At 42.3% G+C, this 144,179-nt stretch overlaps 6 protein-coding genes, 1 long non-coding RNA gene and 1 gene segment (V, D, J or C); 5 read left to right on the top strand and 3 right to left on the bottom strand.

Annotated features, from left to right (window-relative positions):
* Nucleotides 1–45,926: 45,926 nt before the first annotated feature.
* Nucleotides 45,927–51,710, top strand: LOC115110841 (Ig mu chain C region membrane-bound form-like). The segment is given in 8 exon segments: nt 45,927–46,534; nt 46,648–46,740; nt 48,099–48,398; nt 48,587–48,871; nt 49,002–49,319; nt 49,658–49,972; nt 50,806–50,960; nt 51,432–51,710. Coding segments are annotated over 7 exon segments (1,452 nt in total).
* A 431-nt stretch (nt 51,711–52,141) lies between these two features.
* LOC115110842 (aldehyde dehydrogenase family 3 member B1-like) lies at nt 52,142–97,998 on the top strand. 4 transcript variants are annotated; one of them, XM_065010335.1, is made up of 10 exons: nt 52,142–52,335; nt 93,126–93,289; nt 93,463–93,576; nt 93,727–93,847; nt 94,069–94,154; nt 94,315–94,396; nt 94,588–94,980; nt 95,188–95,354; nt 95,536–95,635; nt 95,739–97,998. In XM_065010335.1, the coding sequence occupies exons 2-10, from the start codon at nt 93,128–93,130 to the stop codon at nt 95,936–95,938; spliced, it is 1,425 nt and encodes a 474-aa protein (XP_064866407.1). In that variant the 5' UTR covers nt 52,142–52,335; nt 93,126–93,127; the 3' UTR covers nt 95,939–97,998. The 4 variants fall into 4 exon arrangements, with proteins under 4 accessions (XP_064866407.1, XP_029492631.1, XP_029492632.1 ...); XM_029636771.2 differs by lacking the exon at nt 52,142–52,335 and adding an exon at nt 82,144–82,438; XM_029636772.2 differs by lacking the exon at nt 52,142–52,335 and adding an exon at nt 91,706–92,221.
* On the bottom strand, nt 65,453–66,622 carry LOC115110844 (uncharacterized). The gene is made up of 2 exons (XR_003860694.2): nt 65,932–66,622; nt 65,453–65,821 (listed from the first exon to the last, which is right to left on the bottom strand). It is a non-coding gene; the product is annotated as an uncharacterized LOC115110844 (long non-coding RNA).
* Nucleotides 97,999–100,586: 2,588 nt separating the features above from the next.
* LOC115110840 (ATP-dependent Clp protease proteolytic subunit, mitochondrial-like) lies at nt 100,587–105,199 on the bottom strand. The gene is given in 8 exon segments (XM_029636770.2): nt 100,587–100,704; nt 100,706–100,892; nt 102,210–102,315; nt 102,561–102,748; nt 103,271–103,367; nt 104,134–104,205; nt 104,406–104,507; nt 105,092–105,199. Coding segments are annotated over 8 exon segments (792 nt in total). The 5' UTR covers nt 105,104–105,199; the 3' UTR covers nt 100,587–100,676.
* A 704-nt stretch (nt 105,200–105,903) lies between these two features.
* LOC115110933 (guanine nucleotide-binding protein G(I)/G(S)/G(O) subunit gamma-5-like) lies at nt 105,904–109,680 on the top strand. Its single transcript, XM_065010334.1, has 3 exons — nt 105,904–106,090; nt 107,409–107,535; nt 107,863–109,680. The coding sequence occupies exons 1-2, from the start codon at nt 105,998–106,000 to the stop codon at nt 107,532–107,534; spliced, it is 219 nt and encodes a 72-aa protein (XP_064866406.1). The 5' UTR covers nt 105,904–105,997; the 3' UTR covers nt 107,535; nt 107,863–109,680.
* Nucleotides 109,681–110,321: 641 nt separating this feature from the next.
* LOC115110839 (histone-arginine methyltransferase CARM1-like) lies at nt 110,322–125,937 on the top strand. Of its 2 annotated transcripts, none has more exons than XM_065010332.1 (16): nt 110,322–110,500; nt 112,921–113,043; nt 113,396–113,502; nt 113,660–113,764; nt 113,935–114,045; nt 114,973–115,150; nt 115,356–115,446; nt 115,861–115,942; nt 116,774–116,859; nt 117,515–117,604; nt 117,961–118,098; nt 122,943–123,032; nt 123,145–123,257; nt 123,692–123,769; nt 123,891–123,959; nt 124,198–125,937. In XM_065010332.1, the coding sequence occupies exons 1-16, from the start codon at nt 110,359–110,361 to the stop codon at nt 124,353–124,355; spliced, it is 1,761 nt and encodes a 586-aa protein (XP_064866404.1). In that variant the 5' UTR covers nt 110,322–110,358; the 3' UTR covers nt 124,356–125,937. The 2 variants fall into 2 exon arrangements, with proteins under 2 accessions (XP_064866404.1, XP_064866403.1); XM_065010331.1 differs by having other exon boundaries at nt 112,918–113,043.
* Nucleotides 125,938–126,633: 696 nt separating this feature from the next.
* On the bottom strand, nt 126,634–131,196 carry LOC115110838 (protein YIPF1-like). Its single transcript, XM_029636766.2, has 9 exons — nt 130,902–131,196; nt 130,494–130,559; nt 130,196–130,344; nt 129,986–130,066; nt 129,745–129,832; nt 129,436–129,552; nt 129,085–129,251; nt 128,656–128,838; nt 126,634–128,330 (listed from the first exon to the last, which is right to left on the bottom strand). Exons 2-9 carry the CDS (start codon nt 130,522–130,524, stop codon nt 128,241–128,243), a joined length of 906 nt encoding a protein of 301 aa, XP_029492626.1. The 5' UTR covers nt 130,525–130,559; nt 130,902–131,196; the 3' UTR covers nt 126,634–128,240.
* A 29-nt stretch (nt 131,197–131,225) lies between these two features.
* On the top strand, nt 131,226–133,758 carry LOC115110837 (mitochondrial import inner membrane translocase subunit Tim29-like). The gene is made up of 2 exons (XM_029636765.2): nt 131,226–131,669; nt 132,165–133,758. The coding sequence occupies exons 1-2, from the start codon at nt 131,312–131,314 to the stop codon at nt 132,941–132,943; spliced, it is 1,137 nt and encodes a 378-aa protein (XP_029492625.2). The 5' UTR covers nt 131,226–131,311; the 3' UTR covers nt 132,944–133,758.
* Nucleotides 133,759–144,179: the final 10,421 nt, after the last annotated feature.

The raw sequence follows: 144,179 nt of genomic DNA, 5'->3' as shown, positions 1-144,179 counted from the left end.
CGATGTTGCAGCTGTAGAGCCTTTTGAGGATCTCAGGACACATGCCAAATCTTTTTAGTTTCCTGAGGGGGAATAGGCTTTGTCGTGCCCTCTTCTCGACTGTCTTGGTGTGTTTGGACCATTCTAGTTTGTTGTTGATGTGGACACCGAGTAACTTGAAGCTCTCAACCTGGTCCACTACAGCCCCGTCGATGAGAATGGGTGCGTGCTCGGTCCTCCTTTTCCTGTAGTCCATAATCACCTCATTAGTCTTGGCTGCGTTGAGGGATAGGTTGTTATTCTGGCACCACAGGTCTCTGACCTCCTGCCTATAGGCTGTCTCGTCATTGTCTGTGATCAGGCCTACCACTGTTGTGTCGTCTGCAAACTTAATGATGGTGTTGGAGTCATGCCTGGCCATGCAGTCATGGGTGAACAGTGAGTACAAGAGGGGACTGAGCACGCACCCCTGTGGAGCTCCAGTGTTGAGGATCAGCGTGGCAGATGTGTTGCTACCGACCCTCACCACCTGGGGGTGGCCCGTCAGGATCCAGTTGCAGAGGGAGGTGTTTAGTCCCAGGATCCTTAGCTTAGTGATGAGCTTTGAGGGTACAATGGTGTTGAGCGCTGAGCTGTAGTCAATGAATAGCATTCTCACATTAGTGTTCCTTTTGTCCAGGTGGGAAAGGGCAGCATGGAGTGCAATACAGATTGCATCATCTATGGATCTGTTTGGGCGGTATGCAAATTGGAGTGGGTCTACAGTTTCTGGGATAATGGTGTTGATGTGAGCCATTACCAACCTTTCATAGCACTTCATGGCTACGGACCCGAGTGCTACTACAGGTCTGTAGTCATTTAGGCAGGTTGCTTTTGTGTTCTTGGGCACAGGGACTATGGTGGTCTGCTTGAAACATGTTGGTATTACAGACTCAATCAGAGACATGTTGAAAATGTCAGTGAAGAGACCTGCCAGTTGGTCAGCACATGCCCGGAGCACACGTCCTGGTAATCTGTCTGACCCTGCAGCCTTGTGTATGTTGACCTGTTTAAAGGTCTTACTCACGTCGGAGATGGAGAGCGTGATCACACAGTCGTCCGGAACAGCTGATGCTCTCATGCATGCCTCAGTGTTGCTTGCCTCGAAGCAAGCATAGAAGTGATTTAGCTCGTCTGATAGGTCCCCTGCGGGTCTTTTGGGGTGTTACATGCTATCAGATAATAGCTTCTCATGCTTTCGCCGAAAAGCATTTTAAAAATCTGACTTGTTGCCTGGATTCACAACGAGTGTAGCTTTAATTCAATACCCTGCATGTCTATTTTAACCTCTTGCTTCTACTCGGGACGCTTGCGTCCCAACTAGATCTCTGGAAATGCAAATGCGCTACGCTAAATGCTAATAGTATTAGTTAAAACTCAAACGTTCATTAAAATACACATGCAGGGTATCGAATTAAAGCTACACTCGTTGTGAATCCAGGCAACAAGTCAGATTTTTAAAATGCTTTTCGGCGAAAGCATGAAGCTATTATCTGATAGCATGTAACACCCCAAAAGACCCGCAGAGGGACGTAAACAAAATAATTAGCATTTCGGCGTTACACAAACCGCACAATAAAATAGAAAACATTCATTACCTTTCACCATCTTCTTTGTTGGCACTCCTAGATGTCCCATAAACACTATTTGGGTCTTTATTTCGATTAAATCGGTCCATATAAAGCCTAGATATCGTTATATGTAGACTGTGTGATAAGCGAAAAAAACATTGTTTCAAACGTAACGTCATTTTTTAAAATTCAAAAGTCGACGATAAACTTTCACAAAACACTTCTGAAATACGTTTGTAATGCAACTTTAGGTATTAGTAAACGTTAATAAGCGATCAAATTCATCAGGAGCGATGTAAAGATCATTAGCTGTCCGTCTGGAAAAATGTCCGGCTAGAAACTCAACGAAAATATCCGGTCCTAGACCGGAGGAGATACGTTGACCAAGAAAAAACTCGAAGGGAAATGACAAGACTCTAGACACCGTGTGGAAGCTGTAGGTACTGCAACCTCAGTCAATTAATTGTGGTTCACGTTTATCAATGGGTTCAAGTAGCGCATGGATATATTTTCCCATTTTCAGTGATCAGTTTTTCCTGTGCTTTTCGATGTAAATGCCGTTCTGGTAAAGCCACAGCAGTGATTTAACCAGTTTTATAAACGTCTGAGTGTTTTCTATCCACACAGACTAAGCAAATGCATATACTATATTCCTGGCATGAGTAGCAGGGCGCTGAAATGTTGCGCGATTTTTAACAGAATGTTCAAAAAAGTAGAGGGTAGAAGCAACAGGTTAATGAACGTTTGAGTTTTAACTAGTAGTGAACAAGTTCAGCCTCTCAGTAGACTCTAGCACTAATACTGTGTTTTTAAAAGGGCAGAACCTTCAGACTGAGTGGGTAGTTATCAAAGCCTCCTTTGATTGGTCCTATCTGTGAGGTGGAGCTCATGCAGAACTCTCAAGGCTTCCAACTTTATTAATGACTCTGTTGAAATTTGTATCTGCTGAGGACTGTCTCAACTACCTTTAGAGAACTAAGCAGCTCATCATGTTTCTTACCACAGGAATAGTCTTACTGACAGTCTATCTAACAAGTGAGGATATGCAGCCTAATTATATGTTTATGGAGGAAATAAATTGATACCTTAGCTTTTGTTTTCAACAATGTCTATTCTCTCTATTTCCACAGGTGTTCAGTCAGACACTGACTGAGTCTGGACCAGTAGTTAAAAAGAGAATCCCACAAACTGACCTGTACAGCCTCTGGCTTCACATTCAGAATATATAGGATGGGTTGGATCAGACAGGCACCTGGGAAAGGACTGGAGTGGAATGCTTATATTAGCACAGCTAGTACTCCCATCTCTTACTCCTGTCAGTCCAGGGTAGATTCACCATCTCTAGAGATGACTCCAGCAGTAAACTGTACCTACAGATGAACAGTCTGAAGAGTGAGGACTCTGCAGTGTATTATTGTGCTAGACAGTCACAGTGGTTAAACTAATGGGAGAAGTTGTACAAAAACCATCTGGAATAGAAAGGATGTACTTGCACAAGTGTATGCACAAACATTAGCTGGCCGTGATCGATGTTCACATACAGTATCATCACATAGTGACACAGAGATAACACACCTGTTAGATGTGTTGTTATAGTGTTGTTGATACATCAAAATATATCCCATTATCTTCAATTTACTGAAGTCTCAATACTTCAACTGCAATGTTTTGAAGTATCATGTAATGTTTCAGTTCATAAGGATCATTGAATGTAGCTGAATGTAGCTGCTGCTTATTGTTTTTAAACCGTTTGTCATTCATCCTTATCTACTTTTTGTTGCCAAATAGTTTATGCCGAATAGTTTAATGAACACGTGGATTAATTCAATTATTTAGTTTCACGTGGTACAATCACAAATATAATCTAAAGAGGGTCTGTGAGTTTTCACATTGTAAAGGTTTCGTCCAGTAGTAAAGGTGGAGGTCCTGAAGTGTTTCTTATATACCCTCTTTTATACTATATCTCCCACCGTCTCTCCATGTCAATGCAAACCCTCCCTCTGATTCCCTACTTAATTAAACAGTGTCTGTCTGTCCTTAGAGGCCCTCTGTGTACTGGAGAGAGCAGAAAAGCAGCTCCCAATCGTTCAGCTCCAATACAAGCCATGTTCCCTGCACCTCTGCTGCTGCTGGCATCTGTATCCTTTGAGTTTCTCTGTTCAAATTGATATTTATTAAAACTCTGAACTGATAATTTCTCATTTCTGATGAAAACTGACAATGCTGTGTATTGATGTGTGTTTCTCCTTCCAGGTGTCTGCTGTGATATTGAACTCATCCATTCTGGTCCAGTGGTTATAGAACCAGGAGTGTCTTTCAGCATCTCCTGCAAATTCTCTGGGATTTCTATATCTTCTTACTGTCCTCGCTGGATACGACAAGCTGAAGGCAAAGCGTTGGAGTATGTTGGTTATACATGTATTAGTAGTACTTCCACTGTAGACTGACTGAAGATCACTTCTAGTTATGACAGCTCTAGCAGTACAGTGTTTGATTGTATTAGGACTCAGTGTTTGATTGTATTGATTGTAATAGGATTAAATTAAATGAAATAGAACAGAGATGCTTCACCACTTCAAATTTGTAAACAAATACAAGCCCATCACTGGTGGTGCTGGAAATGTATATCTGAGTTGTTTACCAATTATACTCCTTATATGACTTGATGGTATTCTAATTGATGTCTATCAAACATTCAATGAACTCAATCATGATCCATTACTTTAATGTTTTAATCCTTCACATGATAAAGGTGGCCAGTACCGAACAAGAAGATCTAAGCTCTACAGTATCAGAAAGACACGTAATTAAGTATTATGATATAAATAGAGATATATGCAACAATAAAAAGACTGGGGAGAATTCACACTATTGTGTTGTGATAGAAAAAAGCAGTGTAAAGCTCATTGTATCACAGTCCTGCCTAACATTATCCTCCAGTATAATGTTAACCAACCTGTATCTACGGGTCCGGAGTTGGAGGGGGCGCCAGAACCCGACCCCCCTGGGGAACCACTGGAGGTGGAGCCCAGCCTACCCCTCCTCAATTTCAAGGGACCAGTCGAGACACCCGGGGGCCAACTGAGGGGACAATTTGGGACTGCCCAGTGGGAGGATCTGAACTTGAAAGCCGCCTCAGCCCAAGTGATAGCAGTGGATGGACAGCTACTTCCAGGGGTGAGTGACTGGCGATACCCCCATTTCCAAATCAAGAATAACTTTTTGTATCAGGTGTAGCGCCAACAGGGGGATCTTCGAGAGATATTGTTCTTCAGCTAGCCCACACCCACCTGTTGAGAGCGGACCTAGGAATGGAGAAGACCCGGGAACGGATCGCCCCCCAGTTCCACTGGCCCGGGATGAGGAGGGCTGTGGAAGACTACTGTCTCAGCTGCCCGGAGTGTCAACTCACTGCCCCGAAAGCCCACTTCCGAAACCCATTGGCCCCCCTACCTATCATCGGGGTGCCCTTTGAATGCATCGCCATGGACATAGTGGGACCCCTGGTAAAAACAGCATGAGGTGATAGTAGATTATGCCACCCGGTATCCCGGGGCCATTACCATACGGGCGGCAGTATTCAAGGGAATCGCCCGGGAGCTGTTCCACCTTTTTAGCCAGGTGGACATCCCGAACGAGATCCTGACAGACCAAGGTACCAAGTTTATGTCCCACCTGCAGACGGATGGGCTCGTCGAGCACTTCAATAAAACGCTCAAACAGATGCTGCGGAAGGTAATCGAGCAGGACGGGAAGAACTGGGACCAGCTACTACCCCTTCTCAAACTGAGAAGTACCCCAGTCCTCCACGGGCCTTTCCTCTTTCGAACTCCTCTACGGGAGGAGGCCACGCGGCCTACTGGACCTCGCCAAGGAGGTGTGGGAAGCCCAACCGACCCCATTACGCAGTGTGGTAGAGCACGTGGAGACGATGAAGGAGCAGACATATGGCCAGTCATGAGGGAACATATGGAGAAGGCCCATCTCGCCCAAGCCCAGGTCTACAATCGGGGAGCCCAGCCCTGAGAATTCCAGGTGGGAGACAGGGTGTTGGTCTTAATCCCCACGGCCGAAAGTAAGTTCCTGGCAACATGGCATGGGCCATACGAGGTCACCACGTACGGCAACCAGGGAGATGGAAACTCCAACAGATTTACCACGTGAACCTGTTGAAGAAGTGGCACGAGAGGACAGCCTTGGCTCAGGGAGCTCGTCGATCGGAACGTGGCGGTGTTCTCCGAGAAGCCGGGCCGCAAGACCCTCATTGAACACCACATCCGTACCCGGCCCGGGGAAACAGTACGAAAGAGGCCATATCGGATTCCGGAGGCCCGAAGGAAGGTCGTGAAACAAGAAGTGGAGGCTATGCTGAGGATGGGGGTCATTGAAGAGTCCCACAGTGCATGGTGCAGCCCCATCGTGTTGGTTCCCAAACCAGACGGTAGCCTCCACTTCTGTAATGATTTCTGGGGTGTGAACGACATAAGCTTATTCGACGCCTACCCCATGCTGAAGGTGGACGAGCTCATCGACTGATTGGGAAAGGCCCGGTACATCAGCACCCATGACCTGACCAAAGGATATTGGCTGGTACTGTTGGCAGCCTCCTCCCGGGAGAAGATGGTGTTCTCAACACCAGACTGTTTGTATCAGTACCGGGTGCTCCCATTCGGTCTCCAAGGAGCCCTGCCCACATTCCAGCGACTGATGAACAGAGTGCTTCGACCCCACCGGCAGTACCCAGCAGCCTATCTGAATGATATCATCATCCACAGCCAAGGTTGGGAAGAGCACCTGACGCAGCTCCAGGCGGTGCTGGACGCACTCAGACGAGCCGGGTTGACCGCAAACCCCAAGAAATGCAAACTAGGTTTCAAGGAGGTGGAGTACCTGGGGTATTTGATCTGACAGGGGAACGTCAAGCCCCAGGAGAGGAAGGTTCACGCAGTACGTGACTGGCCCGTTCCACGCACCAAGACACAGGTCAAGTCCTTCCTGGGACTGGCAGGATACTATAGCCGGTTTATCCCCAACTTTGCGGCTATAGCTTCCCCCCTCACTGATCTAACCAGGGCCCGCCCCCTTGAAGACAGTGAAATGGACGGATGAGACAGAAGCGGTGTCCAGCCATCTGAAGGAAGCGCTGTTCTCCCATCCGATTCTCGTAACGCCCGATTTCCAGGTGCCGATGGTGGTCCAGACGGATGCATGTGATACAGGACTAGGGGCCATTCTGTCCCAGATACACAATGGGGAGGAGCACCCCATCATGTACATCAGCTGAAATCTGATACCTAGAGAATAAAAATACTGAATTGTTGAGAAAGAGTGTCAAGTGGTAAAATGGGTGCTAGACACTCTCAAGTATTACCTGTTAGGTACCCAGGTCACCCTGATCACGGACCATGCCCCCCTGGTCTGGGTGGACAGGGGAAAGGACACAAACGATCGGGTCACCAGGTGGTTCTTGTCCCTTCAACGCTTCTCTTTTTCTGTTGTGCACAGGTCAGGGGCGAAGCATGGAAACGTGGATTCCCTATCGAGAAGGGAGACATACATTGCACTGATGACAGTCCCCTCCCCGACGAGCTAAGGGCCAGGTCAGCCACCAGGGGGAGACTCGTCGAGGCCTGGTGACAAATAGATTATACATCACGAGGCGATGGCCCCATCTGCTGGACATGCCAGATCTCAACGGGCTCTCTGGCCAGGACTAATTAGGACTGATTGGGAGCTGGTGAGTAATCAAGGTCTGATTGCTGACCAGCTGTGCAAGGCCCATAAAGCTGCCAGATGGGCATCACACACAAGAGAGTGGTGAAAGAAAGGACTCCCGTATAGTTGGGGAAGGTTGCAGAGGTATGAGGAGGGAGTTCAGTTTTTGTGCCCGACTGGATACAGCAAGACCTAGAGCCCAGAAGACGGTATCCCGGAGAGAGTCTCATGGTGGAGACCTATCCTTTTCTTTTTGATTTATTATTTAAATAAACACCCTTGAAACCGAGCTAATCCTACTCTGTCCGTGTCTGATCTGTGTAAACGTCTTGACCAAACCCCCTGGTCTGCCACAGTACATACATACAGTTTATCATTTATAAATATAATGATTAGGTGGGTACTTATACTTGTCCTGTTGTATTGGAAATGTGTTTTTTTCTTCATATTCCATTTCCCCTGAGACCCTCAGAGAGTGGGGACACAGCCAAGATTACCAATAATAAGCACCCATGTCATTTGAGTCCCATAAAGAATGTTTAACCATTCTACTACATATCATATCATACATATCATATCAGTTACTATATATCATATCAGTTTCATCCCCTATAAGTCTAGTGTTAAAAACTGACACATTATCACATCTTTTCCCCCCATTTTGCGTTGATATTCCCTGTCTTTTTATACCTGACTGTCTTCGTTATACAAATGTCATCTAACTCTCTCCCCCCTCTCCCTCATTTAAACAGGCTCTATATGTGTGTCATAATACGTGCCTATAAAACCTCCCTGAATCTGAGAGTCCTAGTATGTCCCTCTGAGTCCTGGAGAGTAGAGAAGAGATCAGCTTCAACACAAACCATGTTCCCTGCATCTCTGCTGCACCTGTCTCCTGTGAGTCTCTCTGGATTTGGGGGAAAGACAGAACAATAAGCGATGGCTTTGGTTTTGTTCAAACTTTATTATGATTTTATTTGTACTGAGTTACACTTTAAATTCTTTGTCCACAGGTATTTACTATGAAGAACTCACTCAGCCAGCCTCTATGAGCGTCTAACCAGGTCAACCACTGACCATCTCCTGTAAAGTCTCACATATGGAATAAACATATAGTTACTTGTGTCATAATTATTATGCTTTAAGTCACACAGAAACAGCATATTTTCCATAAGTTTGGTCAAACTGTATAAGAAGTAAGTATTAATGCATCCATCCATATTCTAAGGATTTATGTTTGATAATCCATTCTGTTCCACACAGGTCCTGCTCTCCTTTTCTCAGTGGTGTCTGTTTCTCTCACACACCCCACCCCTCTCTCTTCCCCTCTGTGACCCTCACAGCTGTGTGGCACCACGCTTGGTGAACTCCAGTCTGTCACCTGGGTGTTTCAGGGTCCCAGTTTAGCATCTCTGATGATTCAGATAGACAGTTAAAGTAGTTAAGTAGCCCAGGGACTGTAGGGACTGTTCCTATACACTTTCATGATCTAATTCTCACTACCTTGTTTCAGCTGAGGAGAAACTGCCTTTTTTGCATAAGCCAACTGGTGGCTGGTAACCATACAATATTTCAACCATATGAACATGATTTGCATTTGGTTTGAATAAATGGTGAGATGGATCAAAGAATCAGACAATTGAGTCACTATTTAATATATATTATAGATCTTGTTAGCAGTTGTATTAATTATATCATTTAATATTTTCAGTCATTCACTGCTACTCATCACAAACAATGTTATTGACACACCATATTCACTTTTCAAGAATTGCATTGAACAATGCGGTTTCTCAAACCTGCCCTGGGAAATTCCCCCTAAATACATGAATATGTCTTAGGGAGAATGTGTTTAATAAATGCGTTTTTATTTGTCATGTCTATCAAAATGAGCATTGGCCACAGTAGTTGAAAGCTAACCAAGAATGACTGCCCCAGGACGCACCTGCACTCTGATCAAGCCATCTCCCTGAAATAGCATCTTGATTAACCGTAAAAAGGACCATGTATAATTGTAAAAGTACAGTAACACATTTCAAAACAACACAACATAGTGATGTATTGCAGTTGTGGGAGAGAAAATGAAAAATTATGAATTGAAAAAGTAATTGAGTGAAGTTTAGCCATCTAAGTGAAGTAGTTAGGTGAAAGTTGTTGACCATGTGACATTGAAACAATGGGAATACATTTTAGGGTACATTACTTGTTGTTCATTATTGTCTTTTTTATATTGTTTTATGTGTTGTTGTAATATGATTTAATATCAACCATTTCATGACTCTTCTTAATACATGAAACATAATGTTCGAATTTGAGACGTGAAGAAAAAAAAACAATTTGCTTTACTGTTTAAACAATAATGCGCCACTGGTGTTGAAGTCAGGTGCAGGAGAGCAGAGAGTTGTGATCAGGCGCACACTTTATACGGCAGAAGCAAACAACAGACAGACGCAACAGTGTCCAGCAAACCTCCAGCCAAAGGCAAAAGTGCAAAGCGCAGACAAAGTCACAAATAAGCAAAAATGTTTAACATACTCCGGGTTGAAACATAGTACCTGGGGAAAAAACACTTAGGCGCGTCAATACAAAACACGTAACAAAACAATCCCACACAAAGACATAGGGGGGAACAGAGGAATATACATATGCAGTTGATTAGGGAATGTAAACCAGGTGTGTGGGGAACAAGACAAAAAAAATGGAACAATGAAATATGGAGCGGCGATGGCTAGAAGGCCGGTGACGTTGACCGCCGAACGCAGCCCGAACAATGAGAGGAGCCGACTTCGGCGGAAGTCGTGACAAATACAGAAAATGTTTGCTGATTGATGCTGATGCCTGGCTTTGTCTTCAAATGTATTTATTGCCTTGAAACCCCTTTTATATGCATGTGACATGCTACTACCCAACCATGGTTGTCATGCAAATTCTGTCTCCCAAGTTTGTGTCCTTATATGATTTTTTCTCCAATAGGTGAATTGTCTTCCAACCTGAAAAGATGACAGGCAAACTACACCTCCTCCTGGTCTTGCTGGGCCTCTGCAGTATTTAGTCAATCTAGCAATGTATTGGAACAAGGTATTTTATGTATAGAGATAATTACAAAATCCATTGAGTTAACATATTTCTGATCTATTGTCTTCATTCTCTTTTCTCTATTAGAGGTCTGTAGGCCATTCCCTCCAGTCCAGTCCTGAAAAAGCCTGCAGAACCTCTCAGCCTCTCCTGTAAGGGATCTGGCATTAGCTACAACATGGCCTGGATATGTCAACCTGCAGGAAGAGCACTTGAATGGATAGGCATTATATGGAGTGATGCTAGTGGGACTGCATATGTAAAAAATGTCAACAGAGTCAACAGAGGGCAGTATTACAACAGTACAACAGAGTCAACAGAGTGCAGTAGAGCATCAGTACAACAGAGTCAACAGAGGGCAGTAGAGCATCAGTACAACAGAGTCAACAGAGGGCAGTAGAGCATCAGTACAACAGAGTCAACAGAGTGCAGTAGAGCATCAGTACAACAGAGTCAACAGAGGGCAGTAGAGCATCAGTACAACAGAGTCAACAGAGGGCAGTAGAGCATCAGTACAACAGAGTCAACAGAGTGCAGTAGAGCATCAGTACAGCAGAGTCAACAGAGGGCAGTAGAGCATCAGTACAACAGAGGGCAGTAGAGCATCAGTACAACAGAGTCAACAGAGGGCAGTAGAGCATCAGTACAACAGAGTCAACAGAGGGTAGTAGAGCATCAGTACAACAGAGTCAACAGAGGGCAGTGGAGTATCAGTACAACAGAGTCAACAGAGGGCAGTGGAGTATCAGTACAGCAGATTACAAACTGCACACATTCCACTGAGAACCAAATCAACCAGTAAACCTTCAACTGAACTGCTGTTAACATGAGTATTGTCCTATAGGAAGAGTAGAGAGTTAGAAACATTGAAGAAAGTGTCACTCCACAATACATACTGGTACATTAATTGACAATACAAAATGCTGAACCACATTGTGGACCACTCAGAATTTTGAGACATTGTAGGCAATCATATGCAAACATAGTTCAGCATGTAATTTGGTATCAGCGAAAATACGTTATAGAATGGGTTGTTCGGATCCTGGATGCTGATTGGACAAGCAGCATTCCAGGCCGTGCTGTATTGGCCATTACAGACATGCCAATGCCTGCTGACAGTTCCATCTGAAAATGATCACTGCACCTCCATAAGAATATCATATTCATGTTGCTGTCTGAAATATCTCTTGTATTTATCTCAACTCGCACATTATTTCCCCTTGCTTCTAGCCCAACATTTAGTTTGGTATAGCGGGGGTTAAAATTAGTCTAGCTGTCTGCCTATCAGACCTTGGAAGATTTGTTTCACTTTTGACATTTAAATTCCCTGGTAGAGAGAAAGGTCACGTCCCCCTTTCATCAACCAATGATTCCGTGCCATGTCATCGACTATGTCATCTACTTACAGATTTCCATAGAGATCCTGATAAATGACTAATTCCTAATTCTATGCAGATTGCTATAACATACAATGTGGTTAGCTGATAGGTAAAATACCTATCCAGGCGATGTAAGATTTGACAAGCGTCAGCAATGCCTGGGCTATCGCTTTGGGCCGAACAACGCCAAATACCTGTCACTGTATTCAGCACATAGCACGCCCTCTTGTGCCTTATTGATTAATTACATCATCTATACACATGTATGCATAAACAAAAAAAAGTACTGGGTATTTGAGGTGTTGAATCTCATTAAACTGTGCTCCAGCCTTCCAGAATGATTTCAGACCTGCTCTCTTATTTGTACATATAGGTTATGGGGCGGGCCGGCAAGGCATGTACAGTTGAAGTCAGAAGTTTACATACACCTTAATTAACTTCTTGCGTCGAGCCATCCCGGATCCGGTATCGTGACTACAGCCTCAAGCTCATTACCATAACGCAACGTTAACTATTCATGAAAATTGCAAATGAAATGAAATGAATCTATTTGCTCTCAAGCTTAGCCTTTTGTTAACAACACTGTCATCTCAGATTTTCCAAATATGCTTCTCAACCATTGCAAAACAAGCATTTGTGTAACAGTATTGATAGCTAACGTAGCATTTAGCGTAGCATTTAGCGTTAGCATTCAGCAGGCAACATTTACACAAAAAAACAGAAAAGCATTCAAATAAAATCATTTACCTTTGAAGAACTTCAGATGTTTTCAATGAGGAGACTCTCAGATAGCAAATGTTCAGTTTTTCCTGAAAGATTATTTGTTTAGGACAAATCGCTCCGTTTTCTGCGTCACGTTTAGCTACGAAAAAAAACCTGTATCCAGGATTGTGTAAATCTATCAGCAAGCTCATTAGCATAACACAACGTTAACTATTCATGAAAATCGCAAATGAAATGAAATTAATCTATTTGCTCTCAAGCTTAGCCTTTTGTTAACAACACTGTCATCTCAGATTTTCAAAATATGCTTCTCAACCATTGCAAAACAAGCATTTGTGTAACAGTATTGATGGCTAACGTACCATTTAGCGTTAGCATTCAGCATGCAACATTTTCCACAAAAACCAGAAAAGCATTCAAATAAAGTCATTTACCTTTGAAGAACTTCAGATGTTTTCAATGAGGAGACTCTGTTAGATAGCAAATGTTCCGTTTTTACAAAAAATATTATTTGTGTCGACTAATCGCTCCGTTTTGTTCATCGCGTTTGGGTAAGGAAAAAATAATAATAATAAGTCATTAAAACGCAAACTTTTTTCCAAATTAACTCCATAATATCGACAGAAACATGGCAAACCGATGTTTAGAATCATTCCTCAAGGTGTTTTTCACATATCTATCGATGATAAAATCCATCGTGGCATTTTACTTTCTGTTCTGAAGAAATGGAACGCGCATGGACCTACAGATTACGCACACAGGACACCGGGCGGGACACCAGGTAAATGTAGTCTCTTATGGTCAATCTTCCAATGATATGCCTACAAACACGTCACAATGCTGCAGACACCTCGGGGAATAGACAGAAAGCGCGGGCTCATTCCTGGCGCATTCACAGCCATATAAGGAGACATTGGAAAACAGCGCCTTCAGAATCTGGGGCATTTCCTGTATGAAACTTCATCTTGGTTTCGCCTGTTGCATTAGTTCTGGGGCACTCACAGATAATATCTTTGCAGTTTTGGAGACGTCAGAGTTGTGTCTTTCCAAGGCTGTCAATTCCATGCATAGTCGAGCATCTTTTCGTGACAAAATATTGCGCTTAAAACGGGCACGTCTTTTTATCCAATAATGACACAGCGCCCCCATAGGTTCAACAGGTTAACCAAATACATTTAAACTCAGATTTTCACAATTCCTGACATTTAATCCTAGTAAAAATTCCCTGTCTTGGGTCAGTTAGGATCGCCACTTTATTTTAAGAATGTGAAATGTCAGAATATTAGTAGAGAGAATAATTTATTTCAGCTTTAATTTCTTTCATCACATTCCCAGTTGGTCAGAAATGTACATACACTCAATTCGTATTTGGTAGCATTGCCTTTAAATTGTTTAACTAAGGTCAAACTTTTCGGGTAGCCTTCCACAAGCTTCCCACAAAAAGTTGGGTGAATTTTTGCCCATTCCTCCTGACAGAACTGGTGTAACTGTGTCAGGTTTGTAGGCCTCCTTGCTCGCACACGCTTTTTCAGTTCTGCCCACACATTTTCTAAAGGATTGAGGTCAGGGCTTTGTGATGGACACTCCAATGCCTTGACTTTGTTGTCCATAAGCCATTTTGCCACAACTTTGGAAGTATGCTTGGGGTCATTGTCCATTTTGAAGACCCATTTGTGACCAAGCTTTAACTTCCTGACTGATGTCTTGAGATGTTGCTTCAATATATCCACATAATTTTCCATCCTCCTGATGCCATCTATTTTGTGAAGTGCACCACTCTTGCAGCAAAGCACCCCCACAACATGATGCTGCCACCCCCGGATGGTGTTCTTCGGGTTGCAAGCCTCCCCTTTTTCCTCCAAACATAACGCTGATAATTATGGCCAAACAGTTATATTTTTGTTTCATCAGAACAGAGGACATTTCTCCAAAAAGTATGATTTTTGTCCCCATGTGCAGTTGCAAACCGTAGTCTGGCTTTTTTATGGAGGTTTAGGAGCAATGGCTTCTTCCTTGATGAACGGCCTTTCAGGTTATGTCGATATAGGACTCTGTGGATATCCTATATCGACATAACCTGAAAGGCCGCTCAGCAAGGAAGAAGCCATTGCTCCAAAACCGCCATAAAAAAAGCCAGATTATAATTTGCAACTGCACATGGGGACAAAGATCGTACTTTTTGGAGAAATGCCCTATGCTCTGATGAAACAAAAATATAATTGTTTGGCCATAGTGACCATTGTTTCAGCAGCATACCACCCTGCATACCACTGCTGGCTTGAATCTGAAGCTAAGCAGGGTTGGTCCTGGTCAGTCCCTGGATGGGAGACCAGATGATGCTGGAAGTGGTGTTGGAGGGCCAGTAGGAGGCACTTTTTCCTCTGCTCTAAAACAATATCCCAATGCCCCAGTCACTGCCCTGTGTAGGTTGTTGTCTTTCGGATGGGATGTTAAACAGGTGTCCTGACTCTCTGAGGTCATTAAAGATCCCATGGCACTTATCGTAAGAGTAGGGGTTTTAACCCCGGTGTCCTGGTTAAATTCCCAATCTGTCCCTCAAACCATCACGGTCACCTATTAATCCCCAGTTTACAATTGGCTCATTCATCCCCTTCTTCTCCCCTGTAACTATTCCCCAGGCTGTAGCTGTGAATGAGAACGTGTTCTCAGTCAATTTACCTGCTAAAATAATGGATTAATAAAAATGTTTAAAAAATTATGGTTGGAGGAAAAAGGGGGAAGCTTGCAAGCTGAAGAACACCATCCCAACTGTGAATCAAGGGGGATGCAGCATCATGTTATGGGGGTGCTTTGCTGCAGGAGGGACTGTGGGCAGAACTGAAAAAGTGTGTGCGAGCAAGCAGGCCTACAAATCTGACTCAGTTACACCAGCTCTGTCAAGAGGAATGGGCCAACATTCACCCAACTTATTGTGGGAAGCTTGTGGAAGGCTACCTGAAACGTTTGACCCAAGTTAAACAATTTAAAGGCAATTCTACCAAAGTCTTATTGAGTGTATGTAAACTTCTGACCAACTGGGAATGAAAGAAATAAAAGCTGAAATAAATCATTCTCTCTACTATTATTCTGACATTTCACATGGACATTTTTACTAGGATTAAATGTCAGGAATTGTGAAACTGAGTTTAAATGTATTTGGCTAAGGTGTATGTAAACTTCCGACTTCAACTGTAGGTGTTCCTTTTGTCCAGGTAGGAATTGCAGTGTTGAGTGCAATACAGATTGCATCATCTGTGGATCTGTTGAGGCGGTATGCATATTTGAGTGTGTCTAGGGTTTCTGGGATAATGGTTTTAATGTAGGCCATGACCAGCCTTTCAAAGCACTTAATGGCTACAGACATGAGTGCTACGGGTCGGTAGTCATTTAGGCAAGTTACCTTAGTGTTCTTGGCACAGGGACTATGGTGACCTGCTTGAAACATGTTGGTATTATAGACTCAGTCAGGGACAGGTTGAAAATATCAGTGAAGACCCTTACCAGTTGGTCAGCGCATGCTTTGAGTACATTTCCTGGTAATCCGTCTGGCCCTGCGGCCTTGTGATTAAAGGTCTTACTCACGTCGGCTATGGAGAGCATGATCACACATTCGTCTGGAACAGCTGATGCTCTCATGCTTGTTTTCTGTGTCACTTGCCCGAAGCGAGCATAGAAGTAATTTAGCTCGTCTGGAAGGCTTGTGTGGCTGGGCAGCTCGCGGCTGTGCTTCCCTTTGTAATCTGTAATGGTTTGCCAGCCCTTCCACATCCAACGAGCGTCAGAGCCAGTGTAGTACGATTCAATCTTAGTCCTGTATTGATGCTTTGCCTGTTTGATGGTACATGAGAGGGCATAGCGGGTTTTCTTATAAGCTTACAGGTTAGATTCCCGCTCCTTGAAAGTGGCAGCTCTACCCTTTAGAACATCTTGGCGCACCCATCCCGTTAGATCATTTTCGTCAACATCTGCTGAAATGCAGAGTGCCAAATTCAAATTAAATTACTACAAATATTTGAGTTTCATGAAATCACAAGTGCAATATAGCAAAACACAGTTTAGCTTGTTGTTAATCCACCTGGCTTGTCAGATTTTTTAAAAACTTTACAGCGAAAGCTATCCAAACGTTTGTTAGGACAGCTCTCTCAACAGAGAAAACATTACAAACAGCTAGCAGCAAAGTAGATTGGTCACGAAAGTCAGAAAAGTAATAAAATGAATTGCTTACCTTTGATCTCCCGATGTTTGCACTCACGAGACTCCCGGTTACACAATAAATATTTGATTTGTTCCAGAAAGATTATTTTATTTCCAAAAACCTCCATTTGGTTGGCGCGTTTTGTTCAGTAATCCACAGGCTCGTGCAGGTCAGGACGGGCAGACTAAAATTCCAAATAGTATCCGTAAAGTTCGTAGAAATATGTCAAACGTTTTTTATAATCAATCCTCAGGTTGTTTTTACAATAAATAATAAATAATATTTCAACCGGACGGTAACCTTTTCAATAGGAGAGAGAGAGAAAAGGTCTGCTCCAAGCTGCTCGAGCATGCAAAAATGTAAGGCCACCCAGCTATCCACTGACCCGATGTGATCATTCTCGCTCATTTTTCAGAATAAACGCCTGAAACTATGTCTAAAGACTGTTCACACCATGTGGAAGCCATTGAGAAAGGAATCTGGTTGATATCCCTTTAAATGGAGGGAAGGCATGCAATGGAACAGGGAGGTTTCAGAAAAACAGCACTTCCTGGTTGGATTTTCCTCAGGTTTTTGCCTGCAATATCAGTTCTGCTATACTCACAGACAATATTTTGACCGTTTTGGAAACTTTAGAGTGTTTTCTATCCTAATCTGCAGATTATATGCATATTCTAGCTTCTGGGCCTGAGAAATTGGCAGTTTAATTTGGGTACGTTTTTCCTCCAAACATCAAAATACTGTCCCCTAGTCTCAAGAGGTTATTAACCTGTTGCTTCTACTCGGGACGCTTGCGTCCCAACTAGAGCTCTGGAAATGCAAATGCACTACGCTAAATGCTAATAGTATTAGTTAAAACTCAAAAGTTCATTAAAATACACATGCAGGGTATCGAATTAAAGCTACACTCGTTGTGAATCCAGGCAACAAGTCAGATTTTTAAAATGCTTTTCGGCGAAAGCATGAGAAGCTATTATCTGATAGCATGCAACACCCCAAAAGACCCACAGGGGACGTAAACAAAATAATTAGCATTTCGGCGTTACACAAACCGCACAATAAAATAGAAAACATTCATTACCTTTCACCATCTTCTTTGTTGGCACTCCTAGATGTCCCATAAACACTATTTGGGTCTTTATTTCGATTAAATCGGTCCATATAAAGCCTAGATATCGTTATATGTAGACTGTGTGATAAACGAAAAAAACATTGTTTCAAACGTAACGTCATTTTTAAAATTCAAAAGTCGACGGCGAAATACGTTTGTAATGCAACTTTAGGTATTAGTAAACGTTAATAAGCGATAAAATTCATCAGGAGGCGATGTAAAGATCATTAGCTGTCCGTCTGGAAAAATGTCCGGCTAGAAACTCACGAAAATATCCGGTCCTAGACCGGAGGAGATACGGTGTCCTGTATGTGTTTGACCAGAAAAAACTCGAAGGAAATGACAAGACTCTAGACACCGTGTGGAAGCTGTAGGTACTGCAACCTCAGTCAATTAATTGTGGTTCACGTTTATCAATGGGTTCAAGTAGCGCATGGATATATTTTCCCATTTTCAGTGATCAGTTTTTCCTGTGCTTTTCGATGTAAATGCCGTTCTGGTAAAGCCACAGCAGTGATTTAACCAGTTTTTTAAACGTCTGAGTGTTTTCTATCCACACAGACTAAGCAAATGCATATACTATATTCCTGGCATGAGTAGCAGGGCGCTGAAATGTTGCGCGATTTTTAACAGAATGTTCAAAAAAGTAGAGGGTCGACTTAAGAGGTTAAGGGATGGGTAGCGTCAAGAAGTCTGGACCATTTTTCAAAATTCTTTCGATTTTTGTGTCAATTACACATGTATAAGAACTGTAATCAACATACTTTAGTCATATTTTATTAACTTTTTTTTTTACTTGTCCAGAGGGCATATTTTTTGTCCATTTGCAATATGATTTCATAGGAAGTCAAAAGTTGAAGTCGATAGTCACTTTTTTTTGTGCAAAATGTCATAATAAATGCCCAAATGCAATATGAAAGATTTGAAAGTGCCAAATCCGGATGTTATGTCCATTTGCCATCTACGATCAATGGAAGTCGATTTACAAACCCAAAAGTCAGTGAACCATGTCCAAAAGGCATTTATACTGCCAAAATTATATATAGCACTATGTTAAGCCATGAATCAACCTAGATGGTCTAATTGTCATATATGACGAGGGAGAAGTGGGACTGTTGTTTTTTTAAACAATTTAATTTAAAAAACGTCCAAAATGACAAGGGGCGCCCCTTATTGGATGGGCACGGGTGGGGGATGCTCCCTACCCAACCGTGGACCCCTTGCTACCCCGTAATGGCATTAAAAAAACATTTTAAAAATGTGCTCCTGGTAACCTGTTCCAATCACCAGGTGCACGGCTGTGCATTTGCAATATGTTTCAATGGGCATTTACCATCACAAATTTGACATGCTCAAAAATGCTAAATTGACTGGCCTGATGAACTCGGGATGGCCGGGCAGTGATAGTGGTTCCTTTCCATCACTCGTTGTGATGATTTCATCATGTCCATTTGGTGATGTTTTTTCACTGTTGAATCATATTGCAAATGCACTGTGCATTTGCAACATGTTTCAATCGGCATTTACCATCACGAATTTGACATGCTCAAAAATCCTGCAGGAATGTGAAATTGACTGGCCCGATGAACTCGGGATGGCCGGGCAGTGATATGGGTTCCTCTCCATCGCCCGTTGGGGTTGATTTCAGACTGTCACTTTGGTGATGGTACCTCACTATTTAAACATATTGCAAATGGACAAAAGTCAGCCAGCAAGTCACTGTACCACCAGTCAATTAGATATCATTCTGACACCAAACTGATACAAACTGACACCACACCCACTTTTGCCAACTTGTTTAGAAGCCAACTATCACATATTTCAGAGCTGGGTCCGTCTCTATGGGCCGAGGAGGTTACAATGCACCTGGTTTTGCGACTCTGGGACATTTCTAAATGTCGTCATTTTCGTGATGTCAAAATGAAGTTATTGCAAATGTACGAGGCTGTTTCTCGGTCCGAGAACCTTCTAGAGCCACATAACTCACCACGCACTATCAACTTGAGCTCTAGAACAGGTTTCTAAAGTTTCAGAACTCTAGGTCTGATGGTTCTTTAATAGTTTGAACCAAGGTAACTATTGCAGGCTCTGTCTGTCTCTACGCACCACAGTGTGTCCCTCCATCCAAGCTGTGTGTGTGAGTTTTTCTTGGAAATTTTATGGGAGACATGACTGATTTACAGTTCATGAGGGTTGCCTAATTGCACAAATTAAGTTTTGGAAAGATCTGACTTTTTTAACCCTTCGAAACAGCCCCTTTGACACCAATTATGGCACTTCCGGGTTGGTACAGGAAGCTAAAAGTAAACACATATCCTCAGTGGGGTATGCTTTTACAGAATCCTGAGTTTTAAGTCTATACGTTAAGAACTGACTGATTTACACAGGGTTGAATGCACTATTTCTATCAAACTGCAGGTTGGGTATGGCAAAACACTTTTAGGGTGATTTTAACCACTTCCGGTTGCTACAGAAAGCTTAGAATCAACACAGCTGGACCTCATAGTGGCTTGATGGATTGTCATCGAAGACAGGTTCATAAGACATTCATAACCCACATAGGCTTCAGCTTGAATTTAGGGGTGCAGGCAATGTATTCCTATGGGGAGAGAAGTCATTGAAAACTGTTTGATGTAAACACCTTCTCTTAACTGTTAAGGGTTCATGCCACATGGTCAAGGTTAGGCTTGTACAGCTAGGGAGGATCTCAGGAATGTTCCTGAGGTCGAATTGTGCTTCTAACCCTAACTGTTCTCCCTCTTTCACCCAAAAGCACCTGCAATTTAGGGCCAGAGGGGCATCTCTTTGAAGTTGGCACAGCCTAGAGATTATGGTAATGCCATTGCAGGCTCTGAGTGTCTTTAAGCACTGCACTATGTCACTCCATCCTTGCAGTGTGTGCGTGTGTGTGTGTGTGTGTGTGTGTGTGTGTGTGTGTGTGTGTGTGTGTGTGTGTGTGTGTGTGTGTGTGTGTGTGTGTGTGTGTGTGTGTGTGTGTGTGTGTGTGTGTATGTGGCCTATAGACTGTTTAATAGTGTTCAGATGGAGGGATAGGGTCTGATGCACAGCAGCTATCCACAGCCAAACACGAAGGAGGGGAGGATGGATAGAGTGTTTTTTATAGGATGATAAAACAGGCTGATGGACAGAGGGTTGGGGAAGATGAATGGTTGAGGGATGAGGTGAGAGAAAGGTAAAGGAAAATAGAGAGTGAGGGATAGAAAGAGGGGGAGGGAAAGGAGGCAGGGGGAGAAGGATTCTCACGCCCCACTAATTTGAGGACATGTCCCAGGGCACTGTTACACTCAGGGGTTAGAAGGAGAGAGAGAAAGAGTGAGAGAGAGAGAGAGAGAGAGAGAGAGAGAGAGAGGGAGAGAGAGAGAGAGAGAGAGAGAGAGAAAGAGAGAGAGAGGGAAGGGCAGTGTGTGTGTGTGTGTGTGTGGTGTGTGTGTGTGTGTGTGTGTGTGTGTGTGTGTGTGTGTGTGTGTGTGTGTGTGTGTGTGTGTGTGTGTGTGTGTGTGTGTGTGTGTGTGTGTGTGTGTGTGTGTGTGTGTGTGTGTGTGTGTGCTTTTCTTTGACATCTGTTGGGAGAAATGACTGACTTACAGTTCATGAGTGTTGCCTAATCACACATATTAAGTTTAGAAAATATCAAACCTTTTAACCCTTTGAAACAGCACCTATGACACCATTTTAAGGCACTTCCGGTTGACACAGGAAGCTGAAAGTGAACATATATCCTCCTTGGGGTAGGCACTTATGGAATTTTGAGTTTTAAGTCTTTATGTTAAGAACTGACTTACAGAGGGTTGAATGAGTGTGTGTGTTATTTCAGAAAAATCACAGAAATCTCGTAGAGCTCCAAAACACACTTCAAAAATGTTCGTCTGAATACGCTACAACTGGATCTGTAACTTGTACATTGTACGATTTCTCTTAAATTACGATAGATGAATGGCTGGTTCTTTTTTTTCCTGACACCGTAGGTTCATTTACTTTGATGTGAAGCGGTCAAATTAGGGGCTCTATTTTCATTTTTGACCTTTAATCCCAGAAAAATGGCCATAACTCAAAAACCGTTGAGGCCTCAGCGTCATCTTGTTCGGGGCCAACTGCCCATTATGCCAAACCTATGCTCACCAAGTTTCGTCTTCAAAGTCTTTTCCGTTTAGGAGAAAAGGCCACGTCGTGATTGGTGATGTTTTGTACATTTGCAATATGATTCCATTTGCCCTTTGGCAGGATTTACCGGGACAGCTGAAAAATGACCAAAATTTGACAATTTTATTAAACGGAAACTGAATGTCCGAGAGACTTCGTTCGATGACTTCCCGGAAGATCTGGCCCCCGTGCATGGCCCGCCGCCGTCCGCGAATTTGAAAAATGTTCGCGGACGTCTAGTAAGGGACCTTACATTTGCAATATGGACTTTCTCACTAACCATATGGCAAATGTCAAAATGTTCCCTTCAGGTATGTAAGGGATCTGGGTATACCTTTAGTAGCTACAACACACATTGGGTAAGACAACCTGCAGGGAAAGCATTGGAGTGGATAGTTTACTCTGGATTAGGTATAGGTAACCATGCTAAAAGCTTTGATGGACATATGGAAACGACTAAAGACTCTGAAGCTGTCTAATCTGAGAGCAGAGGACTCTGCTGTGTATTACTGTACACGACAGACACAGTGGTGTGAGTGAGTGGAGGATCTGTACAAAAACCCCTCAGAGAATCTAACTGGCAGCAGAGTCAACAGATGGCAGTAGAGCATCATTACAACAGAGTAACATCTACTGAAGTATTATATTCCCCTGAGAGCCAAAACAGACAGTGTATTGTCAACATAACGACTTGTACATCAATACAAAGTACACATTTCCCTGAGGAGAGGTGTAGTAAGGAGAGGGGGAATCGCATTAAGCTGTGTTTAAGATGTCTAAAATATGCCATTTAAATCATGATTAAGCTTTTTATCATCCAAGGTTTCCCACAGTTCCTCCAAATGTTGAGTCAGTCCATATGTTTGATGAATAGAGCCTGTCCACCCCATGACAGACTCAGGACCCAGGTTTTAGAACAGTTTTTTGTATCGTGCTTTGTATTTCTATTTTGCATTTCATATTCTTTTTTTTTTATTGGGCTCATTTGAAAATAAACCTTGATATCAACATGATTCCCTGTCAAAACTAAAGGTTAAATAAAATCTTGGCCCTACTGATGACTCATATATTTACCTTTGACCTCATTCAACAGCCCCTCCCCATGACATCATGATGTAAATATAGGTCCCTCAGAGTTCATATATACTTATGTTCTGCTGATGTCTTGTTGTCTTGTGTGGAGCAGCTGAGTTCATATCTCCACCCTCAGTATGACGGGAAAACTCTACCTTCTGCTGCTCTCTCTCTGTCTGCCTTGTGAGTTCTCCAGTACTTCATCAACTGTTCTTTGTTGAATGACTGAACATGGACAATGTTTTTTGTAAACTCTCTTCTCTTGCTTTCCTTAATTTCTCTGCTGCTTTTCCTCTAACACATTATTCATATTTCTTTCTCTCTCTCCATCAGGTTTAAATGGCCAGAGTCTGGAGTCCATTCCCTCCAGTCCAGTCCTGAAAAATCTTGGAGAGACTATAAGTCTCTCCTGTAAGATATCTGGATTCATCTTTAACAGTCACAAAACACACTGGATACGACAGCCATCTGGAAAATCTCTGGAATGGATGGGTTATTCTGGATTAGGCCTAGGTTACCATGCTAAAACTTTTGAAGGACGCATGGAAACGACTAAAGATAATTCCAACAGCATGATGACTCTGAAGCTGTCTGGTCTGAGAGCAGAGGACTCTGCTGTGTATTACTGTGCAAGAGAGACACAGTGGTGTGAGTGAGTGGAGGATCTGTACAAAAACCCCTCAGAGAATCTAACTGGCAGCAGAGTCAACAGAGGGCAGTAGAGCATCAGTACAGCAGAGTAACATCTACTGAAGTATAATATTCCCTTTAGAGTCAAAACTACAGAAATACTTGTACGACAACACAAGATACATAACCAAAAGTATGTGGACACCTGCTTGTCAAATATCTCATTCCAAAATCATGGGCATTAATGTGGAGTTGGTCCCCCATTTCATGCTATAACAGCATGGTCAGAGTATTAACCCCAATGGAGAAGGATTACTATAAATATTTTGAAAATCATCCTCCAAGATTCCCTACAGTTTTACCGACCTCCGTGACCTGAGCAGGAAAAGCTCTTTGCCCTGGTTATGGCATGGGGACAAAAACTAGCTAACTAACTAACTAGCTTGACTGCTGACCTCAGTGTCATCATCCCCTCTCCCATGACATCATGATATAAATACAGATCCCTCAGAGATCATTTATACTTATGTTCTGCTGATGACTTGTCTTGTTTTCTTCTGTGAAGTGGCTGAGTTCATATCTCCACCCTCAGTATGACAGGAAAACTCTCCCTTCTACTGCTCTCTCTCTGTATGCCATGTGAGTTCTGCTTGGTTTTACTCCTCATCAACTGTTCATATGCTGAGCAAAGACTGAAGACAATTTTCTCCTTTGCTCCTTCATGCTTTCCCTCAATATTCCACCCTCTCTCCTTTCCCTCTGTGTATTCGCTCTCTCTTTCGCTCCATCAGGTTTAAATAGTCAGAGTATGGAGTCCATTCCCTCCAGATAATTAAAAATGTAAAACTTTTATTTAACTATGCAAGTCAGTTAAGAAAAAAATATTAATTACAAAGACAGCCTACCCCAGCCAAACCTGGGCCAATTGTGCACCACCTGATGGGACTCCCAATCACAGCCAGATGTGAAACATTCTGGATTCAAACGAGGGACTGCAGTGATGCTTGTTTCACTGAGACACGGTGCCTTAGACCGCTGCGCCACATGGGAGCCTTAGAGAATCCCGGAGAAACTCTCAACCTCTCTTGCAGAGGAACTGGGTATACCTTCATAACCTATGGTATGAACTGTATTCACCAACGTGCAGGGAAACCACTGGAATGGATGGGCTGGATCAACACCAATACTGGAGCAGCAGACTATGCCAAAACCCTGGACTGACAGATTGAACTGACCAAAGACATCTCAGTGAGCATGACACATCTGAAACTGTCTGGTCTGAAGGCAGAGGACTCTGCTGTGTATTACTGGGCACGTTGGGTACAGTGAAGTGTCACTGCTTAAGGGCCTTCACTGTGTTGGCAGATGTGTTTGTGTAAGGCTAGAGCAAAAGCCTGCACACCCAGCATATTACATGTTGAACTTGTTCACAATGCTTAAACAACAACCTATGAATTGTAAAAATGCATTTATTTAATAACAAAGCAACATTTGGCCAACATACACAAAGTAGGTCATTCTTGTTTTGGGTAATCGAGGAGAGGCGGCAAGGAGAAGGAACGTGGGCGAAAATGTGCTTGTATGAAATGAGATTCTCTCCACTTGTGCATCATCAGGCAACTTACTTTTACAGGGGTAGAATCCCAAAATAAATGTGTAAAGTGGTTTAGCTAGTTGTGCAAGATATTTTATAGATAAAGGAAAAAGTAGCATATAATTTAAAAAAATGTTTGCATGCTTTTCTCCTTCTAGAAAACAGTAACTACTTCAAAGGGGTTGTGGCAGATAACAAAACTCTTCCGCAAAGGCCTCAGGTAGGATACACATTTTTTAAACCTTTATTTAACTAGGCAAGTCAGTTAAAAACAACTTCTTATTTCAATGAATGCCTAGGAACATTGGGTTAACTGCCTTGTTGTTGGAGGAAATTATAGTTGAAATTATTAATTATGTATACATTTATTTAAGAACCATTTATTTTAATACTATTGTGTTATGGTATGCAATGTATGGGTTCTTGGTTAAGCTGTTACTGAAAATGTAAGTAAAACGAATTAATTGTCTGTACCTTGCGGGTTTAAGGGAGAGGGATGGCATATATCTTCTCAGACAGATGAGAATGTTTGTTTGATGTTCCATTAGTGGAGAAAAGTATATATTTTAGACAGATTGGAATGTTTGTTTTATGAGGGGAGTAGAAGACAATATCCAGACCAGAAGACACTTGTGTGGATCGGAGAGAGTGTGAGAAACTGATGACGTCATTTTATGTTCTCTCCTTAAAATGTAATGTTCTTTGTATTTTGAGTTAGTACTCTCTTGAATTAAACGCTGTTACCTGACTTTTAAGACTGGTCTCGATCTATTTCATGCATAAATGATAAACTTACAACTTATTATGAAATAGAGAGAGTGTGAATTTGATTTTGGCTACAAAACATATAGGAATTTAGAATTCCTCTAACACTTGTTCAGGGGCATAACGAGAGATTTGTACCTTGTCGGCTCAGGGATTTGATCTTGCAACCTTTCGGTTACTAGTCCAACACCCTAACCACTAGGCTATGCTGCCGCCCCAATGACTATCCTCGATTGAAGGTGGCTATCAAGGGGGGGAGAACACACTTCTGTTCGCCTTCTAACAAAATGACACTCTCCTCAACCACACATTTGTATCTATCTGATTTCAATGTCACTAAAATTACAGCTTTAATGGTCATGTTTTACTTGTGGAAAACCAATGATATTTGCAGAAAGCATATGGTACGAACTATACATTCTTTGCAGTGTTGTATTACACAATGGCTATTGAATGCCCTAGAGCAGGGGTGTCAAAGTCAAATGGACGGAGGGCCAAATAAAAAAATCAGCTACAAGACGAGGGCCGGACTGTTCGAATGTTCATTGAAAAAATTTTAAATGACGCATATAGTCTAGTGAACCTAATTGAACCTACTGAAAACCTAACAAATATATTACAATATGATCAGATAAATAAAGCAATATTTTCTTATGGCTCTGTCAGTAATCTTTAATTTTCAACAGACACAAAAGACAAATTTCCTTTATATAAATATCCCCATAACATGAACATTAAATGAAAGAAACCGGTATTCAAGGCACAATCAGTAGACTATATTTTCTATTTTAGCAAAAGTGGGCTAAATTTACTTCAAAGAAAAAACAATAATAGCAATTTTCTATCATCCACTCAACTGAAATATTTTTAAAATATAATTGGATTGAAATACAAAAAATAAAGTGCAAAAATCTATTAATCAAAAACAACACTTTGTTTAAGGAGAAGTAACATGCAGTGAAAACAAATATTACATTTTAACTTTTAAACTTGAACTGAGTAAAAACTCTAAATATGTGATTGCACAGTAATGTTCACTTGTTTGAGGTTGAGGGTGATACTTGGTGGTGTCCCATCTTTTCCACAAGTTCATCAATGTTCGGGGTAAGGCTCTGAGCTGAAGAAATCCTCAGAATTGAGTGGAGGTGTTCAGCAGTAAGTCGACTTCTGTGTGATGTTTTGTTCAGGTTCATCAAAGAAAACAGTTGTTCACACAGGTATGTGCTGCCAAACATAGACAACGTTTGAGCAGCCTGGATGCGCAGCTGGGGCATTGTGCCGGGAGGAAACGGGCGAACTCCGCAGCACCCACTGCCGCATATTTTGCCCTCAGTGCATCATTGCATTGGAGGTCAATCAACTCCATTTGGAGGTTTGGTGGTGAGCTTTCCACGTCAACAGCAAATGGGTTACCGAGCAGTTCCAACCTGCTTTTTTGTGCTTCAAAGTCAGCAAATCGGCGTCGAAAGTCAGCGGCAAGCATACCTATTTTATCAGCCAACTGTGTGCTCGGGAACGCACTGGTAGAGAGCTTCTCTTTCATGGTCTGGCAGCTGGGAAAGTGGCTCAAATTTTCTTTCCGCATCTGCGTCTCCCACAGAGACAGTTTGGTTTTAAATGCCTTCACTGTACTGTACATATCAGAGATGACACGATCCCGACCCTGCAGCTGCAAGTTTATTGCATTCAGATGACTCGTAATGTCACACAGAAAAGCCATTTCACACAGAAACATTTCGTCTCGGAGTTGTGTTGTGTCTTTCCCTTTGCTGTCCAAGAACAGACAAATCTCCTCACGAAGCTCGAAACATCTTTGAAGCACCTTTCCCTGGCTTAGCCAACGCACCTCTGTGTGATAAGGCAAATCACCATGCTCCGTTTCTAACTCCGTCAGAAATGCCTTGAACTGGCGGTGATTCAAACCTTTGGCTCTGATAAAGTTAACTGTGCGCGTGATGATGCTCATTACATGCTCCATTTTCAAGGCTTTACCGCACAACGCTTCCTGGTGTATGATACAATGATAAGCTGTCAGCTCACCTGTCGCGTTTTCCTCTTGCATCTTTTCCCGTATCTTCGCCACCAGTCCGCTCCTGTGTCCACACATCGCAGGTGCTCCGTCGGTTGTCAAACCCACGAGTTTTTCCCAAGGCAGCTCCATCTCATTTACACATCTTGACACCTCTTCATACAAATCATGCCCCGTAGTTGTGCCATGCATAGGACGTAAAGCCAAAAACTCCTCTGTCACGCTTAGGTTGGAGTCCACTCCGCGGATGAAAATTGACAACTGGGCAATGTCAGAAATGTCGGTGCTCTCATCCACAGCCAAGGAATATGCAATAAAATCTTTTCCCTTTTTCACAAGCTGCTCTTTTAGATTGATGGACAACTGGTCTACTCTCTCGGCAATGGTGTTTCTGCTCAGACTCACATTTAAAAAGAGTTGCCTTTTTCTGGGCAAACTTCGTCACAAACTTTAATCATGCAGTTTTTGATGAAATCCCCCTCCGTAAATGGCCGGGCTGATTTAGCGATCTCTTCTGCCAAAATAAAACTGGCCTTGACAGCAGCCTGGCCTTGTGATTTGGCTTTTTTGAACAGAGCCTGTCGAGATTTGAGGCCTCGTTTTAATTCCTCTGCCTTTTGTAGCCTTTGTTCCATGTCCATATTCTTGTTTTTGTCCGCGTGTTTCGTTTCATAATGTCGTCTCAGATTATACTCTTTCAGTACCGCCACACTTTCTCCACACAGAAGACACACAGGTTTTCCAGCTACCTTCGTGAACATATACTCCGACTCCCACCTTGTTTGAAACCCCCGGTTCTCAGTATCCACCTTCCGTTTTGCCATTTTTGATGGGTATCTGAAAGTTAATTTTACTGTGATGCTGACGACTGCTGTGCCAATAAATATTGAAATGAAGCAGCCTACTGCTCGGTGCGTCACCTTTGCATTGTGGGAAATGTAGTATTGGTGCGTGTAAAAGATCTGCGGGCTGCCGGCTTGCTGCGGGCCGGTTCTAATAATAAATCAAGATCATCCCAGGGGCCGTAAAAAACCTTCTTGCGGGCCGGATGTGGCCCGCGGGCCTTGACTCTGACATATGTGCCCTAGAGTCTCATCCCTGATAGGACTAAAACTCTTCAACCTATAACAACGTGCTTAGGTGGATCGGGGCGTCATTGTACACACCATGAAACCATCCTTCTGAGTGTCTTGTTATGTCATGATCAAATGTTGGTCATCTTACCTGACAAGAGCAGAGCATGACCATGCTATCTAGCCCAAGGAAGTTTCAGAACATGGTGTTGAACGGAGAGCAACAGAAGTAGTCTTTAATCTGGACTCCCATGTGTCGTAGTTTCTGCTGCTGTTGTGGATATCGGGGTCGTCTGGGCCGGCCTGAGCGTCCACGATCTCCCTCCTCTTCCCCTTCTTCTCCCTCCTCTTCAACATCACCATACTGATCCATCTCTATGTCAGCTTCACCTAAATCTTTCGGCACTTCAGTCATGTAAAATCTTCCCTCCATGATTGTCAACATGGCATTAATGTTGAGCTGAACTAAAGGTCTCACCAGGTATCTCTCCTATTACCTCTTCCTCTCATACACTGTATATTTTCCACAGCAGCAATTTGATGCAGTATGAAGTAGAGACTGTATACCCCTCCTTCAACCACAGCACCCTCCTCTCTCCTTTAACACTACCTCTTGCTAACCTAGATTTGCAGAATGGTTAATGTTCCAAATTTCTGTGGTGAAGGACACACCGAGCTAACTAACTATCTGACCCATAAAATCTGACAATGAACTCTATGGTAGTGCTGCTGTGGGGTAGGTGGTATTTTGATCTGCTATCTCCTGACGTACTAGATAGCTACTTTATTAATACTCTCTGTCTGTGGACCCCCTGGGGAAAATACTTCTAAACCCTCCATGATCACTGTAGAACAGGTTGTATCTGATGTTGATCACTTAGTTTCTGACTGTAAGCATTGTAAAGTTAGTGATGCTTGTATGGAAAACTGTACAGCATATGTATATTTTCTGGATCCTTGACCCTCAATATTGACTCTTCTCTAACATGGAAATAAGCTCCTCTGCTATGAACTGTGTCATGATGTTGGCCTGGGGATAAGTTTATGACAGTCATAAATACCTCTTCCCCCTTTTTTCCTCTCTCTACCCTACTGATGTTACATTTGCAAACTCCTTGGTTAACATAGAGATTCTGGGAGCATCAGAAGGTGGGGGGAAATGAATTATATTCTGGTAACCCGACCAATTGAACATATGCGGTGGTACTTAATGAATATGATGTCAGTTCGGTTGTCATCTGAGACATTCTCATCAATGATAATATTACATAAACTCTACAGTGGGAAGTCTACACATCAGAGTTATCGGATTCACATGGAATTGTTGTTCAATTTAAATGTTTGAATATGAAATTATTTGTGATGGGATGAAATGTGAGAATTGGGTTTTCATAAGGTTAGGGCTCTGCTCAATCAGTGGCCCGCCCCTGTGAAGAGTCATGGGTTATAAAACTTTTCAGACACACCCTTCTCGCTCCACTATATAAAGCCTGGACAAAAATGTAACCTTCTGTTCCGAGGATGTGAGGACGACGGTCTGATGTCAGAATGGTTCAGATAATAACTACAGAACGAAGCCAACATCAGCGTGAGCCTTGGTTGCGAATGGTATGAACTTTGAACTCTTATTCACTACAGAAGTGATACCTCCTAGCCGTTGAGTTAGCAACAGCAGCTGCAAACGAGGATTAGGAATGAACAGACAGAGCATCCCATCTATCACACAACGACGTTACTACAATGTATCCAATTGACCACCAGAGACATTCTTCAAAGGACAAAGGACTCGGTTTGGCAACACGGCCTTCCATCTACCACCAACCGACTGAAGCGCAGCTCAGAGTAAATATTTATTGCATTTTCCTTATCCAAATGGGCGGTTATTTAGAATGCTTAAGATACTGTATTTACGATAGCACCACTGCTTCCTTTGTTACTCAGTCTTCCCGCTCTTTCACTCCAACCCAGACCCTTTTCTTTTGTGTAACAAGCTGTCATATCTGTTCTGCCCGCTAGGGACGTTTTCCTTTATGACGTAATTTGTAATCAAGTTATGATTTAATTATGTGTATGTGTAATTCTGTGTGATTAGTTAGGTATTTAGTAAATAAATAATTAAACCCAATTTTGTATTGCTGATTCAACTTGTTAGCCAGGGTTCGTGAAGATAACCAAGAATATACAACTTTCAGATGAGACTGAATTAAGGTGACGATTAATATTGACTGCTATTGATGTAAAATATTACTAGGTCTTTAAGAGTTTATTCGGGAGATACCAGCTCTATAAATATTATTTCGTGATGCCCCGACTCTTTAGTTATTTACATTTACATGATTAGCTCAATCAGGTAATATTAATTACGGAGAAATTACTTTATAGAATAGCATGTCATATCACTTATTCCGGCATAGCCAAAGACACAACATAATTGGTGCCCCCTGATAGGAATCTAAAATAGAATGACACTTTCATTTTGATTCAGCCTGTATAAAATTGAATAGTAGATTACATAATATACCAAGTTTATTGTACACATTTTTGGAGTGATAGAGACAAGCATCATTGGGTGTGTGTGTGCTGAGGCTTCCCCGCCTCCGTGTTGTTCTCTGACTTAGTCAGTGGGTAACGTAAGCGAATACATTTCTGTATGAGAGCTGATAAAGCTACTTATAGAAATCTGAGAAATAGAGTGTTTGGCCAAACGCAGGGCTATTTCTTCCTGGCACGTTTCAGACGCGGGTAGGCTCGGGCGAGGACAAAGAGCCAGCCGATTGAAATTCAGGAGATATAAGCTTGACCAGCGATATATATCTCTGTCTTCCTCGCGAGTAGACCACGGTGAAGTTTGTTGTTTGCCGAGTGTTCCGGTTAAAACATCGTCAAAAAACGCCAAAAAGGTTTTGAACATAATACGTTATAAGTAAAACCTTTCCCTTGCCAAGGGAATCCTATGTGCTGCATTTTCAGGCACAAATGAGGGTTTAGCTTGCATGAGAGGCCTAAGCTAACAAGGGAAAATAGCCATTTTCCTTTCCTTGTGCCACATTGAAATTCCTCCGCCTTGCGGAACGGAAGTCCCCCCCCGGGTAGTTTGGTTTGATTTCAGCGTGTGAAATCATTGACCGCTGACGTATGCCCTACTATATTCAGATCACACTCAAGTCATTACTTATGATATCCAGACGGATAACAATGTCTTATCCAATTGAACTAATAAGTGTAAATCTGGCAATTTACATTCTGAAATAGATATTTTCAATAATATCCAAATTGATGAGTTTTCTAAATAAGACATTGTAAACTTTTTCCAAACTAACCTAGATGAAGTAACTTCTCAGGTTAATTCAAGTTTAATTCCCAAATAATAATGCAAATTGAATTAATTAATACCCAGATAGCCTACCCAAGTACGATTAATCATTGGCATTGATTAATTAATTCAATTTGCTTTTGCAAATTCATTCACGTCCAACTTCCACATTACTGGTACAGTACTGATAGTTCGTCAACATCTATAAATATATTAAACTTGTCTTTGCAGCTTACAATGAATTCCAAACACAAACTTTGAAAAAAATAGGAACATTTTTCCTCTAAATTTGTCTAATAATTAGCAAGCTATCAAAGGAGGTGGTCACCACTCCACCACTAATGAGTGAACCTCCACCCATAAAAGGATTGATCTCTGACCTCAGCAGCGATACCAACCCTAATTATGCCATTAGCGAAAAAACTGCCGAAATTGCGAATGCTCTCCAAAATCAACCATCAAACACAGGCTTTGTGAAGGTTCTCCCCACTTTTTCACTGATGTATCGCCATAAAAATTTGGGCATCGTCCAATACCACAGTGCACAGCTGAAGCACGTGCAAGACGTGGCTAACATGAGGGGACAGGTGGAGAGAACTGAGCAACTATTAACAAAAGCAGGAAATGCTAGTCGAGGAACTGCATTTTAAATCTGAACAATTAAAAGTAATTGCAAATACTTATGACGATGAACGAGCACAAACTCTTCAACAAAATCGTTGTCTCTGGGAACAACTCGATTTAGCCAAAACTAAATACGATGTAGTCCACTCTAAACTAGATAAATCTGTTGAGTTATCTACAAACAGGAGCGCGCTATTTGATAACATGCAGGCAGTTTTGTTGAACGTTACTCAGAGTAACCCGGTTCTATTCAAAATTCTGCACACCAAAGACAATCAATTAGTGAACACAATGACTAAGTTGGATGACAAATCAGCAGAACTCATTGAAGTCGCTGACCAGATGAATGATGAGAGAACTCGGGTGATGAAGATGGAAATCTTGATTTCTAAGCAAGCGAAAGAAATCTCATCACTGAATCTCTCGCTCCGTACTCAAGACCCCTATCTGCAAACCATGACAGATAAGTTTGAGACCGAAAGGAGTAAGTGTGACACTCACGTGTCCAAAATCTAAGCGCTCAAGTGGACTCTGCAATACATCAGAATACCACAGAGAAAGAGATAATTAGAGAGAGCATACTTAAATTCACACAGGACACCGGATAAGACAGGAGAAGTACTCCAGATATAACAAACTGACCCTAGCCCCCCGACACATAAACTACTGCAGCATAAATACTGGAGGCTAAGACAGGAGGGGTCAGGAGACACTGTGGCCCCATCCAATGATACTCCCGGACAGGGCCAAACTGGAAGGATATAACCCCACCCACTTTGCCAAAGCACAGCCCCCACAACCAACTTCCGGCGCCGACAGAGATGGCCGCCTCGCTTCGCGTTCCTAGGAAACTATGCAGTTTTTTGTTTTTTTACGTGTTATTTCTTACATTGGTACCCCAGGTCATCTTAGGTTTCATTACATACAGTCGAGAAGAACTACTGAACATAAGAGCAGCGTCAACTCACCATCAGTACGACCAAGAATATGACCTTCGCGAAGTGGACCCTGTGTTCTGCCTTTCACCCAGGACAACGGAATGGATCCCAGCCGGCGACCCCAAAAAACGACTTTGAAAAAGGGGAAAACGAAGCGGTCTTCTGGTCAGACTCCGGAGACGGGCACATCGTGCACCACTCCCTAGCATTCTCCTCGCCAATGTCCAGTCTCTTGACAACAAGGTTGATGAAATCCGAGCAAGGGTAGCATTCCAGAGGGACATCAGAGACTGTAACGTTCTTTGCTTCACGGAAACATGGCTCACTGGAGAGACGCTATCGGAGACGGTGCAGCCAGCTGGTTTCTCCACGCATCGCGCCGACAGAAACAAACATCTTTCTGGTAAGAAGAGGGGCGGGGGCGTATGCTTTATGGTTAACGTGACGTGGTGTGGCCAAAACAACATACAGGAACTCAAGTCCTTCTGTTCACCTGATTTAGAATTCCTCACAATCAAATGTAGACCGCATTATCTACCAAGGGAATTCTCTTCGATTATAATCACAGCCGTATATATTCCCCCCCCCAAGCAGACACATCGATGGCTCTGAACAAACTTTATTTGACTCTTTGCAAACTGGAATCCATATATCCGGAGGCTGCATTCATTGTAGCTGGGGATTTTAACAAGGCTAATCTGAAAACAAGACTCCCTAAATTTTATCAGCATATCGATTGCGCAACCAGGGCGGGAAAAACCTTGGATCATTGCTATTCCAACTTCCGCGACACATATAAGGCCCTGCCCCGCCCTCCTTTCGGAAAAGCTGACCACGACTCCATTTTGTTGATCCCTGCCTACAGACAGAAACTAAAGCAAGAAGCTCCCGCGCTGAGGTCTGTTCAACGCTGGTCCGACCAATCTGATTCCACACTCCAAGACTGCTTCCATCAGGTGGACTGGGATATGTTCCGTATTGCGTCAGACGACAACATTGACGAATACTACGCTGATTCGGTGTGCGAGTTCATTAGAACGTGCATTGAAGATGTCGTTCCCATAGCAACGATTAAAACATTCCCAAACCAGAAACCGTGGATTGATGGCAGCATTCGCGTGAAACTGAAAGCGCGAACCACTGCTTTTAATCAGGGCAAGGTGACTGGAAACATGACCGAATACAAACAGTGTAACTATTCCCTCCGCAAGGCAATCAAACAAGCTAAGCGTCAGTATAGAGACAAAGTAGAATCTCAATTCAACGGCTCAGACACAAGAGGTATGTGGCAGGGTCTACAGTCAATCACGGATTACAAAAAGAGAACCAGCACCGTCACGGACCAGGATGTCTTGCTCCCAGGCAGACTAAATAACTATTTTTGCCCGCTTTGAGGACAATACAGTGCCACTGACACTGCCCGCAACTAAAACATGCGGACTCTCCTTCACTGCAGCCGACGTGAGGAAAACATTTAAACGTGTCAACCTTCGCAAGGCTGCAGGCCCAGACGGTATCCCCAGCCGCGCCCTCAGAGCATGCGCAGACCAGCTGGCTGGTGTGTTTACAGACATATTCAATCAATCCCTATCCCAGTCTGTTGTTCCCACATGCTTCAAGAGGGCCACCATTGTTCCTGTTCCCAAGAAAGCTAAAGCCATTATAGTCAACACACTCACTTCCGTCATCATGAAGTGCTTTGAGAGACTAGTCAAGGACCATATCACCTCCACCCTACCTGACACCCTAGACCCACTCCCTAGACCCACTTGCTTACCGCCCAAATAGATCCACAGACGATGCAATCTCAACCACACTGCACACTGCCCTAACCCATCTGGACGAGAGGAATTCCTATGTGAGAATGCTGTTCATCGACTACAGCTCGGCATTTAACACCATAGTGCCCTCCAAGCTCGTCATCAAGCTCGAGACCCTGGGTCTCGACCCCGCCCTGTGCAACTGGGTACTGGACTTCCTGACGGGCCGCCCCCCAGGTGGTGAGGGTAGGCAACAACATCCCCACCCCGCTGATCCTCAACACTGGGGCCCCACAAGGGTGCGTTCTGAGCCCTCTCCTGTACTCCCTGTTCACCCACGACTGCGTGGCCACACACGCCTCCAACTCATTCATCAAGTTTGCGGACGACACAACAGTGGTAGGCTTGATTACCAACAACGACGAGATGGCCTACAGGGAGGAGGTGAGGGCCCTCGGAATGTGGTGTCAGGAAAATAACCTCACACTCAACGTCAACAAAACTAAGGAGATGATTGTGGACTTCAGGAAACAGCAGAGGGAACACCCCCCTATCCACATCGATGGAACAGTAGTGGAGAGGGTAGTAAGTTTTAAGTTCCTCGGCGTACACATCACAGACAAACTGAATTGGTCCACCCACACAGACAGCATCGTAAAGAAGGCGCAGCAGCGCCTCTTCAACCTCAGGAGGCTGAAGAAATTTGGCTTATCACCAAAAGCACTCAAAAACTTCTACAGATGCACAATCGAGAGCATCCTGCCTGGTACGGCAACTGCTCCGCCCACAACCGTAAGGCTCTCCAGAGGGTAGTGAGGTCTGCACAACGCATCACCGGGGGCAAACTACCTGCCCTCCAGGACACCTACACCACCCGATGTCACAGGAAGGCCATAAAGATCATCAAGGACAGCAACCACCCGAGCCACTGCCTGTTCCCCCCCGCTATCATCCAGAAGGCAAGGTCAGTACAGGTGCATCAAAGCTGGGACCGAGAGCCATTATATATAGTCAACACATCATACTAAAGCCATTATATATAGTCAACACATCATACTAAAGCCATTATATATAGTCAACACATCATACTAAAGCCATTATATATAGTCAACACATCATACTAAAGTCATTATATATAGTCAACACACAATACTAAAGCCATTATATATAGTCAACACATCATACTAAAGCCATTATATATAGTCAACACAACATACTAAAGCCATTATAGTCAACACATCATACTAAAGCCATTATATATAGTCAACACATCATACTAAAGCCATTATATATAGTCAACACATCATACTAAAGCCATTATATGTAGTCAACACAAAGCCATTATATGTAGTCAACACATCATACTAAAGCCATTATAGTCAACACAACATACTAAAGCAAGTATAGTCAACACATCATACTAAAGTCATTTTAGTCAACACATTATACTAAAGCCATTATATATAGTCAACACATTATACTAAAGCCATTATATATAGTCAACACATCATACTAAAGCCATTATATGTAGTCAAAACATCATACTAAAGCCATTATAGTCAACACGTCTCATAAGTAGAATCTGAACTACAGAGAGAAGAACAAAGAACAGCGAGGAGAGAGAATAAAGGAATATAGCAGATCTCTCCCTGTCAGCATATTTATTTCTCTAGAGGGTGGTCTATGCAAAGTCTCCCTCCTGTTTATCCCTTTATAATCAGACACTCAGCCCTGGCTTTCTCATTATAGGCAGTGTGGATTGATTCGGTAGCAAGCACTGCATATAACCTGACTATCACTGAACAATGAGGACTGTCTGGAGTTTAGTTCTCATGGTGGTGTTTGTAAAAAGTAATACAATATTCTGTGTTCACTAGAATGAATGTTCCATCATTTTCAGTAATTTTTCAGAAGTCATTTGCTACAAATAGGTATATAGACATGTTTAAGACATCACTGTACAGGTGTATGAATGTTTGCATTCTAACATTTTAGGTATTTCATTTCCACAGGTGTTCATGGTCAGACACTGACTGAGTCTGGACCAATGGTTAAAAAGCCTGGAGAATCCCACAAACTGACCTGTACAGCCTCTGGGTTTACTTTCAGTGGCTAGGGGATGGGTTGGATCAGACAGTCTCCTGGGAAAGGACTGGAGTGGGTGTCCTATATTAGCAGTAGTAGTGGCAGCACGTACTACTCCGTCTGTTCAGGGTCGGTTCACCATCTCCAGAGACAACAGCAAGCAGCAGGTGTATCTCCAGATGAACAGCTTGAAGACTGAAGACTATGCTGTTTATTATTGTGCCAGAGACACATTTACATTTACATTTAAGTCATTTAGCAGACGCTCTTATCCAGAGCGACTTACAAATTGGTGCGTTCACCTTAAGACATCCAGTGGAACAGCCACTTTACAATAGTGCATCTAAATCTTTTAAGGGGGTGAGAAGGATTACTTTATCCTATCCTAGGTATTCCTGAAAGAGGTGGGGTTTCAGGTGTCTCCGGAAGGTGGTGATTGACTCCGCTGTCCTGGCGTCGTGAGGGAGTTTGTTCCACCATTGGGGGGCCAGAGCAGCGAACAGTTTTGACTGGGCTGCGCGGGAACTGTACTTCCTCAGTGGTAGGGAGGCGAGCAGGCCAGAGGTGGATGAACGCAGTGCCCTTGTTTGGGTGTAGGGCCTGATCAGAGCCTGGAGGTACTGAGGTGCCGTGACACAGGAGTCTGCAGGGCTTTACAACAACTGATCAAGCACTTATCTCACTGTGAGTCTGAGAGATCATTCTGATCTCCATTAACCTATGGCCCTCTGTTAATCCTATGGCCCCTTAAACACTACTGGAAAGAATAGACACATCATACTCTAAAGTATAAACATAATTACTCGAAAAGCACAAAATATACCTGTCATCTTTTGTAAGATAACTAACTGTATGAATATCTTTACAGCCATTCAAAGGCAGATGACAACAGCAAATAACCCCAAAATATGCAGTCATTCAGTGAAATGTATAAAGTTTAAATAAATAAATAAGTACCAATCTCATGCAGATGAAATCCATTATGTGGTCATTTACTGCAATGTGGTAGAACAGAAGGTAACAATGTGGATACAGTACAATAAATGTCATTCATGTAAATTAATCATGTAAAGTATAGATCCCTGTGGGGCTCAAAAGATTTTCTCACTCTGTGCTGTTCCAAGAACCAATGCTGATAATACCAACTCTCAAAGATCTCAACCTCTCAGTCTGTATATAAACCTCTAGAGCATGGTCTATGCAAAGCCTCCCTCCCATTTATAATCAGACACAGCTCTGGCCTTCTCATTATACGCAGCTTGGACTGACATTACAACATTACAAGTTCTGTTCTAACTAATACTGAACAATGGAGTTTATGACTGTCTGGAGTTTAGTTGTCATGGTGATTTCCATACACAGTAAGTAAAGCATTACATGGTGACTGAAGAATGTCTGAGTATCATGGTTAACCTCAAAATTTATGTACATTTACATTTACATTTAAGTCATTTAGCAGACGCTCTTATCCAGAGCGACTTACAAATTGGTGCGTTCACCTTATGACATCCAGTGGAACAGCCACTTTACAATAGTGCATCTAAATCTTTTAAGGGGGGGTGAGAAGGATTACTTTATCCTATCCTAGGTATTCCTTAAAGAGGTGGGGTTTCAGGTGTCTCCGGAAGGTGGTGATTGACTCCGCTGTCCTGGCGTCGTGAGGGAGTTTGTTCCAACATTGGGGGGCCAGAGCAGCGAACAGTTTTGACTGGGCTGAGCGGGAACTGTACTTCCTCAGTGGTAGGGAGGCGAGCAGGCCAGAGGTGGATGAACGCAGTGCCCTTGTTTGGGTGTAGGGCCTGATCAGAGCCTGGAGGTACTGAGGTGCCGTTCCCCTCACAGCTCCGTAGGCCAGCACCATGGTCTTGTAGCAGATGCGAGCTTCAACTGGAAGCCAGTGGAGAGAGCGGAGGAGCGGGGTGACGTGAGAGAGCTTGGGAAGGTTGAACACCAGACGGGCTGCGGCGTTCTGGATGAGTTGTAGGGGTTTAATGGCACAGGCAGGGAGCCCAGCCAACAGCGAGTTGCAGTAATCCAGACGGGAGATGACAAGTGCCTGGATTAGGACCTGCGCCGCTTCCTGTGTGAGGCAGGGTCGTACTCTGCGGATGTTGTAGAGCATGAACCTACAGGAACGGGCCACCGCCTTGATGTTAGTTGAGAACGACAGGGTGTTGTCCAGGATCACGCCAAGGTTCTTAGCGCTCTGGGAGGAGGACACAATGGAGTTGTCAACCGTGATGGCGAGATCATGGAACGGGCAGTCCTTCCCGGGAGGAAGAGCAGCTCCGTCTTACCGAGGTTCAGCTTGAGGTGGTGATCCGTCATCCACACTGATATGTCTGCCAGACATGCAGAGATGCGATTCGCCACCTGGTCATCAGAAGGGGGAAAGGAGAAGATTAATTGTGTGTCGTCTGCATAGCAATGATAGGAGAGACCATGTGAGGTTATGACAGAGCCAAGTGACTTGGTGTATAGCGAGAATAGGAGAGGGCCTAGAACAGAGCCCTGGGGACGCCAGTGGTGAGAGCGCGTGGTGAGGAGACAGATTCTCGCCACGCCACCTGGTAGGAGCGACCTGTCAGGTAGGACGCAATCCAAGCGTGGGCCGCGCAGGAGATGCCCAACTCGGAGAGGGTGGAGAGGAGGATCTGATGGTTCACAGTATCGAAGGCAGCCGATAGGTCTAGAAGGATGAGAGCAGAGGAGAGAGAGTTAGCTTTAGCAGTGCGGAGCGCCTCCGTGATACAGAGAAGAGCAGTCTCAGTTGAATGACTAGTCTTGAAACCTGACTGATTTGGATCAAGAAGGTCATTCTGAGAGAGATAGCGGGAGAGCTGGCCAAGGACGGCACGTTCAAGAGTTTTGGAGAGAAAAGAAAGAAGGGATACTGGTCTGTAGTTGTTGACATCGGAGGGATCGAGTGTAGGTTTTTTCAGAAGGGGTGCAACTCTCGCTCTCTTGAAGACGGAAGGGACATGGCCAGCGGTCAGGGATGAGTTGATGAGCGAGGTGAGGTAAGGGAGAAGGTCTCCGGAAATGGTCTGGAGAAGAGAGGAGGGGATAGGGTCAAGCGGGCAGGTTGTTGGGCGGCCGGCCGTCACAAGACGCGAGATTTCATCTGGAGAGAGGGAGAAAGAGGTCAGAGCACAGGGTAGGGCAGTGTGAGCAGAACCAGCGGTGTCGTTTGACTTAGCAAACGAGGATCGGATGTCGTCGACCTTCTTTTCAAAATGGTTGACGAAGTCATCTGCAGAGAGGGAGGAGGGAGGGGGAGGAGGATTCAGGTGGGAGGAGAAGGTGGCAAAGAGCTTCCTAGGGTTAGAGGCAGATGCTTGGAATTTAGAGTGGTAGAAAGTGGCTTTAGCAGCAGAGACAGAAGAGGAAAATGTAGAGAGGAGGGAGTGAAAGGATGCCAGGTCCGCAGGGAGGCGAGTTTTCCTCCATTTCCGCTCGGCTGCCCGGAGCCCTGTTCTGTGAGCTCGCAATGAGTCGTCGAGCCACGGAGCGGGAGGGGAGGACCGAGCCGGCCTGGAGGATAGGGGACATAGAGAGTCAAAGGATGCAGAAAGGGAGGAGAGGAGGGTTGAGGAGGCAGAATCAGGAGATAGGTTGGAGAAGGTTTGAGCAGAGGGAAGAGATGATAGGATGGAAGAGGAGAGAGTAGCGGGGGAGAGAGAGCGAAGGTTGGGACGGCGCGATACCATCCGAGTAGGGGCAGTGTGGGAAGTGTTGGATGAGAGCGAGAGGGAAAAGGATACAAGGTAGTGGTCGGAGACTTGGAGGGGAGTTGCAATGAGATTAGTGGAAGAACAGCATCTAGTAAAGATGAGGTCGAGCGTATTGCCTGCCTTGTGAGTAGGGGGAAGGTGAGAGGGTGAGGTCAAAAGAGGAGAGGAGTGGAAAGAAGGAGGCAGAGAGGAATGAGTCAAAGGTAGACGTGGGGAGGTTAAAGTCGCCCAGAACTGTGAGAGGTGAGCCGTCCTCAGGAAAGGAGCTTATCAAGGCATCAAGCTCATTGATGAACTCTCCGAGGGAACCTGGAGGGCGATAAATGATAAGGATGTTAAGCTTGAAAGGGCTGGTAACTGTGACAGCATGGAATTCAAAGGAGGCGATAGACAGATGGGTAAGGGGAGAAAGAGAGAATGACCACTTGGGAGAGATGAGGAACCCGGTGCCACCACCCCGCTGACCAGAAGCTCTCGGGGTGTGCGAGAACACGTGGGCGGACGAAGAGAGAGCAGTAGGAGTAGCAGTGTTATCTGTGGTGATCCATGTTTCCGTCAGTGCCAAGAAGTCGAGGGACTGGAGGGAGGCATAGGCTGAGATGAACTCTGCCTTGTTGGCCGCAGATCGGCAGTTCCAGAGGCTACCGGAGACCTGGAACTCCACGTGGGTCGTGCGCGCTGGGGACCACCAGATTAGGGTGGCCGCGGCCACGCGGTGTGGAGCGTTTGTATGGTCTGTGCAGAGAGGAGAGAACAGGGATAGACAGACACATAGTTGACAGGCTACAGAAGAGGCTACGCTAATGCAAAGGAGATGTAAATACCAGATCATCAACTGAGTGTCAACATTTTTGTTTTGCAGGAGTTTGCTGTGATGAAATGGATCAGTCACCTTCTCAGGTGTTAAATAGTCATGTATTGGTGGTATTGGATTGGGGGTATTGACTCTGGTTCAACAGATGCTCCATACTACTCATATCCCCTGAAAGGCCTGTTCACTCTGACTAAGGACGTCTGAAGCTGTTGAAGATGCTGTACAAAAACCACCCTAAGAACAAGGCTAGCTGGTGTCATCATTCGTCAAGATGGCGTAGCAGTCGAACGTCTTGTCGTGTCGTGTCGTGTCCCTTGTATATATTGTTTTTTGTTTTTTTTTAACATATTTTTCTTCGCATATCTTTTAAAACATTTTGTTAAACCTCAACTTCTAAATACTCTCCTGCAACCCGCCTCACCCAATGTAGCTATTTTCTTCTAAGGTATTTATATCTACTTTATCTACTTTGGATCCGGAACCCCTCAACTGAAGCTAGCCAGCAAGCTATATACTGGAAAGCTGCCGCAGTCATCCCCCTCTTCAAATGGGGAGACACCCTGGACCCAAACTGTTACAGACCTATATCCATCCTGCCCTGCCTATCTAAGGTCTTCGAAAGCCAAGTCAACAAACAGGTCACTGACCATCTCGAATCCCACCGTACCTTCTCCGCTGTGCAATCTGGTTTCCGAGCCGGTCACGGGTGCACCTCAGCCACACTCAAGGTACTAAACGATATCATAACCGCCAGGGGGATGACTGCGGCAGTTTTCCAATCCTTGGGGATCTCAGACGATATGAAAGAGAGGTTGAACAGGCTGGTAATAGGGGTTGCGATAATGGCGACGGATAGTTTCAGATGTAGAGGGTCCAGATTGTCAAGCCCGGCTGATTTGTACGGGTCCAGGTTTTGCAGCTCTTTCAGAACATCTGCTATCTGAATTTGGGTAAAGGAGAACCTGGAGAGGCTTGGGCGAGTAGCTGCGGGGGGGAGCTGTTGGCCGAGGTTGGAGTAGCCAGGCGGAAGGCATGGCCAGCCGTTGAGAAATGCTTGTTGAAGTTTTCGATAATCATGGATTTATCGGTGGTGACCGTGTTACCTAGCCTCAGTGCAGTGGGCAGCTGGGAGGAGGTGCTCTTGTTCTCCATGGACTTTACAGTGTCCCAATTCCTAGTCTATTCAAAGCATCCCATTCCTCATCAAGCTCAATGCAGCTTAAACCACTCCTCTGGCCATGTGCTGTTTGTCAGTACATATCTATCTTATTGATCTTATTTACATTCACCTGTATATCAGCCTAATCCAATTAAGATATTGAATTACTGGTAGGTATAAATGTATGTCCTTATTGAATTTAATGAAATTTAAAAGAAACATTTTGATAGCAGACTTTTACTGTTAAATGAAAAGAGTAATAGGCCATGTATATACTGTATCTTTGGGGGACACCAATTGTAATGAATTTCCTCCTCCTCCTCCTCCGAAGAGGAGAGGCGAAACAGATCTGAGGACCAATATGCGTCGTGGTAAGTGTCCATGGTTCTTTTTAATGCGTTAAGGTACACATGAACAACTGACTACAAAAAAACAAGAAATGTGAAAACTCAAAACAGTCCTATCTGGTGCAAACACAGAGACAGGAACAATCACCCACAAACACACAGTGAAACCCAGGCTACCTAAGTATGATTCTCAATCAGAGACAACTAATGACACCTGCCTCTGATTGAGAACCATACTAGGCCGAAAACAAAGAAATACCCAAAACCTAGAAAAACAAACATAGACTGCCCACCCAACTCACGCCCTGACCATACTAACTACATACAAAATACAGGAAATAAAGGTCAGAACGTGACACCAATAGTCAGATTTTCACCATCTGTGCCTTTTGTGTAGTTCTCCAAAGCATCAATGAACATGCTTATAATAACATACAGTAAACAATGAACAGAACAGAACCATTCATAATGCTGAACAATGCATCCCATAACAGATAATCGTATTGTTATGATAAATAATATGTTCTACTCAACATGTCACTGTGGTACTAGAAATGTACTAACTATACTTCTCAATTTTTCCTAAATCTCAAACTGATGCAAATTAATTCTCCTCTTTGTATAATATGTAACAAGAGTCTCTCTTTCACTCAGTTGGAGTGAGTAAGTATTGTTCCCATCAGTTCAGCTTCCTCACAAACCACGTTCCCTACATCTCTGCTGCTGCTGGCAGCTGCCTCCTCTATATTTTTTGAATAAATACAGTATTACTTTACATAATCAAACTGTATCAATTTATCATGTGCCTAATGTTAAACCTTTTCAAATATCTAGATTTCCCCCCCCATAGGTGTGCACGGTATTGTGGACCCAGAACTCAGCAGCCAAGCTCAATGGTTGTACAGCCCAGAGAGTCTTGGAGCATCACCTGTAAGGTATCTGGGTATTCTATCTGTGATGAGAGCAATACCACAGACTGGATTTGACATCATGTAGATAAAGCTATATAATGGTTGAGATGGAGACTCCAAGGATTCTTTGAAAAGCAGGTTCAGCATCTCCAAAGATTGTTCCAACAACATAGTCACTTCAGAAGGGCAAAGAATTCAAACTGAAGACACAGCTGTGTATTACTGTGTCAGATATAATGACACAGTGGTTTGCAGCAAAGCATGACCTGTACAAAAACAACAAAGATGTCTGTCCCATGAAACCATTGTTCCCTCAGGATGACCCAGGTCATATTGTCACAGTCAAAATAGACACTTCCTGGGAATGAGAGCGCTCTACGTAATTATAATCATGTATCTGCAATCATATTTTAACCATGAATAACAGACATGTGCATAGAAGTTCAACATTGTTTAATGTTTATAAACAGGTTATAAGCAGATACTACGTTTTTTCTTTGTTATTTTAGTGAATAAGATTATGAACGTCCAAAGCCAAAAAAAGGTTCTGGAGCACCTAACATTAAACAGAAAGGTTAAACCATGAATAATGATGCTGACTAAATAACAACTATTAAAGGTTAAACCATTAATAATGATGCTGACTAAATAACAACTATTAAAGGTTAAACCATTAATAATGATGCTGACTAAAGAACAACTATTATAGGTTAAACCATTCATAATGATGCTGACTAAATAACAGCTATTAAAGGTTAAACCATTAATAATGATGCTGATTAAATAACAACTATTAAAGGTTAAACCATTAATAATGATTCTGACTAAATAACAACTATTAAATGTTAAAACATTAATAATGATGCTGACTAAAGAACAACTATTATAGGTTAAACCATTCATAATGATGCTGACTAAATAACAACTATTAAAGGTTAAACCATTAATAATGATGCTGACTAAATAACAACTATTAAAGGTTAAACCATTCATAATGATGCTGACTAAATAACAACTATTAAAGGTTAAACCATTAATAATGATGCTGTTGTTGTTATGGTGTGTATCACTGTGACTTTACGGGGGCCACAGTGATATTACACCGTACAAAACCCTTTGCTGCTGTATGGACACATCAACACTGAACAGGTCAAGGTAACACACCCCAGGACAATGGTATAAATGTAACCCAAACGAAACCTCTCCATCAACCTGATTTTGGCCATAGACATGATACTGGGTTTTGCACTGCAACTTAAATCCATAAATTTGCAAACAACTGTTACGAACTGACAATGGATACACCTTTAGTCAGAAACAGTAATACCAAACAATGAAGATTAATCCACCAACTCATAGATGAATATGATACTATAAGAGTCTTCAGTATTGTTGTATTATATTGTTTTATGCATGGTTTTATGTTATACCTCACTGAGAGCAGACAGAGTCGTATCGAATCCCTATGCAGATGTGAAGGAGGTGTTTTTGTGCTGGGGTATATCACTGTGATATGGACTGGAGGGTCACAGTGAAATGAGGCTGTACAAAAACCTCAGAGACAAAACCTGCATTATATTTGCCTGAGGATTGGGACAAGGGGGAGAAACCATACAATATTCTTCAAATTATCGTCTCGTATTGATGTAACCTCATTGTAAATTGCTTTACATTTTAAAACGTATGTTTTGATGGAGTGATGTCATGACATGGACCTGAGCATTAGTTTTTTAAAGGTATTCAAAACTGAATTCACAACAGAAATCAAGTGTATGATCATACTATGATATTGCATTATATTTCCATGCCTGTTGGATTCAGTATTATGACTTTTAAGCTGCCTATTTAGGTGCAGGGTTTTTGTACAGGCAGTGAATGGAGACAGAGCACTGTGACGCTTTTGACTACTGGGGTAAAGGGACACAAGTCACCGTCTCAACAGGTAAGCAAACTTACCTTTATTTTATCCATTAAATGTTGCATTTTTCTATTTTGTGTGTAGATAGAACATATGTTGTCAAATGCATTTTTCAGATGCAAAATGTCATTCAATAGACCTGTTCATAGTCCACTAAAGAAATGGTTTACCTCAATTTGCTTATTTCCTTGAAAGTCAAATAGTTCCTCAATTTCTACGTTCTGCTGTTGTATACCAATGCAGATGTTTGTTTCCTAAAGAAAACCATTTGTTCCTCAGATAACAATTAAAGTCTAAGAGAAAAGGATCCATATTGTGGAAATATATTGTTGACCATGTGTGACTATGCTAGAATGTAGTATCTATTTAGATGTCTTTTTTTTACAAACCAAATGACTTTGGTTTAGTGATGAAGTTATCAAGATTAGTTGAAACTGATTGTTGTAAAGAGGGTGGTTTTTGTATTGCCCAGCATATGCCCTTCTCACACTGTGTATGGATACTTTGACTATTGGGGGAAAGGAACAATGTTGTATATGTATTCTGTATATATATTTTTTCATGCAATCGAATTGTTGTAGTTTGTATATAAATCATTGTTTTATGGAGAGAAGCAGTCATTATTACTTGGATAATGTTGTTAGTGTAGCACACCTAGGTAAGGCAGTATGTTTGTTCATCTGTCCACATACGTCTTTCACTTTTTGTGATAGACGATTAATTAGTTGATTATTTAGGCTTTGCTTTAGGTCAAAAATGTGAAATGTGACCATGTGAAAATGAAAATGGAGTCTATAACACATAAACCGATTATAGGGTATAATAATAAGAGTTCATCTTAGTCTATATTGAATTGAGTATTAATTGGCACCCATATCCATATAAATAATTTAATTAAACGGTTTTATTAGAGGAAAGCATGTTTTATTTTACAGTTCAGTTTTCACTGGTAAATGTGTCTACAGTTGAATGTGTTAATGTGTACTTAATTGTGCCTTCATCTATTATACATTTGCTAAAAATGTTTATTATATTCTACTGAGCCAGTTACTTTATGTTCATATTCTTATATTGTATTATTTATTATTGTTGTTGCATTGTCAATAAGGAACCTGTAAGTAAGCATTACGTTAGATGGTGTAAACCATGTGTATCTTGTACATATGACTAATATACTAGAAACATAGTGGTAGTTATACCTCAAAGAATACAAGACAGCCAACTACATGGAACTAAATGGTGCCTTATAGTGAAAGATTAAATGAACAAGTAGTTCTCAGGTTATAACTGTGTAATGACCATTTTACCATGGTAATTCCTAGTGGTTTCCTGGTCATTTTTGTACATTCAAATAAAATGTCACCTTTCTTTCTTTCTTGCAGCAACCACAGCTCCCTCTTCCCTATTCCCTCTTATGAACTGTGGAACCCCTTCTAACGACATCTACAGCATTGGTTGTGTCGCTACCGGCTTTTCGCCTTCCTCAATCACCTTCAAATGGACAGACGCCAGCGAGAGTGCGCTGACGGACTTTGTCCAATACCCATCGGTTCAGAGCGGGGGAGCCTACATTGGAGTCAGTCAGCTCCGCGTGTCTAAGAATGACTGGGGAAACTCTCAGTCTTTCAAGTGTTCTGTGGAACATCCTGGAGGTAAAAAGACAACTGTCATCAATAAACCAGGTAAGATCTGGTCATTATATTGGTTTTTTTTCTATAGATTGCATTTTAATATTTGTGGTGTAAACTATTTCTGTTTAGAAAACCTGAATATAAGGTTTTTACCCTGGATGTCTTTGAAAATATCAGCATTATTTCAATAAGCGGTTAAACTAACATGCAGACATTTTTTTTTACCTCCCGCTACTCAGTCCCAAAGTCTCCATCAGTGTCTTTGCTGTCTGCACCCATTGGCACCACCCAGTACCTGATGTGTATGATTGAAGATTTCACCTCCGAGACAGTCAAGGTCACCTGGAAGAAGAATGACATGGAGGTGGAGGGTCAGACCCCTACTCTAGGCAAACAGCCGTCAGGCCTCTACTCAGGCAGCAGTCTGCTGAAGGTCATCAACAGTGACTGGAACAACAAGGTCAAGTACAGCTGTGTGGTGCAGCACCAGGGACAACCCACCATCAAGACAATCTCCAAAACAGGTCTGTACATAGGAGTAGACTGTACTACAGTTGATGTCATGTTCACATACAGGATCTCTATTATTTAGTGTAGTTCCTCATCAGTAACATCAACATGTCCTGCTTTCACACGGCTTCTCTCCCTTTTCAGAACCACTGACGGTGACTCTGAACCCACCGAGTGTGAAAGAGGTGTTCTTGGACAACCAAGCAGTGCTGGAATGTGTCATCACTGGTACAGACCAGGACACGGTGTCTGGTACCACTATCACCTGGCAGGTCAATGGACAGGACAAGATGGATGGCATCGATCTGAAAGATATTGAATCAAAGGGTAACATGAACAGCAGGGTCAGTACTCTGACCATAGACCAGACGGAGTGGACCAATGTGAACAAAGTCCAGTGTTCTGCCATGAAGAGAGGTGAAGACACACCGGTCATTCAGGACATCAGCTTCACCAAAGGAAGTAGGTCACTGAAACATCTCAATGTGGTTGTGATAAGTGGTCACATACTCCAGGTTCTGGAGAGGGAGACACAGGATGTGCAGACTTTTGCTCCAGCCCAGCGCTGACACACATGAGTCAGAAAATCAACTAATCATTAACTAATCATCACCTTTGCTTAGTTGAATCAGGTGTGTTAGTGCTGGACTAGAACAGAAACCTGAACACTCCTGTGTTGCTCCAGAACCAGGGTTAAGGACCACTAGGTTGATTTTAAACTGATATTCACATACTGGTTTTCATATGTACCTACACATACATGAGTGTAACGTTTCTCCTTAAAATCAATCCTCTTGTAGGTCGAGCCCCTTCAGTGTCCGTTCACCTTCTCCCGGAGGAAGACACCAAGAAGCAGGGGGATGTGACTCTGGTGTGCCTGGTGGTCAGCCCATCTCTCTGTGACGTCTACATCATGTGGAAGGAGGACAGTGGCGAGTACCAGGAGGGGGTCACCAGCCCTCCTCAGAAAACCCAGAAAGGCAACTACTTCATCACCAGCGTCTTCACCACCACCAAGGATAAGTGGGACACAAATGTGCTTTTCACATGTGCCGTCAAGCACCGCTTGGACAACAGCACCTCACCTAAGGCGATGAGTGTGTCGAAGTCCATGGGTAACTCATGTGAAGACAAGTGATTTTAACCTGTGTGTGTTGTGTCGTTGTGTCTTCTTATTGACTCCTCTGTGGGTGAGAATAGCCAATTACTATTTTTGTGCTCTGCTGTCCTCAAAGATGTCATTCATTGTTGTCCTTGTTGAGTTAAAGTTAACATGTTAGTGTTGTCATTGTTTTGTTGACAGTAAACATATTGTCTAATGTGATATTGTCCAGTACTGTTTTGTAAAATGTCAGTGCTATTGCACAGTCTTATGTTGCCGTTGTTGTTCTTTGTCATTGTTCAATGTGTCTCCTTAATGTGGAGGCTGGCTAATAAACAATACCGCATATGAGATCACATGGTTTGATGTTCGTATATCAATTGCTTAAAGTCTTAGAAAATATACTGGTCTACTGTACATCAAACATAATGAAGACAATTGTCATGAAAGGACAACAGTACTAAATAACCTACATAGTAGTATTATGCTTCCAGTAAGGTGGTCATGGATGTACTATTTAGTGTATTGGTGTAGTTTGACATAATGTTTGTGGGTGTGCATGATAATATTAGGTCAAGATATGAGTCTGCACAGATCAGTTTTATGTGTTCTCTGTGGGTTGATGTGTGTGTCTGTGTGTGTACATGTCATTTGAACTCAATTAGCCGTATTTGTTAGAATATGATAAAGACTAATACAATACAGGTTTACAATACACAGACATACATGAACACGCATGAACACATACAAACACACATGAACACACAGACACACACACAAACACACACACACGCAGACACAAGTATACATCCGTTCCTCACCACCTGTCTCTCTCCCTGTTCTCAGAGAACATCCTACTGACTGAGCCTGAGGCGGGCTTTGCTCTGAGCTGCACGGACAACGTTGAGGATGAGTTCGGCAGCTTGTGGTCCACCACCTCCTGCTTTATCATCCTCTTTCTTCTCTCCCTCACCTACAGCACAGTACTCAGCCTGGTCAAGGTACTGACACCACTTATTTCACGTGATTGTAGACTTCTGATGAAGGCCATTGGCAGCTGAAAAGTCACAATTTAAAATAAAATAATTATTTATGAAGTGTTTAATTGAATGTGAGCATTTCACTACACTAGCAATGTTTTTTTTTAACCTTTATTTAACTAGTCAAGTCAGTTAAGAACAAATTCTTATTTTCAATGACGGCCTAGGAACAGTGGGTTAAATGCCTGTTCAGGGACAGAACGACAGATTTGTACCTTGTCAGCTCGTGGATTTCAACTTGCAACCTTTCAGTTACTAGTCCAACGCTCTAACCACTAGGCTACCCTACCGACCAATAACATCTGATTTGATTGGGAGCGAGAGTTGCTCCTTACTGAGGAGAAGCTTTTTGTGGGCCAAAGGTAACCCACGTTGTTCCACTTTGCTGTCTGTTTATTGTAATAACCTGTATCTGTCTCTGCCTCTTTGCAGATGAAGCAGTGAAGAACACATGATGGACTGCAGAGATAGATGTGTCTAGATTAGAAAGATGGTTATGGCACAGTGTTCTTCACTAATAATGTTATGTATATATCCAATACATTATTGATTATGATTGATTCGTTTTGTTGATCTCAATATTATGCAAGCATTGTGGTGATGTGTTATTTTTCCTTCATTGATTTCTATTGTACACTATCTTTAAATCTAAGTGTATCCTCTGGTGTCTCTGTGATCTTTTTCACTTTAATAAAGTCTAAGATTTAGCTAGTCATTGTCTTTTTACTGAGACATTCACTGGATACTAATCCTGGGAGATATCCAAAAACATTACTGATTTCTGCTGGGAGTGTTTCTGCTTGGCAGAGTTTTCTATGGAGGCAATTTACAGCTGTATTCCCTCCCAGGACAGATTTAAACAACGTTAGGCTATATCTGTAATACTCAACTAAGACTTCAACATTCTGTTATCAGTTGATCTGAGGGGGTTTCTTGGTTTTCTAACTTGTCTAACAATAGTGTCATGCAAAAGCAGCTTCCTCTCTCTCTATCCCCTTGATACCACACCGGTGGCAATGAAAATGTCCAGCAACTGCCAGGGCTACAAATACACTTCCTTGAAAGAAGAGAAACACTGCATGTACGATAGCAATGCACACACACACACACACACACACACAACTTGGGCGTGCCGCTTTGTATATCAATTATTGGGCTACTACGCACACAATATATTTTTCCACTTCTTCCAATAGGTTGGAATTATCTTCTATGTTAAAAAAGTCATTCAATTCCTTCAAACGTAGGTTTCTTTTCTAAGGTGTTGATTATTGGGTAACTTAGATCAGTGGTTCCCAATCGATGTGCCGCCACACACTGGTCTAGGAACTCTCAGGTATGCTTTGAAACTTTTCCTGATCTTGATTTTTTTAAATGGAACACTCAAAATATTTATGCACATGTAATTTTGACTTGGGACCACTCGTGGCAGTCAGATGATACATTAAATTAAATGGCATATGGTTACATGTGTAACATTGTTTTAAGTCCAGTGCCCTCAGGCTGTTGAGGGGCATTCAACAAGGGCAAAGCCATTTGTATCATTTTACTTTGTCTGTGAAAACCATAAAACCAATCATATAATCACATTTTATTTGTCACATACATGTGCTTAGCAGATGTTATTGAGGGTGCAGCGAAATGCTTGTGTTTCTAGCTCTAACAGTGCAGTAATATATAACAAGTAATATCTAACAATTTCACAACAACACAAACACATCTAAAGTAAAGGAATGGAATTAAGAATACATAAATATATTTTTAAAAATATAAACATTTACAGGAAAGTACGATTAGGTTTAGCCAGATTCATTTATTTCTATATGGCTACAGCACAGCCTCTGCCATACAAACAAATAGAGCATGGCTTTGTGTCAGCGGTTGTGCAGAAAACCGCTTGTCTCTAGCTCAAACTATTCAAAACTAAAGACCTATTTTACCGTGGATAAACCTTTTGGGGTGTGGGGTCATAACATAACATTTATCTATCTGATTTTGAATTTTTAGGACCCCTTTAGGTATCAACAAAAATATATCAACAAATGACAGTATTTGTTGAGCATATTACCTCAATTACCTCGACTAACTGGTGCCCCTGCACATTGACACTGCGCCGCTACCATCTGTATATAGTCTCGCTAGTGTTATTTTTACTGCTGCTCTTTAATTACTTGTTACTTTTATTTCTATTCTTATTCACATTCATATTAATTTGATATGATAAAAAAAACATAATTTGGCCTTTACTATTATAGAAATGCATTGAATAACACATGTACAAATGGCAAAACAGACAAATCTATCTAAAATAATGGTTTTGAAGTGTTTGCCCTATATCTAGGAGATAGGAGAAAGCTCCGGATTTTCATCCTTTTTTAAACCATTACCTGTTTACGTTCATGACTTTTGTGGGGTTGTAGGACAAAACGGAGAACACCATTGTGTTTGTGAGAGTCTCATCTCGTTGGCCAGTACACTTAGACACCACAGATTTTCATGAGAAGACAGGTTTCCATGAGAAGACAGATTTATGAGATGTCTCCTGGTCTGACAAACAGCACTGTAGCTCTGCCACTTAGACACCACAGATTTCCATGAGAAGACATATTTATGAGATGTCTCCTGGTCTGACAAACAGCACTGTAGCTCTGCCACTTAGACACCACAGATTTCCATGAGAAGACAGATTTATGAGATGTCTCCTGGTCTGACAAACAGCACTGTAGCTCTGCCACTTAGACACCACAGGTTTCCATGAGAAGACAGATTTATGAGATGTCTCCTGGTCTGACAAACAGCACTGTAGCTCTGCCACAGATTTTAGACACCACAGAGCTCTTTCCATGAGAAGACAGATTTATGAGATGTCTCCTGGTCTGACAAACAGCACTGTAGCTCTGCCACTTAGACACCACAGGTTTCCATGAGAAGACAGATTTATGAGATGTCTCCTGGTCTGACAAACAGCACTGTAGCTCTGCCACTTAGACACCACAGATTTCCATGAGAAGACAGATTTATGAGATGTCTCCTGGTCTGACAAACAGCACTGTAGCTCTGCCACTTAGACACCACAGATTTCCATGAGAAGACAGATTTATGAGATGTCTCCTGGTCTGACAAACAGCACTGTAGCTCTGCCACTTAGACACCACAGATTTCCATGAGAAGACAGATTTATGAGATGTCTCCTGGTCTGACAAACAGCACTGTAGCTCTGCCACTTAGACACCACAGATTTCCATGAGAAGACAGATTTATGAGATGTCTCCTGGTCTGACAAACAGCACTGTAGCTCTGCCACTTAGACACCACAGATTTCCATGAGAAGACAGATTTATGAGATGTCTCCTGGTCTGACAAACAGCGGTGTAGCTCTGCCACTTAGACACCACAGATTTCCATGAGAAGACAGATTTATGAGATGTCTCCTGGTCTGACAAACAGCGGTGTAGCTCTGCCACTTAGACACCACAGATGCCAAACCAAAAGGTAGCCCATAAAAAAGGATTTATCTCTATCTTCAACTGAAAGAGTTCGATTTTTTTCAATTATTTTAGTTATGTTAACCTCGGACCAATCGACTCTTAAAGAGAAATTAACAAAAAACTAAAAAAACTCACATATTTCAAATAAACCCTATATCATTTATTGATAAAAACTGTTCGTCACATAAAATAGATGATTTTCAGAATGGATCAGATGAGATGGAGGTCATTACCACTAAATAAATTCATATTGACATTTTACGTGTGCCACAGAATGTAATATCCTATCACGGTTGTGGATCTTGAGTGGTGCAGCGGTCTAAGACTGGGATCCCAGGCTGTATCACAACCGGCCGTGATCGGGATTCCCATAGGGCGGCGCACAATTGGCTCAGCGTCGTTCGGGTTAGGGGAGGGTTTGGCCGGGATAGGCTATAATTGTAAATAAGAATTTGTTGTTATTTATAACATACTAGCATAGTTAAATAAAGGTTAAATTTAAAAAAGTAAAACATTGAAATAACCACTGACTTAGATACAGGTCCCTTTCTACACTATGTGTGTAAATGCTACTGGAGACTAACAGGCTGCCAGGCATCAGAGCTGCTGTCCACAGCAACACTTGTATTCAGCGCATGAGGCTACTTCTGCTAACAACTACAAGAAGGTTGAAGACAGCAGCTCTTAGAAACTGGCTATTCAAATCAAACTTTATTTGTCACATGCTGAATAAAACAAATCAAATTTTAATTGAGAGAATGATGATGAATAGTAATGGGGATCAAACCCAATCAAAGTTTATTGGTTGAATATATGATTTGCAGAAGTTATGGCAACTTTGATTTGGTCTCTAGTGCTATTCAACATCATTATTTTTGAATATGTAATGTAATGATGGAAAAGATGGTAAAGGTCTATCCTATGCAGCATTGTGTAATAAATGGTAAGACAATTTCAGTGATAGGTGTAGAACCTACAGGATATAAGGTTAATAGCCCAGTGCCAGCTGTGGCCAACCTCCAGAGGGCGAGCTATGCAAACTTACTTCCCTTCCCCCTCTGTATATAAAGCAGCATGTTGCCAACACATCATTCAACTCATACAATAGTTACTAGAGTTATATGGCATTTCAGGAAACAGAATGATTTTGAACAGCTGTCGGTTTGTTATTGTCACACTAGCAAACATATTGGGTTAGTATGAAGCCAATAGGTTTTTGCAAGAAAAGTTACATTGAATGACCTCCGTAATGTTTGCAGGAGTTTACTGTGATGAGATGGATCAGTCACATTCTCAGGTGAAAAGACCTGGAGACATGTTTAAATTGTCATGTACAATCTCTGGATTTGATATGACAAGCTACTACATAAACTAGATAAAGTAGAAACCAGGTAAAGCTCTGGAATGGATTGGTTCAACAGATGATCCAGACTACTCAGACTCCCTGAAAGGCCACTTCAACCTGACTGAGGACGTCTCTACAAGCACACATTTCTTGATGGACACAAGTCTGAGATCAAATGACTCTGCTGTTTATTATTGTGCTCGAGACACCATGACTGAAACTGCTGGGGCAGTTGCACTAAAACCACCCAGTCAAAAGTATGCCACATATGCACACGCAATACCTCCGTGGCCCACCTAGGGGTCACTGCCCTTTCTTAGAGTTCCACTGTTCTACAGTATGATGTCCCAATACTGTACCATAATATGTAACACTCCACATTCTTACAAATTCTCATTCATATTCCTTTATTTATTTATTTTTGTTTAATTTCACCTTTATTTAACCAGGTAAGCTAGTTGAGAACAACTGCGACCTGACCAAGATAAAGCAAAGCAGTGTGACACGAACAACAACACAGAGTTACACATGGAATAAACAAGCGTACAGTCAATAACACAATAGAAAAAAAGAAAGTCTGTATGCAGTGTGTGCAAATGGCGTGAGGAGGTAAAGCAATAAATAGGCCATAGTAGCAAAGTAATTACAATTTAGCAGATTAACGCTGGAGTGATAAATGAGCAGATGATGATGTGCAAGTAGAGATACTGGTGTGCAAAGAGCTAAAAAGTAAATAAAAACAATATGGAGATGAGGTAGGTAGATTGGGTGGGCTATTTACAGAGGAACTATGTACAGCTGCAGCAATCGGTTAGCTGCTCAGATAGCTGATATTTAAAGTTAGTGAGGGAAATATACGTCTCCAGCTTCAGCGATTTTTGCAATTCGTTCCAGTCACTGGCAGCAGAGAACTGGAAGGAAAGGCGGCCAAAGGAGGTGTTGGCTTTGGGGATGCCCAGTGAGATATACCTGCTGGAGCGCGTGCTACGGGTGGGTGTTGTTATCGTGACCAGTGAGCTGAGATAAGGCGGAGCTTTACCTCGCATAGACTTATAGATGATCTGGAGCCAGTGGGTCTGGCGACGAATGTGTAGCGAGGGCCAGTCAACTAGAGCATAGAGGTCGCAGTGGTGGGTGGTATAAGGGGCTTTGGTAACAAAACGGATGGCACTGTGATAGACTGCATCCAGTTTGCTGAGTAGAGTATTGGAAGCTATTTTGTAGATGACATCTCCGAAGTCGAGGATCAGTAGGATATTCAGTTTTACGAGGGTAAGTTTGGGGGCGTGAGTGAAGGAGGCTTTGTTGCGAAATAGGAAGCCAATTCTAGATTTGATTATGGATTGGAGATGTTTAATGAGTCTGGAAGGAGAGTTTACAGTCAAGCCAGACACCTAGGTATTTGTAGCTGCACAGAGTGGTGGGGGGGTTGTACAGGGTTAAACCACTGTATCACATAGCGGGTCACAATGATACAGTCCATGACAAAAACCTACCACTTCTACCAAGCACAGAGTGTGAGAGTGGTGACACAATATAGCAATTAACCAGTTATGCATTAGGGGGTGCTATTACATTTTTGGGATGAAAAACGTTCCCGTTTTAAACAAGATATTTTGTCACGAAAAGATGCTTGACTATGCATATAATTGACAGCTTTGGAAAGAAAATTCTCTGACGTTTCCAAATCTGCAAAGATATTATCTGTGAGTGCCACAGAACTGATGCTACAGGCGAAACCAAGATTAAATTTCAAACAGGAAATGCCCCAGATTTTGGAGGCGCTTTGTTCCAATGTCTCCTTATATGGCTGTGAATGCGCAAGGAATGGGCCTACACTTTCTGTCGTTTCCCCAAGGTGTCTGCAGCATTGTGACGTATTTGTAGGCATATCATTGGAAGATTGACCATAAGAGACTACATTTACCAGGTGTCCGCTCTGTGTCCTCCGTCGAAACTATTGCATAATCTCCAGGCGCGTGCATGTTTCCATTTTGAAGAGAGGAGAAACTAAACTGCCACGAGTGACTTATCATCGAATAGATATGTGAAAAACACCTTGAGGATTGATTCTAAACAATGTTTGCCATGTTTCTGTCGATATTATGGAGTTCATTTGGAAAAAAGTTCGCGTTTTAATGACTGAATTTTCGGGGGGTTTTCTCAGCCAAACGTGATGAACAAAACGGAGCGATTTCTCCTACACAAATAATCTTTTTGGAAAAACTGAACATTTGCTATCTAACTGAGAGTCTCCTCATTGAAAACATCCGAAGTTCTTCAAAGGTAAATGATTTTATTTGAATGCTTTTCTTGTTTTTGTGAAAATGTTGCCTGCTGAATGCTAGGCTTAATGCTATGCTAGCTATCAATACTCTTACACAAATGCTTGTTTTGCTATGGTTGAAAAGCATATTTTGAAAATCTGAGATGACAGTGTTGTTAAAAAAAGGCTAAGCTTAAGAGCCAATATATTTATTTCATTTCATTTGCGATTTTCATGAATAGTTAACGTTGCGTTATGCTAATGAGCTTGAGGCTATACTTAAGATCCCGGTCCAAGGATTGAACCCTGTGGCACCCCATAGAGACTGCCAGAGGTCCGGACAACAGGCCCTCCGATTTGACATACTGAACTCTATCAGAGAAGTAGTTGCTGAACCAAGTGAGGCAATCATTTGAGAAACCAAGGCTGTTGAGGTTGCCAAAAATAATGTTGTGATTGACAGAGTCGAAAGCCTTAGCCAGGTCGATGAACACGGCTGCACAGTAATGTCTCTTATCGATGGCGGTTATGATATCGTTTAGGACCTTGAGCGTGGCTGAGGTGCACCTATGACCAGCTCTGAAACCAGATTGCTTAGCGGAGAAGGTACGGTGAGATTCGAATTGGTCGGTAATCTGTGATCTTAGAAAGGCAAGGTAGAATAGATATAGGTCTGTAGCAGTTTGGATCTAGAGTGTCTCCCCCTTTGAAGAGGGGGACGACCGCGGCAGCTTTCCAATTTATGGGAATCTGAGACGATACCAAAGAGAGGTTGAACAGGCTAGTAATAGGGGTTGCAACAATTTCAGCAGATAATTGTAGAAAGAGAGGGTCCAGATTGTCTAGCCAGGCTGATTTTTAGGGGTCCAGATTTTGCAGCTCTTTCAGAACATCAGCTATCTGGATTTGGATGAAGGAGAAGTGGGGGAGGTTTGGGCGAGTTGCTATGGGGAGTGCAGGGCTGTTGACCAGGGTAGGGGTAGCCAGGTGGAAAGCATGGCCAGCCGTAGAAAAATGCTTATCAAAATTCTCAGTTATTGTGGACTTATCGGTAGTGACAGTGTTTCCTAGCCTCAGTGCAGTGGGCAGCTGGGAGGAGGTGTTCCTATTCTCCATGGACTTTACAGTGTCCCAGAACCTTTTTGAGTTTGTACTACACGATGCAAATTTCTGTTTGAAAAAGTTAGCCTTAGCTTTCCTAACTGCCTGTGTATATTGGTTCCTAACATCCCTGAAAAGTTGCATATCACGGGGGCTATTCGATGCTAATGCAGAACGCCACAGGATGTTTTTGTGCTGGTCAAGGGCAGACCGGTCTGGAGTGAACGAAGGGCTATATCTATTCCTGGTTCTACATTTGAATGGAGCATGCTTATTTAAGATGGTGACGAAGGCACTTTTAAAGAATAAAAATCCTCTACTGACGGGATGAGGTCAATGAGGTCAATGTCATTCCAGGATACCTCGGCCAGGTCGATTAGAAAGGCTTTTTCACTGAAGTGTTTTAGGGAGCGTTTGACAGTGATGAGGGGTGGTCGTTTGACCGCAGACCCATTACGGATGCAGGCAATGAGGCAGTGATCGCTGAAATCTTGGTTGAAAACAGCAGAGGTGTATTTGGAGGGCGAGTTAGTTAGGATGATATCTATGATGTTGTCCGTGTTTAGGAATTTGGGGTTGTACCTGGTAGGTTCATAGATAATTTGTGTGAGATTGAGGGCATCAAGCTTAGATTGTAGGATGGCCTGGGTGTTAAGCATGTCCCAGTTTAGGTCACCTATCAGCATGAGCTCAGAAGATAGATGGGGGGGCAATCAATTCACATATGGTGTCGAGGGCACAGCTGGGGGCAGAGGGAGGTCTATAGCAAGCAGCAACAGTGAGAGACTTGTTTCTGGAAAGGTGAATTTTTTGAAGTAGAAGCTCGAATTGTTTTGGTACAGACCTGGATAGTAAGATAGAACTATGCAGGCTCTCTCTGCAGTAGATTGCAACACCGCCCCCTTTGGCAGTTCTATCTTATGATGATTATGATTTATTAAAGGTGATTGTTAATGAAAGGTCCAGACATATAGCTTTATTTACAGGAGGTCTTGACATTCTGAAACAAAACCCATGCCTGTTAAGTAGAACCAATGAATGTTGAACATGTACAGACTTAAGTAAATGTAAGGCCCAGTCTATCCTGTCTCAGGTGCCAGACACCAGACAGAGCACTCCATCTACAGTGGATTGTTGCTTTGCAAACAGTTATTATGCTGTGAAGTCATGCAAATGTACAGAAAGGATAACAATGATAATGTGTTCAGCTACAGTTGTGGTCTGAAGCACCAGCAAGGACCAGGAGAACTTTACCTCATAAGAATATGACTTTCTGGGCCTGAGAAATGGAAACTTTAATGTAATGTTTAAGAGGTAAAATGTACAAGTAACTAAATAGATTCTGACCAAATTGACTGAACATATCAATATAAACTGACTATTTAATCATACATACTTAGAGTATGGAACAAACATATTTATAGTTACTTTTGCCATAATTATTATTCTTTAAGTCACACAGAAACATGATATTTTCCATCATTTTGGTCAGGCTAAACTATGTTTGATAATCCATTCTGTTCCACACCGGTCCTGCTCTCCTTTTCTCTGGTGTTTGTTTCTCTCTCACACCCCACCCCTCTCTCTTCCCCTCTGTGACCCTCACAGCTGTGTGGCACCACGCTTGGTGAACTCCAGTCTGTCACCTGGGTGTTTCAGGGTCCCAGTTTAGCATCTCTGATGATTCAGATAGACAGTTAAAGTAGTTAAGTAGCCCAGGAACTGCAGTGTCCCTATTCACTTTCATGATCTATTTCTCATTTGTTTCAGCTGAGGATAAAAAGCTTTTTTTGCATAAGCCAGCTGGTTGCTGAAATCAATTTAATGTTTCAACCACATGGACACGATTTGACTTTGATTTGATTAAATGGTGAGATGGATTAAAGAATCAGACAATTTAATCACAATTTAATTTATATGAAAGACCTTGTTGTATTAATTATATTATTTAATATTTTCAGTCATTCACTGCTACACACATACTTTTATTGACAGACCATATTCATGGTTTGTGTTTGTAATAAATATAACACACTTTTCAAGAATTGCATTGAACAATGAGCCCTTATCTAAAGTAATAAATTGTTCTATATGGTTTCTCATATCTGTCCTGGGCACCTCCCCTTAAGTACTTTAGTATGTATTGATTCTAATTATTTATAGGGAAGAGAGTTTAAGAATGTGTTTTTATCAGGTGGATCTATCAAAATGAGTATTGGGCGTAGTAGTTCAAAGCTACTCAAGCATGACTTCTAACCCAGGATGCACCTGCACTCTGATAAAGCCATTTCCCTGATATAGCATCTTGATTAACCCTAAAAAATGACCAACATATAATTGTAAAAGTGCAGTAACATTTTAATCACTGCACCTCCATAAGAATATCATATTCATGTTGCTGTCCAAATAAATGTTGTATTTATCTCAACTCGCACATTATTTCCCCTTGATCCCAGCATAACATTTAGTTTGGTATAACAAGGGTTAATTTAAGCTGTCTACTTATCAGCCCTCGGATGACACCCCTGCAGAGTGAATGGTTGTGTTCCCCTGCTCAGACGTTGCATGCATCAACCAATGGTTGGGTGCCACGTCATTGACTGTGTCATAGAGATCCTATTAAAGTACTAATTCCTCATTCTATGCAGATTGCTATAACATACAATGTGGTTAGCTGATAGGTAAAATACCTATCCAGGCGTGGTAAGATTTGGCAGGCTTCACCAACGCACAGGCTATTGCGTCAGACAAAACAACGGCATTTATCTCCGACTGTGTTCAGGACATTACACGGCTTCTTGTGCCGTATAGCTTAATTACGTAATATACACGGAGTGTACAAAACATTAAGAACACCAGCCTAATTTTGAGTTGCACCCCTCCAATTGACCTCAGAACAGCCTCATTCCTTTGGGGCATGGACTCTACAAGGTGTCTAAAGCATTCCACAGGGATGCTGGCCCATGTTGACTCCAACGCTTCCCACAGTTGTGTCAAGTTGTCTGGATGTCCTTTGGGTGGTGGAACATTCTAGATAAACATGGAAAACTGTTGAGTGTGGAAGATCCCTACAGTGTTGCAGTTCTTGACACAAACCGGTGCTCCTGGCACCTACTACCATACCCCATTCAAAGGAACAAATATTTGTCTTGCACATTCACACGCTGAATGGCACACATACAAAACACATGTCTCAATTTTCTCAAGGCTTAAAAATCCTTCTCTAAGGCGGCTCCTCCCCTTCATCTACACTGATTGAAGTGGATTTAACAGGTGATATCAATAAGGGATCATAGCTTTTGCCTGGATTCACCTGCTTAGTCTATGTCATGGAAAGAGCAGTACAGGCTTAGTGAGGTGTTGAATCTCATTAAGCTGTGTTCATTCATGATGAACAAGGAGTCTCCTTGACAAAATGATGTCCATTATCTACCATCTAAATGAACCCACAATTTAATGAAATCATGAAGGTTATCAATATTTAGAAAATCCTCATGTTCCCCATAGTTCCTCCAGTCCTTGAGTCAGTTATGTGTGTGGTGAGTAGGCCCTGGAGGTTTTTCTGACTGTGACTAGACCAGGAGAAACTCTGTTTTTTTCTGGTCAGGTCATGTGATCAAGGACAACACCTGACCCAACTGATGAGCCATAACTTGACCTCTGATCTTAGAGTCATCAGCCCCTCCTCCATGACATCATAATGTAAATCCAGATCCCTCAGAGTTCATATATACTTCTGTTCTGCTGCTGACTTGTTGTATTGTGTGGAGCAGCTGAGTTCATATCTCCACCCTCAGTATGACTGCAAAACTCTACCTTCTGCTGCTCTCTCTCTGTCTGCCATGTGAGTTCTGCTTGGATATACTCCTTATCAACTGTTGTTAGTGGAATGACTGAAAATTGAAAATATTTTTTTGTAAACTCTGTTCTGATTTCCTTAAATGTTCTGCGTCCTTCCTTTTTCTCCAACACATTTTTCCTATGTCTTTCTCTCTCTCCATCAGGTTTAAATGGCCAGAGTCTGGAGTCCATTCCCTCCAGTCCAGTCCTGAAAAAGCCTGGAGAAACTCTCAGTCTCTCCTGTAAGATATCTGGATACACTGTTGACAGTCACATCACACACTGGATACGACAGCCAGCAGGAAAATCCCTGGAGTGGATGGGTTATTCTGGATTAGGCCTAGGTTACCATGCTAAAACTTTTGAAGGACGCATGGAAACGACTAAAGATAATTCCAACAGCATGTTGACTTTGAAGCTGTCTGGTCTGAGAGCAGAGGACTCTGCAGCATATTACTGTGCAAGAGAGACACAGTAGTGTGAGTGAGTGGAGGATCTGTACAAAAACAAAAACACCAGAGTCAACAGAGGGCAGCATCAGTACAACAAGTCAACAGAGGGCTAAGCATGGCAGAGTCAACAGAGGGCAGTAGAGCATCAGTACAGCAGAGTCAACAGAGGGCAGTAGAGCATCAGTACAGCAGAGTAACATCCAATGAAAGTCTCAGCCACAACATGAGAGCCTTAACAACCAGCATATTGTCAACACAACTACATGTACATGAACACAATGTACACCAGAGGAGGCTGGTGGGATGAGCTATTGGAAGACAGGCTCATTGTAATGGATGGAATGGAATCTATTTAAATGGAACGATGTCAAGCACATCAATCAAACATCAGTTTTAAGGTCTCTGTACTGGCTGCCTGTGAGTTTTAGAAATAATTGTACAATTATTCTATTGGTTTTTAAATCAATCCACAATTGTACACCTGACCTTGTGACATTACAGATATGCTTTTAAGTTATGTACCCAGTAGGTCCCTCAGGTCTTCTGGAACTGGCTTTTTAACTATCCAAAGCCTAGGACCAAGAGGCATGGAGAGGTAGCCTTTAGTTACTATGCCCAAAACCTGGAATAGCCTGCCAGAGAACCTGAGGGGATCCGAAACAGTGGACATATTTTAAAGGGATCTTAAAACACACCTTTTTAGCATTTATTTTTCTTAGGGTTATTTTTAGTTATTCAGTCTTATTATTATTATTTGTATTTGTTTTTTTCCTGTGAAGCAAATTGCATTGCATTCCATGTCTAAAATGTGCTGTATAAACCAAGCTTGATTTGATTTGATCATGTGGAAACCACATGTTTTACTCTGTTCCATTTACTCCATTCCATGGAGTTTTTCCTGACCTTGTGACCTTAGCAGGAAAACATTTATAGACTCAAACAAGGGGCTCAGAGTTATTTCTGCCCAGATCATGTGATCAGAGAATACTGACCCTGTATCATAGAGCTGTATAGAGATCTCTACTTGGAAATAATCTGTTTTAGCATTGACATTGCTATTAAGGGATTCCACCATTTGAACTTCTTCAGGATCGGTGGGTCCCCTGCGGGACGTTTGAGCTAACGTAGGCTAATTTGATTAGCATGAGGTTGTAAGTAACAAGAACATTTCCAAGGACATAGACATGTCTAATATTGGCAGAAAGGTTCAATTCTTATTAATCTAACTCTACTGTCCTATTTACAGTAAGTATTACAGTGAAAGAATACCATGCTATTGTTTGAGGATAGTGCACAGTTTTGAACATGAAAAGTTATTAATAAACAAATTAGGCAGATTTGGGAAATCTTGATACAACATTTTGAGTGGAAATGCAATGATTCATTGATCAGTCTAAAACGTTGCATGTGCACTGTTGCCATCTAGTGGCCAAAATCTAAATTGCACCTTGGCTGGAACAACACATTATGGCCTTTCTCTTGCATTTCAAAGATGATGGTACAAAAAAATGCAAAAACACGGTTGGTTTTTTCTTTGTATTATCTTTTACCAGATCTAATGTGTTATATTCTCCTACATTCCTTTCACATTTCCACAAACTTCAAAGTGTTTCCTTTCAAATGGTACCAATAATATGCACATCCTTGCTTCAGGGCCTAAGCTACAGGCAGTTAGATGTGGGTACGTCATTTTAGGCGAACATTTTAAAAAGGGCAGATCCTTAAATGTAGTAAACTGGTTGAGGTTGGGAGCAATCAGCCAATGATCAAAGCATTGACTTCTTCTTCAAATTAGGTTGTATGGTTTGTAAATGGCTTTAAGCTATATCATTTCCATCTAGTGGCTACAATACATGAATGAAACATAGGACTTGATTCAAGATTTCAGCAGTGCAGATGGTGGTTAGTAACCAATATCCACTTAACACTTTTTTTCAAACACAAAAGAAGAAGAAAATGGACTACTTTAATAGTTGTTATTTAGTCAGCATTATGAATGGTTTAACCTTTAAAATAACAGTTGTTATTTAGTCAGCATCATTATGAATGGTTTAACCTTTAATAGTTTTTATTTAGTCAGCATCATTATGGATGGTTTAACCTTCAATAGTTGTTATTTCGTCAGAATGTATATGAATGGCTTAACTCTTGGCCTCTAAGAACTGTGTGCTTGTAGAGACATCCTCAGTCGGGGAGAACTGGCCTTTCAGGGGATATGAGTAGTCTGGAGCATCTGTTGAACCAGAGTCAATAACCCCAATCCAATACCACCAATACATGACAATTTAACACCTGAGAAGGTGACTGATCCATTTCATCACAGCAAACTCCTGCAAAACAAAAATGTTGACACTCAGTTGATGATCTGATATGTACATACATTTTGAGGTTAACCATGATACTCAGACATTCTTCAGTCACCATGTAATGCTTTACTTACTGTGTATGGAAATCACCATGACAACTAAACTCCAGACAGTCATAAACTCCATTGTTCAGTATTAGTTAGTACAGAACTTGTAATGTTGTAATGTCAGTCCAAGCTGCGTATAATGAGAAGGCCAGAGCTGTGTCTGATTATAAATGGGAGGGAGGCTTTGCATAGACCACGCTCTAGAGGTTTATATACAGACTGAGAGGTTGAGATCTTTGAGAGTTGGTATTATCAGCATTGGTTCTTGGAACAGCACAGAGTGAGAAAATCTATTGAGCCCCACAGGGATCTATACTTTACATGATTCATTTACATGAATGACATTTATTGTACTGTATCCACATTGTTACCTTCTGTTCTACCACATTGCAGTAAATGACCACATAATGGATTTCATCTGCATGAGATTGGTACTTATTTATTTATTTAAACTTTATACATTTCACTGAATGACTGCATATTTTGGGGTTATTTGCTGTTGTCATCTGCCTTTGAATGGCTGTAAAGATATTCATACAGTTAGTTATCTTACAAAAGATGACAGGTATATTTTGTGCTTTTCGAGGAAATTATGTTTATACTTTAGAGTATGATGTGTCTATTCTTTCCAGTAGTGTTTAAGGGGCCATAGGATTAACAGAGGGCCATAGGTTAATGGAGATCAGAATGATCTCTCAGACTCACAGTGAGATAAGTGCTTGATCAGTTGTTGTAAAGCCCTGCAGACTCCTGTGTCACTGTGTCTCTGGCACAATAATAAACAGCATAGTCTTCAGTCTTCAAGCTGTTCATCTGGAGATACACCTGCTGCTTGCTGTTGTCTCTGGAGATGGTGAACCGACCCTGAACAGACTGGGAGTAGTACGTGCTGCCACTACTACTGCTAACAAAGGACACCCACTCCAGTCCTTTCCCAGGAGCCTGTCTGATCCAACCCATCCCATAGCTATGTGAAGCCAGAGGCTGTACAGGTCAGTTTGTGGGATTCTCCAGGATTTTTAACTACTGGTCCAGTCAGTGTCTGACCATGAACACCTGTGGAAATGAAGTACCCAAAACTTTAGAATGCAGACATTCATACACATGAACGGTGAGGTCTTAAAACATGTCTATATATATATTTGTAGCAAATGACTTCTGACAAATTACTGAAAATGATGGAACATTCATTCTAGTGAACACAGAATATTGTAACTTACTTTTTACAAACACCACCATGAGTACTAAACTCCAGACAGTCCTCATTATTCAGTGATAGTCAGGTTATATGCAGTGCTTGCTATCAAATCAATCCACACTGCCTATAATGAGAAAGCCAGGGCTGAGTGTCTGATTATAAAGGGATAAACAGGAGGGAGACTTTGCATAGACCACCCTCTAGAGAAATAAATATGCTGACAGGGAGAGATCTGCTATATTCCTTTATTCTCTCTCCTCGCTGTTCTTTGTTCTTCTCTCTGTAGTTCAGATTCTACTTATGAGACGTGTTGACTATAATGGCTTTAGTATGATGTTTTGACTACATATAATGGCTTTAGTATGATGTGTTGACTACATATAATGGCTTTGTGTTGACTACATATAATGGCTTTAGTATGATGTGTTGACTATAATGGCTTTAGTGTGATGTGTTGACTACATATAATGGCTTTAGTATTGTGTGTTGACTACATATAGTGGCTTTAGTGTGATGTGTTGACTATATATAATAGCTTTAGTATGATGTGTTGACTATATATAATGGCTTTAGTATGATGTGTTGACTATATATAATGGCTTTAGTATGATGTGTTGACTATATATAATGGCTTTAGTATGATGTGTTGACTATATATAATGGCTTTAGTATTGTGTGTTGACTATATATAATGGCTTTAGTATGATGTGTTGACTATATATAATGGCTTTAGTATGATGTGTTGACTATATATAATGGCTTTAGTATGATGTGTTGACTATATATAATGGCTTTAGTATGATGTGTTGACTATATATAATGGCTTTAGTATGATGTGTTGACTATATATAATGGCTTTAGTATGATGTGTTGACTATATATAATGGGTTTTAGTATGATGTGTTGACTATATATATGATGTTGACTTTAGCTTTAGTGATGTGTTTGACTATATATAATGGCTTTAGTATGATGTGTTGACTATATATAATGGCTTTAGTATGATGTGTTGACTATATATAATGGCTTTAGTATGGCTTTGATGTGTTGACTATATATAATGGCTTTAGTATGATGTGTTGACTATATATAATGGCTTTAGTATGATGTGTTGACTATATATAATGGCTTTAGTATGATGTGTTGACTATATATAATGGCTTTAGTATGATGTGTTGACTATATATAATGGCTTTAGTATGATGTGTTGACTATATATAATGGCTTTAGTATGATGTGTTGACTATATATAATGGCTTTAGTATGATGTGTTGACTATATATAATGGCTTTAGTATGATGTGTTGACTATATATAATGGCTTTAGTATGATGTGTTGACTATATATAATGGCTTTAGTATTGTTGTGTTGACTATATTAATGGCTTTAGTATGATGTGTTGACTATATATAATGGCTTTAGTATGATGTGTTGACTATATATATAATGGCTTTAGATGATGTGTTGACTATATATAATGGCTTTAGTATGATGTGTTGACTATATATAATGGCTTTAGTATGTGTGTTGACTATATATATGATGTGGCTTTAGTATGATGTGTTGACTATATATAATGGCTTTAGTATGATGTGTTGACTATATATAATGGCTTTAGTATGATGTGTTGATGCTTTAGTTGATGTGTTGACTATATATAATGGCTTTAGTATGATGTGTTGACTATATATAATGGCTTTAGTATGATGTGTTGACTATATATAATGGCTTTAGTATGATGTGTTGACTACTATAATGGCTTTATATGATGTGTTGACTTTATAATGGCTTTAGTATGATGTGTTGACTATATATAATGGCTTTAGTATGATGTGTTGACTATATATATGTTGCTTTATGGCTTTAGTATGATGTGTTGACTATATATAATGGCTTTAGTATGATGTGTTGACTATAATGGCTTTAGTATGATGTGTTATAATGGCTTTAGTATGATGTGTTGACTTTAGTATGATGATAATAATGCTTTAGTATGATGTGTTGACTATATATAATGGCTTTAGTATGATGTGTTGACTATATATAATGGCTTTAGTATGATGTGTTGACTATATATAATGGCTTTAGTATGATGTGTTGACTATATATAAATGGCTTTAGTATGATGTGTTGACTATATATAATGGCTTTAGTATGATGTGTTGACTATATATAATGGCTTTAGTATGATGTGTTGACTATATATAATGGCTTTAGTATGATGTGTTGACTATATATAATGGCTTTAGTATGATTTGATATAATGGCTTTAGTGTTGACTATATATAATGGCTTTAGTATGATGTGTTGACTATATATAATGGCTTTAGTATGATGTGTTGACTATATATAATGTTGCTTTAGTATGATGTGTGTTGACTATATATAATGGCTTTAGTATGATGTGTTGACTATATATAATGGCTTTAGTATGATGTGTTGACTATATATAATGGCTTTAGTATGATGTGTTGACTATATATAATGGCTTTAGTATGATGTGTTGACTATATATAATGGCTTTTTATATATAATGGCTTTAGTATGATGTGTTGACTATATATAATGGCTTTAGTATGATGTGTTGACTATATATAATGGCTTTATGTGTGATGTGTTGACTATATATAATGGCTTTAGTATTGATGTGTTGACTATATATAATGGCTTTAGTATGATGTGTTGACTATATATAATGGCTTTAGTATGATGTGTTGACTATATATAATGGCTTTGCAGTGTGCAGTGTGGTTGAGATTGCATCGTCTGTGGCTATTTGGGCGGTAAGAGACCAGGGGTAGGGTGGAGGTGATATGGTTCTTAGTTGATGTGTTGACTATATATAATGGACTTTAGTATGATGTGTTGACTATATATAATGGCTTTAGTATGATGTGTTGACTATATATAATGGCTTTTTAGTATGTATGTTGACTATAATATAATGGCTTTAGTATGATGTGTTGACTATATATAATGGCTTTAGTATGATGTGTTGACTATATATAATGGCTTTAGTATGATGTGTTGACTATATATAATGGCTTTAGTATGATGTGTTGACTATATATAATGGCTTTAGTATGATGTGTTGACTATATATAATGGCTTTAGTATGATGTGTTGACTATATATAATGGCTTTAGTATGATGTGTTGACTATATATAATGGCTTTAGTATGATGTGTTGACTATATATAATGGCTTTAGTATGATGTGTTGACTATATGTGTTGTAATATCTTTAGACTATATATGATGTGATTGACTATATATAATGGCTTTAGTATGATGTGTTGACTATATATAATGGCTTTAGTATGATGTGTTGACTATATATAATGGCTTTAGTATTGTGTGTTGACTATATATAATGGCTTTAGTGTGATGTGTTGACTATATATAATGGCTTTAGTGTGATGTGTTGACTATATATAATGGCTTTAGTATGATGTGTTGACTATATATAATGGCTTTAGTATGATGTGTTGACTATATATAATGGCTTTAGTATGATGTGTTGACTATATATAATGGCTTTAGTATTGTTTGTTGACTATATATAATGGCTTTAGTATGATGTGTTGACTATATAATGGCTTTAATGGCTTTAGTATGATGTGTTGACTGGCTTTATATGATGTGTTGACTATATATAATGGCTTTAGTATGATGTGTTTACTATATATAATGGCTTTAGTTTGATGTGTTGACTATATATAATGGCTTTAGTATGATGTGTTGACTATATATAATGGCTTTAGTGTGATGTGTTGACTATATATAATGGCTTTAGTATGATGTGTTGACTATATATAATGGCTTTAGTATGATGTGTTGACTATATATAATGGCTTTAGTATGATGTGTTGACTATATATAATGGCTTTAGTATGATGTGTTGACTATATATAATGGCTTTAGTATGATGTGTTGATATATATGGCTTTAGTATGATAATGACTTTAGTATGATGTGTTGACTATATATAATGGCTTTAGTATGATGTGTTGACTATATATAATGGCTTTAGTATGATGTGTTGACTATATATAATGGCTTTAGTATGATGTGTTGACTATATATAATGGCTTTAGTATGATGTGTTGACTATATATAATGGCTTTAGTATGATGTGTTGACTATATATAATGGCTTTAGTATGATGTGTTGACTATATATAATGGCTTTAGTATGATGTGTTGACTATATATAATGGCTTTAGTATGATGTGTTGACTATATATAATGGCTTTAGTATGATGTGTTGACTATATATAATGGCTTTAGTATGATGTGTTGACTATATATAATGGCTTTAGTATGATGTGTTGACTATATATAATGGCTTTAGTATGATGTGTTGACTATATATAATGGCTTATGAGTATGATGTGTTGACTATATATAATGGCTTTAGTATGACTATATATAATGGCTTTAGTATGATGTGTTGACTATATATAATGGCTTTAGTATGATGTGTTGACTATATATAATGGCTTTAGTATGATGTGTTGACTATATATAATGGCTTTAGTATGATGTGTTGACTATATATAATGGCTTTAGTATGATGTGTTGACTATATATAATGGCTTTAGTATGATGTGTTGACTATATATAATGGCTTTAGTATGATGTGTTGACTATATATAATGGCTTTAGTATGATGTGTTGACTATATATAATGGCTTTAGTATGATGTGTTGACTATATATAATGGCTATGGCTTTAGTATGATGTGTTGACTTATAATGGCTTTAGTATGATGTGTTGACTATATATAATGGCTTTAGTTGATGTGTGTGATGTGTTGACTATATATAATATATAATGGCTTTAGGCTTTAGTATGATGTGTTGACTATATATAATGGCTTTAGTATGATGTGTTGACTATATATAATGGCTTTAGTATGATGTGTTGACTATATATAATGGCTTTAGTATGATGTGTTGACTATATATAATGGCTTTTTAGTATGATGTGTTGACTATATATAATGGCTTTAGTATTGTTTGTTGACTATATATAATGGCTTTAGTATGATGTGTTGACTATATATAATGGCTTTAGTATGATGTGTTGACTATATATAATGGCTTTAGTATGATGTGTTGACTATATATAATGGCTTTAGTATGATGTGTTGACTATATATAATGGCTTTAGTATGATGTGTTGACTATATATAATGGCTTTAGTATGATGTGTTGACTATATATAATGGCTTTAGTATGATGTGTTGACTATATATAATGGCTTTTTAGTGTGATGTGTTGACTATATATAATGGCTTTAGTATGATGTGTTGACTATATATAATGGCTTTAGTATGATGTGTTGACTATATATAATGGCTTTAGTATGATGTGTTGACTATATATAATGGCTTTAGTTGATGTGTTGTAATGGCTTTGATGTGTTGACTATATATAATGGCTTTAGTATGATGTGTTGACTATATATAATGGCTTTAGTATGATGTGTTGACTATATATAATGGCTTTAGTATGATGTGTTGACTATATATAATGGCTTTAGTATGATGTGTTGACTATATATAATGGCTTTAGTATGATGTGTTGACTATATATAATGGCTTTATAATGGCTTTAGTATGATGTGTTGACTATATATAATGGCTTTAGTATGATGTGTTGACTATATATAATGGCTTTAGTATGATGTGTTGACTATATATATGATGTTGACTATATATAATGGCTTTAGTATGATGTGTTGACTATATATAATGGCTTTAGTATGATGTGTTGACTATATATAATGGCTTTAGTATGATGTGTTGACTATATATAATGGCTTTAGTATGATGTGTTGACTATATATAATGGCTTTAGTATGATGTGTTGCTTTACTATATATAATGGCTTTAGTATGATGTGACTATTATAACTATGTGTTGACTATATATAATGGCTTTAGTATGATGTGTTGACTATATATAATGGCTTTAGTATGATGTGTTGACTATATATAATGGCTTTAGTATGATGTGTTGACTATATATAATGGCTTTTTATGATGTGTTGACTATATATAATGGCTTTAGTATGATGTGTTGACTATATATAATGGCTTTAGTATGATGTGTTGACTATATATAATGGCTTTAGTATGATGTGTTGACTATATATAATGGCTTTAGTATGATGTGTTGACTATATATAATGGCTTTAGTATGATGTGTTGACTATATATAATGGCTTTAGTATGATGTGTTGACTATATATAATGGCTTTAGTATGATGTGTTGACTATATATAATGTTGACTTTAAGCTTTGATGTGTTGACTATATATAATGGCTTTAGTATGATGTGTTGACTATATATAATGGCTTTAGTATGATGTGTTGACTATATATAATGGCTTTAGTATGATGTGTTGACTATATATAATGGCTTTAGTATGATGTGTTGACTATATATAATGGCTTTAGTATGATGTGTTGACTATATATAATGGCTTTAGTATGATGTGTTGACTATATATAATGGCTTTAGTATGATGTGTTGACTATATATAATGGCTTTAGTATGATGTGTTGACTATATATAATGGCTTTAGTATGGCTTTGATGTGTTGACTTTATATATAATGGCTTTAGTATGATGTGTTGACTATATATAATGGCTTTAGTATGATGTGTTGACTATATATAATGGCTTTAGTATGATGTGTTGACTATATATAATGGCTTTAGTATGATGTGTTGACTATATATAATGGCTTTAGTATGATGTGTTGACTATATATAATGGCTTTAGTATGATGTGTTGACTATATATAATGGCTTTTTAGTATTGTTGTGTTGACTATATATAATGGCTTTAGTATGATGTGTTGACTATATATAATGGCTTTAGTATGATGTGTTGACTATATATAATGGCTTTAGTATGATGTGTTGACTATATATAATGGCTTTAGTATGATGTGTTGACTATATATAATGGCTTTAGTATGATGTGTTGACTATATATAATGGCTTTAGTATGATGTGTTGACTATATATAATGGCTTTAGTATGATGTGTTGACTATATATAATGGCTTTAGTATGATGTGTTGACTATATATAATGGCTTTAGTATGATGTGTTGACTATATATAATGGCTTTAGTATGATGTGTTGACTATATATAATGGCTTTAGTATGATGTGTTGACTATATATAATGGCTTTAGTATGATGTGTTGACTATATATAATGGCTTTAGTATGATGTGTTGACTATATATAATGGCTTTAGTATGATGTGTTGACTATATATAATGGCTTTAGTATATGTGTTGACTATATATAATGACTATATATAATGGCTTTAGTATGATGTGTTGACTATATATAATGGCTTTAGTATGATGTGTTGACTATATATAATGGCTTTAGTATGATGTGTTGACTATATATAATGGCTTTAGTATGATGTGTTGACTATATATAATGGCTTTAGTATGATGTGTTGACTATATATAATGGCTTTAGTATGATGTGTTGACTATATATAATGGCTTTAGTATGATGTGTTGACTATATATAATGGCTTTAGTATGATGTGTTGACTATATATAATGGCTTTAGTATGATGTGTTGACTATATATAATGGCTTTAGTATGATGTGTTGACTATATATAATGGCTTTAGTATGATGTGTTGACTATATATAATGGCTTTTGGCTTTAGTATGATGTGTTGACTATATATATGGCTTTAGTATGATGTGTTGACTATATATAATGGCTTTAGTATGATGTGTTGACTATATATAATGGCTTTAGTATGATGTGTTGACTATATATAATGGCTTTATATGATGTGTTGGCTTTAGTATGATGTGTTGACTATATATAATGGCTTTAGTATGTGTTGACTATATATAATGGCTTTAGTATGATGTGTTGACTATATATAATGGCTTTAGTATGATGTGTTGACTATATATAATGGCTTTAGTATGATGTGTTGACTATATATAATGGCTTTAGTATGATGTGTTGACTATATATAATGGCTTTAGTATGATGTGTTGACTATATATAATGGCTTTAGTATGATGTGTTGACTATATATAATGGCTTTAGTATGATGTGTTGACTATATATAATGGCTTTAGTATGGTGTTGACTATATATAATGGCTTTAGTATGATGTGTTGACTATATATAATGGCTTTAGTATGATGTGTTGACTATATATAATGGCTTTAGTATTGATGTGTTGACTATATATAATAGTGTGATGTGTTGACTTATAATGGTATGATGTGTTGACTATATATAATGGCTTTAGTATGATGTGTTGACTATATATAATGGCTTTAGTATGATGTGTTGACTATATATAATGGCTTTAGTATGATGTGTTGACTATATATAATGGCTTTAGTATTGTAATGGCTTTAGTGATTGACTATATATAATGGCTTTAGTATGATGTGTTGACTATATATAATGGCTTTAGTATGATGTGTTGACTATATATAATGGCTTTAGTATGACTATATATAATGGCTTTTGATGTGTTGACTATATATAATGGCTTTAGTATGATGTGTTGACTATATATAATGGCTTTAGTATGATGTGTTGACTATATATAATGGCTTTAGTATGATGTGTTGACTATATATAATGGCTTTAGTATGATGTGTTGACTATATATAATGGCTTTAGTATGATGTGTTGACTATATATAATGGCTTTAGTATGATATGATGTGTTGACTATATATAATGGCTTTAGTATGATGTGTTGACTATATATAATGGCTTTAGTATGATGTGTTGACTATATATAATGGCTTTAGTATGATGTGTTGACTATATATAATGGCTTTAGTATGATGTGTTGACTATATATAATGACTTTAGTATGATGTGTTGACTATATATAATGCTTTAGTATGATGTGTTGACTATATATAATGGCTTTAGTATGATGTGTTGACTATATATAATGGCTTTAGTATGATGTGTTGACTATATATAATGGCTTTAGTATGATGTGTTGACTATATATAATGGCTTTAGTATGATGTGTTGACTATATATAATGGCTTTAGTATGATGTGTTGACTATATATAATGGCTTTAGTATGATGTGTTGACTATATATAATGGCTTTAGTATGATGTGTTGACTATATATAATGGCTTTAGTATGATGTGTTGACTATATATAATGGCTTTAGTATGATGTGTTGACTATATATAATGGCTTTAGTATGATGTGTTGACTATATATAATGGCTTTAGTATGATGTGTTGACTATATATAATGGCTTTAGTATGATGTGTTGACTATATATAATGGCTTTAGTATGATGTGTTGACTATATATAATGGCTTTAGTATGATGTGTTGACTATATATAATGGCTTTAGTATGATGTGTTGACTATATATAATGGCTTTAGTATGATGTGTTGACTATATATAATGGCTTTAGTATGATGTGTTGACTATATATAATGGCTTTAGTATGATGTGTTGACTATATATAATGGCTTTAGTATGATGTGTTGACTATATATAATGGCTTTAGTATGATGTTGACTATATATTGACTTTAGTATGATGTGTTATATAATGGCTTTAGTATGATGTGTTGACTATATATAATGGCTTTAGTATGATGTGTTGACTATATATAATGGCTTTTATGTGTTGTATGATAGTATGTTGACTATATATAATGGCTTTTATGCTTTAGTTGACTATATATAATGGCTTTGTATGATGTGTTGACTATATATAATGGCTTTAGTATGATGTGTTGACTATATATAATGGCTTTAGTATGATGTGTTGACTATATATAATGGCTTTAGTATGATGTGTTGACTATATATAATGGCTTTAGTATGATGTGTTGACTATATATAATGGCTTTAGTATTGTGTGTTGACTATATATAATGGCTTTAGTGTGATGTGTTGACTATATATAATGGCTTTAGTGTGATGTGTTGACTATATATAATGGCTTTAATATGATGTGTTGACTATATATAATGGCTTTAGTATGATGTGTTGACTATATATAATGGCTTTAGTATGATGTGTTGACTATATATAATGGCTTTAGTATTGTTTGTTGACTATATATAATGGCTTTAGTATGATGTGTTGACTATATATAATGGCTTTAGTATGACGTGTTGACTATATATGATGGCTTTAGTATGATGTGTTTACTATATATAATGGCTTTAGTTTGATGTGTTGACTATATATAATGGCTTTAGTATGATGTGTTGACTATATATAATGGCTTTAGTGTGATGTGTTGACTATATATAATGGCTTTAGTATGATGTGTTGACTATATATAATGGCTTTAGTGTGATGTGTTGACTATATATAATGGCTTTAGTATGATGTGTTGACTATATATAATAGCTTTAGTATGATGTGTTGACTATATATAATGGCTTTAGTATGGTGTTGACTATATATAATGACTTTAGTATGATGTGTTGACTACATATAATGACTTTAGTATGATGTGTTGACTACATATAATGGCTTTAATATGATGTGTTGACTATATATAATGGCTTTAGTATGATGTGTTGACTATATATAATGGCTTTAGTATGATGTGTTGACTATATATAATGGCTTTAGTATGATGTGTTGACTATATATAATGGCTTTAGTATGATGTGTTGACTATATATAATGGCTTTAGTATGATGTGTTGACTATATTTAATGGCTTTAGTATGATGTGTTGACTATATATAATGGCTTTAGTATGATGCGTTGACTATATATAATGGCTTTAGTATGATGTGTTTACTATATATAATGGCTTTAGTATGATGTGTTGACTATATATAATGGCTTTAGTATGATGTGTTGACTATATATAATGGCTTTAGTGTGATGTGTTGACTATATATAATGGCTTTAGTGTGATGTGTTGACTATATATAATGGCTTTAGTATGATGTGTTGACTATATTTAATGGCTTTAGTATGATGTGTTGACTATATATAATGGCTTTAGTATGATGCAGTGACTATATATAATGGCTTTAGTATGATGTGTTGACTATATATAATGGCTTTAGTGTGATGTGTTGACTATATATAATGGCTTTAGTGTGATGTGTTGACTATATATAATGGCTTTAGTATGATGTGTTGACTATATATAATGGCTTTAGTATGATGTGTTGACTACATATAATGACTTTAGTATGATGTGTTGACTATATATAATGGCTTTAGTATGATGTGTTGACTATATATAATGACTTTAGTATGATGTGTTGACTATATATAATGGCTTTAGTATGATGTGTTGACTATATATAATGGCTTTAGTATGATGTGTTGACTATATATAATGGCTTTAGTATGATGTGTTGACTATATATAATGGCTTTAGTATGATGTGTTGACTATATATAATGGCTTTAGTATGATGTGTTGACTATATATAATGGCTTTAGTATGATGTGTTGACTATATATAATGGCTTTAGTATGATGTGTTGACTATATATAATGGCTTTAGTATGACTATATATAATGTGATGTGTTGACTATATATAATGGCTTTAGTATGATGTGTTGACTATATATAATGGCTTTAGTATGATGTGTTGACTATATATAATGGCTTTAGTATGATGTGTTGACTATATTTAATGGCTTTAGTATGATGTGTTGACTATATATAATGGCTTTAGTATGATGATGCTTTAGTATGATGTGTGACTATATATAATGGCTTTAGTATGATGTGTTGACTACATATAATGGCTTTAGTATGATGTGTTGACTATATATAATGGCTTTAGTATGATGTGTTTACTATATATAATGGCTTTAGGTCGATGTGTTCAAGATCAGCAACAAGGGGACAAAAGTTCACCATTTTTACTTGGAGTTTAAATGTCTGAAAATCGTTTGATGATGTATGGTTTTGACGCTTTTGGTAAGGTTAACTTATTAAATTATAATTTGACCGTTTTTAGACTGGGCATTAGTCTTAATATCTTGTTATCTTGGTGTGGAGATACATTTATATTATGTTGTGCTTGCATCATTCTCACATGTGTATCTGGGTATTTGTTCAGGTCTGGTGCTGGTTTGTATCACTGTAGAGGGTATCGAACACAGTAATACACAGCTGTGTCTTCAGGTTGCAGGCTCTGCCCTTGTAAAGACAAAGAGTTGCTGGAGGCATCTCTTGAAATCTTGTTTTCCAGTGCATCATTTTTGTAGATATCTCCATCATCCCATATATGGGAAATCCACTCCATTGCTTTGCCTGCAGGCTTTTGAACCCGACCTGTGGCAAAGCTTATGCTGCTATCACTAACAGAATACCCAGAGATCTTACAGGTGATGCTCAGAGACTGTCCAGGATTTACAACCATTACACTTGGCAGGCTGAGTTCAAGACCACAGTACACATCTATGGGGAAAAACATAATTAGTCATATGCTATACAGGAAAGTATGACTGCTATTGTTAAAATAATATTTCCTATAATATATTCTATTGCACCTCAATCCATTCCTTCCCCAAATCCCAAGAGACTTACAGGAGGCAGCTGCCAGCAGGAGCAGCAGCAGAGATGCAGAGAACATGGTTTGTGCTGAAGCTGAACTGGTGGGAGCTGCTCTTCTCTACTCCAACTGACAAACAGTCCACGTTTTATACAGAGAGGAGTGGTGTGTTAGGCTCCTTTGCATATAGAGCTGGTATAAAACTATATACTGTTTTTAACCGGGTTGACCTGCATTATCAACAGTAAAAATTAAATACAAAATGTCAACTTTGGATTGTCATTTTCTTTACAGTGCAGTGTATTATCACTAATATTGTTATAGTCGTCACTGAACAGCTCTGAATCTGAACATAATAATTACATTTGGGGGTTTCTCAAGGATCTATCTTTGGTCCATCACTGATTTTAGTTTACATTAAGGACTTTCATGTGATATCTAAAAGTACATTTGATGAGTTTCATTCCAAACTCTATATCCATTTTTCAGAAATGTTGGTAAATTAGACATCCCGACAGTTGGTATTTTCACAAAGACGTCTGTAGTGTCTGAATGGTTATGTCCACTCTATGGAAAGGGGAGACTCTCACGAACATGATGGTGTTTGTTTTGCTCTATGACCCCCACACGTGTCATGGAACTCATCTGAAGGTAACCGCTACCGTTTTTTGAAATGTATGGAAGTATGAAGGTAGTTTTGTAACTACCCAAAAAAGAGGTATGTGTAAAAAAAATATATATAGTGCATTTGGAAAGTATTCAGACCCCTACACCTTTTCCACTTTTTGTTTATGTTACAGCCTTAACGTCTTCTGGCCTGGTCTGAAAAATGATGTTGTGTCTTACAGTAAATCCTTTGCCAGCAGATGGGTAAACCGAACGAAGCTGTGCTGATTAAACCTTTGCAACCTATTCCGGCTTTTGACGTACCTTTCAGCAGGGTTCTGATAAACTGACATATGGAAATGTTTTAAAATGGTCATGCTATAGATCATTTAGCTATTTGATTTTGAATTTTAGGACCCCTTTAGGTATAAAATAATATATTTAAAAAATACGATTTGATAAAATATTGAACTTGGCCTTTACTAATATAGCCCAGAGAAACGCATTGAATAACACGTTAAAAATGGATTTGCATTTTAATGAGGGAAATAAGTATTTGACCCCTCTGCAAAACATGACTTAGTACTTGGTGCAAAACCCTTGTTGGCAATCACAGAGGTCAGACATTTCTTGTAGTTGGCCACCAGGTTTGCACACTAAATTGCAAAAATAGACAGTCAAACAATAAATCAAAATAAACAAGTTTTGATTTAGGTTACAGCCTTATTTTTTCTATTTTTTTGCAAAAGTAATAAAATTAAAACAAAAATCTTATTTACATAGGTATTCAGACCTTTTGCTATGAGACTCCAAATTGAGCTTGACAGAGATCTGCAGATAAATCTGCAGATAAACTCCCTAAATACAGGTGTGCCAAGCTTTAAGTGTAATACCCTAGAAGACTTGAGGCTGTAATCACTGCCAAAGGTGCTTCAACAAAGTACTGAGTAAAGGGTCTGAATACTTATGTAAATGTAATATTTCCGTTCATATTTTTTTATACATTTGCATAAAATATCAAAAAACAGTTTTTTGCTTTGACAATATGAGGTTTTGTGTGTAGATTGATGAGGTATGAGATAAGATATATTCATACGTCTTGTTGACCGCAGGATGTCCTACCATACTACCATCATGAGCCAATCTCAGTATCACTTGTCGAAGAGAAACTGGAACGACAATTTGAGATACACTGGGCCAATCATCCTGCCCAGAAGTGGTGTGAGAACGCCATTTCCTCATTAGAACACCGTCTCGTCAAGGTAACCCACACGAACTTCATCAAACTCTCCTCTGGATGTATCTCAGCAAAAATATGGGAGATCGAAACATCTTTACTCTGTTCCGCAATCAACTGCTTCCTAGACATGAAGTATAAACTATAGGGACCCTCTCTTCCTTCAGTGGTCCTACTGGGATTTTCTAAGGAGAGGTCAACTCTCTCAACGTCTCGAACAGATCAACCATTGTTTGTCCATTTCTCTCCCCTTCTGTAGTCTCGCACCATTACTTCCTGTACTGTTTGGAGATGGCGCTCCCGCCTACCGGAAGGCATCTTGGCTTGTTTGTTCAGCACTTCATTACCCCTGTTTGGCTTCATGATGTCCAGCTGTGTGCGGAGAGGCTGCCCGAACATCAGTGCTGCTGGATTTTCATTTGTTGTGGCATGTTGGGTGTTTCGGTAGGAGGCCAGGAACTTGGCCAGTCCCTTCGTCTCGTTTTGCTGCACGGAGTTCTTGCTTTAGGGTTTTCAAAAAGTGTTCTGCCAGCCCATTGGTGGCAGGGTGGTACGGCGCTGAGGTTGAGTGTTTGATTCCATTTACTGGCATGAATCTTGTAAACTAGTCACTTACAAAATCTTTGGCATTGTCACTTACCAGCTGCAGCGGCAATCAGAAGCTTGCAAACATTGTTCTGAGACACTCTATCGTCTGAGCTGAGGTGAAGCAGTCAGTGCAAAACACCTCTGGCCATTTGTAATGGGCATCAACTATAACCAGAAACATGTGCTTTTCAAAGGGACCAGCGTAGTCCACATGAATTCTCTGCCATGGCTCTGCGGGCCATTCCCATGGGTGGACTGGGACAGGAGCAGGCATGTGAAGGGTTTCCAAACATCCGCTACAGTTCTTCGCTGTAACGATTCTCGTTGGTGGAAGGAGAGGAGGACCTAGATGCAGCGTGGTAAGTGTTTGTCATATTTTAATTGAAAAACTGAACACTACACAAAATAACAACGAAGAGAAAACGAAACAGTTCTGCCAGGTGAACAGACACTAAACAGAAATTAAACACCCACAACCAAAATGGGAAAAACAGGCTACCTAAGTATGATTCTCAATCAGAGACAACGAACGACACCTGCCTCTGATTGAGAACCATACTAGGCCAAACACATAGGAATATAACAACATAGAAAAAAGAACATAGACTACCCACCCCAACTCACGCCCTGACCAACCTAACACAAAGACAGAAAAAAGGAACTAAGGTCAGAACGTGACAGTACCCCCCCCCCCCCCCTCCCCGCAAAACCTGAACCTATAGGGGAGGGTCTGGGTGGGCGTTTGTCCACGGTGGCGGCTCTGGCGCAGGACGTAGAACCCACTCCACCATAGTCTTTGCCCGATTAAGTGGCGCCTTTGGAGCGGCGACCCTCGCAGCCGACCTCGGACTGGGGACCCTTACAGCGGGCCCGGAATAGTTGGGAGACTGGGAGTGAAGGGCGACTCCGGCAGCGCCGTAGTGAAGGGCGACTCTAGCAGCTCAGGACAGATGGGCGGATCTGGCAGCTCAGGACAGACGGGCGGCCTGCGCACCGGGGACACCGTGCGCCTCACGACATAACACGGTGCCTGCCCGGTCCCTCTCTCTCCACGGTAAGCACGGGGAGTTGGCGCAGGTCTCCTACCTGACTTCGCCACACTCCCCGTGTGCCTCCCCCCAATACATTTTTGGGCCTACCTCTCGGGCTTTCAACCGCACTGCCGTGCTGCCTCCTCATACCACCACCTCTCGGCTTTCGCTGCCTCCAGCTATGCCTTGGGGCGGCAATACTCTCCCGGCTGTACCCGGGGTCCTTTGCCATCTAGGATCTCCTCCCATGTCCAGGAGTCTGGAGATCGTTGCTGCTGCCCGTTACCACGCTGCTTGGTCCTTTGGTGGTGGGTGATTCTGTAACGTTCGTCGTTGGGAGAAAGAGAGGAGGACCAAGGTGCAGCGTGGTAAATATTCATTATGCCTTTTAATGAAAACGAATACTCGAACAAAACACGATAAACTAAACATTTCTGTATGGTGAACATACACTACAGAAAATAATCACCCACAACTCAAAAGTGAAACCAGGCTAACTAAATATGGTTCTCAATCAGGGACAACGATTGACAGCTGCCTCTGATTGAGAACCATACCAGGCCAAACACAGAAATCCCAAATTATAGAAAAAGGAACATAGACTGCCCACCCCAACTCACGCCCTGACCATACTAAAACAAAGACAAAACAAAGGAACTAAGGTCAGAACGTGACAACCTCTACAATGCTTGCAGTAGGAAACTACTGTAAGTGATCAACATCAGATACTACCTATGCTACAGTGATCATGGAGGATTTAGGCTTTTTTTCCCACAGAGACCAGACTGAGAGAGTATTAATAAAGTACCTATCTAGTTTGTCAAAAGATAGCAGATCAAACCACCACCTACCCACAGCAGCACTACTATAGATTGCATAGTCAGATGTTCTATGTCAGATAGTTAGTTAGCTCAATGTATCATTCACCACAGAGATTTGGAACAGATTTTGTGCCTGCGGAGAGAGTCTCATTTCATACAAGCACATTTCCGTCCATGTTCCTTCTCGATTCCCTTTGGCCTTTAAAAAAAGCAAGAACGACCCACTTTGTGTACATTGTCAAATGCTGCTTTGTTATTAAATAAAATGCATTATTACAATTCAGAGGTTGTTGATTAAGCGTTGTGAACATATGTAATATGTAATGTGTTGGGTGTGCAGGCTTTTACACAAACACATCTGATATTGACAGTCTAGGCCCTTATGCAGTGTCGCCTCTAGCCTTCTTGGGACCCTAAGCCGAATATGGTGGTCACCCCCCCTTGCCATGACTTATGACATGTTTATATGATATCTGTATGATAGTGACTAACAAAATCAATGGGGTCACCTTGGGGATCAGGGACCCTGTGCTCTTGCCCTGTGCACACAATCAGTCATTTGGTTCTGATAGCTGGTTAGATTACCTTACCTAGCAATCAAAATAATGGTAACTGACATGGGCTTATTGAGTTACTGACATAACAAGTGGAAATCTGCTGATGCCCTACCAATCTTTTTTTTTTTAATTGGTTGGGCGCCCCCTTGCGGTCACAGTCTGCGTATAGGAAAAGGCGTCTCTGTCCTTATCATTAGCTTATTTAATTTAGATGTGTTAGCAAAATCCTGGTCATTGTGAAAGATGACTCCTACACATGATGACCTGTGCATGTTTATTGTCTTATTTTTCTAACCCTCCTCAAAATAATATCTAGACAACTCAAGGCCCTATTCATGAAGCATAGACAGTGTTTCTATGGTAAGGACATCTCATATTAAAGCATATGGTTGTTTACCCCAGCTGTTTGCAGAGGAGGGTTAGTGAAGTGTGTCAGGGGAGTACAACAGTGTGTACATGTTCCACATCCTGTCTCTATCTATGTCTGAGGTGGTGTACAGATCCACCACACATTCACATCACTGTGCCCAGCGTGCACAGTAATACACATCAGTCCTCTGACTTCAGACCAGACTGTTCAGATGTGTCATGCTCACTGAGCTGTCTTTGGTCAGTTCAATCCGTCCCTCCAGGGTTTTGGCATAGCCTGCTGCTCCAGTATTGGTGTTGATCCAGCCCATCCATTCCAGTGGTTTCCCTGTAGGTTGGTGAATACAGTTCATACCATAGCTTGTAAAGGTATACCCAGTTCCTCTGCAAGAGAGGTTGAGAGTTTCTCCTGGCTTTTTCTAGAGTGGACTGGAGGGAATGGATTCCATAGTTTGACCATTTAAACCTGAAGGAGAGAAGGAGAGAGAGGAAACAGGGGGAGAGGAGAAAGGAGAGAGGGTGGAATATTGAGTGAAAACAATGAAAAATTGTCTTCAGTCTTTGCTCAGCATAAGAACAGTTGATAAGGAGTAAAACCAAGCAGAACTCACAGGGCAGACAGAGAGAGAGAAGCAGAAGGTAGAGTTTTCCCATCATCCTGAAAGTTGAAATATGAACTCAGCTGCTCCACACAAGACAACAAGTCAGCAGCAGAACATAAGTATATATGAACTCTGAGGGATCTGGATTTACATCATTATGTCATGGGTGAGGGACTGATAACTCTGAGGTCAGGGGTCAAGCTATGACTCATTGGTAGGGCCAGGAGTTTTCGTTGATAACATGACATGTCAAATGACACGGATAAACTCAGTCCCCATGCCATAATCAGGGCCTAGAGTTTTTCCTGATCTGGTCAAGGTGTTTGGTAAAACTGCAGGGAATCTTGGAGGATGGTTTCTGAGTATTTATAGAAATAATTCCCCATTGTGGTTAATTTACTATAAATGTCAGATTAGGGATCAATCTATCAAGGACAGTCACCTTTTTTAACAGGAATAAACACAACTACAGTATGTAGGCCTGTATGTGATTCCTCTTTATGTTCTATCTCTCTCCTCATGGAAATCTGTACCTTGTGTTGATGTACAAGTACTTCTGTTGTTTTGGCTCTTAGGGGAATATTATGCTCTTAGGGGAATATTATGCTTCAGTAGATGTTACTCTGTTGTTCTGATGCTCTACTGCCCTCTGTTGACTCTGTTGTTCTGATGCTCTACTGCCCTCTGTTGACTCTGTTGTTCTGATGCTCTACTGCCCTCTGTTGACTCTGTTGTACTGATGCTCTACTGCCCTCTGTTGACTCTGTTGTTCTGATGCTCTACTGCCCTCTGTTGACTCTGTTGTACTGATGCTCTACTGCCCTCTGTTGACTCTGTTGTACTGATGCTCTACTGCCCTCTGTTGACTCTGATGTACTGATGCTCTACTGCCCTCTGTTGTTCTGATGCTCTACTGCCCTCTGTTGTTCTGATGCTCTACTGCCCTCTGTTGTTCTGATGCTCTACTGCCCTCTGTTGTTCCGATGCTCTACTGCCCTCTGTTGTTCCGATGCTCTACTGCCCTCTGTTGTTCCGATGCTCTACTGCCCTCTGTTGTTCCGATGCTCTACTGCCCTCTGTTGTTCCGATGCTCTACTGCCCTCTGTTGTTCCGATGCTCTACTGCCCTCTGTTGTTCTGATGCTCTACTGCCCTCTGTTGTTCTGATGCTCTACTGCCCTCTGTTGTTCTGATGCTCTACTGCCCTCTGTTGACTCTGTTGTTCTGATGCTCTACTGCCCTCTGTTGACTCTGTTGTACTGATGCTCTACTGCCCTCTGTTGACTCTGTTGTTCTGATGCTCTACTGCCCTCTGTTGACTCTGTTGTACTGATGCTCTACTGCCCTCTGTTGACTCTGTTGTTCTGATGCTCTACTGCCCTCTGTTGACTCTGTTGTACTGATGCTCTACTGCCCTCTGTTGACTCTGTTGTACTGATGCTCTACTGCCCTCTGTTGACTCTGTTGTACTGATGCTCTACTGCCCTCTGTTGTTCTGATGCTCTACTGCCCTCTGTTGTTCTGATGCTCTACTGCCCTCTGTTGTTCTGATGCTCTACTGCCCTCTGTTGTTCTGATGCTCTACTGCCCTCTGTTGTTCCGATGCTCTACTGCCCTCTGTTGTTCCGATGCTCTACTGCCCTCTGTTGTTCCGATGCTCTACTGCCCTCTGTTGTTCCGATGCTCTACTGCCCTCTGTTGTTCCGATGCTCTACTGCCCTCTGTTGTTCTGATGCTCTACTGCCCTCTGTTGTTCTGATGCTCTACTGCCCTCTGTTGTTCTGATGCTCTACTGCCCTCTGTTGTTCTGATGCTCTACTGCCCTCTGTTGACTCTGTTGTACTGATACTCTACTGCCCTCTGTTGACTCTGTTGTACTGATGCTCTACTGCCCTCTGTTGACTCTGTTGTTCTGATGCCCTACTGCCCTCTGTTGTTCTGATGCTCTACTGCCCTCTGTTGTTCTGATGCTCTACTGCCCTCTGTTGTTCCGATGCTCTACTGCCCTCTGTTGTTCTGATGCTCTACTGCCCTCTGTTGTTCCGATGCTCTACTGCCCTCTGTTGTTCCGATGCTCTACTGCCCTCTGTTGTTCTGATGCTCTACTGCCCTCTGTTGTTCTGATGCTCTACTGCCCTCTGTTGTTCTGATGCTCTACTGCCCTCTGTTGTTCTGATGCTCTACTGCCCCCTGTTGTTCCGATGCTCTACTGCCCTCTGTTGTTCTGATGCTCTACTGCCCTCTGTTGTTCCGATGCTCTACTGCCCTCTGTTGTTCCGATGCTCTACTGCCCTCTGTTGACTCTGTTGTACTGATGCTCTACTGCCCTCTGTTGACTCTGTTGTACTGATGCTCTACTGCCCTCTGTTGACTCTGTTGTACTGATGCTCTACTACCCTCTGTTGACTCTGTTGTACTGATGCTCTACTGCCCTCTGTTGTACTGATGCTCTACTATCCTCTGTTGACTCTGTTGTACTGATGCTCTACTGCTCTCTGTTGTACTGATGCTCTACTACCCTCTGTTGACTCTGTTGTACTGATGCTCTACTGCCCTCTGTTGTACTGATGCTCTACTACCCTCTGTTGTACTGATGCTCTACTACCCTCTGTTGAACTGATGCTCTACTACCCTCTGTTGACTCTGTTGTACTGATGCTCTACTGCCCTCTGTTGTACTGATGCTCTACTACCCTCTGTTGACTCTGTTGTACTGATGCTCTACTACCCTCTGTTGACTCTGTTGTACTGATGCTCTATTACCCTCTGTTGACTCTGTTGTACTGATGCTCTACTGCCCTCTGTTGTACTGATGCTCTACTACCCTCTGTTGACTCTGTTGTACTGATGCTCTACTACCCTCTGTTGACTCTGTTGTACTGATGCTCTACTGCCCTCTGTTGTACTGATGCTCTACTACCCTCTGTTGACTCTGTTGTACTGATGCTCTACTACCCTCTGTTGACTCTGTTGTACTGACTCTTCTGTACTGATGCTCTACTGCCCTCTGTTGACTCTTCTGTACTGATGCTCTACTGCCCTCTGTTGACTCTTCTGTACTGATGCTCTACTGCCCTCTGTTGACTCTTCTGTACTGATGCTCTACTGCCCTCTGTTGACTCTGTTGTACTGATGCTCTACTGCCCTCTGTTGACTCTGCTGCCAGTTAGATTCTTTGAGGGGTTTTTGTACAGATCCTCCACTCACTCACACCACTGTGTGTCTCTTGCACAGTAATACACAGCAGAGTCCTCTGCTCTCAGAACAGACAGCTTCAGATACACCATGCTGTTAGAATTATCTATGGTGACTTCTATCTGTCCTTCAACTCTTTTTGCATAAGTAGTTCCACTAGCATTAATGCCTATCCATTCAAGTGCTCTTCCTGCAGGTTGACGTATCCAGGCCATGTTGTAGCTACTAAAGGTAAAGCCAGATCCCTTACAGGAGAGACAGTTTCTGCAGGCTTTTTCAGGACTGGACTGGAGGGAATGGCCTCCAGACTCTGACCATATATCCCTAATAGAGAAAAGAGAAGGAAGACAATAGATCACTAATATGTTAAATCAATGGATGTTATAATTCTCTATATGTAAAATACCTTGTTCCAATGAATTGCTAGATTATTGAGTACATACTGTAGAGGCCCAGCAAGACCAGGAGGAGGTGTAGTTTGCCTGTCATCTTTTCAGGATGGAAGACAATTCACACATGGTAGGAAACGTCACAGAAGGACTTGGGAGACAGAACTAACATGACAACCATGGTTGGGTGATTGCCTGTCACATGCATTTAAAAGGGGTTTCAAGGAAATCAATTCTAAGACAAAGCCAGACATCAATGATCACTGTCAATCCAGTGGCTCTACTGCTGCTCCAGCCACAACTGTTTTTTCACGTCTCTCATTCAAACGTTTCTTCATGTATTAAGAAGATTAATTAAATAATTGATATTAAATCATATTACATTTTGATATTTCTCACAACAATAAGAAATTGTGGTATGTTGTCTTATACGTTTTAGGCATAGTTTTGATTCTGGCTTACTGCCCTTGGCACAACCTCTATCTTTCATAACTGTCATCCTCTCTCTCTATCTGTTCAATAAAGTCAGAAAACACCATACAAATATATTTTTTTAAACAACACACAAAACAAGTTCATTTTAAAAATTTAACCATTCACATCCTGAAGTACTGTACCCTGAAATGTGTTCCTGTTGTTTCAATGTCCAATGATCAGCAACTGTCACCAAACCAATACATGGCTAAACGTCACTCAATGACTTTTTCAAATCATAATCTGACATTTTCTCCCACATCTGCAGTACATCACTGTTGTGTGTTGTTTTTAAACGTGTTACTGCACTTTCACAATTATATATTGGTCCTTTTTAGGGTTAATCAAGATGCTATATCAGGGAAATGCCTTTACCAGAGTGCAGGAGCATCCTGGGTTAGAAGTCATGGTTGGGTAGCTTTGAACTACTGTGCCCAATGCTCATTTTAATAGATACGTCTGATAAAAACACATTCTTAAACTCTCTCCCCTATAAACAAGTTCAGTAAGCAAGACATACTTAAGTATTTAGGGGGAGGTGCCCGGAACAGCTATAAGAAACCACAAAGAGCAATTTGTTATTTTAGTTAAGAACTCATTGTTTTATGCAATTCTTGAAAAGTTTGTTATATATATTACCAACACAAACCATGATAATGTGTGATGAGTGGCAGTGAATGACTGACAATATTAAATAATTGATGTACTACTGCTGTGAACAAGGTCTATAATATGAATACCTAGGATAGGTAAAAGATTTAGATGCACTATTGTAAAGTGGCTGTTCCACTGGATGTCATAAGGTGAATGCACCAATTTGTAAGTCGCTCTGGATAAGAGCGTCTGCTAAATGACTTAAATGTAAATGTAATAAATTAAATTGTGATTAAATTGTCTCATTATTTGATCATTCTCACCATTTAGTCAAATCAAATTAAAATCGTGTTCACGTGGTTGAAACATTGTGTGGTTACCAGGCTTATGCAAAAGACAGTTTCTCAGCTGAAACAAGGTAGTGAGAATTAGATCATGAAAGTGTATAGGAACAGTCCCTGCAGTCCCTGGGCTACTTAACTACTTTAACTGTCTATCTGAATCATCAGAGATGCTAAACTGGGACCCTGAAACACCCAGGTGACAGACTGGAGTTCACCAAGCGTGGTGCCACACAGCTGTGAGGGTCACAGAGGGGAAGAGAGAGGGGTGGGGTGTGTGAGAGAAACAGACACCACTGAGAAAAGGAGAGCAGGGCCTGTGTGTGTGTTTACTTCAAGATATCTACTACTGAACAAAAATATAAACTCAACATGTAAAGTGTTGGTCCCGTGTTTCATGACCTGAAATAAAAGATCCCAAAAATGTTTGATACACACAACAAGCTTATTTCTCAAACATGTTTGTTTCCATCCCTGTTAGTGAGCATTTCTCCTTTGCCAAGATAATCCATCCACCTGACAGGTGTATCAAGAAGCTGATTGAACAGCATCATCGTTACACAGGTGGACCTTGTGCTGGGGGCAATAAAAGACCACTCTAAAATGTACAGTTTTGTCACACAACACAATGTCACAGATCTCAAGTTGAGGGAGTGTGCAATTGGCATGCAGAGCAGGAATGTCCAACATAACTGTTGCCAGAGAATTGGACGTTAATTTCTCTACCATTACGACACCTCCAACGTCATTTTTGAGAACTTATCAGAACATCCAACCGGCCTGACAACCGCAGGCTTTGTGTAACCACGCCAGCCCATGAGCTCCCCATCCGGCTTCTTCGCCAGCGGGATCATCTGAGGAGGGGTAGAGGGGGTGCTGACAGTATAACTGTCTGTAATAAAGCCCTTTTGTGGGGAAAAACTCATTCTTGATTGGCTGGGCCTGGCTCCCCAGTGGGTTGGCCTGGCTCCCAAGTGGGTGGGCTTATGCCCTCCCAGGCCCATCTATGGCTGCACCCCTGCCCAGTCTCGTGAAATCCATAGATTAGGGTCTAATGAATTCATTTCGATTAAATGATTTCCTTCTATGAACTGTAACTCAGTAAAATCTTTGAAATTGTTGCATGTTACATTTATATATTTTCTTGAGTATACATCTACTATTTATACAATTAAATAATACTGCTTGTAAGATAATGGTCTAAACATAAATATATGCAATGCATTATATTCAGTAGGCTAGTCTATGGCAACTAAAACAGTCTGCCCACTTGAACCTGAATTTGATTCCAGGGATTTGATTTGATACCAGGGATATTCAAATATTACCCAATGAGGTCTGGATTAGCCTACTGCTGTTTTTTGTTCTACCTGATAATTAATTTATCCCACCTGGTGTCCCAGATCTTAATCATTCCCTGATTAGAGGGGATAGAATGAGAAACAAAGCAGTAGAACTGGCGTTATAGGTCCAGGGTTTAATTTGAAGGGCCTTTAGTCTATGGATACCCATGTTTCTCGTTAGCCCCCAGACAGGTTTACAGGCTTGTTTTTCAAGTTCTACCAAAAGTCTAGTCTGCTTTCCAGATTAACTAGCCGCGTTGGTAGGAAAACCACTAGCACCCGGAAATGCGCCACTTTCTTCGGGTTCCCATAGCAAGGCAAAGCCACCGGCAAATTGGAATGTGATTTATCTAAGTTCAGAGACAGGTCTAAGAGTGGCTCGACAGGGCAACATACGACCATTTTAGCCTACCTTCGGGCAGAATCAGGTGCGTTTTAACTTTTTAATTTCCTCAAATTCCGACTAACTTTTTGTTAGGTTTCAGTTCATTTTTATTCATCAGCAGCATCTATTTACGGGAAATTCAGGTAGGACTTCACAACTTCATCCATCCTGAGAAGAGTGCAGTTTGTACAGTTTCCTAACAAAGAGGGTTTCCGACGTAAACTGTTTTAATGTGTAACAATTTGATACTCTAGTTTAAATCGTTAAAGTTGCACCATCCATGCCTGTCACTATTGACATCCCGCCCACCCTTTCACATAATTATTGAAGGTTTTACCGCGTTCATTCAAATGTGAGCAACCAACCGTGAATAACTTGCAGCAAGACCTAATTTCCACCTTTTTATGGCCCATATAACGGACCGTAAATTTGGTCATCTTACCTTCTTAGCCTGCCTTTTTGCATTTTCTACACTTGACCTGAGCCAGGTGGTTCTAACGATGATACCGTGCCCTGGTTGTAGGCCTATTCATTACACCTATTTTGCAATGAAAACGAGAATTTCAATTGGACACATTTTTCTAGGTCCGTTCCGTTCTTAAATGGTAAAAGGTTTCTGTTAAAATATAATGAATACACCCCTGGATTCATCATGTGTTCTCAATGCGCAACAAACGTATCTTGACTGAAAATATAAAACAGTGCTCAAGGCTACTTCATGTGGGCGTTTTTAAAAGACCACTGAAGTTTAGTCAGACAATGGCCAAGACCAGCAGCCATTGATATCTGGAATTTACAACTCTATATAGCTATTGGCAAACTGCATGTCCAATAGCCAGGCTCTTCTCTCATCACTGGTTATTTTGGTTGTGTGGTGTCTCAATCCTATTTTACCAGGTGACATTATCCGCTAACTCACTTTGTGTGTCTGTCTGTTGGGTGGACAGAGATGGCCAGCCAGAGCGAGGTGATTGACAGGTTGAGGGCTACGTTCCGGTCAGGTGTGACCTTTCCAGAGCAGTTCCGTATGACCCAGCTCCAGAACCTTCTCTCACTGGTTGAAGAAAACGAGCAGCTGATACAAGATGCTCTCCACAAGGACCTCCATAAGGTACTAGCATACACTCAGACACGTGCCGACTGCTGTACACTCTGCATGTCCTCTGCCTCTCTCTCTCCACCTCATCCTCTTTCTGTCCCTTTTTCTTCACCATAGATCTTCCGTTGTCCTGTTCCCTCTCTCCCTCGATCATTTCACCTTCTCCCCTCTCTCTCCCCCCTCAGCCCAAGTTTGAGTCGGTCCTGTCAGAGATTCAGATAACCCTGAATGACCTGTACTTCGCCATGGAAAACCTCAGGACCTGGATGCAGCCGGAATACAACATTGGCAAGAATCTGGTACAGATTCCATCAACATTCACTGTCAACTGTTTGACTCTACCACCTTTTACTATGGCTCAACATGTAAACACACAATTGGAATATTATTTTACTGACTTATGTAATAATTGTCCAACCATCTACTTTCCTCTCTCCATCCTGTTTTAGGCCACTAGGATGGATGACTGTTTCATACGCAGGGAACCCTTGGGGGTAGTTTTAATCATCGGGGCGTGGAACTACCCTCTACATCTTATTCTCTTACCTTTGGTTGCTGCAATTGCTGCAGGTACACATCTATCATACCTTTGTATACCTAGAGGCTTTGTTAATAGTAATGGATTGGATTTTGTAGCGTTTTTACAGTAGTTCAAAGCATTTTACATCCACCAATGTTGCCTTATCAGTAATGTATGTGTAAAGTGAATGCTGACTCTGTTAGCATTTCATTATTGATTAGGTTTGATTTTGTGACGATGACAATATTCATTCCATGATGTCGTGAACTAGGAAACTGTGCCATTCTGAAGCCGTCAGAGATCTGTCAGGCCACCGAGCAACTCCTGGCAGAACTCATCCCCAAATACCTGTCTCAGGTAGTACACACACACCTATATGTGTTTTCATTTCCCCCTGCTTCTGTTACCTGTTGTGGATCATCAATGGAATGAAGGCCAACAGTGCCATATTTGCTCTATACCTGCCCACTTATTGTTTGTTTTTAATGTTTTGAGTTTTGCCATCTGACTATTGTAGGACTGCTATGCAGTACTATGTGGTGGAGCAGAGGACACCAAGTCATTGCTGAAGAATAAATTTGATCACATCTTCTACACAGGTAAAGCCTAACAGAGAGGACTCCTTAGACCAATAATATGTATTTGCTCAATCCCTCTTTTTAAGTATGTTTTTGTGTTTAAAAATGTTGGCCTTATGCCCCTTTTAACTCACCTTTGCCATATCACCTCTATCGCACACTCTTTCATACCCTTTCCTTCTCTTCCTTTCTCTTCCCCATCTCCTCCCCAGGTTCCCAGGTGGTGGCCCGTTCCATCCTGCTAGCGGCGGCACCTCACCTGACCCCTGTCACCCTGGAGCTGGGTGGCAAGAGCCCCTGCTTCATCTACGGCCATATCGACATCCAGAAGGCCGCCAAGCGCCTGTGCTGGTCCAAGTTCTTCAACACTGGCCAGAGCTGTGTGGCACCCGACTACGTCCTCTGCACAGCCCAGACCCGGGACGCCCTACTGCCCGCTCTCCGGGAGACCCTGCGGACCTTCTACGGGCCGGACCCCGGAGCGAGCCTGGACATGGGGCGCATAGTCACCCCACGCCACTGGAGACGCCTGGTGGACATGCTGGAGAAGTCCAAGGGGAAGGTGGTGATCGGAGGGGGGAGCCGTGAGGAGGACAGGTATATTGGTGAGTTTTGGGGGTACAGGAAAGGACGATGAGATGCAGGCAGTGGTGTTGAGTTTGGTTTGTATACTGCTGCCACCTTGTGGGTGTGAATGCAAGTTGAAATATGTTGAGGTGGTAGCCTTGCTGTTAAAGTGGCTTTAATTTCAAGTATGAGTAACTAAGCAGGCATATAGAAGCAAATTCTTGCTGATCAAGTGGTGTTTCTAGCTCCCACAGTGTTGGTGGACGTGCAGGAGTCTGATGCTCTAATGCAGGAGGAGATCTTTGGCCCCATCCTGCCCATCCTAACCATAGAGTCTCTGGAGGAGGGCATAGACTACATCAACCGGCAAGAGAAACCCCTGGCCCTCTACGTCTTCTCTGACGAGACCTCGGTAAGACCATGACCTACATTACAGCACAGATGTTTCTTCTCATATCTATTATCTTATGTTATAGTCATGGTGTCCTCCACAGAGCTATAGTTTAAAGTTATCTAGTTCTATGGCTGCCTCTGCCTTCACTGTGGCTCCACTCTTATGGAATAAATGCACATTCCTCCCCTCTCTCTGTCAGGTAGTGACCACAGTGTTGAACAACACCAGTAGTGGTGGTTTCTGCGGCAATGATGGTATAGTACACATGGCCTTGCCAGGCCTGCCCTTTGGGGGAGTAGGTAAGTGTGTGTCTGACAACGTAAATAAAGTGGTCATTATCAGAAGCAAAGCACTAGACATGGATCTGATCATGGTGCCCTGTCATCTTCCTCTACCCTCCAGGTGCCAGTGGGATGGGTAGCTACCACGGCCGCTGGGGCTTTGAGACATTCAGCCACAGGCGGGGCTGTATGAACCGGAGCTGGTTGCTGGAGAGGGTCAACGTCCTGCGCTACCCGCCCTACAGCGACTACAACCTGGGCTGGTTGCGCTGGGCCACCACCTTCAAGAAGAACAGCTGGGGAGGCTGCTCAGTCATGTGAGAGTGGTACCCAGTGCGTGCCTGACTGTACTTCCAAAGCCGATGTGCTTTTCTGAAAGGTCCAATGCAGCCGTTTTTATCTCAATGTCAAATCATTTTGGGGTAACAATTAAGTACCTTACTGTGATTGTTTTCAATTAAAATGGCCAACAAGTAACATCTTAGCAAAGAGCAATTTCTCAAGCAAGAATTTGCTATGACTGCCTGGGAGTGGTCTGAGCGGGGAGGGGAAAACTAGCTGTTGTTGGCAGAGGTTTGGATCTCTTATTGGTCTATTAACTCATTTACCGCCTGGAGTTGTCACCAGACATTCCAAGAGTCCCTTCCCACCTAAACGGGCTGAAATTTCAGGCGGTCTTTTTAAACTGCTCTTTCACTAAAAGGGTATTATCATTGTTCACAGTATTATTCTTCCAACATAGTGTGGAAATGTATAAAACACAGAAGAATCTAAAAAATGTTGACTGCACTGGGCCTTTAAAGTATCTGTTCAGTGTTCCAGATTTATATTAAAAATTTACCTAAAATTTAAAAAAATATATATAATTAAGGATGTTAAAAACCAGGGTTTCTCTGTTCCCCGCTTTGCCTGATTGGAAACAGTGGTTGGGTGTATACTGACATGCCAGATCAGCCAATGAAATGCACAAACACTTGGATATTCAAATGAACTACCAACTCCATGTGGAGCAGTGCTGTATGCACTGCCTAGCAGGCTTGCTTTCTTTTTGGGGGGGCCTTGGCTGTGTATAGGTTGTCTGCCCTGTCCACTAAGAATCCGAGTCACATTCTGCACATGTTATTTTACGCACACTACGGAACTGCTGCTCACACTCCCCTTCCTTTACGTTTCTCTCTTTACTCACCCTCTTCTGAACTATGATACTATGATGCCTATCTCTGCCTTATGTTTCTGAACAGCTGAAATCAAATTAAAACTGCTGCAATTTGATTGAACATTCCCCAAAATATTGTTAATGCAACTCCCCACTTGAGTTTTGCATAGGAACTCTGCGTTTTCCACACACAGGCCCTACTAACTGCTATTTTGCTTTTCAATGGTACAGCATGAGTAGCGGTTCCACGGACCGGTAACCTCAGTCTGACAATGGGCGAGTTCGTTCTGTGGTGACCGTGCGCTATTGCCTCTTATATTGTTTGTCAACTACTGCCTACTATACTGAACAAAAATATAAACGCAACAATTTAAACAATTTTACTGATTTACAGTTCATATAAGGAAATCAGTCAACTGAAATAAATTCCTTAATCTAAGGATTTCACATGACTGGAGGGCATATGCCCACCCACTTGGGAGCCAGGCCCAGCCCATCATAATGAGTATTTCCCCACAAAAGGGCTTTATTATTGACAAATACTCTGCAGTTTATCGGCTGTCCGGTCCTGGGCTGGTTACACTGCGGTTGTTTTGAGTACTTGAAAAGAAGGCTGTACTTGTATAGGGCCATTGAGTCAGCAGAAAAGAGCTGTGAGAAAAGGGGAAAGAGGTGCTACCTGTGGTTCTGGTTTAACCAGGTTATTCAAGGGAGGGACACAGGCTGCATCTCAATAGTCTTGATTTGGCTTCCTTCCCTTATCTCTCCTTTACCACGAACTGGAAAGGTGAAAGTAATGTGGTAGATACCAATGGCTTTCACCTGTCCTGTTCTTTCAAATCTTTGCAGCTGAAGGGAAGGAGAGCTGCTATTACAATCCACCCAGGGTGTGGTTTCAGTTCTGTGTGTTCACTGCTACATCACAATGGTCTAAACCTGCTTCTTCCACTCCTCTTGCTTTGACCCGTCAGATCAGAATAGATGAGTGGAAGCCACTATACTGAAATGCACTGGCTGCCAGGGTCTGGAGGTAAATGGTTTTTAGCACTGTTGCACAAAACCCCCATTGTTCACCATGGGGTTAGTATAGTTCACAGAACGGTCTTATGTAACAATTTTACTGGGTTTTGTTAGACTCTGTGTGACATATTAGGTGGTGGATGTTTTTTGATTTTAAACGTTTTGTTCAGAAGACATTAACTAATAAAACCTTACTTTACATATATTTTTTGGCTTATACTTTAAGTGTTAATTGTACTGTTATTGCCCCATTCTCCCTCATCCCAGCATGTTGCTTTTCTATGCAAGTCATTGCATCATTAGTGCTTTACTCAATTACTTTTTGAATGTAAGGTGACTGACAAACTTTTCAATATCATTGAGACAAAATCCCACTCTTTAAACATTTTCAATTTCCATCATGACTTGATTAAAACGTACTCTTACAAGACGGGCTTCATCTCAAAAATCCCCCAAGTCGTATCAAAAAATCTGAACCGACAGAGTGAAGCACTCTAGGCTTACACAAGTCGCATGTACAGTTGAAGTCGGAAGTTTACATACACTTAGGTTGGAGTCATTAAAACAAGTTTTCAGCCACTCCACAAATTTCTTGTTAACAAACTATAGTTTTGGCAAGTCAGTTAGGACATCTACTTTGTGCATGACTCAAGTAATTTTTCCAAAAAGTTGTTTATAGACATTATTTTACTTCACTGTACCACAATTCCAGTGGGTCAGAAGTTTACATACACTAAGTTGACTGTGCCTTTAAACAGCTTGGATAATACCAGAAAATGTCATGGCTTTAGAAGCTTCTGATAGGCTAATTGACTTCATTTGAGTCAATTGGTGGGCCTGTGGATGTATTTCAAGGCCTACCTCCAAACTCAGTGCCTCTTGGGAAAATCAAAAGAAATCAGCCAAAACCTCAAACAATTGTAGACTTCCACAAGTCTGGTTCATCCTTGGGATCAATTTCCAAATGGCTGAAGGTACCACGTTCATCTGTACAAACAATAGTATGTAAGTATAAACACCGTGGGACCACGCAGCCGTCATACCGCTCAGGAAGGAGACGCGTTCCGTCTCCTAGAGATGAACATACTTTGGTGCGAAAAGTGCAAATCAATCCCAGAACAGCAAAGGACCTTGTGAAGATGCTGGAGGAAACGGGTACAAATGTAGATTCACCTGAAAGACCACTCAGCAAGGAAGAAGCCACTGCTCCAAAACTGCCATAAAAAAGCCAGACTAAGGTTTGCAACTGCACATGGGGACAGAGATTGTACTTTTTGGAGAAATGTCCTCTGGCCTGATACAAAAATAGAACTGCTTGGCCATAATGACCATCGCTATGTATGGAGGAAAAAGGGGGAAGCTTGCAAGCCGAAGAACACCATCCCAACCGTGAAGCATGGGGGTGGCAGCATCATGTTGTGGGGGTGCTTTTCTGCAGGAGGAACTGGGGCACTTCACAAAATTGATGGCGTCATGAGGAAGGAAAATTATGTAGATATATTGAAGCAACATTAAGACATCAGTCAGGAAGTTAAAGCGTAGTTGCAAATTTGTCTTCCAAATGGACAATGACCCCAAGCATACATCCAAAGTTGTGGCAAAATGGCTTAAGGACAACAAAGTCAAGGTATTGGAGTGGCCATCACAAAGCCCTGATGTCAATCCCATAGAAGATTTGTGGGCAGAACTGAAAAAGCGTGTGCGAGCAAGGAGGCCTACAAACCTGACTCAGTTACACCAGCTCTGTCAGGAGGAATGGGCCAAAATTCACCAAACTTATTGTGGGAAGCTTGTGGAAGGCTACCCAAAACATTTGACCCAAGTTAAACAATTTAAAAGGCAATACTACCAAATACTAATTGAGTATGTTCACTTCTGACCCACTGGGAATGTGATGAAAGAAATAAAAGCTGAAATAAATCACTATTATTCTGACATTTCACATTCTTAAAATAAAGTGGTGATCCTAACAGACCTAAAACAGGGAATTGTTACTAGGATTAAATGCCAGGAATTGTGAAAAACTGAGTTTAAATGTATTGAGCTGAGGTCTATGTAAACTTCCGACTTCTGTATATTGCAAAAGAAAACGGCTCAGTTGATTTCATCACCGAGGCAATTAAAACACTTTACTTGTTACAGACTCGAAACACGCGTTGATACAATTATAATTTGTTTTTACATCACAGCCTGTATTCACAAAGCGTTAAGAGTAGGAGTGCTGATCTAGAATCCGTTTTGCCTTGTCTGTCACAATGAATAAGATTGCATGGACAGGAGGAACTGATCCTAGATCAACACTCCTACTCTTAGATGCTTTATGAGTACAGGCCCAGGTTGGGTGTGTGACTCAAAGAAAATGTATTTTATTCCAGTTCATGAAAATCAACATCACAATTGTGTCATGGCTTGTACAAATGGGGGCTATATTGTTTCCTTCACTGTAGAGATCTGCAGTCTTTGTTTGTGGTAAATACAGTGTGCATATTATGGGGGACAGTACAAATCTGAGATTGGTCAAAAATGATCATTCTTAAATGTAAATATTCTAATACTGCTGCATTTTGCCTCTCCCAGAGGTTTCTCCAGCATAGAGGTATACAATGCATGTCCTCTGTTCCAAACCGGCCCCTATCCACCCAGAGCACTTCTGTAAATTAAAGGATTGGACAGGTATAAGCAATATAGTAATAGCTCCACTTTGCCCTCTGGTAGGCTACGCTGTAACTTCTCGCATATTAGTATCCACTCCAATACATTTGGATTTACGGGACATCAGCATATGCTTGCACCTGTCCAATCCATTCCGATCTACAGAAGTGTCGGTAGAAGATAGAGGATGGCTTGTGATTGGGTGTGGGACTGCTTCCTGGTAGTCTGAGGTCAGGGTTCGGGTTTGTGTGAGGAGGGGGTTGGTCCCGGGGGGGCTCTGCTCGGTGGCGGAGGCTGGCGAGGGGCAGATGGCGGTAGGGGGCTCCTTCTGGACCAGCTCTGGGTCATCCTGGCCCGCCTGGGGAGGATGCACCAACACTCGGTCGATGATCCCAAAGTCCTGTGCCTCAATGGGGCTCATGTAACGATCTCTCTCCATCACACTCTCTGGGAGAAAGAAAACAGAAGGGAATAATTGTATGGTTACGAGTTTTGGTGAAAATGTGCAACACATTGGTGGTGGCTGAGGTGAGTTCACTCTTACAAAGTGCTTTGAGTGAGGAAGGACTCGATCATCAAATCACTTAACCTTGAAATAGTGCTTGAATTTAGTTAGGAGTCACTAATTCATATGTGACTCAGAGGCTATGGTACATTTTCCATCAGACAAGACATTTTCAAGTATTTTTATTGGAATATTACTGTTGCATATTGGGATGTGCTTGGAAATACACTTAAGTACTGGCACATATTAGAAAAGACAAGTATAATTTCATGCATTTGAACCCAGGTCTGTGTGGCCGTACGGGTATTTGAAATAAGACTAAACGATTTAATCAAACCGTCCCGCCCCCCTGGATGCCTTTTCCCCAGAGCTAAACAACCAAATCCAATTCTGTGCATGTTGTGTTAGTCTCTGCCTCATCTTTATGAGCAGCTGAAATAAAAACCCTGCAGCGACTTAAACACCCCCCCCCAAAAAAAATATTTATATTATATAGTTGGCTAATTTAGGATGTAGGCTATAACTTTCTCTGTCTGTTGTAAATAAAGATATTGAAATGGTACAAACACATTGACTCTGTACCGGTACCCCCTGTATGTAGCCTCGCTATTGTTATTTCACTGCTGCGGTTTATTTTTTTATTTAATGTACTTAACTTCTTAAAGCATTGTTGGTTAAGAAAAAAAAAGTGTTAAGGTTTACCTGTTGTGTTTGGCGCATGTGACAAACAAAAATTGATTTTGAGGCAGGATGCAGTCTACACATTGCATTGTGGGGCAAAACAACATTAGCTTCTCAATGATCATGCAACGCCACACGATTTGATACAGCACATGATTGAAATTAGCCAGAATTTCCTGTTCTACCTCTGTGCAGCTGAAAGTTCTGCACATGTAGACAGTAACCAGAGTTTGACAATGGGCTTGTTTGTAAAGTAGAGAATCCCACACATTCACAGAAGGTTCGGTTGTTTAGCTATCGAAAAGAGGCGTCCAGAGAATTCGGCCATGCAGCCACTCCATTGATAAGTATATGAAATTTGTTTTAGCTATTTATAGGAAGTCATAAGAAATACTTTCAAATAGAAGTAGCTGATTTGGCCACATTATTTGAAAATACACAAAAGTATATTAATAACGAATAAATAATGACGTATGTATTTGAACCCAGGTCTGTCTTCATTGTTTGAACTTTTGTATGCTTACTCAAGGCTTTTCCCTCTGAGCCAGACTACTGAACTGGATGCCTTAGCTACTTACCTATATGTGTCAACAGCTGGCCAGTGTGTTTAGCGTAGAGTTGATTGATCTGTTTCTTTATCTTCATGATCTCCTCAGCCTGAATGGCGATGTCTGTAGCCTGACCCTAATAACACACAGGAGAGAGAAGACAGATGTTATGTAAAGGCAACTGAGGTGTCAAAATACTTAACTCATATTTACATGCCCAATCACAGGTCTGGCTTTTGATGGCAACACAAGCTCAACCAACCAACATCTGTACCAGGTTCTCTAACCCCCCCCCCCCCCCCCTTATCTGCCGGACTTCAACCTGTCCCCCCCAGCTATTCCTGCTGCCTCCCTAGTCCCATTACCCCTTTCCATCCTTACCCTGGCTCCTCCGGAGGGCTGGTGCACCATGATGCGGGCGTTGGGCAGGGAGTGCCTCATGCCGGCCGTGCCCGAAGCTAGGAGAAGACTGCCCATGCTGGCCGCCTGGCCCACACACCACGTGGAGATTGGGTTGAGGATGTACTGCATGGTGTCGTAGATGGCTAGGCCTGCCGTCACAACACCGCCTGGGGTGGGGGAAATAGGAGAGGAACATCACAGTGAACCAGGATTAATGGTTTGTTGGATTTAGTTCATCGATGTTCCTCTTCTCCCAGATTTTTCTATCTCTCCATAAAGCTGGAATCCATAGCGGTGAACCTGCCATGTCCATTTGCGATATTACAACAAAGACGTTACTTCAAACAAAGACATTTTTCCATCTGACATCATTAGAACCAAGTATGTATGATTTTTTTTTTTACCACAATGCTGGATGCTCATTTCCTCAAAACAATAATACATGCGCCTGGGGCTGTTGCCTATTATGGATCTCAGATTTAACCTTAACCTAATGAAGTTCATTGGAAGTCAAGGTAAAAAGGAGTTTCTGACTGCACCTTTTATCTCCCATTACTGTCATCTGATCCACCTGTCACTTGTGGTCTCTCGGTCTCTTTCCCCCCCAAGAAACATGCTTTTTAAAGTAACCATCCCTATTCCACCATCATCTGTTCCTCTTTGTGGGAGGTCCCCCTCTATTCTCTTACCAGGACTGTTGATGTACATGTGGATGGGTTTGTTGTTGCTCTCTGACTGCAGAAAGAGTAGTTGAGCAATAACCAGACTGGCTACAGAGTCATCAATCTGAAAAAAAGGCAGGGGGAGAGGAGAGAGATTAACAAATGAATCTTAACTGCAACAGCAGACTCAGAAATCCAGATGTTTTAATCGGTGTGGGCTTACTTCGATTATGACCTTGCGCCGATAAGCAGAGTAAGTTGTATACATTTGATTTATTTTCTTACCTTTTATTTAACTAGGCAAGACTTAATAACAAATTCTTATTTACTATGACAGCCTAGGAACAGTGAGATAACTGCCTTGTTCAGGGGCAGAACAACAGATTTTTACCTTGTCAGCTCGGGGATTCCATCTAGCAACCTTTACTGCCATAATCAGTTTCATATTGAATTATTAGTGTGCATGTAAACATACCCAATGTCTCCTGGTGTAGGTTTTGAATCCCAAACTACTACACACACAGGCTTACTGGCCCTATTACACAGACAGTGACACACAGCTAGACTTACTGGCCCTATTACACCGACAGTGACACACAGCTAGACTTACTGGCCCTATTACACCGACAGTGACACACAGCTAGACTTACTGGCCCTATTACACCGACAGTGACACACAGCTAGACTTACTGGCCCTATTACACCGACAGTGACACACAGCTAGACTTACTGGCCCTATTACACCGACAGTGACACACAGCTAGACTTACTGGCCCTATTACACCGACAGTGACACACAGCTAGACTTACTGGCCCTATTACACCGACAGTGACACACAGCTAGACTTACTGGCCCTATTACACCGACAGTGACACACAGCTAGACTTACCGGCCCCATTACACAGATGATCCTCTCCCTCAGAAGACGAGAGTAGATGTCATACGCACGCTCTCCTCGACCCTAGGAAAGAAGAGAAAGACAAGGAAAAGGAATGAGGGGAAGAAAGAGGAAGATCTTTGAACATTGGAAAGCAGCTAGAATAGCAAGGACCAGGAACTTAGCAAAAACCACTAACTAAACTGTTCCAAACCAAGAGTGAATCAAGTTGCATAGAAATGTTGCAGTCCTACATAGAACTCTGTTGGGATTCCAATTCTTACCGTCTGCTCCACAACGATAGGTACGAGAGGACTCCTCCATTGAGCACTGTGGTGAACGGTCCTGCGTGACTTTAAAGCTGTCACTCCACATTGTAACACCCTCTAAGAGAGGGGGATAGAGAGAAAGAGTTAACATTTGTCTCTAAGATCTCAACTTAAGTGTTGGGCAGATTATTTCAATAATGATATGTTAAAGTGACATTCAGAGATAGCATGGTTTTTCCTGGCCCCTTGAAGTGTGTTCAAGACAACGCTATCATTCAGAGATAGCATGGTTATTTTTTTCCCAACTCTGGCCCCTTGAAGTGTGTTCAAAACAAAGCTATCAAATGTATTATGATCTTACATCAACTCTGAACATTACACACTTTAGAAAATGCTACAGTTACTCATGATTTCACATTAGCAGTTACAGAAATGTTGAGTGGTTTCCTTAAAAAATAGTAATTAAATTTAGCTAACTGGAGATGGGAATGAGTTAGGTTACACAATTTTGGTCAAGTTACACAAGTGTGGCTAGCCAGCTAGCTTTAATCGTCGCAGGTGCATGATGCATACTATTCATCTGATTCGAGAATGCACCGCTGAGACAGCTAATAAACATTTGCACATTGTAATCTATATAGTTTACAACACAAACTATGCATTTCCAAAATATGTTTTCACTCTTTAGCTCCAATACTTACTCGTATAAGCATTGTGATGTCTTGTAATGTGCAATCCCCTCTGTTTGACCCCAATTTAACCGGAAACAATTCTAATTTGAGCGTCGAACTGTTCCTGAAGTGGCTGAGCAATATTCCTCTGTCATGTGACGAGTTTGTGTTTACAGCCTCGAATATGTGGGCGCTAGATGGCAATAGTGCGCAAGAAAAATCCACTAACATAATACTACAGTATTGCTTATCGTTGCCTTGATAGTTCTCAGATACCGACTATTTTTTAAATACAAAAGCCTATTTGTTATTGAAATAATTATACTATTGAATAATAATGTGGCGATTAAAGCTTAAAATTAAATGTTATTAAAATACAGAAATGTGTGTTGAAGAGCCAAAACTCGTGACATTGTAGATGGGGGTCTCTATAAATAAACATTTTAAAAAAGGAGCACATGACAAGACTGTATTTCGCTAATGATATCCTCGTGGTTCTGGGGTTGTTTAGAAAAAAAAGTATCTTTATACAAAAGAGCGCCAAGACCATTCTAATAAAATACGTTTCCTTTGATTTACTTCACCATAGCCTACTGTAGGCCTAGAAACCAGTGTATTATTGGCGACACAATATAAAACCCAAATGAACATTTAATTTTAAGAAAATAGCCCATTAATTTGTTTAACTGACTGATCTATTATTATTATGTTGTTGTTGTTGTTTTTTACATGTACACATAAGTGCCTCTACTGATAACCATCTTAAATTAGGGGCCATTCTGAAAGCAGTGGGGAGAACATTGCGCAAAAAAAAAAGCGGTGCGTTTTTTCAGAGAGAGGGGGAGCACTTGAGTCGCAGCGGCCTCATCAGAAAATCTCATTCTTTCAAGTGATAGTCGGACACTTTCACTTGGCCGTTGGACAGACCTCGCAGACATGTCGAATAACAGCGCAAACAGCAGCAACTTGGTTATCGCTCAGAAGGTGGTAAAACAACTTCGCCTAGAGGCGAGTGTTCGCAGGATCAAGGTAAAGAAATTACATTCAGAAAGACTGATCAAAAACTGTTCTGCATTGGGTGTGACTGGCTGACTTGTCAACATGGCCCTTTGGTAACTATTGAAAAGCTATATATTATGTCAAGTTTGACTATTTTATGGGAAGCATCGCGTTATTTGTTACAAAATGCTGTTCCACTGGAACTATGCCATCTGTTTGCAGAATTGTAACTAACTGCAGCGCTGTCTCGTAGACTAACAGAGTAGCCCGTAAATTGACGTGCTCAATCGAGCGCCGCCTATCACCTGTCATGTTACCGAAAGAAAAATGTAAGATTATAATGCGGTTCTAGTATTGCTGTATGCATAGGTGTTATGGCAAGTCTAGGCTACTCCTCAGCTCTTCAGTTAGTTTAACGCCGTTTTGAATGGATGTATTTATTATATATTTAGAAGTTAACGCTTTGCTGTTAATTGTGCTCTAAGTTAATCATGTGAAATATGAAGATTTCCTGCTGTAGGCTGTGTTGTCCGGAGAAAGCAAACAGCTCGTAGGCTAGTTTCCGCGAATATTGCAGCACAGTGGTGGCCTTTGTTGATTGTGGCTGTGACAGTAGTGCGATTGTTGGCCAAATTACTCCTTTTAGAGGAGAAAGCCAGATTAGTCCGCAGACCTTAAACCACCCTGTAGCACTCAGGCATACTGTGCTTTGAAGGGCATATGAGAATGCAGGGAAAATATAGGCTTTTATCTATAGCTTATGAAATACGTTTATACCATATTATCAACTAACTAGATAAATAATAAACTTAATGCATAACCCATTTGTGACTTGGTCCTAAAGTGCCATCTTGTGTTAATGGGGACAATGTTATTACAATGTTATGACAACTGTTATAGACTTCACCCATGAAACAACCCTCTAGTAAAGTACCAGATCATTATGTTATTGCTGAGTCAAGTCCTAGGTAGGGACTTTAGGGAAATAGCTGATCATTGCTCAGTTTCTCTCACAGTGTGAGCTTGGAGTATATTACTTTCGGTTCATTAAACTGAGTATCAGTAGGAGTTTTGTGGCAGAGTGAAAGTGTTGGCCCCTCTATTTATTGATGCGTGGACCAGGTCTCTCATGAAAAGCTGAGTTAAAACAAGTAGAAGTTAAGTAGAGCAGGATTGAGCTCAATTTATTTGGAACTTCTTTATAGAAAACGCTGTCACTGTCAATGATGACTCATTCTCATGAATGCCTATGACATTGATATGTCATCTTTACTGCAGTCTTATGTAGCCTTTATGACACAGAATTAAAGTATAATGGAACTGACAGTGTCTCTGTTTCCACTCTCAGGTGTCCCAGGCAGCAGCGGACCTGAAGACCTTCTGCCTGCAGAACGCTCATAAAGACCCTCTCCTCATGGGGGTGCCCTCCAGCGACAACCCCTTCAGACCCCCCAAGTCCTGCGCCCTCTTCTGAGGTGAGATGACAGTCTGATGTGGTAGAGTAGGCTTCAACTAACTCCCTCCCTCCCTCTCTATCTCTCTCTTCTGTCTCTTTCTCTCACACACACACATGCATGGACACACACACACACACTCTCTCTCTCTCTCTCTGTCTCTTTCTGTCCTGCTTTCTTTCTCTACCTTCTCTCTACCTGTTCCTCACTCTCCTTTTCGCTCTCTGTTTGCTAACCTTTGACCCTTCTGGCTTTGATTGTTACAAAGAGAACGTAACCAATAGCAGCCATATCTCATCTAACTCCTGTGCCAGTGATCTGATCAGACTCTATGCTTTCTCACTGCAGGCGATGGTGATGATGGAGGCTTGTAAAACACGTATGAACATTCCCCAAGGATGCCTTTCAGTTCCAAGCCCCTGGCGTCTCCTACACCCTTCCCCACCACGTCCAGTCACTGAAGACCTCAAGGCCAGAACACAATCACAAGCATTAACCCTATGCTGAGTGAGTTTTGACATGTGTTCTGTTCTGTTCTACAGCTCAATAAGGATAACATTTGCAGTCCTTTGTGTGTTGAGATCATTAGAATGAAAGCACTCCTCAAAGTATAAATATGGCAGTCTCAACCCCAACTCTCCCTGTAGTCTCTACCTTTTGTTACTTTTATTTTACTCAAAGTGAAATTTAACCGTATTAGGTTTTACACATTGTTGTTGGTGAGTTTTTTAAAGTGGTTGACCCAGTGCCATTACATGAGTATAGCCTACCGTATCATTGTTGTGAAGCTATGTTCAACACACTACAGGATATTACACCCGAGTTTGATCTCAGAGCTTGTTTTTCAAAATGGTGCTCAGTTGGTTGCACACAAACTCGCCTTAACACTGTCACTGTGATTTTTGTCAGATGAAATTGTGAAGCATTTCGATAAGTGTAATTTATGATTCTCTGCTAAAAGTGTGGTGACTCCATGAGTCTCTCAAGAGAATTTAGTCTTTTGACAGAAATGTTGCACGCATTCTCTTGTGTTAAACACTGACTACACTGTTAAGATCCTCAGTTGACAGTTAAACCACTGTGATGCAAAATTGAATTCAAAAGAAAATGGTGTTACTATGTCTTGAAAAGAGTGACTCGGATGTTAGAGGTTTCTTATGGGTGTTGGCATATAGAGATCTCAAACTCAGGTCATGCAACAGATCTGTTTCAATGCTGGTTTTGTGGTGTTGCTTAGTCAACATCAGAATAATGATATGAAGGATCATAACAAGAATATTAGGATTACTGTACTGACACTATAGATAAGTATAATTGCTGTGTATCATCATTATAAATAAGCCTGATCTCAGGACACTCAGTGGAAAGAGACTGCTACTCCATTGGTGCATCTAAGTTCAAGTAAGGACACATTCTAAATGGTTTAAAGTCATTTTTCGGGTTCCCCACCCCTTTTACCTTTTACTCTTTGCGTACTGCTTCAAACTAATGTGCCTTAGTATGTGCCAAACCTCTGGTAATTTAAATGCCCCGGTTTTAGCACGAGACCTGTTGAGGCCTAAATCTGCATTTACTTTCCCACTTGATTAATCAGAAACACTTAAAGAGGACGAGGAAGTTGAAAAACAACACAAGAGAATGAGTCATATTTAGGAACCATACTGTGTTCTTATTGCAACATGAAGTGTTGCTAAAAACTGGAGAACAGCCCATCAACATGTTCCAATACCCAGAAACATGTCTTCAATAATGTCCTCAGACTTGACCACTGATAGGTGAAAGGACTAGGCCTACATAGATTTTCACAGTACTATTAGTCTTGCCTACCAAGTCCTTTCAAATCAGTGGCCATGCAGGAAAGGAGATGGAGGAACGCAAGCTCTTTTCACTATGGTGACAGAGACTGAGCTCTGAATTCCTCTGACGTTATAATAAAGTGAACAGAGAACCTTTGAGGACTACAGTGTCCATAATGCATGGGGAAAGCAGAGCACCTCTTTTTACAAATATTAGTCACTGAAATGCTCTGGTGGATGAATTCATACATGTGGAAAACACTGTCATCCTGTTGTGCCTTAACGTTTCTTTTGTGTGTATTTGTCTTAGAATGGTACCGTGACATGTATTGACTGAAACATTTAATAAAATGTATAATTTCACCTTCAACATCTCCTGGAGTCTCATGTTTTATCAAGGAGTTTGTTAAGAGTGGGCCCCCTTAAGCTGACTGGCCAGAACACACAATATTATCAGGGGTAGGCAACTCCTGTCCTGCAGGGACCTGAGTGTCTGCTGCTTTTCTCTTTTGCCTGGTACTTAATTAATCCACTGATGCCATACCTGGTTTATAAATCAGATGCTGATTTGGAGAGAACAAAAGACAACAGACATGCACTCAGGCCCCCGTGGACCAGACTTGCTCATCCCTGTCACATAGAATGCTGCTCAAGCAATACCAGTGCATATTTGCCAATAGTCGGCCAGATAAACTGTATTTAGCCACTGCCCAAAGTTGTAGGTTTTGGTACTTGCTGCATGACATGTTACACAGCAGAACCAATATTATTCACACAGATTTAACTGGCTGACAGTCTGACATTTGTATTTAATTCAAATGATTATTCAAGATCCCCTATTTCTCTCTTTGTCCAACTAACTATACTGTCTTTGCTGAAAGTGTACAGCAGTGACAACAGAAGTCAGCGCAAAGTCTACTGTATTTGCACTAAGCAGTTTGCCTCTCGGCCACAGAGTGGCGGTAGAGCTGTGTGTATCCTGTCGTGAGTGCACGTCCAACGCTGGATGTGAGCGCCACAGTGAGCTGTCTCTTCCCACAGATCGAAGATGGCGGTGTCGGTGTTTCCCGGCGTGCGGCTCCTCTCTATCGGAGACGCAAACGGAGAAATACAGCGTCACTCCGAGCAACAGCCTCTACGACTGGAGGTGAAAGCCACACAGGACGCGGCCTTGATCAACCTCTCCAACGGTGAGTGGACTTGAGACAGCTATTCCATACCCCGGTTCGGCCTGGGCTCCTTGTTACCCTGGCGAACTAGCCAGAGCTAAATGCTAAAAAGCTAGCTAGCTAACCGATGCGAGTGCCTGGTCTTGTACGTGTGTGCGGGTGGGGGTTCCACTTCAAAACCGACTGGTTCCACCTATAGAATCCAACGTAATGGGGAATGTTTGCGCTTATCGCTATTCGCTAGCTAGCTAACATAACTTAGTTAGCTAACGTTACTTCTCCAGCACCACGACAGCGCACACTGTTGTTAGCTTAGCTAACTATAGGTGGTTAGCTTTAGCAAGCTTACTGCGCTCATTTCGTGGCTTGTGGACCACGTTTTTTATTTCCTATCTATTTGTCTTGAGGACTATTCTTTAAAGTATTTATATAATGCGAAGTAGTCTGTTTTAGCTCACACGAGGCGTTTCCTGGACAGCAAGCTAAGTGTGACCAAGCACATTAGATGCCTATCTACCCCTGTTTACTAATATCAACTTGCTAACAGTTTAGCGCCAGATTGCCTTTCAATTATGCACTATCCTATCCCGCAGCTGAGCACTTTATCCAGCTCGCTACACATTGACGCAGATAGCCAAAGCTAATTGACATGTTAACGTGCTCTTTCATTTTTGCCCCAATAAGCTATCAGCCATACTACGCAATGGTTTGCCCTTAATGCCACAGAGTTCTAACAGTTAAAACAAACTGCGTCATATGAGCATTGCCCTCTTTATTAGCTAGTTAGATAGTTATGATAAAGCAAGATACCCATCTCAAAGGGTCAAATGTTATCTTCAAAGTGTGTTTTGTTTTGGAACGTGGTCATTGCGCACAGATCATATACTAGTAGCGGTGCAAACAAGCAAGCTAACCCCGGTGGCTCGCGCGTACTACTTTATGGTAATCGAATCTACTGTAGATGCCTATCTGAGTGAATAAATATCGACAAACGAAATATATATTTTTTAAACAGGCTAAATATGGGTCCTTGTGTTTCGATAAGCTAAACCAAGCTCGTATTAATTATTCATCTTTGTTCTCTCCTGAACAATAGCCAGCTAGTCCCCCACCTCCCTACTCCCCTGTCGATCACTTGTGTGCTCGCGCTGAGCGCTTGCAGCTTTTGTTACACTGTGAGGCACAGATGGGATGTCCCTTTCAAGAAGCCGTGATGTCCCTAGTTTTGATACAGTCAACGGCTGTGGGGAAAGTAGAAATGTATGTGTGGCAGGATGTTTTTCAAGGTGTCCTATCAAAGTTTTCTGATATGTGTGATTTCCTGGTCTGGTCCATAGGCCCAACAGCCGTTTCCTCTTCCAACATTCCCATGATGATGGAAGATAAACGTTTCCACACCAGGCAGGAATGAACTCCCGATTGAATTGCTACATAGAGCAGCACGACTGAGTCTAAAGTAATCTGACCAATTTTATGTTTTCCACTTGGGAAAATAATCTGTGTCTTGCCACACAATCATTTTATTTCTGCTTTATTATAGACACAAAAGCACCTCAATCAAACACAGCACATTAGTAATGTCTGTCTATCATGCTGGAATGGGTGTATTTACATTGTCCATGAGGGGCAATGCCTTGACCCAGCAAAAATAGCACAATTTTGCTCTTCACTTTGACAAGTGTCTATTATGACCTGACATTGTCCTGTTAGAACATTGACATGACTATCATCTGGTTGTTACATATCTGTAACATGTCTATAGTGACAGTCCTTGTCCCCCATCTGTCATTGTCATTTCACACAATGTTCAGCTGTGGGCCTTGTAGACAGGCCAGGTCTAGTGGAGGGAGATGGTTGTAGCCTACATATTTTAAAGCATGCACTCTATCTCTCAGCCCTTGCATCGAACACACACTTGTTAAGCAACACACACACTCCCGCTCTCATATTTATCGCAGGTTAATCCGGTGTCAGTCGCTAGTTTGGTCTGTTAATAAAACATGCTGCATCTGGCTAATCTAAGTAACAGCGCTAGTCTTAATCCCATCACAACTGCTGGATTAAACCACAGATTATCTCACTGCCATGCGGGCACAGCACTAGACCTACCTTGCCAATATATTGCTTTCACAAATCCAGTCTTTAAAACTATGTCATCTTAATCATCCAGGGGTGTGTGTGAAATAGCTTCAATAGAAGAAATTACTGACTTTCCCTCGGCTAAAGGAGGTTAAAAATAGCTCTTTGCTTGCTGCTATGGTTGAGATGCTTTCATGCTAATTGAGTCAATAAAGCGCTGTGTGTGATCAGGCCAGTTCTGTTAGCATGTTGTTCTTCATGTTGTGTGACCTACGGTAAGCCACGTACTCCTGTGCCACACTTATTCCATGTTGTAGGAGTGTTGCTGGGCCCTAACTATTGTATGACTCCTCTCACAGCAGAGGAGACATGTGTGTTCAAGTGTTCGGTCTCCAGGGACACCGAGTGCAGTCGCGTGGGGAAACAGTCGTTCATCATCACGCTGGGCTGCAACAGCGTCCTGCTACAGTTCACCTCACCTGCAGGTAGCTAACCCCCGGCAACCAACGCCACTCTTTCTCAGAGAATTCTGTCATTGTCTGTCTGTTTTTTCTCTGTCTTTGAGTGCCTGCCAGTAGGCTATATCTGTCTCTGTCATTGACCCTCTGTCTCCTGTGTGTCTCTGTCTTTGACTCCCTGTCCTAGTGCACGTGTTCCTGTCCTCATAAAGAGATTCTTATTGTTTCTCATACTTGTCTTGCCTCTGTCATCCTTGTGAACTGTTATAATTGGTTATTATTATTTTGTTTGATTTCTCCCCATTATGACTGGCTTAAGACCGTTTATAACTTATGTCTGATTTGTGCTGCTTATAACGTGTTATGACGATCTCCTCAGAGTTCTCATCGTTCTATAACCTCCTGAAGAACTGCCGCGGCCACAGTGGAGAGCAGTCGGTCTTCAGCGACAGGACAGAGGAATCATCCGCAGTACAGTACTTCCAGGTGCACACGCAGAATCTGCCATGCATTGCAATAAATCATTTATTCCAACCTTTATTAGCTCAGTGACAATATTAAAACACCTCATGAAAGATGAGCTCTTCTGTCACTTTATTTTCCTCTCACTCCCTTGTTCTCTCTCTCTCCTTCGCTCCTCCAGTTCTATGGCTACCTCTCCCAGCAGCAGAACATGATGCAGGACTACGTCAGGACAGGAACCTATCAGAGGGCCATCCTCCAGAACCACACTGACTTCAAGGACAAGGTACTGATGCACTGTCCTGGGACTTAAATATAGCTTGTTCTGAATTGAGTCCTTTGCTGTATTTGAAACTAAACTGCTGTTTAATTGGTTTGGGCAGTAGACACTGCTGGATTTCATTGATGTCTTTATCAGGGAAGAATTAGAGTCCATTCCCCTCTCTCTCTCTCTAGGTGGTGTTGGATGTGGGATGTGGTTCAGGGATTCTGTCGTTCTTTGCTGCTCAGGCTGGGGCCAGGAAGGTCTACGCTGTGGAGGCCAGCACCATGGCCCAGCATGCAGAGGTAACAGACACACTAAACTATGCTGAAATTAAGTGACCTATATATTTTCAATTAACTGCACTTTTTATGGCCCGCAAATTGATTTTGACAAACTAATCAAAGCCCTCGAGCTGAAAAGTTTGCCACCCCTGCTCTAACCCTATCCTCTTCTTGACATGCTATGTAGCCATTAATCTGGCAGATGTATCAGTCTCACTCTAATACACACACACACTAACCCTCCACTAGGTCCGGGTGACCTCTAACCCTCTGGTGTCCCCTCCACTAGGTCCTGGTGAACTCTAACCCTCTGGTGTCCTCCCCCCACTAGGTCCTGGTGAACTCTAACCCTCTGGTGTCCCCTCCACTAGGTCCTGGTGAACTCTAACCCTCTGGTGTCCCCTCCACTAGGTCCTGGTGAACACTAACCCTCTGGTGTCCCCCCCCCACTAGGTCCTGGTGAACACTAACTAACCCTCTGGTGTCCCCCCCACTAGGTCCTGGTGAACACTAACCCTCTGGTGTCCCCCCCACTAGGTCCTGGTGAACACTAACCCTCTGGTGTGTCCCCCACTAGGTCCTGGTGAACTCTAACCCTCTGGTGTCCCCTCCACTAGGTCCTGGTGAACACTAACCCTCTGGTGTCCCCCCCACTAGGTCCTGGTGAACACTAACCCTCTGGTGTCCCCCCCCACTAGGTCCTGGTGAACACTAACCCTCTGGTGTCCTCCCCCCACTAGGTCCTGGTGAACACTAACCCTCTGGTGTCCTCCCCCCACTAGGTCCTGGTGAACACTAACCCTCTGGTGTCCTCCCCCCACTAGGTCCTGGTGAACACTAACCCTCTGGTGTCCTCCCCCCACTAGGTCCTGGTGAACACTAACCCTCTGGTGTCCTCCCCCCACTAGGTCCTGGTGAACACTAACCCTCTGGTGTCCCCCCCACTAGGTCCTGGTGAACACTAACCGTCTGGGGGACCGTGTGGTGGTGATCCCTGGTAAAGTAGAGGAGGTTACGCTACCTGAGCAGGTGGACATCATCATCTCAGAGCCCATGGGTTACATGCTCTTCAACGAGAGGATGCTGGAGAGCTACCTCCACGCCAAGAAGTTCCTCAAGCCTAGTGGTGAGACAGGGGGAAGGTTGGAGAGAGAGCATAGAAAGGGGTAGAGTAGGGGGGAAGGAGAAAGGGAGAAATGTCAAAAGGTCTAAAGATTATTTTGAAGCCCAAGCAGTAAATAATATTCTACATTTTAAAACTGAGAGACATATTCATCGTGACTAGCCACTGGTGATTGTACCATCATTAACTGACTTCATGTGTGTCGCAGGTAAAATGTTCCCCACCATCGGTGACGTGCACCTGGCCCCCTTCACAGACGAACAGCTCTACATGGAGCAGTTCACCAAGGCCAACTTCTGGTGAGTAGGAGGGGAGGGAGGAGAGAAACAGGGAGTGGGAGGGAGGAGAGAAACGGGGAGTAGGAGGGGAGGGAGGAGAGAAACGGGGAGTAGGAGGGGAGGGAGGAGAGAAACGGGGAGTAGGAGGGGAGGGAGGAGAGAAACGGGGAGTAGGAGGGGAGGGAGGAGAGAAACGGGGAGTAGGAGGGGAGGGAGGAGAGAAACGGGGAGTAGGAGGGGAGGGAGGAGAGAAACGGGGAGTAGGAGAGGAGGGAGGAGAGAAACGGGGAGTAGGAGGAAGGATGGGGAAGTGGCAAGAGAAGAAGCTCTGGGAGTAGAAGCAGTGAATGTACGGAGATATCAGTCACTTTTCATTGGGCTGCTGTAGTTGATGGGATTGAGTTGATGATGATTCTCTCTCACTCCCTCATTCAGGTACCAGCCTTCCTTCCATGGTGTGGACCTCTCAGCCCTGCGAGGAGCAGCGGTGGATGAGTACTTTCGCCAGCCCATTGTGGTACGTACAATTCTCAGTTGTATGTCAGACTCTTGAACACCTATCTTCTGACATTGCCTGCCCCGCACACCATGTCGGTTAAAGCGATACCCCCCTCCCCAGATGATTTGGGTGCAGGGGGGCGGTTAACTAGGAAATGTATATGGGAGGGGTGTTTAAGGCCTAAAATAGTCAGGGGGTATGTGGGGACAAGAGCTGTTTGTGGAAAATTGGGTTGCATAGTACGGACTGGCCTGTGTGTTTGATTATGTCTAAGGGTGGTACATGAGGTGTGTGTGTTTATGGGCAAATGCTGATGCAGGATAGGAGATGGACTGTATGGGAGTGTGTGTTTGTGGTAGAAGATACCACCGTCACACTGTGTGTGTTATGACGGCTGGGATAAATAAATTCGATGCGGTCTGCATTTAGGATCCCAATGTTTTCGCCCAGTCCAGTTCCCCCAGTCTTGCACCACAGAACCAACAGTGAGGTTTCAACAGCACTATCACTGCTCATAATGGGTATTCATTGAATTCATCTCCACCCTTTTTATCACACACAGCGACACCGACACATACACATCATTTTCCAGCGGTAGTCAGCTGGGTAGGCCTCCTCCGTGCCTACTCCTCTGTTACTCTGCTGGGCGAGCCGGGCCCGGCCGGAGGGCCTGGTTCTGGGTACAGCCTCTGTTCTAGATCATTAAATTAAGGCATAGACCGTCTCCGTACCCACTCTAGCCAATGCTGCCGTAAAAAATGTCTACCTCACTGGGACTTACCTGGATACTCTTGCTTCCCTCTTCCCTGTCTCTCTCCTTCCTCCTTTTTCTTTCCCTCCACCTCTCAGGACACATTTGATATCCGTATCTTGATGGCCAAGTCTGTCAAATACACAGTCAACTTCCTGGAGGCCAAAGAGGAGGATTTGTACAGGTCTGTGTGCCGTTTGTCTGTGTCTGTTATTCCCTTATATATTTATTATTCAATTGTTATTCATAGATTGAGTTGAGAATTGAGATGCGTAGATACATGTTACTGAATGTAGGGATGTCCTACTTCTCTAATATGGGGCTACTTCCAATTTGGAATTTTCTACATCAGCAAAAATACTACATAATTCCTTCTAGTGTCTAAAAATAACCTTAAAGCAGCAATCAGCAGTTGAAACAATAACAAAGCGAATTCCCCGCCCTTCTTTATGTAAAAAGCGGAGGGATGGGGTTGGAGAAATGTTACCACTCTCAAATTCAGAGACAGAGCTATGGATGCCAGGACTGACCATCCATGATATCAACATTATAGTTTTAACCATGTTTTGACGATATATATTGTTTTACATTTACGTTGTTTACAAACATTGGAGTAAAACAAACTTATATTTTGGGTTCTGATGGGGTACGGGAGTTGAACTAAGCTCATGAGGCATTTATAAGTTATATTCTTCAAGACTTAATGGGTATATATCATTAATTTATAAGTCCAAAAAATGGATGTAGCAACAGCTGATTGCCCCTTTAACTAGACTAACACTTATCCCACTCTTTTCTCTCTTTCCCTCTCTCTTCCCTTCTCTCGCTCTCTCTTTCAGGATAGAGATTCCCTTTAAGTTCCATATGATGCACTCGGGGCTGGTGCACGGACTGGCCTTCTGGTTCGACGTAGCGTTCATGGGATCCATGTAAGTTGGCCTGAGCTGCCTTAACCAGGGCTGAAGTGTGTGTGGTCAGGAGTAAAATCACTTGATCCAGGACTCCTGACCTACATGGATCCTGACTACAGCTACACCGTCACTTTCCTTTTTCTTTCATCACTTGTTTTTCCCCACAGACATTGTAATAAACACAAAGACAGAAAGCGGCTACAACTTAAAAGCAATACAATATAGTACAATACATTCACTATAGACACATTTCACAATACGTTGTAAAGGGCTGTTCCTACTGAATATCTGACCATGCTTGTACAGTAGTAGGATGACGCTGATTGAACCTTAAAGTATTCTGGCCTCTAAACCCCCCCCCCCCCTCTCTGCAGGGTGACAGTGTGGCTCTCTACAGCCCCCACAGAGCCCCTGACCCACTGGTACCAGGTCCGCTGTCTGCTCCAGTCACCCCTCTTCACCAAGGCAGGAGACACACTTTCCGGCACAGCGCTGCTCATCGCCAACAAGAGGTGAGAGACTGTAGAGGGATCTACTGGGAGTCTGTTGGGGAGGGGAGGCTTTGGTGTTAGTGTGTTGCCATTCACCTCTAGACCCAGGCTTGTGTTATATGACAATTCTAAATGAAGTAGGTGATATACAGTGAGCTCCAAAAGTATTTTGACAGCGACAATTATAAAGAAAATTGCCTCATACAATGACTATGGGGATGAAGTGCAGACTGTCAGCTTTAATTTAATTTTCATCCATATCGGGTGAACCATTTAGAAATAGGTTCCAATTATTTTGTGCCCAATTGAAATTAATGGAAACTAATGGATTATCATTTTTGAGTCACTTTTATTGTAAATAACAATAGAATGTTTCTAAATACTGTGGATGCTACCATGATTACATATATTCCTGAATGAATCGTAAATAATGGGTGAGGAAGTTAGTGTAACCTCATGCTAACCTCTCACCACTACAATAACAGGAGAGGTTAGCATTTGGTGGGGTGGGGGGTCGTGGATGATATTTGTGCGTCTGCAACCTCATGTATCAAAACAACAAAATGTCTCACTGCCTCAATACTTTTGGAGCTCACTGCCTCAATACTTTTGGAGCTTACTGCCTCAATACTTTTGGAGCTCACTGCCTCAATACTTTTGGAGCTCACTGCCTCAATACTTTTGGAGCTCACTGCCTCAAGCTCACAATTTTGGAGCTCACTGCCGCAATACTTTTGGAGCTCACTGCCGCAATACTTTTGGAGCTCACTGCCTCAATACTTTTGGAGCTCACTGCCTCAATACTTTTGGAGCTCACTGCCTCAATACTTTTGGAGCTCACTGCCGCAATACTTTTGGAGCTCACTGCCACAATACTTTTGGAGCTCACTGCCTCAATACTTTTGGAGCTCACTGCCGCAATACTTTTGGAGCTCACTGCCTCAATACTTTTGGAGCTCACTGCCTCAATACTTTTGGAGCTCACTGCCTCAATACTTTTGGAGCTCACTGCCTCAATACTTTTGGAGCTCACTGCCTCAATACTTTTGGAGCTCACTGCCACAATACTTTTGGAGCTCACTGCCTCAATACTTTTGGAGCTCACTGCCTCAATACTTTTGGAGCTCACTGCCTCAATACTTTTGGAGCTCCCCAGTGCATTTGGAAAGTATTCAGATCCATTGACTTTATCTACATTTTGTGAGGTTATAGTCTTACTCTAAAATGTATTAAATAAATAAAATCCTCAGCAATTTACACACACCAGCCCATAACGACAAAGCGAAAACAAGTTTGTAGAAATGTTTGCAAATGTATTTAAAATGCATGAACTTACCTTATTTACGTAAGTATTCAGATGATTGCTATGAGACTGGAAATTGAGCTCAGATGCATCCTGTTTCCATTGATTGGAGTCCACCTGTGATAAATTAGATTGATTGGACATGATTTGGAAAGGCACACACCTGTCTATATAAGGTCCCACAGCTGACAGTGCATGTCAAAGCAAAAACCAAGCAATGAGGTCGAAGGAATTGTTGGGAAACTCCGAGACAGGATAGTGTCAAGGCACAGATCTGGAGAAGGGTGCCAAAACATTTCTGCACCATTGAAGGTCCCCAAAGAACACAGTGGCCTCCATCATTCTTAAATTGGAAGAAGTTTGGAACCACCAAGACTCTTACTGGAGCTGCCCTCCCGGCCAAGCTGAGCAATCTGGGGAGAAGGGCCTTGGTCAGGGAGGTGACCAAGAACCCGATGGTCACTCTGACAGAGCTCCAGAGTTCATTTGTAGAGATGGGAGAACCTTCCAGAAGGACAACCATCTCTGCAGCACTCCACCAATCAGGCCTTAATGGTTGTGGCCAGATGGAAGCCACTCCTCATTAAAATGCACATGACAGCCTGCTTGGAGTTTGCCAAAAGGCACCTAAAGGACTCTCAGACCATGAGAAACACAATTCTCTGGTCTGATGAAACCAAGATTGAACTATTTGGCCCGAATGCCAAGTGTCACATCTGGTGGAAACCTGGCACCATCCCTACGTCCCTAGCATGGTGATGGCAGCATCATGCTGTGGGGATGTTTTTCAGAGGCAGGGACTGGGAGACTAGTTAGGATCGAGGCAAAATGAACAAAGCAAAGTTCAGAGAGATCCTTGATGAAAACCAGCTGTAGAGCACTCAGGCGAAGGTTCACCTTCCAACAGGACAACAACTCTAAGCACACCGCCAAGACAATGCAGACGTGGCTTCGGGACAAGTCTTTGAATAACCTTGAGTGGCCAGCCAGAGTCCGGACTTTAACCCGATCAAACATGTTTGGAGAGACCAGAAAATCGTATCAAATTGTATTTGTCACATGCGCCAAATTCAACAGGTGTAGACCTTACTGTGAAATGCATACTTAAAAGCCCTTAACCAACAATTCAGTTAAGAAAATACCAATAAAAAAGTATGCCATAAGAATAACTAATAATAAAAGAACAGCAGTAAATAACAATGGCTATATACAGGTGGTACCTGTGTCAAGGTAATTGAGGTAATATGTACATGTAGGTAGAGTTATTAACCTTAGTTATTAACCCATCCCGGATCCGGTATATTTGTCATCAGCAACGCTGAATAGCATAGCGCAACAGTCAAAAAATATTACTAGAAAATATTCATATTCATGAAATCACAAGTGAAATATAGGGAAACACAGCTTAGCCTTTTGTTAATCACCCTGTTGTCTCAGATTTTGAAATTATGCTTTACAGCAAAAGCAATACAAGTGTTTGTGTAAGTTTATCGATAGCCTAGCAAAGCATTATGTACACTTAGCCTCAGGAAGCTTGGTCACCAATCAGAAAAGCAATCAAATTAATCGTTTACCTTTGATGAGCTTCGGATGTTTTCACTCACGAGACTCCCAGTTAGACAGCAAATGTTTGATGCATTATGCAGAGGAATCCACCGGAAATAGCAGTCACGACAACGCAGGCAAAAATTCCAAATTATATCCATAATATCGACAGAAACATGGCAAATGTTTTTTATAATCAATCCAAGGTGTTTTTCAAATATCTATTCGATAATATATAAACCGGGACAGTTGGCTTTTCACTAGGACCGGGAGGAAAAATGGCTACCTCTCTGTGATTCGCAGAGGGGGGGGGGGGGGGTGCAATACAGCCATTTGATTAGCTGTTCAGGAGTCTTATGGCTTGGGGGTAGAAGCTGTTTCGAAGCCTATTGGACCTAGACTCTACCGCTTTTGGTACCGGTTGCCGTGTGGTATCTGAGAGAACAGTCTGACTAGGGTGGCAGGAGTCTTTGACCATTTTTAGGGCCTTCCTCTGACACTGCCTGGTATAGAGATCCTGGATGGCAGGAAGCTTGGCCCCAGTGATGTACTGGGCCGTACGTACTACCCTCTGTAGTGCCTTGTGGTCGGAGGCCAGGCAGTTGCCATACCAGGCAGTGATGCAACCCGTCAGGATGCTCTCGATGGTGCAGCTTGTAGAACCTTTTGAGGATCTGAGGACCCATGACAAATCTTTTCAGCCTCCTGAGGGGAATAGGTTTTGTCATGCCCTCTTCACGACTTCCTTGGCGGGCTTAGACCATGTTAGTTTGTTGGTGATGTGGATGCCAAGGAACTTGAAGCTCTCAACCTGCTCCACTACAGCCCCGTCGATGAGAATGGGGGCGTGCTCAGTCCTCCTTTTCCTGTAGTCCACAATCATCTCCTTTCTCTTGATCACATCGAGGGAGAGGTTGTTCTTCTTGCACCGCACGGTCAGGTCTCTGACCTCCTTATAGGCTGTCTCAACGTTGTCGGTAATCAGGCCTACCTCTGTTGTCATCGGCAAACTTAATGATGGTGTTGGAGTCGTGCCTGGCCGTGCAGTCATGAGTGAACGGAGTACAGGAGGGGACTGAGCACGCACCCCTGAGGGGCCCCCATGTTGAGGATCAGCGTGGCGGATGTGTTGTTTCCTGGCCTTACCACCTGGGGGCGGCCCATAAGGAAGTCCGGGATCCAGTTGCAGAGAGAGGTATTTAAGTCCCAGGGTCCTTAGCTTAGTGATGAGCTTTGAGGGCACTATGTGTTGAATGCTGAGCTGTAGTCAATGAATAACATTCATTCCTTTTGTCCAGGTGGGAATGGGCAGTGTGGAGTGCAATAGAAATTGTATCATCTGTGGATTTTTTGGTGCGGTATGCAAATGGCATCGATGTGAGACATGACCAGCCTTTCAAAGCATTTCATGGCTACAGACGTGAGTGCTACGGGTCGCTAGTCATTTAGGCAGGTTACCTTAGTGTTCTTGGGCACAGGGACTATGGTGGTCTGCTGTGCAGCAACGCTCCCCATCCAACCTGACAGAGCTTGAGAGGATCTGCAGAGAAGAATGGGAGAAACACCCCAAATACAGGTGTGCCAAGCTTGAAGCGTCCTACCCAAGAAGACTGGGCTATAATTGCTGCCAAAGGTGCTTCAACAAAGTACTTAGTAAAGGATTTAAATAATTATGAAAATGTCATATTTCAGTTTTTTTAAATAATATAAATCAGGAAACTACAAACTTGTTTTTGCTTTTATGAGATATTGTGTTTAGATTGAGGGATTTAAAAAATAAAATAACAATAAATGTTAAAAATTTATGTAATAAAATGTGGAAACCGTCAAGGGGTCTGAATACCTTCCCGAAAGCACTGTGTATATGTGTATTACAGATGTGTGCTTGCTGAATCTGTGCTTCTCTGTCTGTCTGTGTTGGTCTGTGTTAATCTATCCACCTCCATTCTCACCTCCTCCCATACCAACCCCCGGCTCTCCTCCCATACCAATCCCTGGCTCTCTTCCCTCCTCACAGACAAAGCTACGACATCAGTATTGTTGCCCAAGTGGACCAGACAGGCTCCAAGTCCAGCAACCTCCTGGACTTGAAGAACCCCTTTTTCAGGTGAGTTAGTCTGTTCCGCTGCCCTCGGCCTGTGCCATTCAGGATAACGAGGGGGGAAGGGGAGCTCCCTCTCATGGCGTGTATGTTGTTGTGTATGTGTGTGTTTTTGTAGGTACACAGGCAGCACCCCCACCCCCCCTCCTGGGTCGCACTACACCTCCCCCTCTGAGACCATGTGGAACACTGGGGGGGCCTACAGCATGAGCCAGGGCATGGCTGTGTCAGGTAAATACACACACATAGAGGACACTGGTAGAGGACACACAGAGGACATACCCACACACACTGCATGGGGCAGAACCCACACACACACACTGCATGAGGCAGAACACTGCTGTGTCAGATAAATGCACAGACGATACACACAATCTGACCCATGATAGCATCCTCAGGCAAAAGTATCCATACAACATCATGACTAAATGTCTTACTAAACTGTAGGGATATCACAGAATAGATCAGGCTGACAGAGCAGCTGATAGATGGGGATGCATGCTCTCTCTGAGGGGAAAACGGTGTGTGAGAGAGAAAGGATGCTTATGTTTCACCTGTGCTTTATTCCCATTTCGCTCCCTTTCTCTCCCCATCTCTCTCGTTCTCTCTTCTCCCCATCTCACTCTCTTCCCCGTCTCACCCTTTCATCTCTCTCTCTCTCTCAGGGATGCCTACAGCCTATGACCTCAGTACAGTCATGGGCAGCGGCTCGACGGTGTCCCACAACAACCTCATCCCCCTCGGTAGGATACTACGGACTGATGGGCTGACAGACAAGCACAGACCGTGTGACTGACTGTGTGTGTTTGCACGTTTGTGTGTGCGTTAATACAGTCTCACTATTTCCTCTGTTCCCGCCCTCAGTGAACACAGGGATAGTGAATCACACCCACTCCAGGATGGGCTCCATCATGAGCACCGGAATCGTCCAGGGTACGTCTCTTTATACACTATACAAGCGTTTCCTAAAATGATTTAAATAACGAACTCCTCACATTTTTGATTCTGTGAATCAGCTGTGTAGTGCTAGGGCGAAAACCAAAATGTGCACCTGGGGGGGGGCCTAAACTACATCAAGTCAAGTTTCCTAAACGCCTGAGACATAGTTGGCCCACAACCAATCAAGGGAAGGTGATAACACTTTCCCCCTCTCTCCCCCCCATCTCTCCAGGAGCTTCTACTGGCCAATCAGGTCCTAGCAGCAGCAGCAGCTCTAACCAGCAGCAGCAGCATTATCCCGTCACCAACCAGTTCACCATGGGGGGACCCGCCATCTCCATGGCCTCTCCCATGGCCATCCCTAGCAACACCATGCATTATGGGAGTTAAGACCTCGTCACCCTTCACCTCCGAACCCCTGCATGACCTCTACTAGCTCCTCCCCCCGACCGACCAGAACCAGAATACCAAAACCAGTGCTGTCGTGTTGTCCCTTCAGCACCTTCCTTTCTCCTTTACTGTCCATCTCTCTATCACTGGAGTTATTCTCATATCCGTCCCTCCCCGCCGCTCTCTCCGCTTTGAGAGCTGTTCCCCATCTCCCCCCCTCTCATCATCGTGCAGCAGCTATGATATCACCAGTCCAGCCAGAGGGTGGCAGCACCTCTACATTCAACTGACAGAATGATCAGCACAAAGAATTGGCAGTTTTTCTGAATGGAGAGCTGAGCTGAACTGAACTTTGTTTGACTGGACCTTTTTATGCTTTACAGACACATGTACACCTACACATTGAAAACAGAGACTTTTGCTGCAAAGAATAACTCATTGCACTACTGTACAGCAGGTATCATCTCCTTTATCCGGGTTCCCTCCCTTTTGGACATTTCGCCTCCCCTAGTGCCAGTGTGATGCCCCACCCTTCCCCCTCCTCCACCAAACACACACCCAACCCCATCCACTACAGCCAGTTGCTATCCCACCTCCCCTTATCGCTGGATTGGATGTCTCCCACTACAGATCTGCACTGAAAGGACAGAGGGCTTTCCTGTACAGTAGAACACTATGAACACCCCTCACTGATGCCATTTTGTTTTTATATCGAGGCACTTCTCCACCTGCCTGTAGAGCCTCTCTCCTTAAACGGCCCCATTCCAGAGCGATAGCTAGCTCCCCCCAAGGTGTTTGGTCATCCATAGTGGTAGTCTTTAGCCCAGTAGACCTAGGCTATCTCAAAAGACACCCTATTCCATATACAGTGCTCTACTTTTGACGAGAGCCACATGGACAAATGAAGTGCACTGTATAGGGAGTCATTTGAGACGTAGCCTAGATGTCAGTGTGTAGGACGTGATCTTGAAGAATATCAACTCTGGAACTCTGTTAGAACCTCACCTCCGATTGAGGTGTGTTGTCCAAAGCCAATGAGCTTCGAGGACACTGCAGCAGACCCGGCCCCCCACTCCCCTTCATAGCCAATCAGGATTGCAGTGAGCCGATGGTATTGGTGGAAGCAGGAGGAACCCACAGAAAGACAGTAAGGACACTGATGTCGGCCGTTGGAGCAGCTGTATCCTAGTTTACATTCTTCCCCGGTTTCCTTTCCTTCATTTTGAGACTGCGGTTCAGACTGAGGTGGGGAGTTCGGAATAGAGGGAGTAGGGAGGTACCTCTTTCCCTCCTCACTACCTATGATATCCAGACTCTTAACATATCTAAACCTCTCCTCCCGCCTTTCCCGGGCAAGTCGATTGCCCAACCTTCTGACAAAGACTTAATGGACATGTATGCATTGCTTCCAGTCACAATTTGTGGACTGAGTTTAAATTTTGATTTAGCAAGTTTTATGAAGAGAAAATGTCTTGCTAGTTTGTAGGGTTAACTTTTCAGTTGTCTTTATTTGTTTCACAGAAAAGCAACAAACAAAAAAACAAGTAAATTAAATGTTGGTGGAGAAGTCCCCAAAAAAATCTTTGGATCGGGTCTTATAATTAACTTGAGATATTAGTTAGAATTTTAACACCAATGTTGTGATAGTTGCTAGCTTAGCATTCAAACACTACTTTTCTCTGGGACCTCTTGATGGAAAGTGCATCAGGAAGACTATTGTGCCGCCTCCTGTTTTTATTGCTCGAGGTAAGAAATTGCCCCTGACAATTAGCCACAGATCTAGGATCATATTTTCCTAACCAAAACCAGCAGTTAGGGACGACTAATGAAATCTGATTTTATAACATCACCTTGAGGGTAAGTCAAATCTTGTGCCTTACACTATGAGCCTACATGGTCAGCAGAGATTGACGTGTCCAAGGTATATAGCTGTAAATGTATGTCCTCCAAGCACACACATCTGAAGTGCTCGGCTGTCTCAAATCTCAGGACCAACAAGAATCCATGTTTTCAACGTACAGTAAGCAGATCACTGACAACTTGAGGGCTGGAACCAATGCAACTTCCTCATGAAATAGATGAGATGGTGGATATTTCACAGCCTTCCATCTCCAGCCCCTAGTTGTGCAGGCCTTTGTCCCAGCCCAGTACCTACCAACTAATCTTAATTAAATCAGATGGCAGGCTTTTGTTCCAGCCCAGCACAAGACAGCACTCCAGGACCGGCGTTAAGAGACCCCTGCCCTCGGGCTGTAGTCAACACCAAGAAGACAAGCAATTGACTGGAATGACAGTTTATTCACACAAACCCAGAAGTCTGAACAAAGAGGAAAGAATAATTAAATACACTGACAAACCCTTTTACAAGTATCTACAAAAAGAAAAAGTTGTGTGGATACATTAGTCAGCACAGTACTACACGTTCCAGGTCATAGGAGTGGTTTGAGTTCTAGAACAACCCATTTCAATCTCAGAGGTATACAACCTCACCCGCAGATGGTTGGTGTGGGTGTAGTAGGCCTTGGTTCCAGCCAAGCTGTAACATACCTGTTGATCCAACTCGTCTGATTGTAGAATCAGGTGTTTTTGCTTGGCTGGAACAAAAATATGCACTTTTATGGATAAGGTTGGCTACCCCTGTATTAGTACATTAGTCAGCATTTCCCTCATCTCAAGATCAGACTGCAGCTGAGGATTTCAAGTTCAAAGAACTCCTTTCCTTGGTCTCTATCTGCACTGACATGACAGAACTGAGCTGGTTAGAGCAGATATCATATGCTTCCTCGTGTTTTTTAGTGCACCCAACTTCTCCATAATAAATATTGATTTATTACAATATACAAGTGCAGAATTTACAGCGGAATTTTTTTCTTTGCCCCTTTTTCTCCCTCCGTGGTGTCCAATTGTTTTAGTAGCTACTATCTTGTCTCATCGCTACAACTCCCGTACGGGCTCGGGAGAGACGAAGGTTGAAAGTCATGCATCCTCCGATACACAACCCAACCAAGCCGCACTGCTTAACACAGCGCGCATCCAACCCGGAAGCCAGCCACACCAATGTGTCGGAGGAAACACCGTGCCCCTGGCAACCTTGGTTAGCGCGCACTGCGCCCGGCCCGCCACAGGAGTCGCTGGTGCGCAATGAGACAAGGACATGCCTACCGGCCAAGCCCTCCCTAACCCGGACGACGCTAGGCCAATTGTGCGTCGCCCCACGGACCTCCCGGTCGCAGCCGGTTACGACAGAGTCTGGGCGCGAACCCAGAGTCTGATGGTACAGCGCCCTTAACCACTGCGCCACCCGGGAGGCTAGCGGAATCATTTCTGCAGCATAAGCAAGACATTTCCCCCCAATGCAATCCTCATAACCCATAATTTGTTTACTCATAGACCTAGATCCTTGTCCCTTCTCTTTGTAATAACATATGTAGTCAATTACACAGTACTTTTAATGGGCTGCTGATCCAGTTAAGTCCATAATGTACTAGAGTAGGGCTCACACATCCAGAACCTCCACAACGTTATGGGTACCTTTGACCACTTGTCAGTCCTCTATATCCTTATTATTGGTTAGAGCATCGGAGTATGCAGGAGCTACGTCCCCTTCTCTGATCTGAAAGGACTGGATCATGTGTGACCCACGGAGCTAAAAACAACGTCCACACAGGTGTCAAACTGATTTCATCCAACGTTCCCTCTCGACACACACGACAACAATGTAGTTAGCGATTTCGCCATTGACTATCATCCGTTTGGTGGTTAGCCAGCTAGCTACTCTTCCAATGCTCACAGAGTAGGTAACAAAAACAACCTTTTATCTAGTCCTTTCAGATTCCCCAGATGTCTCAAACATTGACACATCTCCCTCCCTCTGGTTCCTCTTGGTCAGTGGGTCTTGTTGGTCAATATTGCTGCTGTGTGGTTGGATGCGAGTGTAGGAACTGGTGTGCGAGTCGCTGTCTGGAAGAAATACATCTGAAAGATAGCACAGAGGAGACAGGTATAAAGGGTTAGAAACTTAACGAAGAACTGAGGTTTATAGCTAGCCATAGACTGAAGTAGGGTGTTGGAGATGAGACATGAAACATTTCTCCTTAGGCTCATACAGCTGAGACATTCCCATTTAGATTATGATTAGGGCCTGGTTCAAACATTTTTTGGGATAAGTGAAATGAGGACTACTTTCTATATTCATGTCAGACCATGATCACTGCCATTCTTATTCAAAGTATTTGAACAGGGCCTAGGAGGATGGGGCTAGGTAACTATTACCCATAGCACTCTTATAGTGGGCTCTTACCTTGCAGCCAATTGATAGCAGCGCATGGAGAACGACGATTGTTGCCACGGTGGCAAAAGCAGTCACCTTGGTGTCATCGCGGACGACAGGCCAGAAGGTGAGCACCAGGACCGACCCAGAGATCACCATGGCGACCAGGATGAGGAGCCATCGGAGCCATTCGAATGGTAAGATCCACAACACCTGAGGGGGAGGTGATTGGTTTATTACTTGAGAATAAAATGTTCAGATTGGGTCCCAATCAGATAGAAATATACTAAAGGAAAGGGTCATATTCACTAGGCACAAAAACGAAAGAAAACGATGAAACCGTAAAGTAGGTACCATCTGAACTTAATTTTCCATTGCAAAACATTTAGCTAGGGGATGAATATGTTTTGCTAGCTGAATAAAACCCAGACATTTACTAGTGTGTGTCTGCTGACTCACTGAGGTGGGGATGTAGATGAAGAGGGAGTAGCCGTAGACACACACTGTCTCCAGGAAGGAGTAACCACTTTGCTGCCTCTCCTCCCTCTGCCTCCAGGTCAGGAAACCCCATACACCCAGGGGCACCAGCCAGGCATACAGGAAGATCACTACTGCAGCTATTGTCACTGAGGGAGTGAGAAAAAGCAAGCAACATCAACACTGCTATTGCATGTAATATAACATGGTCTTGAAAAAGGCCTCTGTGCTGAAACGTAAAAAGAAAAGTCAACAATCCCCTTTATGTTTACATAGCAAATCTCACATGAAACCATTGATAAGGAGCCACGCTGTAATCCCCAGGTACCATACCTCCGTGGAACTGGGGTCTGTAGTGGTAATGGGGGCTCCCCAGAGATTTCAGGAAGGTGGACAGGTTTCCACTGATGGCCAGAGAGAACACCAGCGTCACGCAGATCCAGAAGGGACCTGGACATACGGGGAACCAGGAGGTAAGGTTAGTCTGGGTAGAGGTGGTTCACATTACAACCTAAGATATGCAGAGTTTGTCTTCCAGTTTTACGGCAATAAAAGTTAACATTCTAAGGTCCATTCTAATTCAGATCTAACCATCTAGGAACAATTGTATCTAAGCTATAGTGGTGATTTGTGTCCTATTACCATATAAATCCGGACTCGACTGGAGGGTGTGTTTGATGAAGTTCCGTCCTGGTAAAGGCATCACCGACCCCTTGACCCTGTCCAGCACCTGCATCCCATGACAGGAAGTCAGTCAACCAATTGACATTGTACAGCAACTAACACCATTAAATTTACGGTTTCTATATGGAAGATGTGAAACAGCAATATATAGTCCAGTCACATGAGTGCAGATTAAACTGTTATTTCAAGCCTATTGTACCTGCATTGTATCCACATTGAAGAACGACTGGTAGTACTCAAAGGTCCAGAAACCGCTAGTTTGTTTCTCCCCTCTTAGGAGCTGTAAACAGTAATGTCAATCAGTTATCCCCATATTGCTTGGTTTTTGGCTGTTTGTGCAAACGTCATTAAAGGCTAAATTTCAGATTATTAATGTAGCGATGTGATTGGACTCATTCATCGTCCTGACCTCTGAACTCTCCTCCTGTCCCTCATCATCGGACATGTCCAGTTTGATGTCCCCAGTGGCACCGGCCGGGGCCGTACTGCTGGAGCCAGACATACTGAGGGTGGAGGCCCCAGGGTCTGCTAACAATAGGTCAGTGGCCTCCTCAAACTCTAGAGGAGAGGAAGACAGGAGGTTAGAGTGAGGGAATGAGAGAGGTGCGGGACAGTGGCAGTGAGAGATGTAGAGACAAGGAGAGAGGGGAAGAGGTGAAAGGGGATAAACAGAGAGAGGAGGATGGGAGCCACTCCATGAGCCTCACCTTGGAACTTCAGATCATCTGGACTCGCCATGGTAACTCTGGAAAGATGACCACCACATGCAAAACCTGGAAGGAGATGAGAAAATGTACTCTTAACTGTTGAGTCTGACGTATGGCAACAGTCTGTGTTCTTCTCCCAGATAGGGTAGCCTGCTAGCTTTTGCTACATATGGACAAGATGTTCTCTTCGTTGGCTGCCTTCTAAAGCATACGTAACAGCATCATGTGTAGGCATGCGACATCGAATATGCAGGTGCAATTTTTTAATCTGACAAATGACAGATTGTGTTGATCTGTTTGGCAGGCAAGCAGTCTGTGTGTCATGTTCATGCCTATAGTTTACTGTAACTCCAGCTAGCTAGCTTCAGATTTATAGTCATACGTTGGCCGTCGTGATCCGAGACTTACCTGTTTGTCGCAGGAGGTTCTGTTGTGTTGTATCCGCAATGCGAGCCAGTCAGCTATGTTAGCAGTGCTGACACGACCACCTCGCTAGCCTGACAGCTGTCGAGCTAGCACTGTTGTCTCGCTTTATATCTCAATATAAACTCACCTAACAGCAGCAGCACATAGTTTAAAAAAATGTTTAATGTGTACTGCGTTGGATGTCTGAATAAACTAGCTAGCTAATGGTGTTAATTTCAACTACGGTGCACTAAATTCTCATTATCACTCGCCTGTTCCACGTCACCTTATGTACACAACGGATCCTGTGTTTGCTCAAGACGGATCATCATGTTCACGTGACCAGGTACAGACGGAAGATAATATGGGTGTTATCCGGATGTAAAAAATAAAAACATTTGTACTTACATTATATGTATTACTTTATAATGATATTACAGGGATTTAATGACATTCTTTTTAAGCAGAACTGGATATTGGATATTTGTTTATTTACGGGAAAAATAATAATAATACAACTTTTCACTGACATGCCATTTTGTCTCAATAAATTCAATTTTTTCACATTGGAAATTAATGTATTTTCCGACCCGCTGTGTTTTTCCGGTCCGAGCCAGTCCGAAGGTGAACTTCCGGGAACGATCGGCTTCTGTCTGACGGACATGGCTGCCTCGTGGGTGCTCAGGAGATGGTGCTCCACCTCTGTAGCAGAAGCAGGAGCAGCACCCGCCAATGGCACCCGATGGGAGAGGTTGAAAAATAGCAAATTGGGTAAGAAATCGACCTATCTCTTGGTTGCTGTGTTAGCCCACCACGCCTTTACGAACCTGAACGAACTCATGATCTTTCTTGCTTAACGGTCTTGCCAAAGTCATTCATGAGGTAATCAGATTATGTGACATTACCTTCAAACAAACTATCACGTTGTGGCTTTTACACAAGTTAGATTTGAAAATGTACTTCATACACGTCTATATAAAGGCATTGTTAGCTGTTGATCCTTCACAGTTGCCCCTGCATGCAATCACAGGGTGGAGGAAGGTACGTGACAGGTTATTGCTGTGACCTCTCTGAGACAATCCCTGTCAGTTTGGAGATGCAATGCAATACAATACAGTGTTGGCACACAAAACATTATAATTCACTCACTACCATGTCTAGGGATATGGTGTCAGTCTGTTTTGCCTTTGTTTTAGTAAACCATCAATCTTATCTCGTGTGAATGCTGTCTGTCTTTTTCTCACAATTCTCTCCCCTCTCAATCAGGTGTGTGGTTTAGCGGCATGTCCAGAGACTACAAGGAGGCGTGTCGTGAGATTGTGGTGGGCGCGTGGGAGAGGCCAATCAAAGCTTCCATCTACCTGAGCCTTCTGGGTGGAGCCGGCACCTGCATCTACACAAACCCCGACGACGCCTCCTTCGAGACCACCGTCCTGGATACAGCCAATCAGCTCGGGCTACTGACGCCGTGGATACGCAGTGGAACATCGGATGGGCACGTGCAGAAGCTGGCGAAGCTTCGTAACGAGGGAAGGTTACGTCACCTCAGCCTTGGAATGGTCTCACTCACCTACTTCGCCGATTATAACCCGGACGCCAGTCTTTACGAGGCCCAGTGCTCCAACCTCTCTATCCCCTGGAGGGAGCTCCACACGCGGGTACTGGACGTTGGCTTCGCGGGTCGCTGGTGGATCCTGGACCATAAGATGAAGGACTATGATGTGAACGACGAAGAGTTCAAGCAGCTGCCGCCTGCTATGGCCGCCACAGTGCCCCCTGGTGTCCAGGGGGTGGAGAATAACGAGAGGCTGCACAAAGAGTCATGGATGCCTCTGAAGACGGAGGAGAAGGAAAAGGCATCGGCAGCCGTAGGGGAGGAGGGGGGCATTGTAGAACAGATAAAGATGGATAGTTTAGATCTTGTAGAAACAATAAAAATAAAGACAGGCATTGTAGCTCAACCACAGGAGATAGCTGACCAAGAACCACAGGAGCTACCTGACCCAGATCCACAGGAGCTGACAGAGACGGAGACACAGCAGTAGCAGACACAAGCTCAAGCAAAGGCCTAATGGACTCACACATAATGAGATGGCTGAACAAGAATCTCTGAAAGGACATATTTATTGGATGTTGACAAGATGGTATGTGTGTATAAGAGTACCTTCTGCACTGTTTAACGTGTTATATAGCGCCCAAGCCTATTAACACTCTGGGCTATAGCTACACATGACATGATGTTAAATAAATTACTGTTAACAGTTTACTAATGATACTTATTCGGTATATAGTGCTCTATACTGAGATATGATCATTGATGGCATGGTCAGCAACATGTTAAAGAGATTCTCTAAACAGCCACTAGAAAACTTGATATTCTCTGGCCCTTTTGAATTTGTTTTAGCCAGTAGTTCTGAAAGTAGCGCTCACGAGCTAAAAGTGGTCCCCGGAAATGGTGTACTACGTCACATGTGCACCATGTCATTGCTCTCGCTCTGCTGTGTGCATCTTGTTACCCGCAACTCAAATGGTAAGGGGCTGAAGCTCATTAGCTAGAACTAGAATTATTAGGGGGCTGTCCCATGTGGGGGAAAATGTAGGAAAATGGCGAAGCACAGCTTCCAGGAAAACAGTTGCTTTCAAACTAGGGATTTCGTGGTTAATTGAGGTGAAACAGTAATTCTGCTCATAGATTATGCCTGTATGAACTACACATTGACACATCTAGCCCAAAGCGGGAGGTTTAAAAAATACTTAGAAGTCGCCAAAGTTCCGGAGCACGTCTTTAACAATACAATAAACCTCCTCTAAATGGTCTGGATTTATTAATTATTGTCAAATTAAAGTACTATTGTAAGAATTTGAGTTTTGTGATGATCATTTCCTCTGAATACCTCCCCATGATTTGATCTTAGACAAAGCAGAGGCACTATCCAGGGAAGAATATACCAAGATTTTACATTTAAGTGGAACATGTAGCAATTTTGGATTCCTCCAGTCCAGACTGTTTTTTTATACTTTCCTCCTCAGGACTAATATCACAGTAGCATTAATTCTCAGTGTGTGACTTCTTCCATAAGAAGTGAGTGTTTGTCTCCCTGAGGTAAGTCAATCAGTATTTTTGCCACCGCCTCTTCCTGGGATTATAGAAACTGTGTATTGCTGTGCTGCCCTTCAGGCAGATAGAATGGGCATCCTTTCTTCCTAACGTTTGAGAGTAATTATTCCGTTAATCGTATTGCCTTTGACCAACCTCCCTTATCATTGTGGAGCTTAACTCATTTTATGGAAAAATCCTCTCCAGATTAATCTCTCTCATACCCTTCTATCTCTCTCTTTCACTCCATCTCTCTTCTCTCTCTGTTCATGTCTGTTATTGATCCTGCTGTTGTCTTGACACTGATCCTGCTTTGGCTCCAGTTACTGATCGCCATCTGTTCTTTAGGATAGGAACATTCATCGTGATCAGGGGCCATTCACACACGGACAGGGAGCTATTGAGGTCTGCAACACCAGTCAAGGTGGACTAATAGTCTCTCACACAAACAACTAGACTCTCAAACATGCTCAAACAGAACTAGACTCTTAAACAGAACTAGACTCTCAAACATGCTCAAACAGAACTAGACTCTCAAACATGCGCAAACAGAACTAGACTCAAACGTACTCAAACATGTCTAGACATATATGCAGCCTACATCTCACTCAGCGCATGCCAGATGTGCATGATATCTCTGAGAAGCTCAGCAACATTATTGTATCTGGATGATGGCTACTTGCAAATACTCAGAGAAACATACTCACTAACAAAGGCAGCAGTTATCAGAGTATGAGTTTCAAAAGGTGACTGAGGGCCTGCCCTGAAGTTGGCCCCCTTTTGGATCTCGACCCCTGAGGTCCAGATTCTTTGTAACCCAACCCCAGGATGGAACCAAAGATTAACCTGAAACGGACCTTATTTTGTATTTATTTAACTAGGCAAGTCTGTTAAGAACAAATTCTTATTTACAATGACGGCCTACCCCGGCCAAACCCAGATGACGCTGTGCCAATTGTGCGCCGCCCTATGGGACTCCCAGTCATGTCCGGATATGATCCAGCCTGGATTCAAAACAGGGACTGCAGTGACGCCTCTAGCACTGAGATGCAATGCCTTAGACCGCTGTGCCACTCCGGAGCCCAAAGGGGTCAAGAGGTGAAACAATTGTCATTTACAAACCACTGGTGAGGACGGTCGAATGTCACCTACGAGAGGCAGGTCTTCTGGATCAGAACCGCCTTAGTTGAAGGATTAATATTTTATGGTTCAAAACCCCTTGTCAAACCTAATGCTCATGAATAATACAAATTATTCAAACCAAACAGCCTTGTTTTGGGATGGATGCAGGTACTCATACACTCTGTTTATGTGTGTCAAGTCCACAGAACTAGAATGAGATACTATTTCTATGGTCAAGTCAATATAGGCAGTGATAATACCAGTCTACAATCTCCTTTAAGACATAAATGGGTAAGAACATGAAATGTACTAAAACTGTTTTAATCAGCGTGGAATTCCTATCATCCATCACCACTCTATTATCTTACATCCTTCCACCCAGCCGTCTCTCAATCCCCTTTCCCCTCCTCTCATCTTTCCACCCAGCCGTCTCTCAATCCCCTTTCCCCTCCTCTCATCCTTCTACCCAGCCGTCTCTCAATCCCCTTTCCCCTCCTCTCATCCTTCCACCCAGCCGTCTCTCAATCCCCTTTCCCCTCCTCTCATCCTTCCACCCAGCCGTCTCTCAATCCCCTTTCCCCTCCTCATCCTTCCACCCAGCCGTCTCTCAATCCCCTTTCCCCTCCTCTCATCCTTCCACCCAGCCGTCTCTCAATCCCCTTTCCCCTCCTCTCATCCTTCCACCCAGCCGTCTCTCAATCCCCTTTCCCCTCCTCTCATCCTTCCACCCAGCCGTCTCTCAATCCCCTTTCCCTCCTCTCATCCTTCCACCCAGCCGTCTCTCAATCCCCTTTCCCCTCCTCTCATCCTTCCACCCAGCCGTCTCTCAATCCCCTTTCCCCTCCTCTCATCCTTCCACCCAGCCGTCTCTCAATCCCCTTTCCCCTCCTCTCATCCTTCCACCCGGCCGTCTCTCAATCCCCTTTCCCCTCCTCTCATCCTTCCCCGATGCCCCCTTTTGACCGTGACTCCCAACCCCATCCCTCTCCTCCATTGACTGCTGATGGTCATTCTCTCTACCAGAGGGGTCAGTGTTGTCATTGTCAGTTTGTGTGGTCTATCAGGCTGGTCTCATAGACTGGACACAACATAGTAAAGGAACATCTGGGACACTCAAATTAGTATGATATGTTACGTTTGTTTTATTTCTTTTAGTCACATGTCTGTGGAACCTGTTCAGTTTATGTCCCAGTTGGTGAATCTGTTATGTTCATACAAATATTTACACATGTTAAGTTTGCTGAAAATAAACGCAGTTGACAGTGAGAGGACATTTCTTCAAATCAAATCAAAGTTTATTTGTCACGTGCGCTGAATACAACAGGTGAAGACCTTACAGTGAAATGCTTACTTACAGGCTCTAACCAATAGTGCAAAAATGCTGTTAGGTGAACAATAGGTAGGTAAAGAAATAAAACAACAGTAAAAAGACAGGCCATATACAGTAGTGAGGCCATATACAGTAGTGAGGCCATATACAGTAGTGAGGCCATATACAGTAGTGAGGCTATATACAGTAGCGAGGCTATATACAGTAGCGAGGCTATATACAGTAGCGAGGCTATATACAGTAGCGAGGCTATATACAGTAGCGAGGCTATATACATTAGTGAGGCTATATACAGTAGCGAGGCTATAACAGTAGCGAGGCTATATACAGTAGTGAGGCTATATACAGTAGCAAGGCTATAACAGTAGCGAGGCTACATACAGATACCGGTTAGTCAGGCTGATTGAAGTAGTATGTACATGTAGATATGGTTAAAGTGACTATGCATATATGATGAACAGAGAGTAGCAGTAGCGTAAAAGAGGGGTTTGGCGGGTGGTAGGTGGGACACAATGCAGATAGCCCGGTTAGCCACTGTCTCGGAGCACTGGTTGGTCGGCCCAATTTAGGTAGTATGTACATGAGTGTATAGTTAAAGTGACTATTCATATATGATAAACAGAGTAGCAGCAGCGTAAAAAGAGGGGTGAGGGGGACACACAATGCAAATAGTCCGGGTAGCCATTTGATTACCTGTTCAGGAGTCTTATGGCTTGGGGGTAAAATCTGTTGAGAAGCCTTTTTGTCCTAGACTTGGCACTCCGGTACCGCTTGCCATGCAATAGTAGAGAGAACAGTCTATGGCTGGGGTCTAACAATTTTTAGGGCCTTCCTCTGACACCGCCTGGTGTAGAGGTCCTGGATGGCAGGCAGCTTAGCCCCAGGGATGTACTGCGCCGTACGCATTACCCTCTGTAGTGCCTTGCGGTCAGCGGCCGAGCAGTTGCCATACCAGGCAGCTGTAGAACCTTTTGAGGATCTCAGGACCCATGCCAAATCTTTTTAGTTTCCTGAGGGGGAATAGGCTTTATCGTGCCCTCTTCATGACTGTCTTGGTGTGTATGGACCATTCTAGTTTGTTGTTGATGTGGACACCAAGGAACTTGAAGCTCTCAACCTGTCCACTACAGCCACGTCGATGAAAATTGGGGCATGCTCGGTCCTCCTTTTCCTGTAGTCCACAATAATCTCCTTAGTCTTGGTTACATTGAGGGATAGGTTGGTATTCTGGCACCACCCGGCCAGGTCTCTGACCTCCTCCCTATATGCTGTCTCGTCGTTGTCTGTGATCAGGCCTACCACTGTTGTGTCGTCTGCTAACTTAATGATGGTGTTGGAGTCATGCCTGGCCATGCAGTCATGAGTGAACAGGGAGTACAGGAGGGGACTGAGCACACACCCCTGGGGAGCTCCAGTGTTGAGGATCAGCGTGGCAGATGGGTTGCTACCTACCCTCACCACCTGGGGGTTGCCCGTCAGGAAGTCCAGGATCCAGTTGCAGAGGGAGGTGTTTAGTCCCAGGATCCTTAACTTAGTCATGAGCTTTGAGGGTACAATGGTGTTGAACGCTGAGCTGGAGTCAATGAATAGCATTCTCACGTAAGTGTTCCTTTTGTCCAGGTGGGAAAGGGCAGTGTGGAGTGCAATAGAGATTGCATCATCTGTGGATCTGTTTGGGCGGTATGCAAATTGGAGTGGGTCTAGGGTTTCTGGGATAATGGTGTTGATGTGAGCCATTACCAACCTTTCAAAGCACTTCATGGCTACGGATGTGAGTGCTACGGATCTGTAGTCATTTAGGTAGGTTGCCTTTGTGTTCTTGGGCACAGGGACTATGGTGGTCTGCTTGAAACATGTTGGTGTTATAGATTTAATCAGGGACATGTTGAAAATGTCAGTGAAGACACCTGCCAGTTGGTCAGCACATGCCCAGAGCACACATCCTGGGAATCCATCTGGCCCCGCAGCCTTGTGTATGTTGACCTGTTTAAAGGTCTTACTCACGTCGGCTACGGAGAGCGTGATCACACAGTCGCCTGGAACAGCTGATGCTTTCATGCAAGCCTCAAAGTTGCTTGCCTCAAAGCTAGCATAGAAGTTGCTGAGTTTAAAATTGTGTTAACCCCTCTACCCCCCCCCCCCTTCAGAGGACAAATGTCTTTGTTTTTTTTACAGGTTTTTGGCTACATATACATACATGTTACATACACATTTTACATACATGGTACTTTTATATAAAGCAATCACATAACAATAATACATTACCAAACATAAGCTCTTTAATCCCAACCCTCTCAGCCCTCTCAGCCCTCTCACTCTCAGCCCATCCCACCTATCACCATAGACCACCCTCGTTTGGTTTTCATGTGCCAAATATTTTTCAATTGTGCAGAGATGTTTTACAAAATGTTTGAACCTTTCTAATCATATTTTATCCACAGGTAAAACCAAAACACACAGCACAGGTACTCACACGCACCAACGGACATAGTAACAATAATCGACAGCCCAATGGGAACCAAAGGGCAAACTTATACAAGTACTAATCAGTGGGAACAGGGGACAGGTGTGCGTAATGAAAGGTCCGGAGGGATCCGTGACAATACCAAACATAACATATCATACTAATTTCAGTGGCCCGGATTTTCATCTATTATGTTACGCCGACCCCTCAGTCCAAGTTGCAGGTCTATAGGATTAGGACAGGACCAGACGTACAGGATATTCCGCCTCATATTCTATACATGGATCGGGAGAGGACGACCATGATGTCATAGACTAAAGCGATGTTCTTCTGCTGCTCTTTTGGTTTGCCAGATTGTTATCTTATACAGATTTAGTGAACTCTCAAGTGTTTGTTGCAATGTAAGTGGTCCACAAAGAAGGAATAGCAATATCATGTCCGGTCCCGCATGGCCCAAGGTTGAGAGACACTGGAACAAGGAAAAGCTCTTATCCAGTTCCACTCACCAGTACAGGAATAGTCTCCGGAGAATGTTGGCATTGTTGTCCCATATCTTTTTCACATAATTCTTTAGGTGATTGTCTGGCCACCATGTTGGCCTCAATGACCACAGCAGCACCAGCCCCATACACACTAACTAATCAATATGTAACTAAGGAAGGAGAGCAGATGATGGAGAGAGGGGTAGAGAGCAGGAGGAAGAGTAGAGGAACAATGATATTGGAGGAAAGGTTTATCAATAACGCAGGGGAATTGTTCGGTTTTTAGGTTTATCCCACAAACAGCACGCTATTTTTAATTTGTGTTTGGCTTTGGTTAGTTTTATTTCATGCAAATTACATTCATAAAATGTGAACCAATGCATCCATCCAAACTCTATGGAAGATACAAAACACAAGTAACAGTATTTTTTGTTTCACTTGCCATTTTCTGGCACATGGCTAAATTTAGATTTGTTTTAGTTTCTTTATCAAAGTAGTACGACTACAAAAGGAAACATCATAGCTCCAAATATCTCCCAATAAATAATGACATGCCTGTGAGTCTATAGTCTTTCAGTTACAAAAGACTTGGAATAGAGCAGCATTTACATGATAGTATTATACAAAGGGGGTTAATAAATCCAGTGTGTGTGTGTGTGTGTGTGTGTGTGTGTGTGTGCGTGTGTGTGTGCAAGAGAAAGAAAGAAAGAATAAAGATAGTGGAATGACAGGGATTAAGGGTGGCATGTGTATAAATATAAATGGAGTGTGAACATTTTTGAAGGTGGGAGAGAGAGGATGCAAGCACACACGAGAGGGAGAGAGAGGATGCAAGCACACACGAGAGGGAGAGAGAGGATGCAAGCACACACGAGAGGGAGAGAGAGGATGCAAGCACACACGAGAGGGAGAGAGAGGATGCAAGCACACACGAGAGGGAGAGAGAGGATGCAAGCACACACGAGAGGGAGAGAGAGGATGCAAGCACACACGAGAGGGAGAGAGAGTATGCAAGCACACACGAGAGGGAGAGAGAGGATGTAAGCACACACGAGAGGGAGAGAGAGGATGCAAGCACACACGAGAGGGAGAGAGGATGCAAGCACACACGAGAGGGAGAGAGAGGATGCAAGCACACACGAGAGGGAGAGAGAGGATGCAAGCACACACGAGAGGGAGAGAGAGGATGCAAGCACACACGAGAGGGAGAGAGAGGATGCAAGCACACACGAGAGGGAGAGAGAGGATGCAAGCGAGAGGGAGAGAGAGGATGCAAGCACACACGAGGAGAGAGAGAGGATGCAAGCACACACGAGAGGGAGAGAGAGGATGCAAGCACACACGAGAGGGAGAGAGAGGATGCAAGCACACGAGAGGGAGGGAGAGAGGGATGCAAGGAGAGGGAGAGGATGCAAGCACACACGAGAGGGAGAGAGAGGATGCAAGCACACACACGAGAGGGAGAGAGAGGATGCAAGCACACACGAGAGGAGAGAGAGGATGCAAGCACACACGAGAGGGAGAGAGAGGATGCAAGCACACACGAGAGGGAGAGAGAGGATGCAAGCACACACGAGAGGGAGAGAGAGGATGCAAGCACACACGAGAGGGAGAGAGAGGATGCAAGCACACGAGAGGGAGAGAGAGGATGCAAGCACACACGAGAGGGAGAGAGAGGATGCAAGCACACACGAGAGGGAGAGAGAGGATGCAAGCACACACGAGAGGGAGAGAGGATGCAAGCACACACGAGAGGGAGAGAGAGGATGCAAGCACACACGAGAGGGAGAGAGAGGATGCAAGCACACACGAGAGGGAGAGAGAGGATGCAAGCACACACGAGAGGGAGAGAGGATGCAAGCACGAGAGGGAGAGAGAGGATGCAAGCACACACGAGAGGGAGAGAGAGGATGCAAGCACACACGAGAGGGGAGAGAGGATGCAAGCACACACGAGAGGGAGAGAGAGGATGCAAGCACACACGAGAGGGAGAGAGAGGATGCAAGCACACACGAGAGGGAGAGAGAGGATGCAAGCACACACGAGAGGGAGAGAGAGGATGCAAGCACACACGAGAGGGAGAGAGAGGATGCAAGCACACACGAGAGGGAGAGAGAGGATGCAAGCACACACGAGAGGGAGAGAGAGGATGCAAGCACACACGAGAGGGAGAGAGAGGATGCAAGCACACACGAGAGGGAGAGAGAGGATGCAAGCACATACGAGAGGGAGAGAGAGGATGCAAGCACACACGAGAGGGAGAGAGAGTATGCAAGAACACACAAGAGGGAGAGAGAGACAGGGTGGAGGAGGGGGAGAGGGGGAATAGGGAGAGGCAGAGCGTACACAATATTCATTCAAACTGACACAGGCTGCATGTCCTGGTTTGCACTTCTCTCTCTCTCTCTCTCTCTCTCTCTCTCTCTCTCTCTCTCTCTCTCACACACACACACACACAGGCACAGAAACACCAGACAGTCTGCAGTTAAGTTTACAGCAGCAGGAAGAAGACATTGGAGAGGTGAAGAAGGAGAGAGAAAGAGTGATAGACCGGGGAGGGGAAGGAAGGAAATACAAAACAGGGAGAGGCACTGGGGGGGGGGTGAAGGAGACGGATGAGTGAGAATAGAAAGAGAGAAAGAGAGGGCAGAGTTTGCAAACGGGGAGAATAGAGGATGTAAAGGAGAGGGGGTAAAGGAAGGGATAGAAGACAGAGATAGAGGAATGCGGGGTGAGGGAGAGAAACAGGGCTTGGCGTACGGAGGGGGCAGAGAGGAGGAGAGAGAGACAGAGTGTCTGGCTGCATGTGTCGGGGCTGGACACAGGAGGACAGAGGGTAAGTGCATTCTACCTGCAATCTATCTTAAATCATTACAGTCATTTACTATTTTTATATCCTGCTTGTAATGTTTTATATAAAGTATATCTTCATGTTGTAAGGAAGGACATAGCACTTTCATAGATCTGGATATAACATCTGAGTGCATTGTCATCCTATGGAAGAGTTTCTTACAACCAGACATAAATATGATGTGACAAATGTGTCAAGGGCTGTTTGTGTGCTTGGACATGAATGCATGATGCAGCTACTGGGGGCTATTTAATGGAGGCTTGCATGGCTAGTGTTTTAATATGCATCTATGTAGTCATGCATGGAGAACATTTTCACAATAGTATGAGTTCCAGCGAGTGAATTTATTTGTGGTGAGTGATTTCCATTCACACCTCAGAGTGTTATATGATAGTATGATAGTAGTGACAGTGCATGTTGTCGTCTTACCCATGTCGGTTTGATAGTACTAATTGAATCCCTGCCACTGAACGTGTGTCTGTTTTAGAGCGTTAGGCATAATACTTTAACGTGTGTGTTGTGAGGGTTATTGATGAAGATGTCAGAGGTAATGGGAATGGTGATGGACCTTCCCCCTCGTCTGGGTGACTGAGTCTGTGTCTACCTGCCCCAGACTGGATCAATACTTTAATGCAATTGCCATTCACTTCAATTGGGACTGGTGTGCATGCGCACACACACGCGCACACACACTAACAAAAGTAAACGCAGACTTAGTGACTGTGTTGAAAATGACTATGCAAGTATGTAACACACATAACCTTCATGTGAAACACAGACACACACACACACACACACACACACACACACACACACACACACACACACACACACAAACACAGACACACACACACACACACACACACACACACACACACACACACACACACACACACACAGTTCACAGTAATGGCGGTGGCTCCCTTGAACTCATTCACCATAGGGTCATGGGTTCAAGTCCCAGGTGGGAGGAGAAGTGGGGACGGGGGTTGGTCATGACCCTATCCTTCCTCTCAGACCCTCCCCCACTCTTCCTCACTTCACACTCCAGCCACCACAATGCTGAGACCTAGACCATCATCAAGGGCTGTAATCTGTCTTCTCATTCACATATATACACACGCATCACACACACACACACACACACACACACACACACACACACACACACACACACACACACACACACACACACACACACACACACACACACACACACACACACACACACACACACACACACCAATTCACTGACCCTGACATAGCAGTTCAGCAACATCAGACAGAGACCGAGTAAAACCCTGGCTTCCCCTTCGCTCTGTGTGTGTGTGGACTTGTGCGTACATAAGTGTTTGCGTGTGAGGGTGTGTGAGGGTCAATGCTAAATGTTTATTTTGGTTGTTGTTAGCAGAGAGTTGTGCTAACAGTGGAGTGTTAAGTGTCCCCACTCCATCACTGTCTGTGTGGGTGCAATTTGCATGCTCTCTCTGTCTGCAATGTGTGTGGTTTGGTTTTCCTATCCTTGTGTGGACCAGAAGTCTGGGACCAGAATCCTTCACAAGGATAGTTAAACAAGTACAATTCAGACATTTGGCCAGTCCCCACAAGAAAAATGCTTTTTTAGGCTTAGGGGTTAGGTTTAGGGTTAAGGTTAAGATTAGGGCTAGAAATAAGGGTTAGGGGTTAGGTCTCGAGTTAGGGATTAGGGAAAATAGGATTTTGAATGGGAATCAATTGTTTGGTCCCTACAAGGATAAATGTGTGTGTTAGACAAGAGGCTAAAAAAAATTACGTCCAGCCCTGTATATATGTAGCCTATCAATATATGCATGTGTGTTTGTTTATGTGTGCAAATATATAAATAGCCTAGATGTTTTGGATATATGTATATGTTTATGTCCGTGGGTAATTATACATGTATAACGTGGGTTTTAA

The sequence above is a fragment of the Oncorhynchus nerka genome, linkage group LG26, assembly GCF_034236695.1.
Source record: "Oncorhynchus nerka isolate Pitt River linkage group LG26, Oner_Uvic_2.0, whole genome shotgun sequence".
NCBI classification, from domain to species: domain Eukaryota; kingdom Metazoa; phylum Chordata; class Actinopteri; order Salmoniformes; family Salmonidae; genus Oncorhynchus; species Oncorhynchus nerka.
Note: the sequence above shows the minus strand (reverse complement) of the source record. Positions and strands in the feature narration are given on the sequence as shown.

What these genes read in the sequence shown, in the direction of transcription:
- LOC115110839 (XM_065010331.1), top strand. Translation starts at nt 110,359, where the DNA reads ATGGCGGTGTCGGTGTTTCCCGGCGTGCGGCTCCTCTCTATCGGAGAC. An exon ending in CCATGGCCCAGCATGCAGAG is followed by an intron (nt 114,046 to 114,972) that starts GTAACAGACACA and finishes CCCCCCCACTAG; the next exon opens with GTCCTGGTGAACACTAACCG. An exon ending in AAAGAGGAGGATTTGTACAG is followed by an intron (nt 116,860 to 117,514) that starts GTCTGTGTGCCG and finishes TCTCTCTTTCAG; the next exon opens with GATAGAGATTCCCTTTAAGT.
- LOC115110837 (XM_029636765.2), top strand. Translation starts at nt 131,312, where the DNA reads ATGTATTACTTTATAATGATATTACAGGGATTTAATGACATTCTTTTT. An exon ending in GTTGAAAAATAGCAAATTGG is followed by an intron (nt 131,670 to 132,164) that starts GTAAGAAATCGA and finishes CCTCTCAATCAG; the next exon opens with GTGTGTGGTTTAGCGGCATG.
- LOC115110842 (XM_029636771.2), top strand. An exon ending in TGATCACATCTTCTACACAG is followed by an intron (nt 94,397 to 94,587) that starts GTAAAGCCTAAC and finishes TCTCCTCCCCAG; the next exon opens with GTTCCCAGGTGGTGGCCCGT. An exon ending in TCTTCTCTGACGAGACCTCG is followed by an intron (nt 95,355 to 95,535) that starts GTAAGACCATGA and finishes TCTCTCTGTCAG; the next exon opens with GTAGTGACCACAGTGTTGAA.
- LOC115110838 (XM_029636766.2), bottom strand. Translation starts at nt 130,524, where the DNA reads ATGGCGAGTCCAGATGATCTGAAGTTCCAAG. An exon ending in GACAGGAGGAGAGTTCAGAG is followed by an intron (nt 130,067 to 130,195) that starts GTCAGGACGATG and finishes TACTGTTTACAG; the next exon opens with CTCCTAAGAGGGGAGAAACA. An exon ending in TCAATGTGGATACAATGCAG is followed by an intron (nt 129,833 to 129,985) that starts GTACAATAGGCT and finishes CATGGGATGCAG; the next exon opens with GTGCTGGACAGGGTCAAGGG.
- LOC115110933 (XM_065010334.1), top strand. Translation starts at nt 105,998, where the DNA reads ATGTCGAATAACAGCGCAAACAGCAGCAACTTGGTTATCGCTCAGAAG. An exon ending in CGAGTGTTCGCAGGATCAAG is followed by an intron (nt 106,091 to 107,408) that starts GTAAAGAAATTA and finishes TTCCACTCTCAG; the next exon opens with GTGTCCCAGGCAGCAGCGGA.